The sequence below is a fragment of the Pipistrellus kuhlii genome, unplaced genomic scaffold, assembly GCF_014108245.1.
Source record: "Pipistrellus kuhlii isolate mPipKuh1 unplaced genomic scaffold, mPipKuh1.p scaffold_m20_p_20, whole genome shotgun sequence".
Lineage (NCBI taxonomy): Eukaryota > Metazoa > Chordata > Mammalia > Chiroptera > Vespertilionidae > Pipistrellus > Pipistrellus kuhlii.
Window position 1 is genome coordinate 281,162 of NW_023425516.1, and position 123,819 is coordinate 404,980.

The 123,819-nt window shown below is 45.1% G+C and overlaps 1 protein-coding gene and 2 long non-coding RNA genes across 8 annotated transcripts; all 3 read left to right on the forward strand.

The window, feature by feature from the left end:
* Window positions 1-13,761: 13,761 nt before the first annotated feature.
* On the forward strand, window positions 13,762-109,742 carry SPPL3 (signal peptide peptidase like 3). 6 transcript variants are annotated; one of them, XM_036449448.2, is made up of 11 exons: window positions 13,795-14,277; window positions 72,097-72,174; window positions 80,694-80,782; window positions 87,140-87,259; window positions 87,996-88,074; window positions 90,211-90,323; window positions 100,091-100,197; window positions 100,898-101,061; window positions 101,715-101,914; window positions 102,791-102,900; window positions 108,667-109,742. In XM_036449448.2, the coding sequence occupies exons 1-11, from the start codon at window positions 14,255-14,257 to the stop codon at window positions 108,736-108,738; spliced, it is 1,155 nt and encodes a 384-aa protein (XP_036305341.1). In that variant the 5' UTR covers window positions 13,795-14,254; the 3' UTR covers window positions 108,739-109,742. The 6 variants fall into 6 exon arrangements, with proteins under 6 accessions (XP_045441329.1, XP_036305341.1, XP_045441330.1 ...); XM_045585374.1 differs by lacking the exon at window positions 13,795-14,277 and adding an exon at window positions 68,897-68,926; XM_036449450.2 differs by lacking the exon at window positions 13,795-14,277 and adding an exon at window positions 73,987-74,066 and having other exon boundaries at window positions 72,091-72,174.
* LOC123652823 lies at window positions 34,037-51,755 on the forward strand. Its single transcript, XR_006742324.1, has 3 exons — window positions 34,037-34,289; window positions 43,583-43,586; window positions 51,743-51,755. It is a non-coding gene; the product is annotated as an uncharacterized LOC123652823 (long non-coding RNA).
* LOC123652824 lies at window positions 68,933-71,247 on the forward strand. Its single transcript, XR_006742325.1, has 2 exons — window positions 68,933-69,066; window positions 69,815-71,247. It is a non-coding gene; the product is annotated as an uncharacterized LOC123652824 (long non-coding RNA).
* Window positions 109,743-123,819: the final 14,077 nt, after the last annotated feature.

Sequence of the window (123,819 nt, forward strand, 5' to 3'; positions counted from 1 at the left end):
TTGGTGCAGTGGATAGAGGGTTGGCCTGTGGGCTGAGGGTCCCAGCTTCGATGCTGGTCAAGGGCACCTGCCTGGGTTGCAGGCTCGATTCCCACCCAGTAGGGAGCGTGCAGGAGGCAACTGATTAATGGTCCTCTCTCATCATTGATGTATCTTTCTTTCCCCCCCTCCCTTCCTGTATGAAATCAATAAATAATTGATTATTATTTATTATTTTTTTTAAAGGAGAGGAGCAGAATCGGGCAGGTCAGGGGCTGGTAAGTCCAGCTATGGCCTGACCCTCCAGGGCAGGGCAGGGTAGGGGCCATGGTGCTCTGAAGACTAAATTGTCCCGTAGAATCGTCCCACGTTGACGTGGGAGGCTCCACCCTTGTGTCCCTGTATCGGTCACCTGATACAGGGTGCTGGGGGAGAGCAGGGTGTCCTAACTCCCGAGCAGGGCAGTGCTCCGGAGAGGAGAGCAGCCGCCGCCCAGCAGCTGAGTGGCGGCCGCCCTTGTGGGAGGATCAGGCGGGCAGTGCGGTGGCTCCTGGCTGTGTCCTGCGGAGCTTGCCCCCCTGGGCCTGGGAGGGATGGGCGGGGAGTCTGGGCGGCTCCAAGCTGCTGTCTCTGCACCTTTCAGTGCATCATAGCCGAGCGCATCGGGACAAGCCCACAGGCCACAGCGTGCAGCCTGCTCCGCGTGGCTTCCGAGTCCCCGTAACCTGGCCCGCCCCAGCCCGGCTCTTAACCTGCTCCTGGCCAGCCCGGCCCTGCCGGCACAGCCTGCCCTCCATGCCATCGCTTCAGCCCATGCTTCTTTCTTCTTTATGTTTCACTTGACTCTTGAGCAATGTTTTATTTGTTTGTTTGTATTTTTATTTATTCATTCATTATTTTATTTTATTTTAAAAATTTATTTATTTTTCACATGATTGTCCTCATCCCCCCATTCCCATCCCAAACCCCTCCCCACATATGCCCCCAGCCCTCCGTTGTCCATGAGCACTGGTTAGGCTTATATGCATGCACACAAGTCCTTTGGTTGATCTCTCCCTCTTACCCCCACCCTCCCCTGCCTTCCCTCTGAGGTTTGAGAGTCTGTTTGCTGCTTCTCTGTGTCTGGGTCTGTTTTTGTTCATCCGTTTATGTTGTTCATTATTTCCCCTAGATGCGTGAGATCATGTGATCCAAGAAATACCCTTCTAAGAACCGAAACTGAGACAAGTCATCATGGTTATGCCGAGAGGCAAATGAATCAGAGGAACTGACAGGAGTGCTCCAGCCATGAAGACAGAAGAGAAACAGTTCAGAGATGGAAGACACTGACAACGCCTTGCCTGACTAGCAGACAGAAGCTGTGTGTCAATGAAGGATGCCCAGGTCCAAACCAGAGAGGGTCAGACCTGCATCACCACTGTTTGTCCACCAACCAGATCTGAAATACCATGGCTGACACGTACACATAAGGAATTGTTTGACATTGAAATTGGGACTCAAAAGAACTGTTGGCCTAGAAAGGAACTCACTACAGACTGATTCATTTGCCTCTCAGCATAACCATTTTGTATTTTTAAAAATATATTTTAGCCGAAACCAGTTTGGCTCAGTGGTAGAGCGTCAGTCTGGGGACTGAAAGATCCCAGGTTCGATTCCGGTCAAGGGCATGTACCTTGGTTGTGGGCACATCCCCAGTAGGGGGTGTGCAAGAGGCAGCTGGTTAATGTTTCTCTCTCATCGACGTTTCTAGCTCTCTATCTCTCTCCCTTCCTCTCTGTAAAAAATCAATAAAATATATTTTAAAATATATATATATATTATTGATTTTTTTACAGAGAGGAAGAGAGAGGAATAGAAAGTTAGAAACATCGATGAGAGAGTCACATTGATCAGCTGCCTCCCACACACCCCCCCACCCTGGGGATCTGCCCGCTACCAATGTACATGTTGACCGGAATTGAACCTGGGACCCCTCAGTCTGCAGGCCGACGCTCTATCCACTGAGCCAAACCAGTCTTGGTCATTTTGGTTTTTTATTGATATGTATATATATTAAAAAAATATTTTTATTGATTTAAAAAAGAAAGGGAGAGAGAGAAACACCCATGATGAGAATCTTTGATGGGCTGCCTCCTGCACGCCCCTTACTGGGGATTGAGCTCCCAACCCAGGCATGTGCCCTTGATGGGAATCGAACCCAGGACCCTTCAGTCCACAGGCCAACACTCTGTCCACTGAGCCAAACCAGCCAGGGCTGGCCCTACTGCTTCTTGAGCCCAACTTTGTCCCCAGTTCACTTCCAGGTTATCCCAGCCTCTTGTCTTCACTGAGCTCAGACCCTGCTTCTGCTGCATCTTAGCTGTGACCCTGGACACGTGACAAGCTCTCTGCGCCTCCATCTCCCCGTCTGTGTACTGAGGATTTGTGAGGATTCAATAAGACCTAGTGGCACATGCAGTGTTCAGCCTAGCACCTGGCACAGAGCAACCTCCAGTGATTGTTAGGCATGTTTTTAAAAAAATCCTCACCCGAGGTATTTTTCCATTGATTTCTAGAGAGAGCGGAAGAGAGAGGGAAAGAGAGAGAAACATGATGTGAGAGAAACACATGGATGGGTTGCCTCCTGCGTGAGCCCCAGCCAGGGCCGGGGCCGGGGAGGACCTTCCTCCGAGGTACATGCCCTGGACTGGAATCGAACCTGGGACCCTTCGGTCTGCAGGCCGAGCTCTAGCCACTGAGCCAAACCAGCTAAAACTTGTTTTTTAATTTTGAAAGTCTTTTTTTTTTTTTTTTTTTTTTGCCCTGGCTGGTGTGGCTCAGTTGGTTGGGCATCGTCCGTGCACCAAAGGCTGCCGGCTCGGTCCCCACCAGGGAGCGCGCAGGAGGCAGCTGACCGATGTGTGGCTCTGACATCGATGTCTCTCTCCCTCCCTTCTTCTCACTCTAAAAAAATCAATGAAAACAGTAAGAGTCGTTTTGATGTAATAGTTGACATGTACCACATAGCACATTCATTCCAAAAACGTTCACTAAGGGCCGCCTGGCGACCAGGCCTCGTGCTGCTGCCCTTACCGCAGCCTCCAGTCCTCCCTGCGTGTCCCCGGGCGCCCCTCACTGAGCCGCCCGTCTGGGCCCGGGACACACGGGAGCGGCCCCTGGTCTCCACGAGTGGACATTGTGTTCCTGTCTGTTTCCCCGGAGCATCGGCCAGCTGCCGCCTGCACACCTCGGAGCTCGTGTCGCCGAGGCCACGGGAGGGAGGTGGCCGGCGGGACGAGCACAGAATTGGAAGCCGTTTTCCAGCCGCTGAGCCCTGGAGGGGCTTTCGCCTGGGGCCTCAGTCTCCTGAGCTCCGGAATGGAGACACCCGGTCATAGGAACATTGTCAGAAAGGCGAGGTCGGCAAAGCACGCACAGAGCAGGTGTTCACGAGCCGTTTGTTCAAAACGCAGGCGAGCCGAGGCCGGTGTGGCTCAGCGGGTAGAGCGTCAGCCTGCAGACTGAAGGTTCCCGGGTTCGATTCCGGTCAAGGGCATGTGCCTTGGTTGCGGGCACATCCCCAGTGGGGAGTGTGCAGGAGGCAGCTGATGGATGTTTCTAACTCTATTCCTCTCCCTTCCTCTCTGTAAAAAGTCAATAAAATATATTAAAAAAAAAATATGTCAGCGATGCTGAGATCTTCAGTCTGGAGGGGCGAGCGGGCGCTTGGCTCTGGCTGGTGCTTAAAAGGCGTGCCTCCATGCCCCCTGCCTCCTGCCTGTGGGCAGAGCTCCTGGGAGGAGGTTTGGCGGAGCCGGGACTGAGCGATCGGGCCCTCCAGAGGGGCCCACAGGCCGGAAGGAGACTGGTCCCTAACACCATGGAGCATCAGGCATGCGGGGCGTGTGCGTGCGCGCGCGCCCGTGTATGTGTATGTGTGTGTGTGCATGTGTGTGTGTCTGTGTATGTGTGTGTCTGCGTGTCTATGTGTGTATATATGTGTGTGTATATGTGTGTGTCTGTGTGTGTCTGTGTGTGTGTGTGTCTGTCTGTCTATCTCTGTGTGTGTGTGTGTGTGTGTGTGTGTGTCTGTCTGTCTGTGTGTGTGTGTGTGTGTGTGTGTGCGTGTGACACCAGGTCGTGTCCAGCCACACCCCCTGGTTTGCCTGACACCCAGGGCTTCTTGGGAAAGACCTGACACCCCACCCTGCCCAAGGATCTGAACTCGGAGTTCAGACAGGTCCAAACCGGCCCGAACAAGCCGGGCTGGGCCAGCAGAGGCGGTTCAGGGAGCGAAGGGGCTCAGAGCGGGTCACAGGGGGGCCGGGCGGAGGGCTGTCCCAGGCCTGTCTGAGGCTGTGTGCCCTCCTCACCCCCACACGCCCTGCTGGCTCTGAGACAGGGGCTGCGGTTGAAGACAGAAGGGCTCCCGGGGCCCCGCAGCTCTGCCCAGGGTCCCCTTCCGAAGGCGCTCACGGGAGCACCGAGGCCGGCAGACGGTGGGCCGTGGGCTCGGCCTGCGAGCCGCAGCCGTCAGAGCCAGGCCCACGGACACGCTGGCGGAGGGCCCCGGCCGGGACAGGAGGTCCTGCTGCCCAGCGGCGGGGCTGCCCCGGGCCGTCACCCACGGCTCCCGCTCGGCGGCCGCGCTGAGCCGCCAGGAGGCAGGGCCTCCCGGGCCAGGGCCGCCGGGAAAGGGGCCGCGGGTGCGGGTCTGGGATGTGGCCCACCTGCCCCGGGCCGGGCTCCAGGGGGGCCGCGGCCCCGTGACTCACCGACTGCAGCTGCACTGGGCGCCGCCCGCCCACACCCACCCCCCCACACCCACACACAAACACACACCCACACACATACACACCCCACACACACATACACACACACACACACAAACACACACCCACACACACACACACCCCACACACACATACACACACACACACACATACACACACATACACATATATACACACATACACACATACACCCACACCCACACCCACACACAAACACACACCCACACACATACACACCCCACACCCACATACACACACACACACACACACACACACACACCCACACACACACACACATACACATATATATACACATACACCCACCCACACACACACACATACACACACCCACACCCACACATACACACACATACACATATATACACATACACACATACACCCACCCACACACACATACACACACATACACACCCCACACCCACATACACACACATACACACACATACACACACCCACACCCACACATACACACACATACACACCCACACCCCCACACCCCCCACACACACACATACTCACACTCACAGGCCCATGCTAGGCCTCCAGGAGGGAATCTGACCAGAAATGCTCCGGGGAATTGGGCTTATGGTCCTCTCCCTGCCTCCCAGGAGCACACCCAGCTCTGAGAACGGGGTGACACCGGAGATGGGACGCAGCTGGAGGCCGGTGCGCGCTGCGGGCAGGAGAGCGGAGGTGTCCGCTCAGCATGGGCGTGTCATGCGCCCGAGGCAGGCTCCCCGGGAGGAGTCCCCGGGAGAAGGCTGCAGCCGGGCCAGGCTGCCCCCACGCTGCGCACAGCATCTATAATGGGTTGCCAGGCCCGGCCGGTGTTGCTCAGTGGTTGAGTGTCAACCCATGAACAAGGAGGTCGCGGTGTGATTCCTGGTCAGGGCACAGGCCTGGGTTGCGGGCTCAGTCCCCACTGTGGGGCGTGCAGGAGGCAGCCGATCAGTTATCCTCATTAAGGTTTCCATCCCTCTCCCCACTTCCTCTCTCGGAAAGCAATGACCACGGATTTAACAAGAAAAAGAAAAAGAAACGGGTTGTCGGGAGCCTGCCTTTCTCGGCCCCCTCGGTCAGGCCTGGGTTTCCCGGGGCCAGTAGGCTGGCCTGCCATCTGTTTTCAGTCTCTCAGCGGACTCAGACTCTGGGGGCGGAAATGACTGCCCTTCCCAATGAGGTTTGGAGGGACCTCACCTCTCCCGCCTGGACTATTCCCCCGGGGCTCCAGGCTGCAGGCCAAACCTCGAAGGTGGTTGGGGGTGGCTGTCAGATGGAGCCCGGGGAGGACCATGTCATCGGGCTGGTTTCCAGTCCTGACAGGCTGTGAACTAGGTGTGTGACCTGGGACAAACGGCTTCACTTTTCTTTCTTTCTTTTTTAATATATATTTTATTGATTTTTTTTACAGAGAGGAAGGGAGAGGGATAGAGAGCTAGAAACATCGATGAAGAGAAACTGCCTCCTGCACACCCCCTACCGGGAATGTGCCTGCAACCAAGGTACATGCCCCTGACTGGAATCGAACCCGGGACCTTTCAGTCCACAGACCAACGCTCTATTCACCGAGCCAAACCAGTTTCGGCACTTTTCTTTTTAAAAAAAAAAAAAAATTAAATATGTGTTTATTGATTTCAGAGAGAAAGAGAAAGGGAGAGAGAAACAGCAATAATGAGAACCATTGATCCATAGGCTGCCTCCCACACGCCCCCTACTGGGGATGGAGTCCACAACCTGGGCATGTGCCCTGACTGGGAATGGAACTGTGTCCTCCTGGTTCAAAGGTCAACACTCCACCACTGAGCCACATCAGCCTGCGGCTTCGCTTCTCTGAGCCTCAGTTCACCAGCTTAGAAACGGGGCTAACGATGTGGTGACTGTAAGGGGTGCTGTGAGGAATGAAAGGATTAAAGGTGCAAGAGGGAGTAACAGCGGAGTAGTGCGGTAAGAATAACCCCCTCAGATTAGAATGACACAATCTGAACAAAACATATGCAAACAAACAAACACCCCAAACCAACAAACAGACCCCCAGGCCTTTGACAGCACCGGGAGGGCATCCGATGGCAGCGGGGCTGTGAGGAAGCAGCACCTGAGACAGGACAGGGCGTTCGTTTGTGTCTTTCTGCCAGAGGCACGCTCTGATCTGTGTGGGAGGCGAAGCTGCAGAAAACGCTGGTTTTCCTGGTGTGAGGTGTCAACAGTTCAGAATTGCAAGCAAACTTCTGGAATTTTAAGGTGACCCCAGGAAGAAATTTGCTGAGATGAGTTCCAAGTTTTGTACATAAACTGTGTCCAAATCCTTGGGTATCCACTGAATCACATACAGGCACGGGGGCCTCAGGGGCCCCAGTGAAACCAGCAAGTGGAAGGGGAAAGACCTGAGTGGAAATGTCAGGGGCTTTCCTTTGTAAGAGAAACGAAGGTTAGAGTTTGAGACCAGCCAAGTTCATTGCCTGCTAGAACCAGATTAAAACCCTTGAGAGGGACATAATGGAATCCAAGGTCAACCCTCGGTGTCACTGATAATGTCTAGCACACCAGGCAGCAATGGATAGAATTAAAAGGAGAAGCAGACAAACTCACAATCATAATTAGATGTTTTTTATTTTATTTTATTTTTAATATATTTTATTGATTTTTTACAGAAAGGAAGGGAGAGAGATAGAAAGCCATAAACGTCGATGAGAGAGAAACATCCAGCTGCCTCTTGCACACCCCCTACTGGGGATGTGCCTGCAACCAATGTACATGTCCCTGACCGGAATCCAACCTGGGACCCTTCAGTCCGCAGACCGACACTCTACCACTGAGCCAAACCGGTTTCTGCCATAATTAGATATTTTAATTTCTCTCTCAATGATCTATACCAGTGGTTGGCAAATTCATTAGTCAACAGAGCTAAATATCAACAGTTCAATGACTGAAATTTCTTTTGAGAGTCAAAAAAAAAATTAATATATATATTTTATTGATTTTTCACAAAGAGGAAGAGAGAAGGATAGAGAGTTAGAAACATCGATGAGAGAGAATCATCGATCAGCTGCCTCTTGCACCCCCCACACTGGGGATGTGCCCGCAACCAAGGTACATGCCTTTGACCGGAATTGAACCCGGGACTTTTCAGTCTGCAGGCTGACGCTCTGCTCTATCCACTGAGCCAAACCAGTTTCGGCTAAAAAAATATTTTTTAAAAAAGAAAAGAAAACTTGTGTCCACAAAAATCTGCACATAAATATATATATATAGCCATTTTATTCATATTTGCAAAACCTTGGAAGCATCCACAGTATGCTTGGTAGCTGAATGGTTAAACAAATCCGGGTACTTTCATACAGTGGAATGTTAATCAGTGATAAAAGGAAACGAACTACCAAGTCATGAAAAGACACGGAAAAAGGTTAGAAGCATATCGTTAAGTGAAAAAAGCCGGTCTGAGAAGGCTGCACATGGCATGTGATTTCAGCTACTGTATGTGACATTCTGGAAAAGGCAAAACTGTGGAGACAGTACAACGATCGGTGATCACCAGGAGTGGGGGAGAGGGGTGAGCAGGTGAGCCCAGGGGATGTATAGAGCAGTGACACTATTCTGTATGACACTGTAGTGGCGGGTACGTCTCATTAGACGTCTGTCAGAACTCACAGACCTGTATGACACAAAGTAAAATCTAGTGTACATTATGGATTTTAGTTAATAACCATGTGCCATCACGGGCTCATCAGTTAAAACAAATGTACCACAGGAATAAGGTAAACTGTGTGTTGTGGGACAGGAAGTATGTGGGAATTCTTTATACTTTCCCATCAATTTTCTTGGTAAACCTAAAATTGCTCTGAAAAATAAAGGTTTTTTTGTTTTGTTTTTTTAAAAAAATATATTTTATTGATTTTTTACAGAAAGGAAGGGAGAGGAATAAAGAGCTAGAAACATCGATGAGAGAGACACATCGACCAGCTGCCTCCTGCATACTGTACCTCCTACTGGGGATGTGCCTGCAACCAAGGTACATGCCCTTGACCGGAATCGAACCTGGGACCCTTCAGTCTCAGATTGACTCTCTATCCACTGAGCCAAACCGGTTTTGGCTAAAGGTTTTTGTTTTTTTTAAACCCATGATCAAAGACCATAAGTAACCTGATGAGTACTACTCTCAGCATGTGTCCTGGCCCAGTAGTTCAGTTGGTTAGAGCTTCATCCTGATATGCCAAGGTTGCGGGTTCGATCCCCTGTCAGGGCACATATAAGAATCAACCAATGGCCAGGCCCGGAGCAGCAGCTTCCAGGCTGGGAGCGGCCAGGCCCAGAGCAGCCGGGTCTGGTGCGGCCAGGCCTGGAGCAGCGGCTGCCAGGCTGGGAGCGGTCAGGCCCGGAGCAGCGGCTGCCAGGCTGGGAGCAGCCAGGCCCGGAGCAGCTGGGTCTGGTGCAGCCAGGCCCGGAGCAGCAGCTGCCAGGCTGGGAGTGGCCAGGCCCGGAGCAGCTGGGCCCAGAGCAGCCAGGACGGGTGCGGCCAGGCCCGGAGCAGCAGCAGCCAGGTCCAGAGCAACTAGGTGGGGAGCGGCGGTGACCAGACCCGGAGCAGCTGGTTGTGGAACGAACCAGAGCAACAGAGGCCAGGCCCGAAGCAGCCAGGCCCGAAACAGCTCGCTTCTCGCCTGCCCCTGCCCCACGGCTGCCTCTCAGACATGGCTGGAAACTTTTGTGGGAACTTGAGGGTCTGCTGAATCAAGTGATGAAGGCTTAGATCTGGATGTGTTGAGTTAGTATAGGGCTGGGGTGTTGATCTGTGAGTGCCTTGGGTGGGGCCTGGATGAGGCTGGTTGACCTATTTGGAAATGTCTTTTGTGTGAAATGTATCATTGGGCATGTGGTGGTATTATTGATATGAGAAAATGCTAAGTAACAGATTTACTATCTGAAAAGGGATTTACTATCGGGGAAAGGGAGGGAGGAAGAGACTGAACATAAACTGTGCACCTATAAATGAGGACAATGGGGGATGGGGAGGGGGCGGAGGGTGGGGTGGGAACCTGGTGGAGGGGGGAAGAAATGAGGAACCTTTGTAACAATATGAACAATAAAGATTGATTTAAAAAAAAAAAAAGAATCAATCAATGTATGCATGAGTGGAACAACAAATCCATGATTCTCTTTCCCTCTTTCTCTCTCTGTCTCTCTCTCTCTCTCTCTCTCTCTCTCTCTCTCTCTCCCTCTCATCTATAAATTAAAATAAAAGACAAAAAGCTCACCATATACCTGACTTCCAATATTCTGTCTTCCCATAATGTGGAGATTTCTCTGCTCTTAAGGATGTTCTCTTGCTCAGTCGGGGAAGGAGTTGCAGGGGGATGAGGGAGGAAGCTGAATATGAGATGAGGGAGGTAATCGCGGGAATATCAGACGGGACCAGTTGTTCTGGAACCTGGCTCGCCTTCCCACTCACTCAGGCACTCATTCTACAGTCTTGGAGCTTCCACTCTGCTCCAGGTTCTGCACTGTGCACGGAAGATGTCATTGGCAACAAGCCACAGTCCCTTCCCACGAGGCATCCACAACCCAATGGGAGAGAATGACAAGTAAACAGGCAGTGACAGTTCATTGTGCTCATGTCACTACAGAGCAAAGTCAGGGGCCGTGGGAGTATCTCACCAGCGGGGCTTGGTCAAGGGAGACTTCCTGGACGCCATGCCTCAGCGTTATGAGCAGCAGTTAAAGGCAATGGCACGCCTCCTGGGCTCGGTCAAGGTCTGGAGGCAAAAACAAGAACATGAGCCCATTGGGAAGCTGCAAGCCATTCGCCATGGAATGCATGGGGGGCGGGAGGGTGGGGTGGAGGGGAGAGGAAGTGGAGATAGAGGTGAGAGAAGGAGGGACAGGTGAGGATCTGTCAGATCGGCCTTTGACCCTCAGGAGCAGTGTCTAGGCAGCTGGGCCAGATCTGGCAACGCCTGCTCCCCGGAGTCTGTGCCTAAGGCAGATGACGCGTCCTGGGGGGACGCACCAGGGCTCTTAAACACACTTGGTAGCAGGCGAGCTCCTATAATTATCTCGGTGATAATTAGAGGAACTTCCATTGCCTCTTTCCACAAACATTGCACAAGATGCGCCCTCTCACCTGTGGGGCCGGGGGCGGGGGGGTGGGGGTGGCAGTGCCTTCATCTCCTGCCAGGCGCACCTGACGCCCCGCTGAGGCGCAGCGCTGCCACGGATGCCCTGGGGACTGCTGCCTCCTGGAGCCGCTGGCCCAGGACCTGCTAGCCACCCCCCGGAGGGCCCCACTGGCAGCCCCAGGCACCCTCAGGCCTTCGGGGGGACGCCAGAGCCTGCAGACCCTGACTGGGACCGGGCAGTGCCTCTGCCTGTGGGCACTCTTAGCTGAGACCCAAGAGCCACCAGCCTCTGGGCGCACACCCGTCTTCCTGTGACCATGGACACAGGATTTCCGTGGCCTGGACACCTCCCAGCCCTGACAAATGCTGTTTGGCTTCTTCTAGGGTCTGTACTCACATGTTCCCCCAAGAGACACCTGGAGAGCCTGGGTTTAGATGATTTCTCCTCATTTCTGACTCCATCTCTTCCCCCAGGCCCTTCCCCTCCTTCTGTCCACCAGATTTTTTTTATTTTTTATTTTTCCGGTGCAAAGAGTGGCTCCTTTGCTCCTGGGAGGGCTTTGACTTCCTCAGTGTCTCCTGTTCCATCCGCCTAATACCAGATTTTCACTGGGCTCTGCCTTCTGTGGCCCATGGGGAGCTAAAGCCAGTTCATCGCCCCGGGGCTCAGGGTGTCTGGTTTCATTAGCCACCTGCCTGGTGATCTGTTTTGTTCTGAGTCGTCAGAGAAGGCGTTCAGCATCTCCCACAGCTGCCGGTGCCTGGCTCAGGGCTGTTCCCGTGGGCTCTGATGCCTTACTCAGGCCCCTCTGAGACTCAGAAAGACTGTGTCATGTTCAAGGTACAGCTGGGATTCCGTAAAAGCACCTGGCAAAGTGGTAAGAACTAAGTTAACGTCAAAAAAGTAGGCTCCTTGCACTGGCCACATAGGTCAGTTGGTTAGAGCATCATTCCAACACACCAAGGTTGCAGGTTTGATCCCTCGTGAGGGTATACAGAAGAATCAACCAACGAATACATAAATAAGTGGAACAACAAATTAGTGCCTCTCTCTCTCTCTCTCTCTCTCTCTCTCTCTCTCTCTCCTTCTCTCACTTTCTCTCTCTCTCAAATCAACTTTAAAAAGTGTTAGCGTTAGCCCTAACCGGTTTGGCTCAGTGGATAGAGCGTCAGCCTGCGGACTGAAGGGTCCCAGGTTCTATTCCGGTCAAGGCATGTATCTGGGTTGCAGGCACATCCCTGGTAGGGAATGTGCAGAAGGCAGCTGATCGATGTTTCTCTCGCATCGATGTTTCTCACTCTATCCCTCTCCCTTGCTCTTGGTAAAAAAATAAATAAATAAATAAAATTTAAAAATCAATAAAATATATATTTTTAAGTGTTAGCATTATAAAAAAGAACTTAGGTTCCTTGCCTTCCCATTTCCTCATGACAGCCCCACACCCAGTGCCAGGGATGCTGGGCAGATATCTGCAGGCTGGTATCTTTCTGTTAATGGTCAGAGGAGGGTCTCTGGTGCTTTGGTAATTTTGGGGGCCCTACTTCAGCCCTCCCCGAGACCTCGATTGTATCAGCTGGCTCGTTCCCAGGGCTCTCTGGTGGAGCTGCAGGAAACATGTAGAACCTGCCTGGCCCTGGCACCTGGCAGTGGGGAAGGAGGAAGGAGAGGTTGCTTCTGAAGGAAAAGTGTACTTGGCTTTCTCATCAAAGAGTTCCCCTGGGGAACGGGCAAGCAGCAGATGTATGGGCACTGGCCAGCTGATCCATTTGGAGATAGATTCAGGGTGTGGCGCTCCTCGGAGCCTGGGCAGGCCCCGGGAAACTGGAGCAGGGCTAGGTCCTGGCGTGACGTTGGGCAAGCTGCTGGGGTGTGCTGCTTTCAGGTGTGAGCTCTGCTTCCCGGGGAGCCCAGAGGCGTAGGGGGCTAGTGTGTCTGTTGCCAAGCGTGTTTCTGAAACCTGGCGCTGCCCTGGTCATTTTCATTCGTCCTCTTCCTAGAATGCCTTCTTTCTTGGCACGCCGTGGCCTCATCCATTCCTGGAGAACATTCCCCAACGCCCTGGGGTGCAATTCCTCCCTCCCCCCGTAAGCTCCAGATTCAGTTGGTCTGTGGTCTAGCTCATTCTTCGGGTGTCAGCTCAAATGTCACCTCCTCAGCGAAAGGCCTTCCTTGATCATCTGAACAAAAGCGGCCCTCACCCCCACACATTCTCTGTCCCATTTACCCGTTGTTATCATCTTCATAAAACTTAGCAGCATCTGAGACGATCTTCACTGTTTTATTTGTCAGCTTAGACTGTCTATGTCTCTTCCTCCAGAATGTAAGCTTTCAGAGGGCAGAGGTCTAGCAGAATGAGTTGATAGCTGGCACCCAATAAATATCTGTTGATGGATCAAATGAAGGCAAGTATGGGGTATTCACCTTGGCCTCTAGAGGATTTGGCACAGAGCCTGGGCGCAATCACGGTTGGTTGCTTAGACTATTTGCTAAGCGCATGAAGGGGACTAAGGAACAAACGAACTGCGGGATGCTGCGCTTCGCCTGCGGACTGACAGGTTGACTGACAGCTGAGGACCCGCCGCTTCCAGGCTGTTGATGGACAGCTGACAGCTGAGTGGCAGCGGACCGGCGCGCCTCGGGGCTCCTGATTGGCTGCCGCGGCCCCTCGGGGAGGGGGAGGGGAGGGCCGGCTCGAGGCGCCGGCTCCGCGCGGGGAGGGGGCGGCCCCGGCGGCGAGAGGCCGCCCACCCTCCCGGCGCCGAGCGAGCAACAGCCGCTTCGGACCGAGGAACCGACGTCTCCGCGCACGGGCCCGGCGCAAGGGGCGGGGCGCGCGTCACGTGAGCGTGTTTTGGGCACGTGACACACGCGGAGCCGAGGCCGCCCCCCGCCCTCCTCCTCTCCTTCGCGGTGTGAGCCGAGCGGCCTCGCCGCCGCCAAGCGCCCCCTCAGCCGCCGCCGCCGCCGCCGCCGCCGCCCGCCATGTCCCCCGGCCGCCGCCGCCGCCCGAGCCCGGCGCTCCCGCCGCCCGGCGCGCAGTGAGCGCGGGCCCGCCCGGCCGCCCGCCCGGGCCCCTTGTTCTCAGCGCGCCGCCGCCATGTTGAGTTTAGAGCCGCAGCGGAGCCGCCGCCGCCGCCGCCGGTGAGGGAGGCCCCCGAGAGCGGAGCCCGCCCCGCCCCGGGCCCAGGCAGCGGGCCGCCTCGGAGCCCGGCCTCCGCGCCGCAGCCTCCGGGCCGCCGCCCGCCGTGCGAGGAGGGACCAGCGCCGGGCCGCCGCCGCCGCGCCTTCCGCTCGCGGCCCGAGCGAGCCCGCCGCCGCCCGCCCCCCGCCGCCGGGCCCGCGGAGCCTCCGGGAGCCCGGGAGCCGGCGCCATGGCGGAGCAGACCTACTCGTGGTGAGTGCGGGTCTGGGAGGCCGGGCGCGGCCGGGGGCGGGGGGGGTCGGGGCGCCGGCGCGGCCGGCGGGGTGGAGGACGAGGGGGAGGAGGAACAGGTGCGTGTTGGGGGGCCCGTGTTGGGGGGCCGTGTTGGGGTGCACGCCCCCCTCGTTCCCACCGGAGGGGGGGTCCTTAGGGAGGGCGGGCCGGCCGGGGACCGGCGTCCAAGCTGGGGGTGGCGGAGGCGGCGGCGGGCGGATGTCTCTGGCCTTGGGCGGAGCAGGTAGGTGATGGAGCCGGGGAGCCGGACCCCGGAGCGGGCGGCCCCCGGGCACCCGGAACTACCGGCGGGCTGGCTCCCGGCGGAGCGGGCCGGGCGGAGCGGGACTGAGAACAGGTGATAAGAGGCCCGGCCTGAAGTTGTGGGCGCGGACCGCCTCCCGGGGCTGCGCTGGGCTGGGCTGGGTGCAGGGGGAGGCGGGCCAGGAGAGGCTCCGGACCAGGGGAGGGGGGGTCTCTGGCGAAGAGGTCGGCAGGGGAGCCACTTGCATAACAACTTCGGCGACAGTGGGGCCAGGGGAGACCCGGTGAGGCTGTTCTTGAGGATTCAGCGCGGCGTGGTGGCCAGGGCCAGGGGGGAGACAGGCCTGCAAGCCGCCTGGCTGCAGGGACTTGGAGTTATTTAGGAGCTTGCCCGGGACTGAGAAGCTCCTGCAGCTTAGGAAGTGCGAGCATCCCTGCCCCAGGAGGGAGCGCGGAGATCTGGAGCGGGAGGGGTAAGGCGATGGCAGGGAGTGTCCGTGGAGAGTGGGCGTTGGATAGTCATTGGGGTGAGAGTAACCCCTGGAGGGCGAGGAAGCAAGAGAAGGAGTGATTAGTGTGGGGATGGGAGATCTGGTTGCAATCTAGAGGGTTCGGAGGTGGTTTACTCTGAACCAATGTGGTTGGGACCCGCTGAGGCTTTGCTTTCTGAGAAGGGCGTCGGAGTTCGCAGTGCCCGGCGTCGGGAGCTGGAGGGCTTGGTGTGGGGTTCTGCTTCGCCACTAACTTGCTTTATAACTAACGTTCTCCACGTCTTTTTCATTATGGATAAAACAGGGAATTACCTTCTTCATAGATGTAAGGATTAAATGAACACAAAGCACACAACAAACTGCTAAGCGCTGTATTTTATTACATTATAATTATCTTAGGGAAACGGCACAGAAATGGGTCCTCTCTGAAAATAAAGAATGGTTTGAGCCAAGACTGGTTTGGCTCAATGGATAGAGCGTCGGCTTGGGGACTGAAGGGACCCGGGTTCGATTCTGGTCAAGGGCATGTACCTTGGTTGCGGGCATATCCCCAGTAGGGGGTGTGCAGGAGGCAGCTGATCGATGACTCTCTCATCGATGTTTCTAGCTTTCTATCTCTCTCCCTTCTTCTCTGTACAAAATCAATAAAATATATTAAAAAAAAAAGAATGGTTTGAGGTAAAGGTTTTCATTGGTGGGTGATTTGGAGGGAAGGTGGGTTAGTGATAAGAACACCTGTCTTCAGACTGGGAAGAGGATTGGTGATTGAAGGTGATAATTAAAAAGGGAACTTCAGCAATGTGTATTCAGTCTCAAGAAGATAACTGAGAGATTGAAAGAAAGTAATGCTAAAAGAAGAATTAAAATCTTGGTGAACAGTTGTGACTGCCTATGTATATTTAAAAAACATGTAAAATAAGCCCGGCTGGCCTGGCTCAGTGGTTGAGCTTCGACCTATAAACCAGGAGGTCACGGTTCGATTCCAGTACCGGCACATGGCTGGCTTGTGGGCTTGATGCAGGAGGTAGTTCATCAACAATTCTCCCTCATTGATGTTTCTGTCTCTCCCTTCCTCTCTGAAACCAATAAATATATATTTAAAATGTGTAAATTAATTTGAGCCGGGACCGGTTTGGCTCAGTGGATAGAGAGTCGGCTTGGGGTCTTAAAGGTCCCGGGTTCGATTCCGGTCAAGGGCATGTACCTTGGTTGCGGGCATATCCCCGGTAGGGGGTGTGCAAGAGGCAGCTGATCCATGACTCTCTCTCATCGATGTTTCTAACTCTGTATCTCTCTCCCTTCCTCTCTGTACAAAATCAATAAAATATATTAAAAAAATAAAATGTGTAAATTAATTTGATAGTTTTGAGCAATAGTGAACTGCCTCTCAGGTGATAGGGAACACAAGATTACAGTTCCAGCTTTTTTACTTGGAGAATACGTTTGTTTGTTTGTTTGTTTGTTTGTTTAAGCTGGGGACCGGGGACAAGGGAAGGGCTTAGGATAGAAGAAGCAACAGGAGAGCCCAGGTGCTGCTGCTTTGTTCCTTTAGAAATGTTACAGGAAAGTGAGCCATACCCGGCTGGGTGGACTCACCGAGATGTAAAGTCACAGGACACAGTGGGTCAAGGCAGGGCTGCTTTCAGCTCACTGAAAAGTCAGAGGAAGGGAGGCCTTGGAGACTGGTTCAGGGGGTTAGTCTGTGTGAGCTGCTGCTGCCCACTGCTCCCCTTGCAACTCTTGCTAGGACCCTTAGAGTTTAGGAGAAAGAGCAGAGGTAATGCCCAAAAGGAGGGGTATAGGCGTGCTCCAAGGACAGTGTGCCTTCAATTCGAGCTTTTTCATGGGCAGAGTAAGAACTGAAGAAAAAGGTGCTTCGGTCTTGTTTTGTGGTAAGTCATACTGAGTTTCTTAACCCTCAGCATGGCTGAGGATATGGCTGTCCTCCTGTTTTCACTGCGAACAGGGTCTTGGATGATTGAAAGAGTAATCAAAGAAAGGGGAGAGCTAAAACCGGTTTGGTTCAGTGGATATAGTGTCGGTCTGCATACTGAAAGGTCCCAGGTTCGATTCTGGTCAAGGGCATGTACCTTGGTGTGGGCACATCCCCAGAAGGGGGTGTGCAGGAGGCAGCTAATCGATGATTTTCTCTCATCGATGTTTCTATCTCTCTCCCTCTCTGTAAAAAATCAATAAAAATATATTTTAAAAATAAAGAAAGGGGGAGAATGAGGATGTTTTACTGAGCAGGTCGGCCACAAGCTACTGCTGTATGATGCTGGATGGCTCAGTAGTTAAGGGGGGATTATTTTGTGAAGTTTGGCAGTTTATAAGAATTATCCTGCTGAAACCGGTTTGGCTCAATGGATAGAGCGTCGGCTTGGGGACTGAAGGGTCCCGTGTTCGATTCCGGTCAAGGGCATGTACCTTGGTTGCGGGCATGTCCCCAGTAGGGGGTGTGCAAGAGGCAGCTGATCGATGACTCTCTCTCATCGATGTTTCTAACTCTATCTCTCTCCCTTCCTCCCTGTACAAAATCAATAAAATATATTAAAAGAAAAAAGAATTATCCTACTAAAACGCTTTCTTCAGTCTCAGGTCCCTTTATTTGTTTCACGAAGTTCTTTGAAATTCTTAGCTCCTCAGATTTAGCAGGTTTTGGGATACAAGTTTTTAAATCATTTTGAGAAGGTGATGTAGGAGGAAACCAGGCAGCTTTGTAGCTCTTTCCGTCTTCTGGGAAATCCCAAAGGGAGCTGCCATGTGGGTTCAGTATATCCCAGGTCCTCAACTAGTGTCCTTCCACCAGTGTCCTTTGTTAGACCATGCGATGCCATAGGACCTCAGCGCTCATTTGTATCGATTAGCCTGTGGTAAAATAGGTTTCGTGGTACGTCACTTCTCTCAAAGGTGCAGCACCTGTGTACAGTGTTCAGTAAGGATTTACTATAAACTCACTCAATTCTTACAAGTCCCTGAGGTAGGTGCTTTTTCTGTCTTATAGGTGAGGAAACTGAGGCTCAGGAGACCAAATGATTTGTCCAAGATATTTCGCCTGTGATGATTTATTTTGTTTGACATGTATTCTCCCATTTTATTTATTCTTATTGAAATATAAGTATGGGAAAGTTATTTCAAAATTACATATAAGCTGAGTTTTGGATTATTATTTTGCAGTATCTTTGTTACTGTTCCCTTGGTTTGTGCAAATAAGAGTTGATTTATTGTTTAAAAATAGACTCTTCCAGTTTATTTGTCTCTGGCCTTTAGTAAAGGCAACCTGTTTTGTTGTTGTTTTTGTTTTCTGGTTAATCCTCACCATTGATTTTTTTTTAATTTAAAAAATCTTTATTGTTAAGATTATTATAATAGTTTTTCCTTCCTTCCTCCATAGCTCCCCTCCACCTGGTTGCCACCCCACCCTCTGCCCTTATCTCCCCCCCACTGTCCTCATCCATAGGTGTACAATTTTTGTCCATATCTTCCTGCACCCCCCTTACCGTTTTCCCCCCGAGAATTATCATCTCCCACCAGGGAACGCCAGCCAGGCACTCAGCTGCCCTTCCTCTCTGCACGCGTGTCTCCATACCTCAGTCCTTCGTAGCTCCTCTGATTATCCGTGTGCTTTCCTCTTTCCTCCTAATTGTAGAATTTCCACTCAGCCAGCTTTCCTGTGGTTCTGGATGACGTCCGTTCTGTCTTTTAGTTGTAGTTTTGAAATTGTTCTAGGCAGCAGTTTAGGTATTTACCTATGCTGCCATCTTGGTTTCTCCCACCATTGATTTTTTTAGAGAGAGTGGAAAGGAGGGGGAGAGACACACAGAGAAACATCAATATGAGAGACACAAATTGATTAGTTGTCTCCCACATGTGCCCCAAACAGACCCTTTAGTCTGTGGGGCAATGCTCTAACCATTAAACATGCTGGCTAGGGCAGGAAAGGCAACCTTTTTGAGAGTGGTTTGATTTATCTGAGATGGAGTCAATAAAGAATGTAGACGCATAGGAAAGTAGCTTCCTTTAGGATTTTTGTGTAATAAGACATGTAAATTATAAAACAAGATTGGCCATGAGTTGATAATTTTTGAAGCTCAGGATGAGTGCATGTAGGTTTATAATTCTATTAGAGGCCTGGGGCCCAAACTTTGTGTGCGGGTATTGCCCCTAGTCCTGGCCTTGATCAGGGCCATCTTCCTTGGCTGCTGGCAGCTGCCCTGCCCCCTGCTGCCCCCCACTCCAGGTTCCTGCTCACCATTGGGCGATCGGAGCCTGCTGGCTGGGGGGAGGGACTGAGGTGGCCAGTGCACCTCACAGCAACTGGCCGAGTCGTCGTTCTGGTCGTTCCTGCCATTGGGTTCATTTGCATATTACTCTCATATTCATAGATAGAGTCTGTACTGGATCCCGGTGCCTGGAATTCATGCACGAGCAGGCCTGCCTTCCCCCGGCGTCCAGCCGGCTTCCCTCTGGCACCCAGGGCCCGGGCTTCCCTTGCAGCCCTGGTTTCGTCCTGAAGGACTTCTGGTCTAATTAGCATATTATGCTTTTATTATTATAGGTAATTTTACAGGTTTAATTTTTTCATTAAAAAAGTCTCTATATATAAATTCATGCTGCTTTCTGGTTTCTTGTGCTTGCTTTCTTCCTAGCAAATCCTGTCAAAGTCCTGTTACCTAGGGTCTGGCTCAAAGTCCACCAGCTGTGAAGTATTTTCTGACCACCCCAACAGAAAGTGATTTCTCTATTTTTAATTCTTGTAGTTCTGTCTGCATCACTTCCTTCTTTTCACCTGTGAGTACCCAGTCTCCTCACTGGTTTGTAAACTCCTTGCGGATAAGGATGTTATCACACTGATCTCTGGTCTCTCATAGTGCCTATCACATTGTCTTGCCCATAGCTCCTGCTTAGTCATTGAATATGACAGTAGATTTTAGGGTGTTTTATCTTTTGTTGAATGAATAATTAAGCATAAGGGAAGCTACAGGTAGATGTTTATAACCCATCTATATGTATATATATATATAAACAGCCAGCGACGGGAACGTTGAAATGACCAGAATGACCAGTCGGTATGATACTCACTGCTGCCAGTGAACCTGCCCGATTGGGGGGTGGAAGGGGCCCCTACCTCCAGCCGGCCCTGCCCCTGATGGGCCCCAACAACCCCCACTGGCCCCCTCCCCCCAGCCTGCCCTGCCTGCCCTGCCTCTGATCGTCTCTCCCACCCCAATAGAGTTACACAAGAATAAGATTCTCTGTATTTTAGAATTCTTTCCAGTCCCTGGGATAGAAAAACAGATGAATGAGAATGCTTCCTCCTGGCCTACTTAAGATCTAACCTAAGGATTGCATTATATGGAGACAATATGTTGTGATAACGGACACTGTCCTGTCAGGTATTTGCAAATAGTGCTAAACCTGAAATAAAAATAATACATATTTCTAGAACTAATGGAAGTCACTTCTATTCTCAGATTATTGGAGTATATCGTTGCACTGTGTCTGTTGTAATCATATCTGATGGTGTGATCATTGAATCTGAAAAAAGTTTTTCAGAGAAAAACTAGAGGAAAAATGTATGACTAGTGGAAAATGTTTTCTCATTTAAAAAACACACACATGTTTTGCCTATAGTTAAAGTGCTATGATAATGTTTTGGCTATGTGTGATTCTGACTAAAATTAGCCAAAGCTAAGAGCATGAATTTGTATTGAAATAATTTTCCTCAATGTTTCTTAAAAAGCCTTTGGGGGGAAAATAGCTGGCGTGCTTGTAACCACATCAGCCTGTGATTTATCAAGTAGCACTCTGAATGAAAGTGCCCGATGCCCGTGCAGTTTTACGTTATTTATTTCTAAATGCCTCACCTGAGGATATGTTTGTTGATTTTGTTATTTATTTTTAACTTTTAATATATTTTATTGATTTCAGAGAGGAAGGGAGAGGGAGAGAGAGACAGAAACATCAGTGATGAGAGAGAATCATTGATCCGCTCGCCTCACACTTGGTATAGAGCTGGAAACCAGACTGGCTTATAGGTGGACACTCACCACTGAGCCATGCCGGCCAGGCTGGCAGCTGAAACTTTATGTGATTGATATATTCCTGGCAGTAGAGCCATCAGGATAATTTGATTTTTTTTTAAGATTATGTAATATAGTCTCTGAAGAAGTTTCATGGTCTCTTCTTAGGAGTTAAAGGATAATATTGGTTTTATTTGTTGTATGTATAAATCAAACTTTTGCAACTTTTGAGTTGGAGCATATATTCTAATCCTCACCTAAAGAGGTAGACGCAAACTGCTGCTCTTCTGGACTCTTTTATTTTTATTTTATTTTTTTTAATGAGAGAAAGTTTATTTAGAAAGTTATGGAGGCCCTTAGGCCCTGCCATGTGGCTCAGTTGATTGGACTGTCGTCCTGTACACCAAAAGTCACAAGTTCGATTCCTGGTCAGGGCACATAACTGCGGTCACTGGTTCTTTTAGGGGAAGTACAGGAGGCAACTGGTCGTTTTTTTTTGTTGTTGTTTTTTTCTTTGTAGATATTTCTCTCTCACATCAATGTCTTTGTCTCTGTCTGTCTCTCTCTCAAAAAACCAATCAACATATCTTGTGTGAGGATTTTTTTTATGAAAGGACTTTTGGAGCCCGGCTGGTGTAGCTCAGCGGTTGAGCATCACCACAGAAACCAAAGGCCATCAATTGGATTCCGTCAGGGCACATGCCCGAGTCGCAGGCTCAGTCTCCTGTGGGGGGCGTGCAGGAGGCAGCTGAGGAGTGATGCTTCTCCCTCATTGATGTTTCTGTCTCTCCATCCCTCTCCCTCTTTCTCTAAAACATCAATAAGAACATTAAGGGGGTGGTGGCTTGAAGCTTAGGAGAGAAAGGACAGGTAATGATGGGGTGAGGGGTGTGCGGGCGTGTTCCCAGGAGCTCATTTGCTCATTGGCTCTGGGTGACCAAATTCAATTTTATAGGAGAAATCTACAGTTGATTCCTGTGACCCTTGCAATGAATTGTTACCTCTCACGTTTTGTTAATAGGTCTCACTGAGGCCATAGCTTAAAGTAACACAGACCCATTGTTTGCTTCGATAAGACTAGATTTAGTTGCCATGAAAAAGTTAGTTTTGAGCCGAGACCGGTTTGGCTCAATGGATAGAGCGTCGGCTTGGGGACTGAAGGGTCCCGGGTTCGATTCCGGTCAAGGGCATGAACCTTGGTTGCGGGCACATCCCCAGTAGGGGGTGTGCAAGAGGCAGCTGATCGATGACTCTCTCTCATCGATGTTTCTAGCTTTTTATCTCTCTCCCTTCCTCTCTGTACAAAATCAATAAAATATATTTAAAAAAAAAGAAAAAAAAAGAGAAAAAGTTAGTTTTGAAAATATTTTTAAGTTATTAGACCAATGAATATGCATTGGCTTAATAGAGACCTAGTAGAAAATCCCATTTCTTGGTTTGTGGGGTCCATCCTAACCTGGTAGGAAAACCTGATCCTCTATCTTGGTATTGATAGTGAAGAAAAAGGTGTAGCCTCGTTGTTGTATGGAATATAAGTGATCACTCAAAAATTATTCAGTTTTTGTCACTGTCACTCATTAAATTTTTATTTGAAATTCTAAGATATGAGGATCTAATTATGTTCTGTTTCTTGGGATATTTTTACTTTAGGGTGAGTGTCATCTCTGATTGTGACCTAGTCTTGTCCTAGTCCTAGTGTATTTTGTATAGTGGTTATGCCTGCCTTACTCCACCGGGAGGTTGTACGGGCTCAGTGGATAGTGTATAGAAAATGTTTTGTAAATTGCTCAGTGCAATATAAAAGCAAATTATTTGTTCTCTACATTGTTAATCCAGATAGGTCCTAGATAGAGTTCCTCACTACAGCAGTGATATTTCTTGTTTCACAATTTAAACAAGATTTTAAAACAGCATTTTAAACCTGACATATCTATTCTAGTAAGAATTCTATTAACATATTCAAATAATCACATGTAAAAAGAAATATGAGTAAGTTTGCAAGCTGTCATTGAGTTATAGTGTACTTTGTGAAATGTGTTTAAGTCACCTTTTAGTCACAAGTTTCATTGTTCATTGCTACATTCTGTGAAATACTATGAATTGAATAAAGGCTAATTTTCCCCCCCATAATATACCTTTGTTTTGGTCTTTTGAAGGTAGTTTCCCTCAAAATTTATTCAAATGAGGAAAGAGCATTGGTGTCTGTAATCCTGGTCTTTCTCTTGATTTTCTTTGGAATGTACAGGAAATTTTCTCCCTAGGAGACCTTAGGAGGAGCTGTTGGCAGTTTCTTACCGTTTTCTTCCCCAGGAAATCTGCCAGGAACCCTTCCCTTCATCTGAGAGCATCAGGCTTGCACTTCACTGTGAACTAACGAGGACATGTTAGCAGAGCACCTGGTTATCTAAGTAATTGCTTAACTTTGTATTGTATGTAGCTTCCTTGTCTTAATTTTTGCCCAGATTTGATCTTCTAGTTTGATCTTCTAGATTTGACTAAATCTTGAGGATTTGTCTAACAGCCTTAACTTTTAAACCTTTGACTATATACTTTGATTTTATAAACTTCTAGGAATTTATGTTCATTTCTCAAAAAAGCTTGCAAAAGAGTGCTGTTAGAAGTAAAAGTTAATTATAGAGAACAAAAATCCCTTATCTAAGCCATTGATTATTACAAGCACTGATACCTTAAAAATGTTAAGATCTAATACCTTAAAATATTTCAAACACAGCTTTTTCATAGGGGCTCAGTCTAGTCTTATGACAGAAGGCCACAGTGAGGCTAGCTGGAAGTAGTTAAGGATTTGAGATGGTCAGTTCACCAAGAGGAAGTGCATAGAGAGGAGGGAATGGAAAGGCCAGAAGTTGAGGCTTGGGAAACGAACAATTGAGAAACGGGAGAAGAGTCAAAGGAAGTGCCACCAAAGGTAGGATAATTAGGAAAGTGCAATGGTGATGAAAGAAAAGCCACAGAGAATTTTTAGGGACAGGAGTGTAAAAAGCTGCAGGGTTCAAATAAAAGGAAAAACAGGCTATTGAATTTACAAAGGAAGTCGTTATTGAAAGTGCACTAAAAAAGACGGGAGTTGTGAGGGGGAAAGCCAAATTAGGAATGGGTAAGAAGTAAAGACATCCTTTGGGTACTGGCCATTTGTCTGAGAAGTAAGGTGCGGAAGACAAAAGGAAGGATGGTGGTTGGAGATGACGGTCATAAAGGCGCTTTGTCTTCTTTCCCAGTGCGGGAGAGGAGTGTGTATTTGAAGCCAGAGAGGAGGAGACATTCATGTTGGAAGGAGATATTTTTAAACTGTGGTTTAAGTTTAGAGATTTCTTTCTTTTTTTAAATGATGGATTTTTCATGAGTTGTAATGAGAACTTAATGGGGAATGAATGTTTGATGTGTATATTTAGTTTGTTTTTGTTTGTTTTTGGTCTTCACATTGTTACTATTGTAGTTTGGATTGCATTGCATTTGGATGTTCTAGGCTTTTAAAAAATTGCCTTCAGTTTAACATCAAACCTCTAAAATCTGACTTTTAAAAAATATATATATTTTATTGATTTTTTACAGAGAGGAAGAGAGAGGGATAGAGAGTTAGAAACATTGAAGAGAGAGAAACATCGATCAGCTGCCTCCTGCACACCTCCAATTGGGGATGTGCCTTTGACCGGAATTGAACCTGGGACCTTTCAGTCCTAAGGCCGACTCTTTGTCCACTGAGCCAAACTGGTTTAGGCTAAAATCTAACTTTTAAAACAATCTGGCATTGCAATCCTATTTGTCTATATTTTCTTTAAAAAAAAAAAAAGTCTCTATTGATGAAAGTATTACATAGGTCCTTTTTTTCTCCCCATTAACCTCTTCCAACCTGCCACCCCACATACTCCCCCTGTTTTTTGTCGTCCCCCCCCATATTTCCTTTAAAATTCTTTGTTATTTCAGCCAGACGTGCTTACTCACTATTTCCTGTTTTATTTAAGCTGACTCATGTACCTGGTTAGCCTTTCTTCCAAGTCTAAATATGTTAAGGCCTGCCCATCTTTCAGGGTCCCGCTGAAATTCTGACCTTTTGTAACAGAGCATTCTGATTGGCCCAGGGGATATGTTCTGATGCTGATACGTAGTTCTTTATCTGACCCTCTCACTTGCCAGCACTTAAGATTTCCTGACTTTGTATTGAATGTATTTATGTGGCTGTCTTCCCACCTTGAACTTTGCAAGGATAGAATCCAAGTCATTAATTTCATGGTGCAAGGACCTACACATAGTAGATGCTCAGCTTTTCTTTCTTTCTTTCTTTTTTTTTTTTTTAAGAATAAATATTTTAGCCAAAACAGGTTTGTCTCAGTGGATAGAGCATCGGCCTGTTGACTGAAAAGTTCCGGGTTTGAACCTTGGTTGCGGGCACATCCCCAGTAGGGGGTGTGCAAGAGGCAGCTGATCTATGTCTCTCTCTCTCATCAATGTTTCTAACTCTCTATTCCTCTTGCTCTCTGTAAAAAAAATCAATAATATATATATATATATATATATATATATATATATTAAAAAGAATGAATATTTTAGAGGTGAAATTTGCTAGATTTTAGAATAGATTATTTCCCTAAAAATATGCCAGGGCACATAAAAGAGAGGAGAGAATACTTACCTAACATCTTTTTGTTCTTTCAAGAAAATACGAAGTGCCCTAGCTGGTTTGGCTCAGTGGATAGAGTGTCAGCCTGTGGACTGTAGGTTCCCAGGTTCGATTCTGGTCAAGGGCACATGCCCGGGTTGCGGGCTTGATCCCCAGTGGGGAACATGCAAGAAGCAGCCAATCAATGATTCCCTGTCATCATTGATGTTTCTATCTCCCTTTCTCTCTGAAATCAGTAAAAATGTATTAAAAAATTAAAAGAAGGAAATACAAAGTAAAATTGTTACTGTTAAGTTGGACCAAGTGTTATGGTCCGATTTGTCTAACACAGCAAGTTATACAGAATTGAAAGAAAGAAAGTGGGTCAGCCTGGCCCTGGCCCGTGAGGCTCATTTGATTGGGCATTGTCCTGTGCACCAAAAGATTGCCGGTTCAATTCCCGGTCAGGGCACATGCCCGGTTGGGGTCTCAGTCCCTGGTAAGGAGAGTGCAGGAGGCAGCTGATAGGTGTTCCACTCTCACATCAATCTCTCTCTCAAAATCAATACAAATGATTTTTAAAAAGAAAAGAAAGTGGCTCAGCCTGTAACTGAATGCTTAAGGGTAAGAATGTCAAACCCACGGCTCATAACGAATATTTTTGCAGCCCAGCCAATATAAATGGTATATAAGAAATGTTTTAATAAAAATTTCGTAACAATTTTTACAATATCCTGTCATACATAATTATTAATAACGAACTACAACGTTCGCTAACGACTGATTACTATAATCGTGTTGCATTCATTTCCCTTATGTGCCTTACACGCAGGCGCACCATTTCTCTCCACTAATACCAGCAGCGACTAGTTTAGCAGCCAATGGCCACGTCATTAGTCTTAGACTGACTTGTTTGATGGGTGTGTGCCACAGGAAATATTTCACTTTCAGAGAACAAGAAAAATAGGTTTATTTGTGTTACACTTTTTAATTTGTGTAGTGTCTGATAAGTTAATGTTAAGAAAAACTTAATTTTTATTTAAATGTTCTATTAATTTATGTTAATGATGACTCATTTATTTCAGCCCTTTGTATTCAGCATGTCTCTATTGAAATAAACCTACGTTTCTATGAAAATGGAAGCTTTTGTTTTTTTGCAGCCCACATACATGTAAACCTTGTTTATTTGGCCCAGGTCAGCCTTGGAGTTTGACATGCTTGGCCTGCGGTGACAGTTACAAGCCCAGAGGCTCTTTAGAGTAATCGTTTATCTACAGTCTCCTTCTCCTCCTCCTCCTCCTTCTCCACAGCCTGACTGCTACCAATTTACTTACATAGTACTTTGTCTCCCAAATAGGTACATTTTAAATGTGTGACATATATTATTATTTTTTAAAATACCTTTTATTGATTTCAAAGAGGAAGGGAGAGGGTGAGAGAGATAGAAACAGCAGTGATGAGAGAGAATCATTGATCAGCTGCTTCTTGCACATACCCTGCCCCCCCCACCACTGGGGATTGAGCCCGCAACCAGGCAGCTGATCAGTGATTTTTTTACAGAGAGGAAAGGAGAGGGATAGAGAGTTAGAAACATCGATGAGAGAGAATCATCCATCAGCTGCCTCCTGCACACCTCCTACTGGGGATGTGCCTGCAACCCAGGTACATGCCCTTGACTGCAATTGAACCCGGGACCTTTCAGTCCGCGGGCCAATGCTCTCTCCACTGATCCAAACCGGTTTCAGCAATTATTTTTTTTAACCTTTTATTGTTTAAAGTATTGCATATTAGAGGCCCAGTGTACGAAATTCATGCACTGGAGGGGGGTGTCCCTCAGCCCAAACTGTGCCCTCTCGCAGTCCAGGAGCCCTCAGGAGATGTCCGCCTGCCAACTTAGGCCCGATTGGAGCATCGAGCCAAGCAGTAAGGAGCAAGCAAGAGGGCAGTAAGGAGCGAGCAGGGCAGTAAGGAGCAAGGGGCCCCGGACCCTCGGGGGATGTCCGCCTGCTGGCTTAGGGATCGGGCCTAAAGCTGGCAGTGGGATATTCTTCTTACAGTCTGAGACTCCTCGCTCCTTACTGCCTACCTGCTCACAGCGCCTTACTGCTCAGCTCTCTGCTCCTTCACGCTGCCACGGAGGCAGGAGAGGCTCCTGCCACTGCCGCCGGACTTGCCAGCCTTGAGTCTGGCTTCTGGCTGAGCGGTGTCCCCCCTGTGTAAGTGCACTGACCACCAGGAGGCAGCTCCTGTGTTGAGCTTCTGCCCCCTGGTGGTTAGTGCACATCATAGCGATTGGTTGTTCTGCTATAATGGTTGCTTAGGCTTTTATTATATAGACTAGTGGACAAGTGCAGGAAACTTGTGCACAGACTGGGGAAGGGGGTTTCCCTGAGCCCAGCCTGCACGCTCTCCAATTGGGGGCCACTTGGGGGATGTCTGACTGCCGGTTTAGGGGGATTGGGCCTAAACTGACAGCCAGAACATTCTTCTGGCAATCTGGAATACTGGCTCCTAACTGCTCACCTGCCTGCCTGATCACCCCTAACTGCCCTCCCCTGCTGGTCAATTTGGTTCTGATTGGTCAGTTTCTATGCCAGTCAGTGTCAATAGCTCCACCTCCTTGGAAGCCATTGGCTCCTCATAGTTGACCCAGATTTGATTCTGATTGGTTGGTTTCCATGCCAGTCAGCATCTCCAGGACTAATTAGAGAGGCACGGCTGATTAGCAGCCCCCGCGAAGTCCGGAGAGGACAGAGGTCCAGCTGCTGGCAAATCCTGGAGAGAGAGGGGCAACGGCTGATCAACAGCTGCCACGGAGGCTGCAGATCAGACCCTGCCTCTCTCTTTGGGCCTCTCTCTGGGCCTGATTTGCAGCCCTCTCAGCAGTCAGTGCTGGTTTGCTGTGCCTGCACTAGTGGCAGTCAGTGCTGGGTCGCCATAGCAACCCAGTACTGACTTCTGGTGTTCAGTCAAGCCTTTGGTCATTTTGGATGTTACGGACCCTGGGTTTTTATATATTAGGACTAGAGGCCTGGTGCACAAAATTTGTGCACAGGAGTGGCGGGGGGGGGGGGGGAGATCCCCTCAGCCTAGCCTGCACCCTATCCAATTGGGGACATCCCTCTCACAATCCAGGACCTCTGGCTCCTAACTGCTCGCCTGCCTTCCTGATCACCCCTAACGGCCTCTGCCTGCCTGCTTGGTCGCCCCTAACTGCCCCCCTCACCAGCCTGATCACCCCTAATTGACTCTGCCTGCTGGCCTGATTGCCCCCCCCTGCCAGCCTGGTTGCCCCTAACTGCACCCCCTGCCAGTCTGGTTGCCCCCAATTATCCCCCGCTGCTGGCCTGGTTATTCCTAACTGCCCCCCCCGCCGGCCTGGTTGCCCCTCATCCCCACCCCCACCCCCACCCCGTCGGCCTGGTCACCCCACGCAGCTTGCTGTTCAGTCTTTTGGTTGCCCTTCACTGCTTACCCCCCCCACCCCCCAGCCTGGTTGCTCCATGCAGCCTGCTGTTCGGTCTTTTGGTTGCCTCTCATACCCACCTGCCAGTCTGGTTGCCCCTCACAACCTGCTGTTTGGTTGTTACATGAGGGCATTCCGACCAATTTGCATATTACCCTTTTATTAGTATAGATGGTATTACATATGTCTCCTTTTTTTCCCCATCGGCCACTTCCACCCCAATGTGTAGAGAGCTTTTGACTGGCTACTTTAACCAACAGTTAAATTAAAAGACAACTAAATAGGAGTATTAATCCCAGGAATGAAAACTGAAAGGAAAAAGTAGGGAAAAGAAGGTGGAGTATATAGGAATAAGTATCAGTATTTGCTCTCAGGAGGACGAATTGCAATTTTGTTTAAAGTTTATCAGGCATATAGTTAACACTTTGTGTGTTTATAATTTATCCTTCAGTCCTCTGAAATGTGGGTAATAATATTCCCCCCATGTTACAGTTGAAAAACTAATTACTTATCTGAAATTATATGGTTAATGAGTGGTACCATTAGAATTTGAACTCCGGTATTTTGACTCCAAAATCAGGGCTCTTTGCCATTACTGATTTTTTTTTTTTTTTAAATATATTTTATTGATTTTGTACAGAGAGGAAGGGAGAGAGATAGTTAGAAACATCGATGAGAGAGAGTCATCGATCAGCTGCCTCCTGCACACCCCCCACTGGGGATATGCCCGCAACCAAGGTACGTGCCCTTGACCGGAATCGAACCCGGGACCCTTCAGTCCCCAAGCCGACGCTCTATCCATTGAGCCAAACCGGTCTTGGCTGCCATTACTGATTTTCTAAGAATAAAGGGAACCTTGAATTAAATAAGCTTGAGATAGGCTGCATATTAAATTCTTATCTTGGAAATTCATAGACAGTTAGCATATTATGAACTATGAGAAATTGGGCAGTAAAAGAAACTTACGTAATTTTTAAAAAATATATATTTTATTGATTTTGTAGAGAGGAAGGGGGAGAGATAGAGTTAGAAACATCAATGAGAGAGAGTCATCGATCAGCTGCCTCTTGCACACCCCCTACTGGGGATATGCCTGCAACCAAGGTACATGCCCTTGACCGGAATCGAACCCAGGACCCTTCAGTCCCCAAGCCGACGCTCTATCCATTGAGCCAAACCGGTCCCGGCGCTGTAATTTTCTTTAAATATTAAGACACTCACTTGCTCAAGGGAAGAGTTTGCTTGGCATCTTGATACCTGGAACATTTCTCTCTCCACTGTTTTGGTAAATGCCACTCAGGTTGTGTTTTTTCTTGTATCAAATCTCAAGCAATGCTAAGGACAGGAAATTAAGTCCTAACTTGGTGAAGTCAAGATACAGCCTGTAGAATTACCTAACAGACCAGCCATGTAGCTTTTTGGAAAGCGAGGGTCAGCTTATACCCCAGAGTTTACTGCAAGGTAAATTCTAAAGAATAGGTGCTTTTCTGGAGGTGAATTGCATATACACTTTGTTCACAGGATAAGTAAATATTTAGCTTTAGCTTTATTTCAGTGTGTATGTTTAAGACATTCTTTTAGAGATATTTAAGAAAAAATATTTAACCTGCAGTACATCCTATCTATGAACTTTCAGTTACAGATTCTTAGTCATGAAGTGTTCATTTTAGCTGTACCAGAGATAACATAAACCATGATTTAGGAAATGAAAGATTGTCCCTCTTGTGTGTACCATTTAAACACTGAACAGAAACTGATGTCAGAGATGGTTAGCAAATGAATGAATCAGCAGCTTATTTCCTTTTATTTTGTAAGAGGAAGTCATCAGTTTGAGGCCCAGGCCCTTGATTAGGTATTGCTTTTAGTATTCTGCGGGGGTTAATCCTATCTATGTTTTTACAGAATGTTCTTTGATTTTTATTATTTTTTTAACCCATTAATTATCCAAGTTCTTAAGTTGTATAAAATATCTGGCTAATGTTTATCTGGTTAGTATGTTTTTTTAAATTTTTTAATTGATTTCAGAGAGAGGAAGGGTGAGAGAGAGAGAAAGAAATATCTGTGATGATAGAGAATCAGCTGCCTCCTGCCTGCCTCCCTACTGGGAGTTGAGTCTGCATTCTGGGATGTGCCCTGACCAGGAATCAAACCATGACCTCCTGGTTCATGGGTCCACAGCTCAACCACTGAGACACAGTGGCTGGGCTGTGGAACACCATTTTTACTTGAGTGATTGATAGAAGACCCATGGTTATTCAGATTTGGGTATTTGGCAGACATTTTATAAAAAAAATGAAAGAATTGATATTATTTGTTGCCAATTATAAAATTTGAGCTTGACAACTCCCCATTCTTTAAAGACTTCTCTGATGAGGTCAAAGGTAATATTAACAAATATGAATTTCTGATATTGAATAATGAAATACAATATATCAACATTTTGAAGAGCCACATAAATCAGTAAACTAATATTTGCTGAGTAAAGATCCAAAGTGCAAGATAGATTAGTGGATTTTAATGTACCAGAGTACAGAAAGTTCATGATATCACATGTACCCAGAGGCAGAAAAACGAACCTTTTCTTTCTGTTTGTTGTTGTTATAAATTAAAGGAAATCTTTTTCTACTATCTCTTTGGCCAGAATTGCATCATAAGCCAAAGCCAGATCACTACCAAGTAGACTAAAATTTACAGGATTTTCCTAGCTCTGTGCTGTCCAATAAAGTAGCCACCAGCCATATGTGGCTATTTAAATTTAAATTCATTAAAACTAAATAAAATTATGGATTTCATTTTCTTAGTTGTACTCACCACATTTCAAGTGCTCCTTCATTTTACAATGCAGGTTCAGAACATGTTCATTACAGAAAGTTCTCTTGGGCAGTGCTGGCTTACATTAATCATGATCCACCCTCTGGGCACTCTCAAAGGGAAAGAGTCTTCTTTTTTTTTTACAGCTGCATAGTATTCCATGGTGTGAATGTGGCACAGCTTTTTTATCCACTCATCTGCTGATGGACACTTGGGCTGTTACCAGATCTTACCTATTATAAATTGTGCTGCTGTGAACCTAGGGGACATACATTCTTTTTAATTGGTGCTTCTGGTATCGTAGGATATTTCTAGAAGTGGGATCACTGGGTCAATTGGCAGTTCCATATTTAATTTTTTGAGGAAAGTCCATAGTGGCTGCACCAGTCTACATTTCCATCAGCAGGGACTAGGGTTTCATTTTCTCCTCGCCAGCACTTGTCATTTGTTGATTTGTTGATGGTAGCCATTCTGACAGGTGTGAGATGATACCTCATTGTCCTTTTGATTTGCATCTCTCGAATGATTAGTGACTTTGAGCATTTTTTCATATGTCTCTTGGGCATCTACATGTCTTCTTTGAATAAGTGTCTATTTAGATATTTGCCCGTTTGTCTTCCCTTTGTTGTATGAGTTCCTTATATATTTTGGCTATTAATCCTTTATCAGATGTTGTATCATTGCTAAATATGTTCTCCCATAGACTGGGCTCTCTTTTCGTTTTGTTGATGGTTTCTTTTGATGTGCAGAAGCTTTTTATTTTTATGTAGTTCCATTTATTTTTTCTTAATTTCCTTTACCTTAGGAGGGGTATCTGTAAATATATTGCTATAAGATATGTCTGAAATTTTGCTGCCTATGGATTCTTTAAAGATTTTTTGCGTTTCCGTCTGACATTTAAGTTCTTTATCCATTTTGGGTTTATTCTTGTGTGTGGTGTAAGTTGTTGGTCTAGTTTCTTTTCTTTTTTATTGATTTTTTACAGAGAGGAAGAGAGAGGGATAGAGAGTTAGAAACATCGATGAGAGAGAATCATCGATCAGCTGCCTCTTGCACACCTCCTACTGGGGTTGTGCCCGCAACCAAGGTATATTCCCTTGACCATAATCGAACCCAGATCTTTCATTCTGCAGGCTGACACTCTATCCACTGAGCCAAACCGGTTTCGGCTGTTGCTCTAGTTTCACTTTTTTGCATGTATCTGTACAACTTTCCCAACACTATTAAAGAAACTCTTGCCTCCATTGTATGCTCTTGCCTACTTTGTCAAATATTAATTGAGTGTAATGGCATGGGTGGATTTCTGGGTTTTCTGTTATGTTACATTGATCTATATGCCTGTACTTGTTCCAGTATCAGGCTGTTTTGATTATGGTAGCTTTGTAGTATATCTTGAAATCTGGTATTGTGATTCTTCCAACTTTGTTTTTCTTTCTCAAAATTGTTGCAGCTATTTGGGGTCTTTTTTGATTCCATATAAATTTTTGTTCCAGCTATGTGAAATATGCCATTGGTGTTTTAATAGGGATTGCATTGACTCTATTTGGTAGTATGGATATTTTAATGATGCTGATTCTGCCAATCCATAGTTACTATATCTTTTATCATGTGTTGAACATCCTTACCATCATTATTCTGAACTCTATATCAGAAAAATTTCTTATCTTCACTTCATTTATCTCTTCTTCTGGATAATTCTCTTGTTTTTTCATTTGGAGGTGGTTTCTTTGACTCTGAATTTTGTTTGGCTTTCTGTTTGGGTTTGTGATTTGTCTCTTCATTTTGGCTTTCTGTTTGGGTTAGGAAGATATGCTGCAATTCTCAATCTCTAGTGCAGGACAGTGTCAAATGCCATTTCTGACTAATTAGCTTAGGCAAAGACTCAAAGCCTCCAGCGACCACCTCTGCCTACAGACTGATAGGATTCCATCTTGAATGGTTCTCAGGCAAGCATCCACATGTGAGGCAAGATTTTTTTCTCCAACAGAGTGGGACAATTGCTTCTGCCTGGGGGTTAATTGTTATTCTTTCTTTTCTTAACACACATTGTACACCAGAAGCGTCTGTAGACATAATCAGTGGACCTTCCCCATATGCCACATGCGTCTATTAAAAAAAAAATGTTTTCCCTAAAGACAGCCCTGACCAACTTTAAAATCATTTTTCGTGAGAATTTTCAGCTGAAAATATTCAAGGACACCCAAATTGTGAGTAATATATTTATTTTTATAATATTCATTGCAAATTGATTATTTAAATGGAATTCAAAATATTGTGGTGTGTGGGGATGGCTTCCATTTTGGACACATTGCAGTTAACTGGTTAATTTTATTGGTTTCAGGGAACTATGATTTACTTGACAAAATTACTCTATATATTTGTCAGTTGTAGTTAGGTAGTTGAAAAATGCCAATAAACTATGTTATTTATGTTTATTTCTTGTGCTGTCCAGATGATATTGGGACTCCATAAGTTATTACAACTATGAATTTGGATTTAACTGTTTTAGTGCTTTCCATCACCTAAGTATCGTTTCTACTCTGCTATTGCTCATCATGGTAGCAGGAAAAGGATATAATCATTGATAGTCTCCTTGAATTTCTAGTCATTCTTGTACTTTTGGGGTCTTGTGATCGTTCCATTCAAAGAGAAGAACGGTAGCTGGAAGGATACTGACTTCCTCTCCCCTTTCCTGCGTATTAAAGGTAGGGCCAGACCAGCTCTGCATTCTTCGTGTCTTACTGCCCCTTGTGAGGGCGGGTGTGTGTGTGGGGGGGAATCATCGCCAGTTAATGCACATACTATTGTAAAAGTCCTGACTTGATACTTGGTCCAGATAAGGAGCATGACTATTGTCAGTATAAGAATGTTATTTTTATTACACTGTTTCTCTCAACTGAGCATGTTTTGGTTATACCAAAAAAATTGTAAAAGCCCTGCTTTGGAAACACTTGACAATGGCTATTATTTAAAAGGAATAGGAAAACAGGAAGTTGAGCTTTTCATTGTTCATAACCTTTACAAAGTTCTGTAATTTAATGAGCCTTAGACTTTGGAGTATTCAGGCTAAAATTTAGATTGAATCAGATAGCAAACATTTTTGTTTGAGTCTTTTAGAAATTGTTTTTCATAATAATTGTATACTTTTGTGCTTTCATAAAACATACTGAATACAGTTTAATGTTTACTTGACTGTTAAGGCTGTGGTAGGACTTCTAACTCTTGTCTGTCAGTTACTCTTACTGATTTATAGATGTAGATGCTATAAGAGAGAGGTGACCACATAGCACATCACCCTGATTTTCTTTTCTTTTTTTCTTTTTTTTAACTGTGCTCGCATACTTCTATTTTGTGTCTGCGGGACTAGATTTAGTTATCTAACTGTTAAGTGCGTTATTTGATATGCTCTACCGAAACTTATTATTCAGTAATCAAAAGCTCGGTGGATGGGCCATGTTTTTACAAAAGTAATTTAATATTTTCCCACTGAATGTTGACAATTTGGGCACTGATGGTGAACTCTTGGGCTTTTCCAAGCTGTAGTTTCCTCACATTTAATCCCCGCAGCGTCAGTGAAGGGTAAATTGGTAACTTGCACAAACCTCAAGGAGCCCAATTTGAGTAGCTGTTTTCTTCTGTTTGAGGAAGAATTGAACTGTCACTGTTTTCTCTTTTTCTGTTTTGTTGTTGGTGTTATGTTGTTTCACATGCAAATTTATTCCCTCACCAGCTTTCATAATGCATTCTGTAGCTTTTCTGAATTGCCACGAAAAGGTGAATTTTACTTAAGGTGATTAAAAAGTTTTAAAAATTAATTTGTTGATTAATTTTATTTTTTTGTCTTTATTTTTTATTAATCCTCGAGGATTTTCACTGTTTTTAGATAGGTAGGTAGATAGAGATCGATCTGATATTCCTCCCAGCCATTTACCCACTGGTTGACTCCTGTATGCCCCCCTGGGGATTGAACTAAAAAACCTGGGGCAGCCCTAACTGGTTTGGCTCAGTGGATAGAGCATCGGCCTGTGGACTGAAAGGTCCCAGGTTCCATTCTGATCAAGGGCATATACCTTGGTTTCAGGTACATCCTCAGTAGGAGGTCTGCAGGAGGCAGCTGATTGGTGTTTCTCTCTCGATGTTTCTAGCTCTCTATTTTTCTCCCTTTCTCTCTGTAAAAAAAAATCAATGAAATATATATTTTAAAAAAAAAAACAACACACAACTTTGTGCATTGGGACCACACTCCATCCAGCTGAACCACCCTGCTAGGGTTAAAAATAGTGGTTTTTATAGTGAGGTTCCTGTACTATCAGCATCTGTACCACTTGAGAACTTTCCAGAAATGTAGATTCTTGGCTCTGCCACAGATCTTCTGAGTCAGAAACTTTGGGGTGAGACTCAACCATCTGTATTTTAACAAACCCTTTAGGTGATTCTGCTGCAACTTTGACTTTGAGAATGACTGATCTAGATCCACGAATTTGCAGCATTTTGGACAAATTCTGAAACTTTTTCTCCATGTGCTTTGATTTGTATCGTATCTTCTCTCTTTTAATCACTCTTAAAACAATATCAAAAGAATCAGGATGGCTCAGTGGTTGGGCGTTCACTTATGAACCAGGTGGTCACTGTTCCATCCCCATTCAGTTTCCCTGGAAATAAGACAGTGTCTTATATTAATTTTTTCTCCCAAAATTGCGCTAGGTCTTATTTTCAGGGGATGTCTTATTTTTGGGGAAACACGGTATGCCTGGGTTGTGGACTTGATCCCCAGTGTCAGGCGTACAGGAGGCAGCCGATCAATGATTCTCTTTCATCATTGATGTTTCTATCTCTCTCTCCCTCTCCCTTTCTCTCTGAAATCAATTAAAAAAAAAAAAAATATATATATATATATATATATATATATATATATATATGAATAAAAGAACCAGGAAATATGACAATTTGTATTACAGTTTTTTACCTTGCTAAAATGTGTACATTTTTAATGTTAGTGAAAATGACTTTTTAAAAATACTTTTTTGTTGAAAATATTATGTCACACTTTTTTGCCCATTGACTCCCTGCAGGCCCTCCCTCCCCGCCCAGCCTTCAGCATCTTTTTGTCTGTGCCCATGGGTTGTGCACTCAAGGTCTTTGATTACCACCCGCCCGCCCATCTTCCCTCTGAGATTCCGCACTCTGTCCCATGCTTCCACGGCTCTGGGTTCATTCTGTTCAGCAGGTTATTTTGTTACTTAGATTCCACGTGTGAGTGCGATCATGTGATACTTGTCTTTCTCTGACTTGTTTCACTCAGCATGATGCTCTCCAGGTCCCTCCATGCTGCCTCAAAGGGTGTAAGATCCTTCTTTTTTACAGCTGCATAGTGTTCCATGGGGTAAATGTCCCACAGCTTTTTATTCACTCATCTGCTCATGGGCACTTGGTTGTTTCCAGATCTCAGCTATTGTAAGTTGTGCTGCTGTGAAAATAGGGGTGCACACTTTCTTTCTGATGGGTGCTTCTGGTTTCTTAGGATGAAAATAACTATTTTTTTGATGTTTGGCGTCAGGTGGTTGTTTTTGTGACATTTGAATGACTAAATTAATTCCTTTGGACAGATGAAAATGTCAATGTATTTTATTTGTCTAACGCAGGAGTTCTTTGCCTTTAGACATATTATACTCCTGGAGAGTTGTAAATAAAAATCCTTATTATATAGACGCTTTCCTTCACCTGCTCGCCTTTCTCAGGAGAAAACTGGATGAATTGATGCAGTGGTGATAAAGAATATATCTTTAATCGAAAATGTCAAGTTGGTATGCAAAATATATGTGATAAACTGGGGGTCCCCTCTAATGTTCATTTTAGGCCATTATCTGGAGATATAGCTGTGCACTTTGCATACCAAAATGCATAGGCACCTAGCTCCGAACAGTGGCCCAGCACTGTGGGGTGCCCCCGCAGACCTCCATGGGCATCACTCAGAGTTTTTAATTTTCCAGGGAAGCATAGTGACATTAATAAAAACATCACACAAACAGCTAGCTCACAATAGTTCACAATTCAGCGTTAGATCACATTCCTTTTGATCTGATGTATTTTTGCAAAGCTGGGATTTTGGTCATTGTCATGAATAAAGCAAGCACTTTGTAAAAGTCAGTGTGAAACAGGAAGGATGGCAGTATCAGATTTGATTCTAAGAATCAGAAATTGAGAAGTTGTGAAATACTCATAAGGTGCTAAATTAAGCTGTTAGGACATAAACACTTATTAAGAGTGGCTCTAAGAAAAGTGTTAGGAACTTCTTTTGGCATAGAACATGCAAATAAAAGAGAAATGACCAAGATTCTAAGGGAGTTGTGACCTGAGAAAGTCTGGGAGCTTCTGGTTTGGGCTAAATGTTTGTTTATTTTTGTTTTGTTTTTGGTAAATTTTATTTTGGACTTTAGGTATGCTAAAAAGTTGTTCAAGAGAATAAGAGGAGAAAGGCCAGGGAATTGTAAACAGTGCAGGAGGAGAAGGAAACATGAGGTAGTGGCATAAGGACCTAGGGCCATATGCTTTGGTTTTGAGTCCTAGTTCTTTGCCTAACTATATGACTGGCTGAGGAACCAACTTTCCTAAACCTGCTTTATTCATAAAAATAAGAATGATAACACCTCGTAAGGATTAAATGAGATGATGTAGGTGAGTGTGCTTTATAGAATTTGGTGTGTGGTGGGCTGAATAGGAGCCTGAGAGTTATCACATCCTAGTTCCTGTCACCTTGAGCATGCTCAGGTTTTGCAGATGTGATCTAGTTAAGGATCTTGAGATGGGGACATTACCTTGGGTAACCACAGCAGGTCCAGTGTAATCATACAGGTCCTTTATAGAGATCAGAATGGGTAGTAGGCGATTTGATGATGGGAGTAAGCGGTTGGAGCGATGTGATAAAGGGGATATGAGCCAGAGTATAGACAAGCGTGCCTCTGGAAGTTGAAAAAGACAAGGGAACTAATTTTCCCCTCAGACCCTCAGAAGGAACCAGCCCTGCCAACACCTTGAGTTTTGGCTCCACAAGATGCAGATTTATGCCTCCAGAGTGAGAGTAGGTTTGTGCTGTTTTAAGTCACTAGGTTTATGGTAATTTGTTACAGTAGCAATAGAAAACTAACCTGGGATGTTACTCCAGTTGAAAGGGGGAAAGTTTCTTTAAGAAGCCATTAGTCTAGCCCTGGCCTCTTTTGCTCAGTGGTTAGTGTCAGCCTGTGGACCAAAGGATCTTGGGTTCGATTCCCTGTCAAGGGTACATACCTTGGTTTCCGGTTCAATCCCATGCGGGAGGCAACCCATCAATGTCTCTCTCATATGTCAATTTCTCTGTCTCCCCCTTCTTCCTTCCACTCTGTCTGAAAATCAAAAGGAAAAATTATCTTCAGGTGAGGATTAAGAGAGAGAGAGAGAGAGACAGAGAGAGACAGAGAGAGAGAGACAGAGACAGAGAGAGAAAAGAAAAGATGCCAGAACCGGTTTAGCTCAATGGATAGAGCGTCCGCTTGGGGACTGAAGGGACCCAGGTTCGATTCCGGTCAAGGGCATGTACCTTGGTTGCGGGCATATCCCCAGTAGGGGGTGTGCAAGAGGCAATTGATGGATGACTCTCTCTCATCGATGTTTCTAACTATCTCTATCCCTTCCTCTCTGTACAAAATCAATAAAATATATTAAAAAAAAAAGAAAATAAAAGAAAAGAAAGAAAGAAAGAAAGAAGCCATTAGTCCAGCCCTGCTGGGTGGCTCGGTTGGTTAGAGCATTGTCCAAAAAGATTGTGGGTTTGATTCCCAGTCAGGGCACATATATAACATATATCTAGGTTGCAGGTTTGAGATCCTTTCTGGGTGTGTATGGGAGGCAATTGATTGATGTTTCTTATATATGTAGATGTTTCAGTCCCTCTTAAAAAAAATTTTTTTTTTTTTTCCGGGAGGCGGGGGGAGGGGAGAGAAACATCAATGATGAGAGAGAATCATTGGTTGGCTGCCTCCTGCAAGCCCTTTACTGTGGATTGAGCCCAGAACCCAGGCATGTGCCCTGACTAGGAATCAAACCATGGCCTCCCGGTTCATCTATTGACCTGCAACTAGTGAGCTCTCCCTCTTTCTGTTTCCCTTCCTCTCTCTCTCTCTCAAGTCAATAAACATACCCTTGGGTGAGGATTTTAAAAAACAATCAATCTGGGGGAGATAAGAGAAAAAAATAAACTCACATTTCTTTTTCATGGTGTGGAGTCTGGAATAGCAGTAGTTGGCTTTTTAGACTTCCCACACTGTGCCATAAACTTCCATGGTGTGGGTATGTTGAGAAGATTCCTTTGACCGTAGCACTCAGATGGCTGTAGCAAATGGGCTGTGGGGAGGACTCAGAAACCTCTGCATCGTCTGAGATAGGAGTGTTCCGGGAGCCGAGTTCCCTCGGTAGGTCCTGGAGCTTCCTTCACTGATCCTCCATCATATGCCTCAGCCAAGTGTGGTCCAGCAAGCTCCTGTAGAACAGTTTCTCCAAGCCTTATGTGTTTGTTTGCACACACAAGGGTAATATTTTAGAACCAATCTGAAATGTAAACTCGTGGTTTTCCGTGCCGGGCCATTCAGCCCGAGGAGGCATCTGAGCAGTGTCTGTCTGTCTGTATACAGGGGTGGGCAAAAGTAGGTTTACAGTGCATATCTGTTTACACCGTGAGGAATGGTTATTTTTACGGAATCCTGTCAACTTCCTTTCAGTTCCAGATTTTCAAATAAAAACATTGCCTGCTTGCCTTGGCTGGTATGTCTACGTGGTTAGAGTGTTAAAGGGTTGTGGCTTTGATGCCCAGTCAGGGGCATGTGCCTGCGTTGCAGGTTTGATTCCTGGCCCCAGTTGGGGTGCATGCAGGAGGCAACTGATCAGTGTTTCTCTCTCTCTCTTTCTTTCTCTTCCCCCCACCCCCTTGTTCTTTCTTCTCCCTCTGTCTTTTCCACTTTCTAAAAATCAATGGGAAAAATACCCTCAGGTGAGGATTAACAAAAAACCATACACACACACAAGAACAACACTTCAAACTAGAAGCATGGACTTATAAAGTAGCAGCTGTCATTAAAAAAGTGATAAGGCTGGAGGATATGAAAACTAAGGGAAAGTATGTGTGGGAAGACTTAGAGCCTGTAACCCAGAGTTGTTTTCAAGAATCTCAGCAAAACAAAATTTTTCTAGTCCCAAAAGGTATAAACCACATGTATTATTCACTGATTAGACTAGTTCAAAGCTAACTACAATGCCTGGTATAATTCAGACATTATTTTTGGACATATTCTCAGGTGCCATATGCATATATCTTACAGAGTACGTTGGTCTCTGTTTTTTTTAGAGCAATTTGGATGTTCTAAGTAAAATTCATTTTACCTCTATTTGCTATATATTGGTAACCTAACTTCCAAATCTTTTATTTATGATGTTTTTATTGATTTCAGAGAGAGGAAGGGAGAGCAATAGAAACATCAATGATGTGCCCTTCTGGGAATAAAGCCCATAACTAGGGCATGTGTCCTGACTGGGAAACCAGCAATCTCCTGGTGCATGGGATGATTCTTAACCAACTAAGCCACACTGGCTGGGCTCAAATCTTTTTTATTTTATTTTTATTGATTTCAGAGAGTAATGGAGGAGAGAGATAGAAACATCTATGATGAGAGAGAATCCTTGATCGGCTGCCTCCGGCATGCCCCCTACTGGGGATCGAGCCTGCAACCCTGGCATGTGCCCTTGACCAGAATCGAACCCAGGACCTTTGAGTCCTAGGCTGATGCTCTATAATCAGGGGTCTTCAAACTTCTCTCATTATGAGAATCACCTGGTGGAGGTGTTAAAACACAGATTCCTGATAGCACTTCTTATAGTTGGGATCCGGGAATCTGTGTTTTAACAACTCCACCAGGTGATTCTCATAATGAGAGAAGTTTGAAGACCCCTGCTCTATATGCTGAGCCAAACCGGCTAGGGCCGGGCCCAAATCTTTTAAGCAGTTGCTGGGTGAACAGATAACCTGTTTCAGCTGCTTAACCAACAGCTTGGGAAAATGTTCTGCCAGTTGGCTAAATTTTGTAGAAGTGGGTACCAATTACACAGAATTTTTTACCTTTAGTAGGCTGACCTAGATGGTTTGATATACAGTGAAGCTTTTTAGAGTTGATCAATCCATCTAGTAATACTGTTAGAGAGGAGATTATCAGGGATATATGTAAGTTTAGCTTTAGTTTTACTTTTATTAATGTAAAAGCATTTACATAATAAGTTTGCATTACATCCTGGGCCCCGAAATATTATTTTTAAAAGAAAATCTGAATGTCATACGTATCATCTCTCGTTTGCTCAATTTTTTCTTTTTTTAAAATATATTGTATTTTATTGATTTTCCACAGAGAGGAAGGAAGAGGGATAGAGAGCTAGAAACGTTGATGAGAGAGAAACGACCAGCTGCCTCCTGCACACCCCCTACTGGGGATGTGCCTGCAACCAATGTACATGCCCTCAACCAGAATCGAACCTGGGACCTTTCAGTCCGCAGGCCAATGCTCTATCCACTGAGCCAAACCTGTTTCGGCTGCTCAATTTTTCATCATCATTGTTTTTCCACAGAGAGGTGATAAAGAGTAGTTTATGCACAACTTCTTGAAGGATTTTTTCCCTTTACAGTTTGCTTACTTTGTTTACTCTTCACTTAAACATTAAAGAGCAGCAATGTCAAGCACCTGTGAGAAACCTAGCCTTTTCCCTTGGTTTGTGTGACTTTTGGAAATCAGACAAGTTTGATTTTGGGTTTTTTAAATTTTAAATACATAGATTAATTCTCAAGTCCTTGTAAAAAATGCAGATGGTTGAAAGAGCATAGCAATTCTCAAATAATACTTGTTAAGCTCGCTCACTTTAGGGTAAACTTCTCAGTCATTCAGACTAAACAAGAATTGGCAGTGCTCACCCTCCCATCTCCCAGCCCCCCTCTCCTATGCTGAGGGATTTAATTTGAGTTCTTAGTTCTGTATGAGAATTTTAGACCCGTATGCATCCCCTCTATTCTTCAGCTCACTCCAGGGCTGTAGGATCCAGTGGCTGTGGTTCGGCTTGTTTTCTCAGACTCTTTCCTTGAGATTTATATCCTGATCCTGGTATATTAGAAAATGGCCATTGGAAAACAATGAGATTAGATATGCAAGTACAATTTTTGCTTCTAGTGCCAACTAGCGCTGCCTTGAGGCTCTCTGTTACATCAGTACTAGGGAATTTTCTTTTTCTTTAATAGATTCTGGCTGCTCAGTTCATTGGAGCTGGTAAAAAGGTCAGAATTCATTCTTTCTTGTACACATGGACCACGTTCTCATCCCACTCAGTGCTGGTGAACAAAAACAGTGCTGGTTTTATTTTGTTTTGTTTGCATACTGCCTTACTTTCCCTTTTCTGTCACCAGACATTCAACTGCTTATAAAAGCACTCTCTACCCAAGCCAGAGAGTATTCCCATTTATCTCAGCAGTTAAGACAAGTTCTTATTCACTGTGGCTAAAAGCAAGGATGCATACTCGAGGTGGTTATGTATGGAAGGATAGGAGGACAAGACCAGTGCTCTGCTATGGAACATTATGAATATTGGCATTGTTTTTAAATTAAATTCTTCATTGTATTACATATGTCTCCTTCCCCCCCCCCCCCATTGACCTCTCCCCAGCCGCTCCCACCCCCAGGGCTATGGTCGGCAAACTGCGGCTCAAGAGACCCTTGAGTGTGGCTCTTCCACAAAATACACGGCCTGAGCGAGTCTATTTTGAAGAAGTGGTGTTAGAAAAAGTTTGTTTCGGCTCTCAAAAGAAATTTCAATCGTTGTGCTGTTGATATTTGGCTCTGTTGACTAATGAGTTTGCTGACCACTGCCCCAGCACATGCCCTCACCGCCCCCGCCCCCCAACTGACTTGTGTCCATTGGTGATGCTTCTGTGCATGCATGGAAGTTATTTGGTTGATCTCTTACTCTTCCCCTGCCTTCTCTCAGGTTGGACGGTCTGTTTGGTGCTTCTGGCATTGGGTTTTGTTTGTGTGTGTTTTTCCATTAGACTAAAAGCCAGTTCAGATGGCTACCTTAAAAATAAACCTAATCTGTATTTTCAGCCTCCCTAGAGAGAGTAAATTCATATTTTCCTTTTTCCTCTTTTTTTAAATTTTTATTTCTTTCTACTTAGCGTTGAAATCAATGTTGCATCTTTCATTATTATTTTGGTTTATTTTGTTCATTTGAATCTTCTTTTCTCTTTTTCTTTATGTTTGGTTCTATGCATAGTGAAGTTTGAGGCTATTGGTACAGATATTCTCTAACATAAAACTTCATTTATTTGGTTTATAAGCCCAAATCTTATTTTACTTCTTCCTGAGCCTGAGGAGAAATCTTAGAAAAGTCCATTGAGATTTAGGTTATAAACATACTACTTAATTACTGCACAAGGTTAACCACAGAGTCTGCTGTCACAATGGAAATACCCACAGAGGACCTGAAAGAAGCCCCCATACTTCCACCCCATGAACTCTGTTGCTCTGACTGTGATCTGGCTCATAGCTTGATGCTCAACCACTGAGCCACACAGGCAGGCCAATCTCCTCCTCCTTAGGGAACAATTCAAGTATCGCCTCTTCAGAAGAGCTGCTGCCAGTGACCTCTGCAATTGGAAGCAGTCTCTTCCTCCTCTCCCGTAGTGTCTGTTCCTTTTATTGAACCAGGTGTCTTCCTGGTTCATTTAGAGTTGTTCATGTGAATTTTATCTCCCACTTCCATTGTCAGCTTGGGAGCTGTAAGTTTTTACTATGTCCCATAGTGCTGACGCAGTGCCAAAGGCGGGACTGTGCTTTGGGAGGGCTCGGAAAAACATCTGTCCAGCACACTTTCTAAAGCACATGTGTCAAACACAAGGCCCGCGGGCCAAATCCGTCCCGCCAGGCCTTGCAATGTGGCCTGCACCGAGCTGTCATCACTGCACTCCGCTGCGTTTCCATCACAATGACAGTTTATGACTGTTCAGTAAACCATTCGGCCCGCGATTTAGGCTGGATTTTAGATTTTGGCCCCTTCTCTGATTGAGTTCGACACCCCTATAATCTAAAGAGTCTTCCTGGCCCTGGCTGGTTTGGCTCAGTGGATAAAGCATTGGCCTGCAGACTGAAGGGTCCCAGGGTGATTGCGGTCAAGAGCACGTGCCCAGGTTTTGGGCTCGATCCCCATTAGGGGGTGTGCAGGAGGCAGCTGATAGATGTTTCTCTCTCATCATTGATGTCTGTCTGTCTGTCTCTCTCTCTCTCTCTCTCTCTCTCTCTCTCTCTTCCCCCCCTCCCAGCCCCCCAAACCCCTTCCTCTCGGAAATCAAGAAAAAATAATTGAAGAAGAAGAAGAAAAAAAAAAAAAGAGTCCTCCAGTGCAGGTTGGATTTCTGACATTAAATTTCAGTGTGACTATTTGTCATTCAAACCAGATTTTAGGTACTTGGTGCTTTTAAGATTGATATACTATTTCCTGTTTTTATGAATGTTTTCTTAAATACTATATTTTTAATTTTTTTGAAAATTAATAACTTTACATGTATAAAATAGGAATAACAATAATAACTGTCACAGGGCTATTTTGGGTATTAAATGGTCTAATTTACTCAAAGCAATTGACATAGAACCCTACATATATTAAATGGTCAATAAACTAAGCAGCTGTCATTACTTCTAGAAATTTAGGATTTGAGCTGAAACCGGTTTGGCTCAGTGGATAGAGCGTCAATCTGTGGACTGAAGGGTCCCAGGTTCGATTCCGGTCAAGGGCATGTACATTGGTTGTGGGCACGTCCCCGGTAGGGGGTGTGCAGGAGGCAGCTGGTCTATGTTTCTCTCTCATCGATGTTTCTGGCTCTCTATCCCTCTCCCTTCCTCTCTGTAAAAAATCAATAAAATACATTTTTTTAAAAAGGAAGAAATTTACAATTTGAGATTTCAGGTTTTTGGTGTATGTATGAAGGCAAATGCTGCTGCTGCTGATGATGATTTTTGTTTTGAATGATGCTGAGTAGTTTCCTAGGAATTAAACTAGCCCTGAAATGTTATGTCAGCTGAGAATTTTGGTTTCTAGGTGACAGTATTGAAAATAGGAAATAGAACTGGCTCTCCCGTCAGAGAAGAAAGCTTTCTGTGGGAATCCTTGGTAGCCTTTTTGTTTTATCAGATTCTTCTTTCTCAGCGCTCAGATGACAATGACAGTCACGTCCTGGCTGGTGGCTCAGTTGGTTGGAGCATTATCCCCGTGCACCAGAAGGTTGCCGAGTTTGATTCCCAGTCAGGGCACGTAACTAGTTTGCAAGTTCAGTCCCCCATCAGATGCTTATGGGAGGCAACCAATTGATGTTTCTTTCTCACATTGTTGTGTGTGCCCTCCCTTTCCTCTCTTCAGTCAAAAAACATATCCTTGGGTGAGGATAAAAACATAATAGTGTAAAGTAGAGAATAGAGAAGAACCTCTGCAAAAAGGATCAGCAGAACTTCTGGGAACTAACTGCCTGGAGAGATGAAAAGCAGTTTTTGTTTTATTTCTGTGTGTTAAGCACACACTTAGTAGAAACGATAAACACCATAATAGGAAGGGAAAGCTCTATCAGATAGAGGTGGCTGAGACACAAATTCCCAAAGTATCCAAAGGGCTGTGAGTGGGACCTGATTCAAGGAGCCATCAGCTGTGGATACATCCCCCTTTTGTAAAAAAGGAGCAAGCTTAGTTGGGGATGAGGACTGATAGACACACAGCACATCACAGTGAGCAGAACTATGTAAGGGCTGGCTTCCTTCAGGGCCACAGCAAAATCTGCATAATAGAACTTGCAGCTGAAATGGAGGAAGGCAGTGATGAGTACAAACAAAACAATCCATGTCATAAATATTGGCAGCATCTTCATTTTATAGTAGACTGGAACTTGGAACTGAATTCCTGACTTCCCCTTCCATTCCCAACACACACACACACACACACACACACACACACACACACGCACACGCACACATGCACGCACGCACGCACGCACGCACTCACTCATGTTCCACCTGTATTTAGCCTTCCCATCTCAGTGGGTGGTGGCTTCACCTTTCCAGTAGCTTGGACCAAAACCACCATAGTCATCCTTGGCTCCTCTTTCGGTCATGGTCATGTTTAATCTGTCAGAAAATCCTGCAGACTTTATCTTCAAGATATAACTAGAATCAGATCACTTCTCACCACTAACAGGACTTTTATCCTAGTACCAGCCACCATCTATCGTCCTTTGCCTGGAATTCTGCAGTAGTCTACATTCTCTGCTTTTGCCTTACCCCTCTACAATCTGTTCTTGATACATCAGCAGATAGTCACTCCTTTCCCCCCGACTTTTTAAAAAAGGTATAATTTGCAAACAGTAAAATTCATTCTTCAGGCTCACAGGTCTGTGAATTTTGACAACACACATGGTCTTGTATTGACCACCATAATCAAGAAATAGAATGTTTCCATTGCCCCAGAAAGTTACCTCATGCCCTTTGTGTTCAGTAAGTCCCCTCCTTCTACCCCTAGCTTCTGCACAGGGTCTCTTTAGTTTTTTTTTAAATTTATTGGATGACACTGGTTCCTCCCTTTAGTTTACCTTTTCAAAGATATCATGTAAGTTAGATCTTTCATTTAGCATATGTATTTAATTTTTGAGATCAGGTGCATTCAGGTTGGTAGGCCGGAGACTAGTATACTGTATTTAAGATTCATCCACATTGCATCAATCAGTAGTTTGTATCTTTTTATTGCTGAGTAAGTACTCCATTGTATAAAGGTACTGCAATTTATTCACTAGTTGATGGTCTTTTGGATTATTTCCAGTTTTTAGCAGTTCTGGATACAGCTGCTATAAACATTCACATTTAGAATGTTGTGTGTACATACATTTTAATTTCTGTTAGGTCTTATGGTAACTTGTCTAACTTTATATGTAACTGCCAAACTATTGCTGTAGTGATTATACCATTTTTTCATTCCTATTGACAATGTTTGAAATTTCTAGTTGCTAGGGTCTTTTCACATTAAGGGTTCAGGAATCTGGAGAAGAGGCTGCGACTTACATGGATTGAGACTAGACATGAAATGGAAATTTGGGGGGGCCAGGAGAGGCTCCACTTTCTAGTCAGGACCCAGGGCTTTTTATTCACACATTTTGCCCTTTAGCACAGCAAATATACATATCAAAGGTAAGATTTGATAAACAGTAAAAGATTATTAGCTTCGGGGAAATGCCTCCGGCTGGTCCAGCAGCAGGTGCAGATTTCAGCCCTGCTGTATATGTCCTGCTGGACTTAGCCTCCAGCACTAGCAGCTTAACATCTTCATCAGCACTTGTTACAGTCACCTTTTGTTTTTTAGTTCGAACCATCCTACTAGGTATATAGCTGTATCTCTATGTAAAATTTTTCATTTTCTTTTTTTTCTTTTTAAAAAAAATATATTTTATTGATTTTGTACAGAGAAGAAGGGAGAGAGATAGAGAGTTAGAAACATCAATGAGAGAGAGTCATCGATCAGCTGCCTCTTGCACACCCCCTACCGGGGATATGCCCGCAACCAAGGTACATGCCCTTGACCGGAATCGAACCCGGGACCCTTCAGTCCCTAAGCCGGCGCTCTATCCATTGAGCCAAACTGGTCTCGGCTAATTTTTCATTTTCTAATGACTAATGATGGTTAAACATTTCTATGTATGTATTTACCATCTACACCTTTTCTTTGGCAAAGTGTTCAGATTTTTGCTAATTTTTTAAATAGTGGGTCATCTGTTTTCTTTTTTATATTGGTCGTCTGTTTTCTTACTGAGTTGGGATAGTCATGTATATTCTGGTTAACAATTCTTTATCTGATACATATTTTCAGAATTTTCACCAGGTCCAGGGCTTGTCTTTTTATTTTCTTAACAATGTCTTTTTTTTCTTTTTAAAAAAATATATTTTATTGATATTTTACAGAGAGGAGGACCAGAGAGAGAGAGAGAGCTAGAACGTCGATGAGAGAGAAACATCGACCAGCTGCCTCTTGCACACCCGCTATCCAGGATGTGCCCGCAACCAAGGTACATGCCCTTGACCGGAATCGAACCTGGGACCTTTCAGTCCGCAGGCCGACTCTCTATCCACTGAACCAAACCGGTTTTGGCTTCTTTTTCTAGTTTAAGATGGAAGCTTAAATAATTGATTTTAAAACGTTTTACTTTTTTTCCAATATAATCTTTAATGCTATATATTTTCCTCTAAACACTGCTTTCGCTGCATCTTACAAATTTTGTTACGTTGTGTTTTTATCTTCAATTCAAGGTATTTTGTAATATCTCATTGATCTCTTATATTGTCCCAAATATTTCAGGATTACACAGATATTTGTGTATGAGTGATTTCTAATTTAATTTCATTGTAGTTGCAGCACATATTTTGTGTAATTTTTTTCAGTCTTTAATTGTTTTTATGGCCTATTTTGGAAGATGGTTCATGTGTGTTTTGTTCATAGCTCTTAGAAAGTGCATTTTAATCCATGATCTCTTGTATAAAAGGCTCATGGCCGTCAAGACCGAACCTGGTTGGTGAGCTACGAATGGCAGAGAGCTAGGAGCGGTGGAGGGCGGGGCAGCCAGCTACGAATGGCCATGGGCAGGTCGGCCAGCCTTGGCAAGCAGAAGCGAGCATTGTGCATGCTGGGCCTCTAGTATAACATAATGATCTGGATTGGAGGGAGGAGTATTGTGAACTGGTTTAGAGCTTCATCTCCAGATCTGGAGCCAGACTGTCTGGGCTGGAATGCTAGCTCTGCTTTCTTCTTGGGCAAATTAGTCCACCTCTCAGTGCTTCCGGATCTTCATCTCTGGAATGGCTAGTAATGGCGCTTTCCTCAAAGGGGTGCTGCGGAGATGAAGTGAATTAAATGTAAATAGCTAGTACAATGTCTAATACAGCGATTTTCAGTCTTTTTTCACATCATGGCACACACAAACTACTTACTAAAATTTTGTGACACACAAAAAATATATTTTTTGCTTATCAGACAAAAAAAGAAAAGATACAATTTTGAGTCACACCGAATGGCTATTGTTGTGTTGGCTGTTGTCATTTTAAATTTAGCAACCTAAGGGAAAATGACTAAACAGTAAGGTATGGCATGCTTAAAAAATTTTTATAATTGAAAATTGCTGGTCTAACACATAAGACCAACTAATACTTTGAGTAAGAGTGCTCACAGTATCAGTTATTACTATTATTGTTATTATTACAGCAGTTTTATATCTTAGTCTCATAGGCCTTTTGGATAAGGCTGTGTTTGGTTGCTTGCGTGTTTTTTAAATAATTACTCCCCCTTTAAAGGTTTTGTTTTTTTTTTTTTTTTTTTTTTTTATATTTTATTGATTTTTGTACAGAGAGGAAGGGAGAGAGACAGAGAGTTAGAAACATCGATGAGAGAGAGTCATCGATCAGTTGCCTCTTGCACACCCCCTACCGGGGATATGCCCGCAACCAAGGTACATGCCCTTGACCGGAATCGAACCCGGGTCCCTTCAGTCCCCAAGCCGACGCTCTATCCATTGAGCTAAACCGGTCCCGGCTAAAGGTTTTGTTTTTAATATTTGTTATTTAAGGGAGGCCAGTTAACATCTGTTTGAGTGTTCGTTGAACCCATGTGTAAAGAGAAAACAGAATTTGGAAAATCTGTAGAAGCTTTAAAACACTGTAACTTAAACTCTGGTTAGAATTTGATTCTAAATCAAGTTTCCTCTGAAAATATTCTCCCAGGTTCAGAAATTTCCAATTATAGAATAGAATCCAGCACCCTTTATAGCCAACAAGGGAAAAATAGTCTTTTTTTGTGTTTGTGTGTGTTTAGTGTGACTTAAAATTTTTGACATTAATCTTATGAATGTCTCACTTTTTGTTGAGATTAATTAGAAAACTCAAAAGTGAAATTACTCAGGCCTTCTCATTCTAATTTCAGTTTCGTAAATTTGTATTGGGCTTTCTTTCCCTCTCCTGAAGTCCTGGACTGTCATTATTTCATCTGAATTTTTAGAGGAGTGAAATGAAAGACTTCAGTCATTGATTCTTTGTTTATATCTCTGAAAAAACAAAACAGAAACAAGGATATTAAATACTCCTATAATTACTGAGGACAGAAGAGTCCTCTCCAGACAGAAGTGACTGCTCTGTGGAGATATGCACACAGAATGCGTGAGAGCTCTGGGCTCACACTGTCTGGATGTGATCCAGGCTCTGTCACCTGCTAGCTTTGTGACATTGAACAAGTCATCGAACACCTTTCTACTCATCAATTTCATCATTTTAGAGATGATAAAAGGGTGGTAATGAGAATTAAATAATGAAATTAAAGTACCGTGTAATGAATACTTGGCATGTAATAAATGCTTAACAAATATTGTTTGCTGTCATTGTGGTTGTTACTATTTGTATTTAGGTTTGTTTTTTAATATATTTTATTGACTTTTTGCAGAGAGGAAGAGAGAGTGATAGAGAGCTAGAAACATTGATGAGAGAGAAACAGCGACCAGCTGCCTCCTGCACACTCCCTACTGGGGATGTGCCCGCAGCCAAGGTACATGCCCTTGACCGGAATCAAACCTGGGACCTTTCAGTCTGCAGACCGACACTCTATCCTCTGAGCCAAACCAGTTTCGGCTGTATTTAGTTTCTGAATCAAGAGTTAGCAATTATGTTTTTACCCAGTTTGTATTGGAAAAAAGATTTAAAAATATTCCTTTTTTTTTTCTTTCTTATTTTTCTTTTCTTTTAGAGCTTCCTAAAGAATGTGCTTTGGGGCATAAAACTGTTAGGTGTAAAGGGGAAGAAGAAGAATAAGTTTTATGGGAAAATATATTATGAGCTTTAAGAAGTTCTCTACAAAAACAAAACAAAACCCAGCAGTCAAGGTAATTTTGTTTAGCTCAGTATTTACCAAATCTCTATCTGTCCATCACTGCTTTTAGTCATGCAAATAAAATAAATTGCCTAAGAAATTTTTGTCCCATAGAATCTACTTTGGTAAACATTAATTAAGAGGTGGTTTTGGTTTCTGGTTTGTTTGTTTGTTTGTTTTTGTGTGTGTGTGTGTGTGTGTGTGTGTGTGTTTTAAGTGATATTAAAGTTTGCCAATATTTATGTAGAGTAGATGTGCCCTTCCCCTCATATCTTGTAGTATCTAGTTCAGGTAAAATCTACTTGAATAAGTGAGGGCAATGAATTTGAAACAGAACATTAGCTCTTGGAAGTGAAGCCGTGAAGAAGGTTGGAGAAGTAAGTAGCCCAAAGGGGAGCACATGTCCCAGGGAAGGCAGAGAGTTCAACCTCCAGAGTTTAAACATTCCTGCTCCGTCCTCCCTGCTGCAAGCAGCCCTCAGTCACACAGTCCCTCTGCAGAGCTCTGGTCTCTGGGGAAATGGGCCGGGGCTGGCCTTGGTTTGTCTGCCGGAAAAGGACAGATGTCTCCGCAGCCAGTGCTCTGTTATTGTCACTAACAGAGGGAAACCTTTACTCAGGAAATCCAAAGTGACAGCTATTGAGAGTAAACAATGAACTTCAGAGCTTCCTGATCCAGACTGTCTGAATTTAAATCCAGGCTCTGTCACTCACTAACGTTGTCAAGTTAAACAAGATCTCACCTCCCTGTCCCTTGGTTTTCTTATATATAAATTAGGGGAAATAAAAGTTAACTACTTCTTATGGAAATAATGAAGTTTAAATAACAAAATTATTCAGAATAAGCCAAATCTTCAGCAAATGTTAGTTGTTACCACTATAACAACTATTAAAATAATTTTCTTTGTTCTTATTTCATCATTCCCTCGCTGAAGAATTTGTAATGATTCCCATGAACAGTAAACTTATGTTATTAACACTCCATTTACCAGATAACTTCATTGAGAGCTTAGCTCTGTGAAAAGATGGTATCATCACCCTCATTTTACAAATTGAAAAATAGAAAGGTTAAGTGACTTGCACCAGGTCACAGTTGGCAAAGGACAGAACCAGGATTTGAACCCAGGACATCTGACTACAGAACTTGTCTTCTTAACTGTACTATACCACCTCACAAGGCACTCCACATGTTTCATTAACCTGGTTCTCTTTATTTTATTAGGTGTTTATCCTCCTTAAGTCAAGCTAATTTAGCATATTTCCATCTTTTTTAAAAAAAATTATTTTTAATTTTTTAAATAAATCTTTGTTGTTCATATTATTACAAATGTTCCTCATTTTTTCCCCCTCCATTGCTCCCCTCCACCAGGTTCCCACCCCACCCTCTGCCCTTTCCCCACCCTCCATTGTCCTCATCCATAGGTGCACAGTTTTTGCTCAGTCTCTTCCCACACCCCCGACTCCCCTTTTCCCCGAGAATCGTCAGTTCACTCCCCTTCCATACCTCTGCTTCTATTATATTCACCAGTTAATTTTGTTCACTAGATTTTTTAATTCCCTTGGTTTTTAGAGCTCTTGGAATTTGGATGATGTGTCTTGGTGTGGTCCTCTTTGGATTCCTTTTGTTTGGGGTTTTGTGCACTTCCTCGACTTGTAAGTTTAATTTTTTCACCAGATGGGGGAAGTTTTCTGTCACTGTTTTCTTCCAATATGTTCGGTATCTTGCTCTCTCTCTTCTTCTGGGACCCCTATAATTCTGATGTTGGTTTGCTTGAAGTTGTCCCAGAGGTTTCTTACATTATCTTCAATTTTCTGGATTCTCTTGCCTTCTAGCTTCTGTGGAGGAGTATCTCTGGCTCTTTAATGTTCCAAATCTTTGACTTGGTTCTTGCAATCTTCCATGGTGTATAATATTTTTTATTTCAGACAATGTATTCTTTATTTCTTGTTGATCTCTTATCATTTCTTGTTGATCCCTTATCATTTCTTATTGATTCCTTATTAATTCTAGTTGATCTCTTTTCATATCCTCATAAGTCTTATTGATCTTTTCTAGGAAATTCTTGAAAAACCTTATAAGTGTAGATTTGAACTCTATATCCAGTCGCTTTTTGTCCTCCATTTCTTTCGTTTGTGATCTATTTCGTTGTTGCATTTCGCAGCTACAGATGGGGCGGAGTTTCAGGGTGGAGCCTACAGCCTTGGCTTTCGTCAGCCCCACCCTATGCGGTTCCTGGGTCTCAGTGTTCCTCAAGTGTCCTTCTGTACTTGTTGCAAGCACTTCTGAGAGAAAGGTGCCCTCGAGTTTCGCCCGCTACCAGATAGTCTAGTCTCTCCCCCAATGAGCCCAGAACTGGGATTCAGTGCAGTTGGAAGTGGGGTTCAGTGCAGTCTGGAGTTTTAGTCTCCTTCCTGCTAGGGCAATCCAGCGGGACAGTCAACAGTCCATCCTCTGCGCTCAACGTGAGCGCCTCTGGGACTCTGCCTTTTGCCGCTCTCCTGAGATTCCACCTCACCGCCAAGATTCCCTCCGAATGAGCCTGGGTCCCCCGGGTCTGGCCTAGAACTGGGGTTCAGTGCAGTCGGAACTGGGGCTCAGCACAGTCCAGAGCTTTTGTCTTCTTCCCGCTGGGGCAATCCAGCAGCACAGTAAACAGTCCATCCTCTGCACGCAACGTGCGCACCTCCGGGACTCTGCCTTTCGCCACTCCCCTGAGTTTCCACCTTACAGCTTAGATTCCCTCTGTATGAGCCTGGGTCCCCAAAGTCTCACCCAGAACTGGGGTTCAGTGCAGTCGGAACTGGGGCTCAGCACAGTCCGGAGCTTTTATCTCCTTCCCGCTAGGGAATGCCAGCCAGGCACTCAGCCGCCCCCTCCTCTCCAGCTTAGTCCTCTACCCATGCCTGCACTCTGTCTCTGTACCTTAGGTTTTTACAGCTCCTCTGGTTTTCTTCTGGTTATCTCTTTGTTCTCCCCCCCCCCCCCCAATAGTTCCCTTCCACCTGGTTCCCACCCCACCCTCTGCCCTTACACCCCCCAGTGTCCTCATCCATAGGTTTACCATTTTGTCCCAATCTCTTCCCACATTCCCCACACTCCTTTCCCCCTCTGAGAATTGTCAGTCTACTCCCTTTCTTTGCCCCTGATTCTATTATATTCACCGGTTTATTCTGTTCATCAGATTTTTTATTCACTTGATTTTTAGATTCACTTGTTGATAAGTATGTATTTGTTCATATTTTTTCTCTTTATCTTTTTCTTCTACTTCTTTACAGAATACCCTTCAGCATGTCATATAATACTGGTTTGGCGGTGATGAACTCCTTTTTCTTTTTCTTTTTTAAAAAAAATATATTTTAGCCGGGACTGGTTTGGCTCAGTGGATAGAGTGTCAGCCTGCCGACTGAAAGGTCCCGGGTTTGATTCCGGGCAAGGGCATGTACCTTGGTTGCGGGCACATCCCTGGTAGGGGGTGTGCAGGAGGCAGCTGGTCGATGTTTCTCTCCCATCAACATTTCTAACTCTCTGTCTGTCTCAATTCCTATGTAAAATCAATAAAATGTATTTAAAAATTAAAAAAAAAAAATATATATATATATATATATATTTTTTTTTTTTTTTATTGATTTTTTTACAGAGAAGAAAGGAGAATTAGAGAAATAGAGTGTTAGAAACATCGATGAGAGAGAATCATCGACCAGCTGCCTCTTGCACACCCCCTACCGGGGATGTGCCCGCAACCAAGGTACATGCCCTTGACCGGAATCAAACCTGGGACCTTTCAGTCTGCAGGCCAATGCTCTATACACTGAGCCAAACCAGTTTCGGCTCCGTTAGCCTTTTCTTATCTGTGAAGTTTTTTATCTGACCTTCAGTTCTGAATGACAGTTTTGCCAGGTAGAGTAATCTTGGTTGAAGGTTCTTGCTATTCATCACTTTGAATATTTCTTGCCTCTCCCTTCTGGCCTGCATAGTTTCTGTTGAGAAATCAGCTGACATTCCAATGGGTATTCCCTTGTAGGTAACTGTTTCTTTGTCTTTTGTTCTTGGCATTTTAATTATGATGTGTTATGGTGTGATCCTCTTTGGATTCTTTTTGTTTGGGGTTCTCTGTGCTTCCTGGCCTTGTAAGTCTTTTTTTTTTCACCAGGTGGGGGAAGTTTTCTGTCATTATTTCTTCAAACTGGTTTTCAATATCTTGCTCGCTCTCTTCTTCTGACATCCCCATAATTCTGATGTTGGTATGCTTGAAGTTGTCCTAGAGGCTTCTTACACTATCTTCATAGTTTTGGATTCTTTTTTCTTTTTTCTTTCTGGTTAGGTGTTTTTTGCTTCTTCATGTTTCAAGTCTTTGGCTTGATTCTTGCGATCCTCTGGTCTGCTGTTGGATCTCTGTATATTATTTCTAGTTTGTCCTTTTGTTTAATTTCTGGTTGGTCCTTTTTCATATCCTCAAAGGACTCACTACATTTATTGGCAGTTTCTAGAAAATTCCTGAAAAACCTTATAACCGTGGTTTTGAACTCTATATCCAGTAGTTTGCTTTTCTCCATTTCTGTCATTTGTGTCCTGTTTCTTTGTCTCGCATTTTGGCTGCTTCCCTGTGTTGATAGAAGTTTTGTGTGCTAGGTGTCCTATAGGGCCCCGTGGCTCAACCTCCTCAGTTACCTGAGGTGGACACTGTTGGTGCACTCCTTTGTGGGCTGTGTGCACAGTCTTGTTGTAGTTAAGCCTTGAATGTTGTTGGTATCATTAGGGGGAATTGACCTCCAGGCCAATTGACTGTGAGGATCAGTTGTGACTGTGATGGGAGAACTTCTGTGCTGGAGACACCCTAATGGGGCAACACTTGCTTCAGTGGGGCTTTGGTGCTCACCGAGTCTGCCTCTGGATCTGAGCAGTTATAATCTGGATGGTCCCACTCTAACCGCTGGGTCCACTGGCTCTTGGATCTCCAATGAGGTGCAAAACTTAGTTTTGCCTAAGGCCACCCAGCAGGAGCTAGAGAGAAAGATGCAGATTCCTCTCTGTTTGAGGTTTGGAGATGCCCAGATGAGGCCCAATTGTGAAGCAGTGCAAGCTGCTGTGGAGCTTTGTGTCTTCTTTTGAAAGTTCTGGGCTCCTTGACCCAGCTGCAGTTTGTTAGGTAATTTTAGAATTCAAAGGACCAGGCCATTCTTATGCAAAAACCTCTGCGCACAGCTGGGGTGGGGTGGTGTCTCAGGAAATCCATAGGGCAGAGCAAACATCAATGGCTGACCTTTAGCCCTGCCCAGAGGTCCCTGGGTCTCAGTGCCCATGGTAATTGCTGTAAGCACCTCTGAGGAAAAGCCACCCTCATGTTCTGGCCCAATGCCAGACAGCCCAGTCTCCCCCTCCGCCAATCAGTCTGGGTCCCCAGAGTCTCGCCTGGAACTGGAATTCAGAGCAGTCGGGAGCTTGTGTCTCCCTCCCGATTGAAAAAGACCATCCGCATTCTCTGTTGCCAGCTCTTTCCAAGTGCACGCTTCTGTACTTGCACACTTCCGCACCTCCTCTGAGTCTCAGTGTGCTTTTCTCTTCCCTTCTAGTTGTAGAATCTCCACTCAGCCAGCTATTTTATGGTTCTGGATGATGTCCATTTTGTCTTTTAGTTGTAATTTTGAAGTGGTTGTGTGAGGCAGCAAGTTTAGGTGTTTACCTATGTCGCCATTTTGGTTTCTCCCAGCCCATTATTTTTTATCTGACCTTTCTGGTCTCTTCCCCTTTTTGTTTTCTCTAAAATTGTGCCCACATAATCACTTTTCTCCTCTGGTTATCCTTAACCTTGTAAGACCATGGTCGGCAAACTGTGGCTCGCCAGCCACATGCGACTCTTTGGCCCCTTGAGTGTGGCTCTTCCACAAAATACCACGGCCTGGGTGAGTCTATTTTGAAGAAGTGGCAGAAGAAGTGTAAGTTAAAAAAAGTTGGCTCTCAAAAGAAATTTCAATCGTACTGTTGATATTTGGCTGTTGACTAATGAGTTTGCCGACCACTGTTCTAAGAACTTCTATTTTTCTTGTATTTCAAGTGGCATAGGTCTTCCCTCACTTTAAAAAATGGAAACAAAGTCACCCTGTTTGTTTTCCTCATTACTGTTCTGTTTCATTTCTGTCTTCTAGTGCTAGACTTCCTCAGGCAATGATGGGAACTCTACTTCCACTTTCTCTCTACCCACCATTCTACTGAAACTGCTCTAGAAATCACCTATAATTTCCCTGGCCAAATGGCCTACTCTCAGTCCTCATACTCTTCTGCTTATATTGAGAGGGAATGCGGTCTAATGGTTAGTCAGGCTTTTTGGAGCTACACTATGTTCACATTCTGTTCTGGCATTTTCTGTGTGTAATAACTTGGGGCAAATTTCTTAGTATCATACTGTCCCAGTTTTCTCAGCGTATGTACTCAGCATTTAACTCTTCTTTGTTGCGTCCCCAGATGACCTTTTGCCCTCAGCGCTAAGCTCTCCTTGTAATAACTCCAGTTTCCAATGTTCCAGCTGATCAGGAAAAATGAAATCAAAGACTGAAGACATTTCTTTACTGTTAAAGAATAAAGTCAGTCCAGCATAGAGTCTTGGTGCTGGGAGGTGAGATTTGAAGAAGGGGAGGTGGGACAGGGTTTTAAAGTCCAGTCAGTAGAGCGTCTCGGTTCATTTAGGACAGTGGGCATCTGGATGTGGCTGATGGCTGGTCTCGGGCTTGTTGCTTAGGTGAACATTGGGCTGTGTGGAGGTGGCCTGTGTCCATAGGGTTCTGCCCGGGAATGGGACTTCCAGCTGCTCTGCTGCGAACGTGAGGGACCTGAACCGGGGTTTCTGTGCCCTGTCAGGTGCCCGCCACTGTTATCAGGCTCGATGGCCAGGTCAGCACTTGTGCACTTGTCCTACTCACTGAAATTTGTTTTGTTTTATTAATGCTTATCCGAGAATCCCCCCTGCCCCCGTTGTTTTATTAGAGAGTGGCAGGGAGGGGGAGGGGAAGAGAGGAGAGAGAGAAAGAGAGGGAAGGAGGGAGAGGGAGAGGGAGAGGGAGGTAGGGAGGGAGAACATCGATGTGAGAGAGAGACATCATTTGTTTGCCTCCTGACTAGGATAGAAGATCAAACCTGCAACCCAGGTACAGGTCCTTAACCAGGAATCAAACCTAAGGCCCTTCAGTGCGAAGGCTGACATTCTAAACACTGAGCAACACTGGCCAGGGCGAAGTCCCATTTTAAAAAGTTTTGTTTTTTTTTTAAATTGATTTCAAAGAGGAAGGGGCAGGGAGGAGAGAGAGAAACATCAATTATGAGAGAGAATCATTGATCGGCTGCCTCCTACACACACACACACACACACACACACACACAGTATGGAACCTGTAACCCGGACATGTGTCCTGACCTGGAGTCACACCGTGACCACCTGGTTCATAGGTCTACCCTCAACCATGGAGCAACACCAGCCAGGCAATGCACATGCTTTTAAAATTGTAATATGAGGTCTTATGTACGAGAGTAATTCATAGGAAAGAATTGAAGCATATTGCCATAGAAGCCTTAAGTGTGGTGTTTCCTTTCTGTTTTACCAAAGCTCCTTTTAATTCTTTCGTCTACCCTAGGGCCTAGGCAATAAATGTGTCTGAAAACACAGTGACTCCTTATCACCTTTAAAATATATATATATTTTTATTGATTTTTTTACAGAGAGGAAGGGAGAGAGAGAGAGTTAGAAACATCGATGAGAGAGAAATATCAATCAGCTGCCTCCTGCACACCCCCAACTGGGGATGTACCGCAACCAAGGTACATGCCCCTGACCGGAATCAAACCGGGGACCTTTCAGTCCACAGGCCAACACTCTGTCCACTGAGCCAAACCGGCTGCCTTGGAGACTAATACCTTCCTTTCATAGGAATTTGCTCAATCATCAATCAGATTTAGTATCTCTGATGGAAGTCAAACGTAAAATATTAATATATGGTGCATCTCATATATGTTCTTTCTGTAAAGCATTTGGTATTAATGGAGGGATATGAAGAATGATGATTCTTCCTTTCTGATCCAAAAATATTTTGATACTGGAAATCTACTTCATCTTCATGGTGTGATTCAGAGATGTTCATGACTATTGCTAGTCTACATACACACACGCACACACACTTTTGTGCAAAATAAGAAATGGTGTCTCCCTGGCCAGGTGGGCTCAGCTCATAAATCAACTTTGTGAAAGAATAGATGTGCCTTCCACCAGGTGTGTGCATCACCCACTGGGATACACACCCTTTCTGCAGGGCCAGAGAGTACGTATTTGGCCTTTGTGAGTCATGTGGTCTCTGACAGCTGCTCAGCTCTGCCATTGCAGCGCTGCGGCAGCCAGAGACAGTGCCTGAATGCATGAGCTCGGCTGTGTTCATTGGAATCCAGCAAGCCACACATTGCTCATCCTGGTATGCAGCAGCACATAGCACTTCCATAGCACTTCACTTCTCTGTTGAGACAGTACGTTCTGCCACCTTGTATGATGTGTCTTTCTTACTTAGATTGTAAGTTTAGTGACTGTCTCATTCACTTTTTGTGTCTTGCACATAAAGATGAAATTTAGTTTTTTGTTAAAATTTTACTTGATAACTTATTCCATTTTTAAGCTTACACATTCGTTTTTTCCCCTTAATCTATGGAAGAGAAATATTATGGACATTATAATATTAGCACATATTTTAGATAAAAATGTGTACCAGTATCTTCCAGTTGACCAGTGTATGAGTTCACAAAATCATCCATAGGTAAAAGACCTATTCCAAGTACAGCACAGTGTATTGAATTTAAATGTAATATCGTTTTTTAAAATCATTGATATGCTTTCAGATTCCATATTACAATTAACCTTTAAGAAATTAACCACTTGTTGAATTTTAGTGAAGTATCAAAGAATATCCTGCCGAAACCGGTTTGGCTCAGTGGATAGAGCATCTGCCTGCAGACTGAAAGGTCCCAGGTTTGATTCCAGTCAAGGGCATGTACATTAGTTGTGGGCACATTCCCAGTAGGGGGTGTGCAGGAGGCAGCTGGTCGATGTTTCTCTCTCATCAACGTTTCTAGCTCTCTATACCTCTCCCTTCCTCTCTGTGGAAAATCAATTAAAAAAATAGATAGATAGATAGATAGATAGATAGATAGATAGATAGATATAACAAAAAACAAAGAATATCCTCAGTTATCTGAAAAGGTAACTAAACTGCCCCTCCCTTTTCCAACTGCCCATTTGTGTAAGGCTGATTCCCCACCCCTATCCCAGCCAGAGTTCAACCAAAACAACATATAGCAACAGATTGGATGCAGAAGCAGATGTGAGAATCAGGCTATCTTCTATTTAAGACAGATGTTAGGGATGTTTGCAGAAATGTAAAGGAACACTCCCCATCTCAGAGTATTTCTGTTATTCATTTGGAAAATAGTTACTTTCCTTTAAAAGTGTTTTTTATGTTCACAGGCAATGGTTTATTATATTCAAATGAATTCGTGAATAAATACTTTTATTTCAAACTAGAGACCCAGCGCACGAAATTTGTGCACTGGGGGGGGGGGGGGCTCCCCCTCAGCCTGGCCTGTGCCCTCTCTCAGTCCGGGAGCCCTCGGGGGATATCCCAGAGGCGGGAGCGCTGCAGCTGTTGCTAGCCGTGAACTCAGCTCAGGGCTTCCTGTGGGAGCGCACTGACCACCATGGGGCAGCTCCTGCATTGAGCATCTGTCCCCTGGTGGTCAGTGCGTGTCATAGCAAATGGTCGTTCTGCCGTTCAGTCAATTTGCATATTAGCCTTTTATTGTATTATACTGTATAGGATGTGATAAATATCATACCTCTAACCCAAAAGAACAAAAGCCTTAGGGGTCTTCTATTTTAAGGGTGTAAATGGTCTCAAGACCAAACAGTTTGCCAAGTGTTGGTCCAGGGCAGTGCCTGTGCAGAGGTGGAATAGTAGTTGCTTGGTTTGTGGGGTGGACAAGAATGCTTTCATTGTATAGCTTGAAGGCTGACACATAGAACGTTACAGAACAGTACTCTCTGTGTCTCGGTTTGGCATGCTTTTTAGCAGGATGTGTGTTATAAGCACTTGCTGGTACAGCAGCTAGAAATAGATATTTAGTTTTAGAGCAGTCACTAAAATCCAGCATGGTCCTAAAAGTCTTCGGTGTAGAATATAATCTTATGTATGTGAGAACTTTCTGCTAGCTCTTTGTGTCTGTTCTGTTAAGGGTTGGGGGCATGTAAAGACTTAGTGGTTTTTGTAATGATCACATAAAACTTTCCAACTGAACAGCTGACCTGTACTAATACATCACTTAGCAAAGTGTTCACGTCTGTTTTAGTGCATTTGGCTAACCTGATTTTGGCATGTCTCAAATGCATGTATTTAGTTTCTTCTTTCATTTCAGTAAGAATTCCTTTATTTCAGAGTGTAGTGTCGTTCCTGTTTTTAATGTGCATTTAGAGTCTCTGAAACCAACCCCTCATTAGGAGAGCCTGCGAGAAGACACATTGCTATTGATGCTTTGTGTAGGGAGGGAGAGGCTGTGTAGTAAATATTAGGTCTAGTAATAATGTCGTTTTCTAATACTTTTTTAAATCGAATTTATTTAAACAATACAACAAAATTTAATCAACAATATAGTTGCCGTTGTTTTCTACTACTTGTGCCCAACGCTCAGGAAGCATGTTAATCCCTCTGTTGTAAAATTCTTGTGATTTTGATGCAAAAATTTCGGTCAATGCATTTTTGAGGCATTCTTCATTATTAAATTTTTTTCCAAGAAGAAAGTTTTGCAAAAAATGAAACAAATGGTAATCGGAAGGGGCAATATCAGGAGAATATGCAGGTTGAGGGAGAACTTCCCATTCCAACTGGTGCAGTTTTTCAGCAGTGATTCTTGCAGTATGCGGTCGTGCGTTATTGTGGTGAAGAATTACACCCTTCCGATTAATCAGCGCGGGTTCTTTTTCTCTTAAAGCTTGGGCTAACCTTTCCAATTGGGCACTATACACTGCACTTGTAATGGTTTGGGTAGATGGTAAAAGTTCATAATGAAGAATTCCTTTAAAATTCCACCAAACACACAACATCACTTTTTTCGCATGCAAGTCAGGTTTTGGCGTGGGCTGCGGAGCCTCATTTTTGTCCAACCATTGAGGCCACCTTTTCAAATTAACATACAGCACCCATTCTTCATCTCCGGTAACAATTTGCTCTAAAAACGGCAAACGGTTTTGACGAGAGAGGAGCGAACTGCAAATTGTGACTCTTTGATTACGGTTGTTGTCGGTCAACTCATGAGGAACCCATTTTCCAAACTTTTGGACTTTGCCAAGTGCACGCAATTGATTGGAAATTGTTTTTTGTGAACAATTTAAAGTTGTCGCAAGCTCTTGTTGGGTAATTTGAGGATTTTGCACCAAAAGAGCTTGAAGAGCTTCTTGATCAAAATTGGACACACGGCCTCGACCACTCTTGTCATCTAACGAAAAATTTCCCTCGCGAAATTTCTCAAACCAACGCTGGCATTTTCTGGCGCTAACTGCATCTTGACCAAGAGCACTACAGATGTTTTTTGCAGCCTCACTTGCTTTTCTTCCTAATTGGAACTCGTAAAGCATGCAGTACCGAATATGCTCTTCATCCGCCATCTTCTTAGCCCTAGTTTTGCAACAAAAACCAAACCAAACACAAACTTTTTCAAGCAAAACTTGTTAATTGCACTTCACACGTTCTGTAGATACCACGTGTTTGAAGGTTATGTCAATACAAGTCAACGCCAAGCAAGATTTTAAACGAATGTTTAAAAACGACATTAATTATTACTAGACCCGATAAGATCGCTGGGCTTTGATTTTCTAAAATTGGCCAGACTATGCACCCTTCTTTGGTGGGAATACCTTCCCTTCCTCCTGACCTTATCCAAGTGTTACCCTGAGCCCAGACCTAATTCCTGGAGTAAAATGCTAGGGTCTCTGTTCGCTTCTGAAGCACTGATGACTCTTGAATTTTTTGTCTGGGCAAGAAGAAGAAGAGAGAGGGAGAGGCAAGGACCTCTTCCTTACCTTCGTCGTTAGCAGTGAAAACCTTTAGACATTTTTAAAATGCTTGTTTTTATGGGCTTGTGGAGTAGTTAAAAAGTGAGCCTACTTCAGGAGACCAAGGGTATAAACAAATATAGGACAAACCAATCTACAATATTTGGCAGAGAAAAAGAGCTCATGGGTTGGACCCCAAGACTGGCCACATTTAAAAAAAAGTAACCCAAGAGGAAATTTTCCTGGGGTTGATTAAACCAACCAGAGACTCTAACCATATAATGGCCTAGCTTTATCTGTCTCTGCTGGTATAATGTAGGTTTCACATAAATCACGTTTAAGTCTGTAAATATTAGGTGATTAAAAGAAGAAAATTAATTACTGTTTCCAGTAGCCTGGGAACAGTGCCGTCTTTGTCAGTGCTAATGATATGCCAGTATTCAGCCAAATGAAAGACAGTTATCTGTGAAAGGATGTTCCTGGCAATATCTTTATTTTTGGAAGAAAAACACTATGTAAAAACCTAGAATCTTGAAGATAAAAGGTAGTTGGGCGCCCATGTTCATCTAGGCCAACGGAGCATTTGCTAGAGACCAGAAAGATAGCAAGACTTGGCCCGGGAAGGTAACTGGCTCATTGTAGTAATAATCAAAGACAGGACCAAAGCCCTGGCTGGTGTGGCTCAGTTGGTTGGGTATCAACTAGTGCATTGAAAGGTTGTGGATTCAATTCCTGGTCAGGGCACAAGCCCGGGTTTCAGGCTCGTTTCCCTCTTCCCCCTTCTCTCTTCGAAGCTCTTTCTCTCTAAAAATGAATAGAAAATATTGAAAAGAAAAGATGAGAATCAGAGCCTCCTGACTCTATTTGCCAAGCGGTTTGGGGCAGATGATGAAGTCATTTGGAGTAAGGCTTTCCTTGTTCACAACTGTCCCTCGCTCCTCATCTCCAAATGGTGATAATCACACAATCCACAACCCCCAGCTCTGCAAACTCAGTATTTCTGTCATTCATTTGGAAGCAAATGTGACATAAACTGATATGAGGCTGTTTATAATCTTTATTTTCCTTAGTGGGACTATTCATATGTTTCACTACAGAAATATTATTATTTCATTAAAAGTACCACTCCAGGCCACGATAGGGGTATTTTTTATTTATTTTTTATTTTTTGTAAAATTAGAAAAAATTCTGAAACATCTATTCTCAAAGGTATATTTTTGGATAAGGAATTGTGGATATGTGGTACTTTAACCTCATAGAAGGGTTGTAAAAATGCATAAATGCTCAGTGAATTGTTAGATGTTATTGCTGTTGGCCAACAATAAAAGTCCAGCACTCCGGTTTTTGAAATGCACCATGGGAATCGATATCTCCAGTTGGCTGTGAACAACACAAGGTTGAGGGGGCTGATACCCTACCCCACCCTGTCACACCCGCAGTGGAGAATTAGCACGTGACTTTAGTTCATCAGTATCCACAGGGGATTGGTTCCAGGACCACCTAGAGATACCAAAATCCACAGATGCTCACGTCCCTTATATAAAACAGCATAGAGCAATGCATACATACCATACAATAGATAGTGGGTTTCCAACCATGATTAAAACGTACTGTTTTTGATCTGTGGCTGGTTGAATCCACAGATTTGCAACCCATGGATACAGATGGTGATCTGGGTATTTACTGAAAAATACCGGTGTATATGTGGACATGCACAGAGCAAACCTGTGTTGTTCAAGGGTCTACTGTGTACAGGGTGTGTCAGTGTGCAGTCACTAGAACTTTCTGCAGTGATGGGAGTGTTCTTTTTGTGACCACCTAATGCAGTAGCCACCAGCAATTGAACACTTGAAATTCAACTAGGGTAACTGAGGAACTGAATTTTTAATTTGGTTTAATTTAAATAAGCACATGGGGCTAGTGGCTGCCATCTTGGACTGCATAGCTCTGTAATTCATGTTCTGCAAACTTTACTTTTGCTCTTTTTGTAATTATCTCTTTCTATTGATTAAATATACAATATGACCTAGCAGATTTCTAAGACAGCTACTGTGAGGAGGACTTATGTTTCTAATACATCCTAGGCTTATCATCTATAATAATAAAACACTATGCTAATTAGACCTTGCAGATATCCTCCCGGGCTGCAGCCGCCCATGCCTGTGAGGGAGGGATCCAGGCAGTCAAGAATTTCTTACATCGGGCCTCTAGTCAGCTTATAATAAACTAGAGGCCTCATGCACAGGTCCAGCCATCATGGCCGATCTGGGCCTTCTGGCTGCCAGCCCGGGGCCTTCCTTTGTTCTGCATCGCTCCCTGGTGGTCAGCGCATGTCATAGCGAGTGATCAAACTCAGTCTCTCTATTGAACTCCTGAGGAGACACTTTGCATAGCAAACACACACACACACACACACACACATATGCTGGCAGCCAGAAGGCCCAGATCGGCCATGATGGCTGGACAGGCCTAGGGACCCTCCCTGTGCATGCATTTTGTGCGTGAGGCCTCTAGTTTATTATAAGCTGACTAGAGGCCCGATGTAAGAAATATATATATAATTCTGTCTCCAGGGCATTTTAAAGACTTGACAGTAAAATGTACACATTCTCTTTTAACTTGACACAGGCAACTTCTAATGAAATCAACCTAAGTGATTCATAAAATCTAATGTATCTGTGCCAAGAAATCCCTAATTTTTGAGAATTTTAAGTGACAGAAAGTTCCCTGGTAAATTTTTCCCAAAGAAAAACTAATAGAAAAAACTATTATAAAGTTGTTTTAAGATAGCAAAATATTCTAACCTGTTTGATGTTAATAGCAAATGTGCTAATACGTTCACATTGTTAAGCAGATGTTATTTTCCAAAAATGACTTTTGTACACATTCGAAGAATAGTATTATATACAAGACCAGTGTTTTTCTAGTCCCTGTAGCTAAAAGGGGTTGTTAGGGTCCATCTGCCAAAGTACAAGATGCTGATGATACGTTCACAGGAGGTTTGAATGTTCAGTGCCATGATCTGCACCGTACCTTTACCTGTGGGAGGCCATGTTTGTCTTTAGCAAAAGGGCACTAGAAATGTTCCTGTCTTCACTAAGTCTTCTGTTGTTGTTAATCCTCACCTGAGGATATTTCCCACTGATTCTTAGAGAGTGGAAGGGAAGGGGAGAGGCAGAGAGAGGGACATTGGTGTGAGAGAGGCCCATCGATTGGTTGCCTCCTGCATGTGCCCTGACCAGGGCCTGGGATCGAGTCTACAATCTAGGTACATGCCCTTGACCAGAACCGAACCCGGGGCCCTTCAGTCCGAGGGCCAACACTCTATCCACTGAGCCACACTGGGTAGGGCCCAGGTCTTAAGTTGACTAAAAAGAGAGGCATGGACAAAGGCATCCATTTGTTCTTTTGAGGTTAGGGACAACTGTCTACCCTCCTAATGCAGAAGGGTAAGTTAGATGACAAAGTGAGAGACATTGGTAATAGGCAATTATTAATACAGAATTGAGAATTACTAGACAATGTTCATGTGGTTAAAAGTTGTGTTCATTGAACCTAGAATATTTCTCTTTATTAAAAAAAAAGTGCATTTTATATTGTTAAGTTTTTCATGTCTTCATTTTATAGCAAAAGGCCAGTAAGGTAAGGCAGTAGAAAAGATTAGCTCCTGATACATATTGAGCTTAAAAAAGAGCAAGTTACAGAAGAACAGGTGTACTGTGTTTTTGTAGTGTGCATGCATTCTGTACACACAGTATGGAAGGTTGCACATACCAGTGGTAAACTGTCTACAACCAGGGACTGGGCGTCAGAGAGGAGGGAGGCCCTTGTACTTCTCTGCTTTGTATATTTACTGGTGTTTGAATTTTTTTTACAATGAACATGAATAATTTTTGGAATTTTTAAAAAGGAAAATTGATAGTATTTTAAAGTCAAAATTAATTTTAATTCATGTTTTGTATTTTCTAAGAAATAACTTTTTATTTAAAAAAAAGCTTTTTGTAAAACTTCTGTAAGGGTAGTTAGAATTGAAAACATATGAAATTTTAAATAATACCATGAAATAAGTTGTAACTTCTAATTATATGATACTTGGCACAGTTTACATTAGGAATCCGTTTTAATCAGATTTTCTTGTGTAGATTTATTTGAAAAAGAAAACAAAACCAAAAACTGTTTAGTCTAGAAGAAGCCATTAAACATGAGAGTGCTTTTCCGGAAGCCATGTGTTTAGCTCTGCAGTGGGTGCCACGCTTACCGCACGGCTACGGAGGCCTGCCCTGGCCACCTAATCAGCCTCTTCGTAAGATGTCCTGCGCACCGTCAGCCCGCACCTTGGAAGACAGACTGAAGACAGTCAGTGACTGCAAGCTGGTCAGCACAGACCAGAGCTAGAACACAGCACGGGACTGACTGGTTTCACAGAAATTCAGCTCAGGCTTTCAGCAGTCTTAAGCGACGAGTGTTCAGGGTCTCCGTGATTTGAGAGATGTTGCCTAAGCAATAGACCTGAAGACACTGGGTTTGGGAGGGCAGTGACAAATGCTTCAGAATACAAAGGGTATAAAAAAGCCAGTCATTCAAGTAAAATACCAGCAAAAGTTCCTCAGGGGGGGGGGGAAGCTGCATATATTTCTGTAGCTCTGGAGTCTGTAAAAAATGTTAATTGATTTTCAAACTGCCTACTAGCCCTTAATCATAAGAAACGCTGCTGAATCTTAAATTAATTTTTAATTACATCAGAAAATTAATTCAAATGAAAACCTTATTGAGATGCCAATTTCCATCTGTCATGTTGGTAAAAATTCAAAAGTTAGACAATGCTCACTGTTGAGAAGACAATGAAGAAAGAAAGGAAGAGAGAGAAAGAGAAAGAGAAAGAACTCTTATCCGTTACTGGTGAGAGTGCAAAGTGCTTTAACTGCTCTAGAGGGCAGATGGGCAGCATCTGTCAAAGTGCATTTCCTTTTCAACCCAGAGCTCAGTTTGGGGAGCTTTATTCTACTCAGGTGTGTCATTTCATTGTGTGTGCAGTGCAGGTAAACTCAACTCTCTATTAAAGAATTGTTTGTAAAGAAATGTTTGGATACCACAGTGTCCGTTTAAAAGGGATTTGTTTGAAAAGAAAAGCAATGTGGTATATCCATACAATTGAATATTATGGGATGTATAAAGAAAAAGAAGAGAAAGTTCTCCACATATTGATACAGGAAGGTCTCCAGGCTAAACTGTAAAAGACAGGGGTGAAGGAGTACAGAGCTTAATATTTAAATATTTTTTTATTGATTTTTTTAGAGAGAGAGGAAAGGAGAAATATGCGCTCCAACTGGGGACTGAACCCACAACCTAAGCATGTGTCCTGACCAGGAATTGAACTGGCAACCTTCTGGTGCATGAGACAATGCTCAACTAACTGAGCCACACCCGCCAGGGCCAGAGCTATGTATTTAATACTTTGCCGTTTATATAAGATATGGTGAGAAGGCTCTAAGAAACTAATAAAAGTGATTACTGTCTGGCCAGTGTGGCTCAATGGTTGAGTGTCAGTCCATGAAGCAGGAGGTCATGGTTTGATTCCCAGTCAGGGCACATGCCCGGGATTTGGGCTCAAGCCTCAGTAGGGGGCGTGCAGGAGGCAGCCAATTGATGACTCTCTCATCATTGATGTTTCTCTCTCTCTCACTCTCCCTTCTTCTCTGAAATCAATAAACACTTTTTTTTAAAAGTGATTATCTAAAGGTAATCCAGTCTGACCCTCATCAGATCACTAAGACTATTTTTGCTAAGGTCACCAGTGACATACACATTAAATAAATCCAGTGGACACTGCAGTTTTCATCTTACTTGACCTCTCAGTCTTCCAACACAGGTGACCTCCTTCCTACTCCAAACAGTGGAAGCTGAGTGCATAGTGTTCAGCTCTCTATGCCAATAACTCATTTAATTCTTTAACAGCTCTTTAAAACAGGTGACGTTATCCCCGTGGTACAGATGACGCTGGGCCTTAGGTTAAGTAACGAGTTCCATCTGAGTCAGGGGGAAACGAGGGTTTAAATTCAGACACCGTCCCTCCTGCTGTCTCTGTGAAACACTCACCACCTTGCTGTCCTGAGCTTTCTTCCTCTTTCTGTTTCTCTCTGGTTTCTTTGCGTCTCCTTCTTCTGCCTGGTCTTAGGTTTTGGAGGTTTCTTAGGGTTTTTTCTTGGATTTTCTTCTCACCCCTGCTAGGCAGTCTTACCCTCACCATGGCTTTAATTGCCACATAGAAGGTGATGAGCTCCCAATATATATTTTATAGCTTAGAGCTGCTATCCAACCCAGATATCCAACCATCCCAACCCATCTAAAATCTAATTTTTAACCTGCTCCTCCTATGTTGCCTTTTTTGCTAAATGGTACAAGCCATCGTCCAGCGGCTCAGCAGAAACCTGGGAGTCCTTCCTGGTCCCGTTACCAATCACCAGGTCCTATTTATGTGTCTCATGCATCTCCTTCCCTCAGGAAAGCACCCCCTCCCCAGTTCCACTTCCACTTTCTCATAGGACCCTGCACCTGTCTTTCTCCCTCTTACAGCCTTTCCGTAAGGATATTCACCTGCTTTGAGTGAATATACTCATGGAAACTTGTGGTTTTTAAATCCCTTAGCATGGCATTTATTTTTTATTCCTTTAGAAAAGACATTCAGGGAGGAACCAAGACAATCTTACTGTTACTCTATCCCCAGTGGCTAACCGAGTGCCTGTTTGGCACAGAGGCATCATTAAATATTTGCTTAAATGAAAAAAGGAACAGAAATTTATTTAGGGGAAAGGCCTAACAAAACAAGAATGGGTAGTGTGGAGGGTGAATCCTGGAGACAGACTTACAAACAAGATTTCTGAGAGTCAAGCCATGAGAGTCAAGCTAAGGAATTGGCATTAGGATTGAGAAAAATAGGGGAGTTGGGGGTGTGGAATTGCAGGACTCCAACTGTCATTACATGTGGGAGGTAAGATCAGGGGTGTCAACGGTGCAGCAAACTGCCCTAGCTGGTTTGGCTCAGTGGACAGAGCATAGGCCTATGGACCGAAAGGTCCCAGGTTCAAATCTAGTCTAGGGCACCTACTTCGGTTGTAGGCTTCTCCCTGGTCAGGGCGGTGGAGGAGTCAACCAATCAATGTGTTTCTCTCACATCGCTATTTCTCTTCAGCTTTCCCTTTCTCTTCCATTGTTTCTAAAAATCAATGGAAAAATATCCTCAGGTGAGGATTTAAAAAAAAAGAAAAAATAATGCAATAGATTTTTAGCTTTGACAGCTGAGGGGATCAGGTTACCGTTTCTTAAGGGGATTGAGGGGACCAGGTGTGAAAAAAGAAGAATGACTTAGTTTTGGACCTGTTGACTTTGAAGAACTTCCCTCGGGACTCCCAGAGGGAGAGAACCAATAGGCAGTTATAAAAATGGAAATTGACTTTAGGAGAGAGATACAGGCTTTATCTCATCACCAGTAAAATACTATCGGTAATTCAAGTGTTAACTGATAAAAGTTCAATCACTGAAACTTTTCATCATTGGTACAGAATAGGTAGATAATATGGTAATTTTTAAATTGGGTGTGGATGTTATAAGATCTATTGTATGTCATACAGAAAGGGAATTTTTACATTAATATTCAACATCCTGTGAATATCTTACCTAATAATAGACAAACATGTAAACTGACCGTACCTCCACTATGCCCACAGCCAATCAGGAACGAGTATGCAAATTAACCCAGCAAAGATGGCGGGTTAATTTGCATATGAGGCACAGAGCAGCCAGGAGGGGCAGGACACCTGCTATAAGGAGGAGAGGGGCGATGGAGGGAGCTACAGGAGCAACGCTCTGGCCCCCGGGCAGTCCTGGAGCAAGGCCTTGCAGGCTCCTGGGTGACCCAGGAGCAAAGCCAATCTCATTTTAATTATGTGATTATGTTAATGCTAATTTATACCTTTTTACCTTAAAGATGAAATAAAAACTTAGGTTTGTAGATCAAATTCTGTGAGAACTTGCTGCCATGTGATTTAATGTTTTTTCTCTTATTTTTCTAGGGCCTATTCCCTGGTGGATTCCAGTCAAGTGTCTACATTTCTGATTTCAATTCTCCTGATAGTCTACGGTAGTTTCAGGTAAGATGCTCTCAAAGTGAGACTAATCTCAATGGGAGGTGAGATTAACACCAAAACTTAACTGCTCTGTGAAGAGAAATATGGCTGGCAGGAATTGAGTCAGAATAGGATAATTCTGATATTTCATCTTTAATTTGGCTGCTGTTAAAACACTTCTTGGTTTTGCTTATATGACTTTGGAATTTTAATGGAAACATGAGTTGCTTTAATTCTGGTTCTGAAATATGACTCCCATAAACATACTTATTGAGAAGGTTAAGGAGTTAATCCTTGACAGTTATTCTACAGGCTCAAAGGGAACAACGTTTTTCTTAATATGGAAGCATTGACACAGGGTGAACCACATGAAATTGCCTACAGGCAACTATTTTGACCTACACAAATAACTGATGGTTCAGCCTAATTATGTACATTAATATTTACCAAGTGTTTTCTCTGCTGTCTTTGGGAATGCTGAGACTGGGTCCTCTTGACATTGCTATTCTAGAAGGCAGCCGCAGGAATAGAAGTTAGACACTTACTCCTCCTCTTCACTGTGCTTTCTTTTCTTTTTTTCTTTTTCTTTTTTTCACTGTGCTTTCTTAAAAGGAACTTTAATATATTCAAATAGTTCTGTGGCTGACACACTTAACAATAAAGGTCACATGAGAAATTTTAAATAGATAACTTGAAAGGAGTGATGGTGATAAATGAAATAGGCATAAGAATTTTGAAATATTATATCTGGGTTTTAATAGAACTTAGCAAAATTACAGGCTTTATCTTAACACTGCATAGAACAGGTACAATACTGTTGGTAATTCCAGTATCAACTGAATCAAGTCTTAATCATTGAGACTTCTATTGAGAACCCTATGTTTATAATGAGCCTTAGGAAGCATAGTTAAGCCAGAGCAACTGAGAACCTTATCACATAATCTTGATGTTTTTGTATTGCTGTCCTTTGGACAAGTTTCTTATTTTTTCTCTTGTGTATATGTCAGCATTTCCAAACACTCGGTAATTTAAAAAAAAAAAATCTTTAGACCTACAACCCTAGTACTACAGCAAGTCTTTATTTAATGTTAGTAAGTTCTGTGACTTTAAGTGAAATGCGTATAATGAAGCCAGTTTTACCAAAGGCTGATGGATGTAAACAAGGGTAAAGTTCTTACAGCATCTTATCAGTGTCACAGCTAAATGGCATTATTTGTACTTTCATTAGTATGTGTGACCTTTTGTTTGGCCTGTATTTATATATTGGGTACATTTTTATAGTTTAAATCATTTATATTCTTTTTAAAAATATTTTTATTGATTTTTTACAGAGAGGGATAGAGAGTTAGAAACATCGATGAGAGAGAAACATCGATCAGCTGCCTCTTGCACACCCCCTACTGGGGATGTGCCCACAACCAAGGTACATGCCCTTGCCCGGAATCGAACCTGGGACCTTTCAGTCTGCAGGCTGCCGCTCTATCCACTGAACCAAACTGGTTTCGGGAAATCCTTTATATACTGATTATTTCACCTAAAAAATATATTTTCCACAGTCATCATCATACTAATTTTAGTACTAGTAATTTGGTATTTCTTTGTGGTACTGTCTTATTCCACTCTTGCTGGACATGTGGGTTGTAAAGGTAACCATCTTTTTATGTTCTTTTGCTTTGGTTGAATTATTCAAGTTAAATATTCAAAACTTAAAACACTTCAGCAGAGAGTATAAACTGGCTTTTACAATAAAAGTGCTGTATTGTTTTGCAGACAGGTGATACCAATTTAGGATCGTGCATATTTTAAACAAAATTTATGCTTATAAATACACCACAGAATTATTATATATCAGTGGAAAAGATTTCTCTGGTGAACTTTATTTTACAAATGAGGAAACTGAAGCTCAAGAAGATGAGGTGCCTTGATAAAGATTACACAACTCCTTTGGTAACGAAGTCTGGTTTGGACACTGTTAGGTTTTGGTCCCAGTACATTATGTCTTTTATACTTCAGCAATTCTTTTCTGCAAAACAATCAATTGTGAAGCCTTTAGTTATACATTTAAACTGCCCTCGTTGAATAAGTTTGGAAGTGTTTTCTCCTCTGTTGTTTTCTGAAACAGATTATATAAACTTATATTTCTTCTTAAATATATGATAGAACTCAACCAGTGAAGCCATCTAAAGTCTGGCTTTTTGTGGGAAAATTCTCCGTTGTTTTTTTGTGCTTTGTTCACCACTTTCCCCCTTATTATTAAGCACTGGCAAGGAGCCCCGACCGGTTTGGCTCAATGGATAGGGCGTTGGCCTGTGGACGGAAGGGCCCTGGGTTCATTCCTGTAACAGGCACCTACCTTACTTGCAGGCTCCTCTCCGGTTGCTGGGCGTGCAGGAGGCAGCCCTCGGTGATTCTGTCTCTCAGTGATGTTTCTCTCTCTCTTCCCCTCTCCCTTCCTCTCTGAAATCAATAAAAATATATTTTTTAAAAGTACTGGTAAGGATGTTTTTCTTTTTGTGGTAAAATATACATAAAATGAAATTTACCATTCATTTTTAAGAATACAGTTCAGCCGAAACCGGTTTGGCTCAGTGGATAGAGCGTCGGCTTGGGGACCGAAGGGTCCCGGGTTCAATTCTGGTCAAGGGCATGTACCTTGGTTGCTGGCACATCCCCAGTATCGATGACTCTCTCTCATCGATGTTTCTAACTTGCTATCTCTGTACAAAATCAATAAAATATATTTTTTTAAAAAAGAATACAGTTCAGATAGCAGGTACAAGGTTTTAAAAACACGTTTTTGTCTCTCTTTTTGTAACCATTCTGATACTAGGTGTGGAATGATTTCTCTGGCTTCAATTACATTTCTCTAATAACTGGGATTAGGATGCTGAAAAGCTGTTAAGTATCTTTTCATGTTCTTATTTTATTGCCCACGTGATTTTTCTTTTTTGGTGAAATGTCTGTTTGGGTTGTTTGTCTTCTATGGAATAGTAACAGTTCTTTAAATATTCTAGATAAAAGTAATTCTGTTTGTTTTTGTTTTTTACAGTTTGTTTCATCTCTTTTATCCCTCCTCCCCTAAAGTATTAAAAAAACAAACAAAAAAACCCAGCAGCACAGGTTTATAGAGATATAATGTACCTACTATTTTTTAAATATATATATTTCTTTATTAATTTCTGAGAGGAAAGGGGGAGAGATAGATAGAAACATCAATGATAACAGAGAACCACCAGTCAGCTGCCTCCTGCACAGCCCCCACTGGGGATTGAGCCTGCAACCCAGACATGTGCCCTTGGCTGGAATGGAACCTGGGACCCTTCAGTCAGGAGGCTGACGCTCTATCCCTGAGCTGAGCTGGCTAGGGCTAATGTACCTACTAAGCTCTTCCATATCAAGTGTACATTCAGTGGTTTCAGAATATTACTAAGTTGTGTAAACATCACCACAATCCATTTTAGGACATTTTCATCATCCCCAAAGAAATCTGTACCCATTAGCAGTCATTCTCCCCCACCTCCACTCTAGGTAACCATTAATCTTTAACTTTCTGTCTCTCGAGATTTGCCTGTCTTCTTTTTTAACATAGGTATTTAAAGCAGCAAATTTCCCTCTAAGCACTGTTTTAACCGCATCCCATAAATGTTACATTTTAATTTCATTCAAGTCAAGATGTTTTCTAACTTTTCTGGTGATTTTTTTTTTCTTTTGACCTATGATTTTTAAAATTACTTTCCTAATATTTGAGGATATTTCAAAATTCTCTCTGATGTTGAAAGGAATTTCAACCACCGAATTCAGTTTCGTTGTGGTCAGAGACACACTTCCAATGATTCCAAACCTTTTAAATGAGTTGAGGCTTGTTTTAGCATACAGTCCATCCAGGAGGCTGTTCGTGTGCAGCTGGAGAAATCAGCCTTCGGCAGTTGAATGCAGTGGGTGACGTCAGCTGGTTTGTGTTTTAGAAAGGTGGTTCTGGGTTGTGTATGAGAAATAGATTGTTGTGTCAAGAGGAAACCTGGGAGAGACTGTTGCCCTAGTACAGGCAACAATCAATGATAGCCTTAACTAGGCTGATAGTGGAGGAGTGAGATATCAGTAGGTGAAGGATGAGATTGCTGAGGGGAATGTATGAAAGAGAAGAGTCAAGAATCAGTCCCAAGGTTTATGTCCAAAACATCTGGATCCAAAATGGTGCCATTTTTGAGCTAGAAAGCTCCAAAGAAAAGCAGATCATAAAATACTGTATAAAAATTTTGTGAAGTAGACTGCTTATTTCCCACCAGGCTTTCACATCTCCTAGTACAGAGGGGAAAATGATATCAAGTAAAGCTAGATTCTAAAAGCCAAAGCAAATCTTTGATTTAGGAGTCCTTATGTTTACCATCTTTAGCTGAGCTTTGCTAGATTTCCTGTATACTTAAAGCTGACACCCATCTCTCTTTAACCTTTCCAGCCACTCAGAAACAAAATAGCTCATCTTAGTAGTAAGTTCCTAAAGAGTTTGACAGACCTACAGGAGAGCATTGAGAGAGGGAGAGGGAGAGAACAATAACTGGATGTACATCACGGTGACTGTTGTAACATATGAAGAGCCAGGGTCTGTCATAACCAAAACGTCTAAACGGACGACTGGACATGAGGCTAGCGTACCGGCCAGCGTGGCAGCAGTCAGTCCTGGGTCCCGGCTGCCCAGGAGCTGTGGGAACGGATCCATGCTGCCATCGGACTGGCCTCTTGGTTGGTCCCTCCCCCTGCCCCCAGCCTGCAGGCCCAGGGAACCAGAGCCATGCTGTGATCGAGCTGGACCCTACCTGAGTGGTCCCGGATTGTGAGAGCGTGCAGGCTGGGCTGAGAAATTTCGTGCACCGGGCCTCTAGTAGTTAATAATAATGTATTAAATACTTGAAATCTGCTAAGAAAGTAGATCTTAAGTGTTCTGACCACAATAAAAAAGGCAACTATGGGAGGTAGTAGATATGTTAATTCATTTGATTGTGGTAATTATTTCATATTGTATACATATATAAAGACATCATGTTGTATACCTTAAACAATCATATGCTCCTTGACTTATGATGGCGTTACATCCTTACAAACCCATTGTAAGTTGAAAATACTATAAATCAAAAATGAATTGAATACACCTAAACCTGCTGAACATCATAGCTTACTTAGCCTACCTTCAGTGTGCTCAGAACACTCAAACAATAGCCTACAGTTAGGCAAAATCATCTAACACAAAGCCTGTTTTATAATAAAGCACTAAATATCTCATGTAATTGAATACTGTACTGAAAGTAAAAACAGAGTGGTTGTACGGGTATTTGCCATGAATATACGTAGTTGAAAATGTGCTGGGCCAGAGGATGGCTGAGGCATTGCTGGGTGCTGGGGGGTGACAGCACCAGGATCATCGCTGTCTTTCTCTTCTGATGAGGCTGGAGAAGAGCTGGTTTCTACTGAATGTGTTTCACTTTTGCACATTGTGAAGTTGAAAAATTATCACGTTGAACCACCATAAAGTTGGAAACCATCTGTACACAATTTTTTGTCAAAAATAATCTTGAAACAAAAATTAAAGATAGTTTCCAGGTTGTGGCACAGGGAGAAAGATTCCCTCAGTGAGGAGGTGGAGCTGAGGCAGCTAGAGTTAGTAAGGCAGAATGCAAAAAAAGAAGGTTCACAAAGAGAGATCTGCACTATGTACCCTCTGAGCATTCATCAGTGTGGGTCAGTGCTATATGCGAGGAAATGAGCTAAGACTGAGGAAAGAACAATGAGAAAGAATTAAAAGGAAAAGTACCTGTTCTCTCCAGCTAGACTGGGAAAAACTTATGATTCATGTGGCATTGGGTAAGGAATTCAGAAAGGTCCTGCTTCAGTGGTAGGAGATAATTACCCTAGACTGAACATTACTTCAGACCTGCCTAATAAATCATAAAAGCAGGGCCTGAACAAATTAAACTATTTCCAGGTAACTAACAGCATCCCAGAACAATGCTTAAGAAGATTTATAGTACTACTAGATGCCAGGTGCACAAAATTCATGCATGGGAGGGGGTTCCCCTTAGCCCAGTCTGCACCATCTCCAACCTGGGACCCCTTGGGGGATGTCTGATTGCCAGTTTAGGTCCGATCCCAGTGATTGGGCCTAAACCGGCAGTCGTACATTCCTCTCACAATCCTGGACCACTTGCTCCTAATTGCTCACCTGCCTGGTTGCCCCTCACTGCCTCTTCCCCCCCCCCCCCCCCCCCCCCATCAGCCTAGTTGCCCCTTACTCCACCCCTTCCACCAGCCTAATCGCCCCCAACTGCCCCCCCCCCTCCAGCCTGGTCTTCCCCAATTGCACCCCCCCCCCTGCTGTCCTGGCCGCCCCTAACTGCCCCCCACCCCCTGCTGGCCTGATTGCCCTACGCAGCCTGCTTAATTCAGTCATTTGGTCATTCCTCACTAACCCCTCTGCTGGCCTGGTCATAGGCAGCCATCTTTTGAGTGCATGATTGTCCATTTGCATATTACCTCTTTATTATATAGGTTAAAAATATCAAGCAGCCAATAGGAATGTAAAAATATTGAGATAAGGTAAAATTCACAAAGTCTGGCATATAAGCAAAGATCGCCAGGTAGCAAAGAGTAGCCAATAATGAGAATAATCAATCAAAACCACCCAGAGCTACACAGATGTTAGAATTAACAAAGAAATACATCAGAACAGATAGTATAATTATTACATATGTATAAAAGTTAGCTAGATATTCTAAACTACCCAAATTAAACTTCTGGAAATGAAAATAACATCTGAGATAAACATATTGGATGGGATTAACATCAGCCATTGCAGAAGAAAAGATCGTGAAGTTGAAGATACAACAATAAAAACTACAAAGTGGAAAAAAAATGTTAATGAAAAGGATATCCAACAGCAACCTCCAATGGTCTAATGTATGAGTAACTGGCATCTATGAAAGAGGAAAAGAAAGGGAGGAACAGGAAAATACTTGGAAGAAGGAGTGGCCACGCCCTGGCTGCTGGCTCAGTTGGCTGGGTGTGGAACCATGCATCACAAAGGTGGTGGGTTTGGTTTCTGGTCAGGCACGTGCCTGGGTGGTGGGTTTCATCCCTGGTCCGCATGAGTACAGAGGCAGCCATGGATGTTTTGCTCTCACATTGATGGTTCTCTATCTCTCTCGCCCTTCCTCTCTCTCTAAGATCAATTTAAAAACATTTTTAAAAAGAAAGAATGGTCATAATTTTTTCACACTTGATAAAAACTATAACCCACAGATCTAAGAAACCCTACTCCAGGCATAAGAAACATGAAGAAAACTACACCAGAGGCACATCATAATCAAATTGCTCAAAACCAGTGATAAAATTGAAAACCAAAAAGCAGCTAGCAGGGGCAGGGGCAGAGACGTTCCGTACATAGGAATAAAGGAAGAATGGACATCCGCTTTCTCACTGAATTCAAGTACAAGTGAGAAGACAGTGGAACAACACTTTTAAAGTACAAAAAGAAAAATTGTCAACATAGCAAAGGTATCTTCTGAAAACGAAGACAAGGTAAGAGGTTTTCAGATACACAACTCCTGGAAGAATTCATTACCAACTTGCACTATAAGAAATGTTAAGGGCTGAATTCAAGCAGATTAAAAATGGTACCAGTTGGAAATCTGGAGCTACACAAAGAAATGGAGATCAAGAAATGGTAATTACACTGATAAACATAAAAGGTTGTTTTGTTTTGTTTTAAATTTATTGATTTTTTTACAGAGAGGAAGGGAGAGGGACAGAGAGTTAGAAACATCGATGAGAGAGAAACATTGACTAGCTGCCTCCTGCACTACTGGGGATGTGCCCGCAACCAAGGTACATGCCCTTGACCGGAATCGAACCCGGGACCTTTCAGTCCCCAAGCCGACGCTCTATCCATTGAGCCAAACCGGTTTCGGCCCGCCCGCCCTATTTAAAACTTCCAGCCTAACCTCTCCATCTCCTGCCCTTTTTCCTTAGTTCTGACATCAACAGACCTCGTGCTTAACACACTTCTCTTGTTTGTGGTCAGTCTCTCCCTCTTTCCATGTAAAGCCTGTTTACTCTTTATTGTCCTTCCAGTATCTGAAACAGTCCCGGATATAATAGAAACTGGTGTGTGCTGCTGAGAAAGCTGACACGGTATAGAGTAAATGGGCCAGCCATTCTGGAGGTGGTTGTGTGGTATAAAAGCCTCAAATTGCACTTGCCCTTTGACCCGACATTTCTCCCTCTGGGTGTTTATCGCATACGGAAGTAATTAAGGATGTGCTGGAAGATTTGGCCACAGTGGGATGCTTTTAAAACTCTTGAACTCTGACCTATTGGAAGGAATGTAGATTGTTTTTGAAAAGTGGCAAGAACTATTTTGCAGAATTGGTCAAAAGAGACCTTCCTTTCTCTCCTGACACCTTAGCTTTTAAAAATACTGTTTTGTTACTGACTTTTTAAAACCTACTTCTTTCTAAAGCAAAACTAAAACTATCTATCCAATTTTTCCACAGGTCCCTTAATATGGACTTTGAAAATCAAGATAAAGAGAAAGACAGTAACAGTTCTTCGGGTTCTTTCAGTGGCAACAGCAGCAATAATAGTAAGGCGCCTTATGTCAATTAACTTTCGTGCATGTCGTCATTTCAACGTGATTATTTCTATAACCCAGTTCATCCCCTGGGCTCAAGATATACGTTTGCTGTAACAAAATCTAATCTGTGTGGTATAATTTGTTAGGTTATTATGTTTTGAATCTGAGCTACTGATTGCCTGTGTGCTGCTTTTAACTCCTGCCTAAAAGCTTGCTGCTGGGGTTCTTTATCTTCCCAAAGATAAGCAAAATGGATGACTATCTGCCCATTTATGACTTCATTTCAATATTTTGTTGAGGCTGATAATTTTGTTAATGAATCATAAATTCATTCAGTGACTCTTAAAGATAGCTACTTGAAGTACTTGTAAAAACTAAGTACTGTATCTCTTCTGAATTTAAGATTCTATAAGAATACTTGTTTAAAAAAATACACAGAAGTGTGTTATATGGCAAATGCTCAGCAGCATTATTCATAATAGCCAAAAAGTAGAAACAAGTCAAAGATCCATAAGATAGTGAATGGATTGACAGAATATGGTCCATTTATACATGAAATGCTGTTCGGCATTGAAAAGAATGAAGTACACGCTGTACTATGGATGAAACTCAGAACACTGTGATAAGTAAAAGAAGCCAGACAGAAGAGAAGGCATATTGTATGAGTCATTTATGTGAAATGTCCAGAAAGGCAAACAGACAGAACGTCGATTAGCGGTTGCCTGGGCCCAAGGTGGGAATGGGCGCTCACCTGGCGGGAGGACATCCTGCTGAGGGGATGAGAGTTCTAAAGCTGTCTTATGGGGATGGCTTCACACTTGGTCAGTTCACAACAAAAAATGAATTATACACTCAAACGAGTGAATTTTATAAATTGTACCTCAATATAGTGGTAGAATATTGGTAATGTTTATTATAAAAACAAAATGAATTAGAAATAAGGAGATTTGGTTTGATAATATTAAGAGATTAGTATTGGATATCTACTACACATTCAGCATTCGGCTAAGTATATTGAAAGATACAAAAGTGTAAGAGCTGGTTCCCAAGCTGTCCTGGGGTAGTGTGGGCAAAATTGTTTCCAAAGATAAAAGCTAAAACAGACATAGCAAACTTCTCCCCATCTCGTACCCACAGTAATACTTCTGACCCTTAGCATGGCCTCCGAATCATTCCGAACAAGCACTTACTATAACAGGTCAGAGGCAGTACCAGAGGTACTTAGTCATTTTGACATTTATGTACAAAGAGAGGGAAGGGAACCCAGCTGGTGTTGCTCAGTGGTTGAGTGTAGACCCATGAACCAAGAGGTCCCGGTTCTATTCCCATGGGTTGTGGGCTCAGTCCCTGGTGTGGGGCATGCTGAGGGCAGTCAATCCATGACACTCTCTCATCATTGAGATTTCTCTCTCTCCTCTCTTCCTCTCTGAAATCCATAAAAAATACATTTTTTAAAGTGTGAAGAGAAAGGCAATTCAGGGTGAGCAACAGTGAGATTAGAGAGGGACTTTCTTTCCTAGAAAAGGTGAGTTTGACTTGAAACTTGAATTGGGGGAGAAGTCGTTCCAGGTGGCAAGGACATAGCACAGGCACGGAAAGCGAGTGTGACCTACAGGTTAACATCGCCCTGAATCAGGAGGAAACACCAGGGATCTAATACAAAGTTAGAAAGAAAAATGGAGGACCTTGGAGGTTAAATTGGAGATCACTTACTCTCTTCTTCAGTTTCTCTAGTTACTGTAATATCCCACCAATGAAGTTATACTTGCCCATTTTTACCCAGTTAAATGTGTTGTCCCCAGTAGTATAAAGTGGGCATGATAAATGCAGGAAGTAGAATCATTTAAGTATGAGTCTTTTTTTAAACTTATAACATAGATCCTTGTAGGAGGTAGAATGCCATACCAATAAATTACCAGGAACCAGGTAAAACCCAGTGTCAAGATCTAATTCTCAGGTTAAATTATTAGCAGCTTTGCTATTTATCAACATTTTAAGCCAAATCACTTTATACTCTTGAAACTCTTAAAAATCCTGTGTTATATAGCATATATGCAAATGATGTACTTACACCAGATTATAAATCTGTTCTACATTGCAGCACAATTGGCACCACACCTGTTGTTTGATATAATTATTTATGTAAAATAAAATGCCTTATATTATTAAAGATTAAGTGCAATAATATGAAATAGCCTGTACATTTTTAAATGTCGCCAAGTTATGTAAACCCACATCTCTGTAAACAACTTTTTAAAAGTAATTTTAAAAAAATAAACACTCTGCTTATTAAAAAAAAAAATTAAATACAATTTTATCCTCATGTACGTGGTTAAGTTAGTCCAATCAGTGGAAAGAAGATACCTGCAACATCAGTTTTTAAATTTTCATTATTAATCAGCATGAAAAAAAAACAGGAAATGGTTGTTTAAATGGTCATTTTCTTAAGTCTACCTCCTATGTTATGCTGAATTATCCTCAACAAATGTATTTCTTCAGTGCCTATTCTGGGCCATGGATATCACAGAGATCCGCACAGGTTAAGCTAGAATGCAGTCCACACTCCACACAAGGAAAGAAATGACCCTGCAGAGAAGGCCAGGACCTGATGATGGAGCATGCCACCATTCCAGATTGAAGGGATGGCAGGAAGAGTGACATGCATTTATCAAAAAATAAAGAAGTGATCGCCTGAACGATGAACAGAGGAATAGAAGAGATTGTGTAGGTGCTAAAGAGATGGAAGTCACAAATGAGCAGCAGTGTAGGATTGGGGGGAAGCTTATAAGAAAAGGAAGATATGGATTTAGTGTTGAAATTTTGGCAAGAGCCCTGGCCAGCGCGCCTCAGTTGGTGGGACATTGTCCCACGCAATGGAAGATTGCTAGTTTGATTCCCGCCAGCGCACATGCCCTGGTTTCGGGCTCCATCCCCAGTAGGGGGCGTGCAGGAGGCAGCTAAGATCGATGTTTCGCTCTCCCTTCTTCTCCCTCTAAAAATCAATTTAAAAATCTTTATAAAAACAAAGATTTTGGCAAGAATATTCTAAACCATTTGAAGAAAAGAGTGATAGAGGTTTCTTAAAGGTTGTATTTGCTTACACCCAAAATAAATAAGGATCAAGATATGAAAATTAGTTAACTACAGCTAGGCATAACAGCATGGATATTTCTCACATTGTTGAGTGCAAGAAGCCAGACACACAAAAATACAAATTACATAATTCCATGTATATATAACTTAAAAAAAACAGGCAAGATAAATATATATTAGTATGTTAAAGTGCATGCTTGGGTAGAAGACATATAAAATAAAGCGAAGAAGGAAGAATCGGGAAAGGCAGCTGGCCCTTTGCAGGGGAAGAGGTGAGTGAGGAGGAGGCACAGGAAAAGCTGGGTGGCCAGGTTCTGTCCCGCCTGGGGCCGCGCTGTGCGCGGTGCCCGTGCTCCTCAGTCTGTCCCGGCCTCCGTGCTTTAGTCAGTTCGCAGGGAGAGGGCGAGGCCCCTCACGGTCCTCTGACTTTCCCCCTCTTGCTCTTTCTCATCACTACACCTGTCCCAAGAAGTTATGTGAAGATTTTTACCCTGGTGCATCAGTCCTTCATTTAATTAGTAGTAAGTGGGGTTTTAAGTGCCCCACCCTTCCCATTTTCTAATAACGTGAAGTCCTTTACTAGGTTTCCCATATAGTTCATTTTAACAGTGAGGATTGATGAAAACATACAGTTGAAATTCTCTACATTGATAGGGACATACATCTTTATCCCCCCATCTACACTCTGCACTTTGTAAGATCGGAAACGACTTTTCAAAATTCCTCATGTTGCCTACTATATAATAGGTGTTCAGTAAATACTTGGTTAAAAGCATGCTTCTCTCTTGGAGATACAAAATCAGTAACTTTCTTAATTATCAGCAGTACACTGGTGTATTGCTTGATGTCCGTTTATGACCAGACATATAATTAGCCTATAGCCATGTTCGCTGAGTGCTAAAAATGTCTGTACATGATTTGTAATTCTAACACCAGGCATTTTTCTTTTGTTGATTTGGGATTTTAATATAATGCAGCTGCACTTAAGTCCTCCTAGTTATGGCTGATCTGTTTGCTGTTTTGTTTTGATGTCCCTGGATTTTGGCTAAAATTTTTAATTACTAGCTCCTTCCCCTCAGGACCATTTCTACAGACCTTTAGAAGTGCTGTATTGAAGCTGTGTACACTGTCTTAGGTAGCATATTGTTGGCAACTAAAGGAGCTTAGCTGGTCATGTGACATTGCTGTTTGGTAAGCTCTCTTGGGCATCCTTCTTTAAAACAAATGGGGAAAGCAGTGTCTAATACCCCAGTTAACAATCTGTGCTTTCAAAAGAAAAACTGCATTCAGTCTAATTCTAGAAAGGTTCTTTGTATTCAGTTTTGCATTTTAATTGCAAAATGAATTTCTAAAATTTAGATTTATTATAAACAAATACTTCTCATGCCTGACTTACTAAATAGTCTTTGTTCTAGCCAGCCATTTAATTTTTCTGTTCATATTTTAAACGAATATAATTAATCTGTAGACTATATGATGCTTCATTTTACAAAAAAGCGGATGTATTTTAAGATTTATAGATTTTTTTAAAAGATTTGTTTTTATTACCTTATAATAAAAATCATTCATTTGAGAAACCATTATTTTCTGTTGTGAAAGGCACCTAAAATTTTGTAGTTTCCTATTGTAGAACACTAAAAACAAATACCACAAAACTAAGTGAAATATAGTTAGAGATTTCATAGAGTTTTGTCTTATAAATGTCCATAAGCTACCCCCTCCCCCCAGCTCCACCAAATGATCCATGTGCTATACTGACATATAGCATAGACTTCTTCTCCAGGTCATTTCTGTTTGTTCTTTTTTTTTTTTTTTTTAATATATTTTTATTGATTTTAGAGAGGAAGGGAGAGACAGAGAGAAACATCAATGATGAGAAGAATCATTGATAGGCTGCCTCCTGCACGCCCCTTACTGAGGATTGAGCCCGCAACCTGGGTATGTGCCCTGACTGGGAATTGAACATTTCCGATGCTCTACCCACTGAGACAAACTGGCTGGGGATAATTATTGATTGATTGATAGATTTTATTGATTTCAGAGAGGGAGAGAGAGATAGAAACATCAATGATGAGCCCTAACTTGTTTGGCTCAGTGGATAGAACATCGGCCTGCGGACTGAAGGGTCCCAGGTTCGATTCCGGTCAAGGGCATGTACCTCTGTTGCAGGGACATCCCCAGTGGGGAGTGTGCAAGAGGCAGCTGATTGATGTTTCTAACTCTATCTCTCTCCCTTTCTCTCTATTAAAAAGTCAATAAAATATGTGTTGTTTTTTTAAAGAAAAAAAGAAACATCAATGATGAGAAAAAAATCATTGATTGGCTGCCTCTTGCACACCCCCTACTGGGGATCAAGCCCACAACACTGGCATGTGCCCTTGACTGGAATCGAACCCAGGACCTTCAGTTTGCAGGCCAATGCTCTGGGGCTTCTGTTTGTCTTAACATATAGATCACTCTTCCTAAGTGAATTATTTGACTCATACACCTAGCTAATAGAAGCAATTTTGTTTTGTAGAAATATTTAATGTTTTATTTCACCAAAATCCCTAAATAATGTTCTTGGGGATGGGTAAGTTTACCGAAAACAATTTTTAAATGTTGGTTGATAATTGCAACCTTTTGTGTCTAGTTATGTTCATCTGGGCTTGGGCCTGGGCATTGTATAATAATTGTTTTTAAGCTCCCCAAGGTGATTCTGATGATCAGACAAGGACAGAGAACCACTGTGCTACATACTTACTATTTGTTCCTTAAAATGTTCCCATAAGATAATTTTTCTGATTTACTGTTTTCAGATCTTATGTTCTCTCCCTTTCCCCACCCCCAGTCAGTCCTCAACTGTTAGCAACAGTGAGGAAGATTGTTAACATCAGTACATTAAACCCCAGATGATGAGAAATAATTTCAGTCAGTGGTTTAAACTGCCTTTTACCAAGCCTATACACAAGACCCCAAATGTATTCAGATTGGCAAATCTGAATGCTTACTACCTTTGAAAGTTCTTGATTTCGTTTCTGTTTTTGTTCTTGGCACCCTGTCACCCAGATCGTTAGTACCTCAGTTCAACAAGTATTTTTTGAGCAGCTACTAGAATGAAGGCATTCTAAGGAGAGCAAGTAGTTTATAATGCATCGGGCAAGAGAGATTTAGGCGGCCCACAGAATCTATACCTTATATACCAGTCCCTAGATTGTCTGCATTCTAAAACGTTAATGCATCTAACGTACCTGGCATGCTATACGTTAATATGTCCCTTTTTCTCTCTTTTAGGTATCCAAACTATTGACTCTACCCAGGCCCTGTTCCTTCCAATCGGAGCATCTGTCTCTCTCCTAGTTATGTTCTTCTTCTTTGACTCAGTTCAAGTAGTCTTTACAATATGTACAGCAGGTAAATTAATTTCTGTCTATTAACATTAATCTAAAAGGAAATGTGTTCACCATTTTTTATCATCATTCAAAAGTTAAGATTTACTACTATACACTGTGCCATTCATCAAGTGTTTCTTTTAAGTCTGGCTTTCCCTCCCCTCACTCCTCCTTGAGCCACTTGAGCCACATAGTTCAAACCTGCCAACATCATCTGAACACAAGGCCGGGGGTTGAAACCTCGTGAGCTTTATGACACCAGGACAGGATCACTTTGCTGTGGCTCCTTGTCTGGTCAGTTACCAGAAAGCCCAGTTTGGCTCAGTGGTCATCGGCAACCCTTCCTGACGTTTCCACAGGTAGAAACACTGATATCTAATCAAGGTAATTTGACTGTCCGCTCTCTGATCAATGTTTAAGCTAAGCAATGATGGAAATGTGTAATACTATATGAACAACATGCTAGACTTGTTAGGGGATGATACCATGGCCCGCTATTTATCTTTTCTTGTTGAGATAGAATAAAATGAGAAAATCTACCTATGCCTCCCCTACTTCATTCAAATCAGGCACTTTTTTTTTTTTAAGAGCTTATTTGCGATGCTAAAGGAAAATACTTTCTTCTCTGGTTAATGTGATTGTATCTACTTGCCAAGAAAAGTTTCTGGGAAATGATTAAGTTTCCATAAGTCACTGCCATTTTTTATAATGGAAAAATAAATCACACACAACAAAATTTATACATTTTCTCTCTGTAGTTCTTGCAACGATAGCTTTTGCTTTTCTTCTTCTCCCGATGTGCCAGTATTTAACAAGACCCTGTTCACCTCAGAACAAGTAAGTTGGAAATTTCCTCTAAATTATAAACATAATTTTTCCCCCACGCTTATTAGCATTATTAGGCATCTAATGTTTTTTTTTTTTTTTTTAATTTTTATTGATTTGAGAGAGATTTGTTCCACTTATTCATTCATTCATTCGTTACTTCTTGTATGTGCCCTGACCGGGGTTAAAACCCACAGCCTTTGCATATTGGACGGTACTGGCTAAGCCACCTGGCCAGGCCTATATTTCTTATTCTTGTATTGACTGGAGCTCACAGGCTAGAAAACGGGGGAGTGAGCTGTTTGGTTTTTAAAATTGGAAGATGGTAGCATTTCCTTTTTCACCTTTTCATAGCAGAGGAAATATAGAAAAATGCTAGGAAATCAGAGTCATTGTAATATGCTTCCTTCTTAGCTTATTGAAAGATGAAACTTTTCCTTTTTAAAGCAACGCTTTCATTCTTTTACTAGTGAGTTAGTGGAATATTCTGACATTCTTTGCCTTTTATCTTGGGTGACCTAGAATCACTTAGGTTTAATCCTATTGTTCACACCTTAACTCCCACAGCTATTGCTCCATGGAAACAGAAGTCTGTTGTTGGTGGAGATGCTGTATGCACTTAGGAAACAATCACTTGGGGCAGCTAATATTCCCAGGAATCAGATAGATTTATGTACACTAATAAAAGAGAAACATGCAAATTGACCATCCCTCTGCTACACATACCACCAGCCAATCAGGAGAGAGTATGCAAATTAACCCAACAAAGATGGCAGTGGCCACAGAGTTGGAGTGAGCAGGGGGCTTGGGTTGCCCCCGGTAACAGAGGAAGCCAAACTTCTGCCCGCCTGCCCTAGCTGCTGCTCAAGGAGTGGCTGGAGAAAATAAAAAGGAAGGGCTGGGAGCCTTGGTCGCTGGGGGGCATGGCCAGCCTGAAAACAGTCCTCAGCCCCTCACCCTGGCTGGCCAGGCACCCCAGTGGGGACCACCACCCTGAAGTGAGTGTGGCCAGCCTGAAAACAGCCCTCAGCCCCTCACGTAGGCCGCCCCCACGCCCCAAGGGAACCCCCACCCTGATCCAGGACACCCTTCAGGGCAAACCAGCCAGCCCCCACCCAGGCAGCAGGCCTCTATACTAATAAAAGGACAATATGCTAATTAGACTAGGAGACCTGGTGTTGTTCTGGACAAAATCATAGTGTGAAGCTGAGGTAGAGAGGTCAGGGGGAGGGCAGTTGTGGGTGATCACGCCGGCGGGGGGTGGGGAGCAGTTGGGAATGAGAAGACTAGCAGGGGGCCCAGTTGGGGGCAAGCAGGCTGTCAGTGGGGGCCAGTTGGGGGTGATCAGGACAGCAGTAGGGGGCAATTTGGAGTGAGCAGGCCAGCAGCGGGGAAGTTGGAGCGAGCAGGCCAGTGGGGAGGAAAGATGGGAGCGAGCAGGCCAACAGGGGGGCAGTTGGAGGTGAGCAGGCCAGCAGAAGGGGCATTTGAGGGTGAACAAGTCGGTTTGCAGAGTGGTTAGGAGCAGGCAGGTAGGCAGGCATGTGAGCGGTTAGGAGCTAGCAGTCCCAGATTGCGAGAGGGATGTCTGACTGCCGGTTTAGACCCATTCCCTGTAAACCGGCAGTAGGACACCCATATTGGAGAGGGTGCAGGCCGGGCTGAGGGATTACCCCCCCCCCCCCCACATCCCACCCTCGTGCACAAATTTTGTGCACCGGGCCACTCATTATCTTATAAGTATTAATTCATCCTTGCTAAATGAATTGAATTAACATTCTTCAATGTCTTCTTTGTATAATAGTATTTCCCCTGTACTTAGAATCTTCAAAGATTGATGTTGTCACTTTAAACTTCTAAAAACCCATGTTGATAATTTGGGATAAAAAGTACATTATCAGCCCTAGCTGGTTTGGCTCAGTGGAATACATTTTTTTTGAAGTATATTATCAGATGGGTTCAGAAATATAATTCTCTGATCTCTCTGTAGTTTAAGAGGTTTGGTTATTTTTATAGCCAGGTGTATAGATACTTGCCTCCTACTCTAATCTGGCCCTAGTGAAATCAGATCATGAAGAACCAGAAGAGAGCTTGGTTAGGGAATGAAATGTATTGCTCGTTAGGCCACTAAATGTCATGTGTTCCCAGGATTTCCTTCGGTTGCTGTGGACGTTTCACTGCTGCTGAGCTCCTGTCCTTCTCCCTGTCTGTCATGCTGGTCCTCATCTGGGTTCTCACTGGCCACTGGCTTCTCATGGACGGTGAGTAACTAACATGTGGTAAGTTAAACTCCAATATAGTTTATAGGTAGTTAAATTGGGTCCCCCTTCCTCTGCTATCTGTGTATCAGTCATACTTCCTTTGATTACCATGAATATTAGGAATCTAAAGGTAGTGAGTGTTACGTATCATTGAGTTTTTTATTATTTTTACCCACATTTTAAAGGTTTTTTAAGAAGGCCTTTTTTAAGGTATAATTCACATACATACAACATACAATTTACCTATTTAAAGTGTATGACTCAGTGGGTTTTGATATAATCACAGAGTTGTACAACCATCACTACAGTCGATTTTAGTGCATTTTTATCACCCAACCTCTAAAACCAGTTGCCAACCGGTGGTCCTTGAGGTCCGAAAAGTTAGCGACCGCAGCTTTAAAACACATGCCCAGTATCAGTCACTTCCCCTGGGCCCACCCCCACCCAGGCCAGCACCAGTCACCACTTAGACCACTTTGTGTCTGAGTTTGCCTCTTCTCAACAGTTCAAAACCAAGGATGCTGTTCTGCTCATGGCCAAATTGGATATAATTTAACAAAAAGGATTTTAAATTCTATTTCTCCCCTTGTAATCCAGAATCAATAATATATTCTTAATAGAGAAGAAATTTTAAACCTAAGGGAAACTAAAATCTTACCTTCTATTTCAAGATATTTTTTTTCTCTCATAAGTTATTTTAACCAGTATAAGGACTTGAAATTTATATGTATGAAATTAATTAATGAATAAACTCTAAGAAACTGCATATTAATAGGGAAAAAGCTATAGAGTGGATTGTAAGCTCTAAAATTATATTTGAATGGCATGTTATTTTAATTAAAGGTGATAATTACAGAAAAAGGTACTTTTTAAAAAATATATGACATATTTATTTTTAAATATGTTTTTGCTTAAGAAGATAAAATCATAGTGATTGAGAATAGATGAGTGGTTGCTGTGGTTCTATGAATAGGAAGAAATAACAGGGATTTTATTGGTGTGGTACAGCTGTTCCATACACTGAGTGTGGTGGTAGTTCTATAAAACCGTTAGAATTCACAGAATCATACATCTAAAGAACAACTGTCAATTTTACTGTTTGATAACCTTAAAAGTTTTAAACATATATATTTGTAACTATATATCATTTGTTTGTATATATTTGTTGTCATAGTTGTTATTCAAATTTTTTTTTTTGAGAGCTTATCATATACCAAATATTCAAAGACAAAAGCGGTTCCTTGAGATTCCAGGCAGATTAACCTTCAGAATGACATACAGTCTTTAATGACTCAGGATGGGAGGGCTGAGTCAAAGTCACCAGTGCCTGCTCCCTGCTGGGATTCACCTTTGCTGGTTTCCGACAACTTTGGTGGTATTTTAGCATCATACATTGCCGTATAAAAATGTTTACTGTGATCATCTGCGTCAGTACTCTAGTGCCACTGTGCATGTAAGCCTTCTGAAGCCGGTGTTTAAAGTGTTCAAGTGGTTGTCAGAACTGCTACGTTTCCCAAATTGAGTGTCAGTGCTTTCGGTATTCTTAGGAATTGGTGTTTGGTGTTTGGTACTTCTCTGCTTCTGGAGGTTGAAAAAGAGTGAGCTGAGAAACAGACATTACATCCAAGAGTCCCACGAGCTGCCCGCCCGCCTGTGGGAGCAGGGTACTGTCTGTTTTAGGTGCTAGCATTCTGGTGTTGAGAGTGATGCCGTGGCAGGTGTTTGACTTTTCCTGAGATTACATCTTGATTTCTGTAGCAGAATGATTGAACTAATAGCACAGGTATAAATTGAGCACTTACTTTACTCCACCTACACAAACGTCATGTGAAATGAGATGATGAAGCTTCAGGTGCCACTTTTTCACCTAGAGTAAACAGCCTATATAATAAAGTGATAATATGCAAATTGACCATCACACCCTCACAAAGACAGGCTTGCAGAGGGATTAGTGAGGGATGAACAAACAACTGAACAGCAGACTGTGAGGGTTGACCAGGCCGGCAGTTGCGGGTAATTAGGCTAGCAGGGGGACAATGCGGGGTGACTAGGCTGGCAGGGGGCAGTTGGGGACAACCAGGCTGGCAGGGGGTGCAATAAGGGGTGACCAGGCCAGCAGAGCGGGGGGTGGGGGGGGGGGTGCAGTTAGAGGAGACCAGGCAGTCAGGAGTGATTTGGAGCCAGAGGTCCAGGATTGTGAGAGGGATGTCCGACTGCCTGTTTGGGCCCGAGGCCTAAACAAGCAGTCGGACACCCCCCAAGGGGCCCTGGATTGGAGAGGTGCAGGCTGGTCTGAATGGACCCCTCTCCCCCGTGCATGAATTTCCTGCACCAGTCCTCTAGTAAAGCAATAATCACCCACCCAGGCCAAGGCTGGTTTGGCTCAGTAGATAGAGCATCGGCCTGCGGACAGAAGGGTCCCGGGTTTGATTCCGGTCAAGGGCATGTACCTTGGTTGCAGGCACATCCCCAGTGGGGGGTGTGCAAGAGGCAACTGATCGATGTTCTCTCATTGATGTTTCTGGCTATCTCCCTTCCTCTCTGTAAAAATTCAATAAAATATATTTTTTTAAAAATAAAAATAATCACCCACCCAGGACTAATAGGTATCTCTGCTAGCAGATTCAGATCCATATGGTAACAAAGGATGCTTTAAGTACCCTCGTGGTCTGAGCTTCTCTAATCCCCTACTAACTTTTGGTGGTTCTGCTTTTGTGGAACTTTTTATTCATGTGTCCAGACACACACGATAATATTTACAGGTTTTACTAAGGGTTTTAAGTTTACTAAGTGCTGACCCCAAAAAATCAGATATCTCTCAAAACAGCAAGCAATGTGTTGTTCATACTCTCATTTTTACTCCCCCTAAGCAATGAATAGAACAGACAAACACCTATTTGTTCAGCAAGGTTAACATAAACCCTGACTGGGAGATTTTTACATCATTTTCTGTCATTATTGCTATTTGCCAATATTTACTTCTTCCTACCAGGTTGCACTGGTTAAACTTCCCTTGTGAACAAGTATAGAATTTTCCCTCAAAAAAAAGGGAGGGGGGTGGGGGGGGACAGAGGCTCTTGCAGTTTTCCAAGTCTAGTCGAATAAGGCTGTCTCCTGGCATAGATACAGCTGATCCTCCCACCCCACCAACTCAGGGAAGCAGCAAAAATGCCGATACAAGGAAACAGATCACAAACAAAAGAAATGGAGGACAAAAAGCGACTGGATATAGAGTTCAAAACCACACTTGTAAGGTTTTTCAAGAATCTCCTAGAAAAGGCCGATAAAATAAACAAGACCTATGAAGATACGAAAAGGGATCAACTAGAAATAATGAAGGATCAACTAGAAATAAAGAATACATTCTCTGAAATAAAAAAATATTATACAGAGTCCTAAAAACAGAATGGAAGATCGTAAGAATCAAGTCAAAGATTTGGAACACAAAGAGCCAGAGGACACTTCTACAGAAGCAAGAAGATAAGAGAATCCAGAAAGTTGAAGATAATGTAAGAAACCTCTGGGACAACTTCAAGCGAACCAGCATCAGAATTATGGGCATCCCAGAAGATGACAGAGAACAAGATACCAAAAACATATTGAAAGAAATAGTGACAGAAAACTCCCCACACCTGGTGAAAGAATTAGACTTACAAGTCCAGGAAGCACACAGAACCCCAAACAAAAGGAATCCAAAGAGGACCACACCAAGACACATCCTAATTAAAATTCCAAGAGCAAAAGACAAAGAGAGAATATTAAAAGCAGCAAGAGAAAAGCAGGTAGTTACCTATAAAGGAGCACCCATACGATTGTCAGCTGATTTCTCAACAGAAACCATGTAGGCCAGATGGGAATGTCAAGGTGATGAATAACAAGAACCTACAGCCAAAAATACACTACCCAGCAAAGCTATCACTCAGAATCGAAGGCCAGATAAAGAACTTCACAAATAAAAAAAAGCTAAAGGAGTTCATCACAGCTAAACCAGAATTATATGAATTGCTGAAGAGGGTTCTTTAGGAAGAGGGAGAAAATAAAGATATGTAACTATCAACAAGTGAATCTAAAAACCAAGGAAATTAAAAAACCTGATGAAAAATATTAACTGTTAAATATAATAGAATCAGAGGTATGGAAGGGGAGTGGACTGACAATTCTCAGGGAAAACGGGAGTGGTGGGTGCGGGAAGAGACTGAACATAAACTGTGCGCCTATGGATGAGGACAGTGGGGGGTGGGGAAAGGGCAGAGGGTGGGGTGGGAACCTGGTGGAGGGGGGGGAAAATGAGGAACTTTTGTGATAATATGAACAATAAAGATTTATGAAAAAAAGGGGGGGGGCCTTTGAGCTTTTTAATTGTTTTTCAGATTTGTGACTGTGTGTGCTGACTTGTTTTCTCCTCTTATATAAATGTAGCTTTCTAGCCGCGATCTTTAACATTCTCAGATAGGTTTTTCTCTGATGTAGAAATTATCTTTCCAGACTTCTCTGCAGAATCAGAAATCATCTTGTAGGCAGTGATTTGGTAGTCATGTTTTTTAAATGAGTGTTTCTTTGCAATTAATTTAGAGTGAAAACAGAATGGTAAATGTGATTGTTTTAGGGCCAGGCATGATGTATATTTTCAGGGTTATACTAAGAAGCATTAATATTAAGAAGGAACTTCAAAATTTTCTTGAACTAAATCTAGAGCTTTTTTTTTTTTTTTTTAAATATATTTTATTGATTTTTACACAGAGAGGAATTGATAGGAATAGAGAGTTAGAAATGTCGATGAGAGAGAAACATCGACCAGCTGCCTCCTGCACACCTCCCACTGGGGATGTGCCCGCAACCGAGGTACATGCCCTTGACCGGAATCGAACCCGGGGCCTTTCAGTCCGCAGGCCAACGCTCTATCCACTGAGCCAAACCGGTTTCGGCTAGAGCTTTTTTTTTTTTTTTTAACTTCCTCTGTTTCATCTGGTAAATTCACCTTTAATTGGGGAAGCTTTAAAGGGTTTGGCCAACAGGTGGAGTGGGGTGTGAGCAAAAAGCTGGGGAGTCTTGTGCACACATACCGAGTGTTCAGGGATCGGGTGGCCGGGGTCACAGTCTGCCTCCGGCCCACTTAGAGACTAGAAGAGTCTTCACAGATGTCTAGCCAGCCCTTCACTCCTCAGCGCTGGCTACTAAGTTTGATTAAAAATGTTTAGTGTCAGAAATCTAGAAATCTGTTTTTTTGTTTTAAAATTCTATACTCTGGCACTCAGTCCACATAGAGCTTAGCTATCTAGAGATCTAAGAAGCAAGACGGCTTAAGACCCTACAGGTTACATAATCCTCTTCAAGAGCATTTAAGCTCCGTTTGGTGTCATTGTCTTTGTCCTTCCCCTGCTGGTTGTGGAAGACAAGGTGATAGCAGAGATTATATCAGTAATAAATTGGAAGTAATTATAGCTAGCTAAGATTAATAATTTACTTCCCTAACACTGTTGCTTAATTTACATTGAACCGAAAGGTAAGTGTCGGGGAAGCTATCAGGGAGAGTCTTGGGAGTTTCCCAAGCAGCGCGGAGCAGGGGGAGGGACCATCTCCTCACTTGGGCTTGGGAAGCCGGGGAGAGGGTGAGAGTGTCCGGTTATTGAAAGAAAGAAAGAAAGAATGACAAAAAAGAGAGCAAACCAGATGAGTGGTTGTTCCAGTGGTAAGACAGCTTGTAGCAATTATCCATTGGGTGTAGGAGTGATACTCATTCCAGAGACTTATATTACGAATTTCTCTGAGCGCTCAGGATGCCTTCTGCCTTTTCAAACACGGAACTTCAGGGGCGGTGGGGAGACGTGGTTGGCGTGGAAAGGGGTATTGCTCCCTGGAGAGGGGAGGCCTAAGAGTGGGATAGCGCGGCCGGCGTGGCTCTGTTGAGCGGCAGCCCACGAACCAGGAGTCAGGGTTTGATTCCTGTCAGGGCTCAGGCCGGGGTTGTGAGCTCGGTCCCCCGTAGGGGGCGTGCAGGAGGCAATCGGTGATTCTCTCTCATCGTCGATGTTTGTTTCTCCCTCTCCCTTCCTGTCTCTGAAATCTATTTAGAAAAGGAGAGAGAGAAAGTAAAGAACGATCCAGGGAGATGGAGCCTGCGGCTGAGCCTGGGTGCACAGCGCTGTGTGTGGGCCGTGCCGGGCGCGGGGCTGTGGAACAGACTTGACCCACCTCAGAGGCGGCCCGGGGGCTGGAGGCGGGACGTGCTGTGAGCCGTTTACAGTGACAGGGAGAGGAAGTGGGCACGCTGACCGAGGTTTGCGGTAACAATAAGGACCACACCACACAAGGGCTACAGTGAGTGTCCATGCATGAAAGACGTGATAAGTTGAAAATGAACCCAGAGTTTCTTGTTTGGAAGCTTAGAGAAAAAATGACATTGTCTACAGCCGTGATTTCCAACTGGTGTGCTGCAAGGATTTTTAAAACATGCGGTGCCTGACTGTTATGGGCACTGACCTCTTTTCCCTTTTAGGGGTGTCGAACTCAATCAGAGAAGGGGCCAAAATCTAAAATCCAGCCTAAATCGCGGGCCGAATGGTTTACTGAACAGTCATAAACTGTCATTGTGATGGAAACGCAGCGGAGTGCAGTGATGACAGCGCGGTGCGGGCCACATTGCAAGGCCTGGCGGGACGGATTTGGCCCGCGGGCCTTGTGTTTGACACATGTGCCTTAGATTGTCAAATTAACAAATGTCAACAGCCAACAGCTGTCAGTGTGAATGAATCAAAATTATACCACTTTTTCTTGTCAGATTGGCAAAAAATATATTTTTGGGTGTGCTGCAGAGATGTAGTAATTAGTTTATGGGTGCCAGGAGATGAGACGTTGGAAAATCGTGATCTAGAGGTGTGGGAAGTTCTGTCACTGCGAGGTTGTGTTGTGTTGTCAGTGCCTGGTCTGACCTCGGTGAGCGGGGTTAGCATAGGTGAGTGATTAAGCGTGAGTGATGCGTGGAGACCTGGAAAGGTTCCTGCTGGCTTAGGATTGAGCGATGGAATGGTAAATTGAATAGAAAAGTTCTGAATGGACCGGCCGCTGCATGTGTTGGAGGCATATGCTTTTCACCTTGGGAGCCTGCCCTTTGCTTGTCTGCCCAGTGGGTTCCCGTGCCCTCTGTGAGTTACCAGCAGTCAGTCCTCTGGCCCGCCCTACCCGCCTCAGGTCTTCATTTCCTCCTTTGGTCCCTGACACTTCCCGCTCCGTGTGTTCATTTTAAGTTCCTGGAAAGATCACCTCTTGCTACCCCACACCGTCACTGCAGCCAGAATCCTAGTTTGGTCTGGTCTCTGTCCAGGGCTCCCTTCCTCCGCTGGCCACTCTTGTCCCTCCAGCCAGCAGAGCTTGCACCTGCGGGTGGTTTATTGATGGCACAGCCCAACGTTTGTTTCTGGGAAACCTCGTTATTAAACATTAGAGTGGGTTGATTGTAAGTGGGTCTTAAGTACATTCCTTAGCGCCTTAAACAGATTTCAGCTTGCAACTTGAAAAGTTTGAATCTTTGCAAAGCCTGATTGACTAATACAGTCCATTATATTCCTTTGAAATGGCATGAATTGGCATATTTTACCAGTTTGGTTCTGAAGGAGACCCTAGTAAAATGAGCATCGTAGATGATTGTAAGTCGGGCTTTCGGTCTTTATCACAGCTCTCCAAAATACACACTGGAGCCGCGTGATGCCTGATAACGACGACAGGAGGAAGAGAGAGAGTTTTCTTCCTAATGTTACTGTTTTTCCAACCCCTCTCTGTTGTAGGGATGGGAATTCTTTTTCTCTTCTGTTTATGCAACACCATAACTAAAGTGGGAACTTGTGAAATATTAGTTGAATTGCTACCTCCAGGGTGTGCCCAGCGGTTAGACATGGGGCCTCGTTTTAGTAGCTCACAGATGCTGCCCTCCACCAGCAGAAAGAACGACTCTTTCTCTCCAGACTCACTGTATGTGGTAATCTGGGACCTAACCATAATGCCTCTCAGATATGCCTGTATCTGCCCACTTTGCTACATACATTGACAATTTACCAACATTTTTAAAATGATACATGCCTGTAATAATGACTTCACTTGCTTTTCTTAGACTAATTTGGAATTTGAAGCTGATAGAACATAATTTTTCATTTATTCAGCAAATATTTGTTGAACAAATAAGCCATGGTTTCTGTTTACTAGGAGCACACAGCTTAGGGAATAACGGCGTGGGTATAAATAACTAGAGGCCCGGTGCATGGAAGTTCATGCACTGGTGGGGGAGTCCTTCAGCCCGGCCTGCCCTCTCTCTGTCTGGATTCCTCAGGGGCAGGAGTCGGCCTGGCCACCAGGGAAGGCGACGCCTCCATCCACCTCTGCTGCTGCTGACACTGCAGGCAGAGGAGTCTTGGCTGGTCCTGGTCACCGGAGCCTTGGCAGCTGCCATCTGAGGCAGCTGTGGGCGGAGGGGACTGGGGGACTCTGGAGGACGGACCCTCCTGGGGGTGGGCCTGGTCGTGCTGCATACCTGCTACCATTTGTAGCTGTGGGTGCCGCCATCTTCGAGGGCGTAGCAGTCAATTAGCATATTCCCTCCTTATTGGCTGTGGGTGCTGCCATCTTTGTGAGGGCATGATGGGCAATTAGCATATCCCTCTTTATTAGATAGGATGGTACTATTGTAAAATGGATGCAAAGAAAACAGCAACTTAATCTGGCCAGGCCAGGAAGGGCTTTCTGTCCTGGCCTCTTAAGAACGAGGATGAATTTTCCAGGGAAGAAGCCCCGATCAGGGCCCTCTGGGCAGAGCAGGAAAGAGCATAGTATGTGCAGAAAGGTATGATCACGTGTGACGTGGTATGTGCAGAACGGTACGACCATGTGTGACATGGTATATGCTGAACAGTACGGTCACGTGTGACATGGTATTGCGGAACGGTACGATCACGTGTGACATGGCATGTGCAGAAAGGTACGGCCACATGTGACATGGTATGTGCAGAAAGGTACGGCCACATGTGACATGGTATGTGCAGAACGGTACGATCATGTGTGACATGGTATGTGCTGAACAGTACGATCACGTGTGAGTGGCCTCGGAGCAGAGGGCGGGCACACTGAGGGCAGGCTGCACAGCGGAGAGTGCCCTCCGGTTCCTTCCCGCAGGGCCTGCTGAGCAGCTCCCGGGCATCCCCCCCTGAGAGCCCTCCGGAAGTCTAGGCGCCAGCCTGTTCTCAGGGACGGAGGGAGGGAGCTGAGGGCAGGGAGAGACATGCATCGGCCAGGCCGTCAGACTCCGGATGGAGGAAGCCTTGGCCTCGAGGACTTCCCTTCCGTTTGGAGGAGAGAGAAGTTTAAAAAGGACACGTCGTGTACCAGGTTTTGAGAGGTGCAGAGACAGAGAGGCATGAGCCCTGGGACAGAGCCCTGAGTAAAGCAAAGGGGGTGCCATAGAGGGCGGGTTAACTTGAAAGCAAAGAGCAAGGGTGATGACTCTGCAGTAATGGGGAGCAGGAGATGGAGGCCAGAGGCCAGGGCGGGCCTGTCTTGGCGCTTTATCAGAACAAGAGCTCCTGAGTCTCACGGGGCACGTCACAGTGAGAGAAGGTCCCCAAACAGCAGCAGGTCAGTGGGCTGACGCGGGCACTTTTGCACTGTGGGGTGTGATTCTTAGGCCAGAGCTGAAGGCTGCCTGCTTTTTGAGGGCTCCACAGCGTGGTTGGATTGACAAGCTGAATAGCCTGTATGCACACTGACCGCTGTCTCCTCCCCAGCCCTGGCCATGGGCCTCTGTGTCGCCATGATCGCCTTCGTCCGCCTGCCCAGCCTCAAGGTCTCCTGCCTGCTGCTCTCAGGGCTCCTAATCTATGATGTCTTTTGGGTAAGTGTCTGTGGAAGCGCTGCTCTCCTTGGTGTGTAATTGGAGTCAAGCATCTATCAGGGGTCCTCAAACTTTTTAAAGTGGGGGCCAGATCACGGTCCCTCAGAGAGCTGGAGGGCCGGACTATATGAACTACTAATTCCTACTGTAACACCTCGGCTGCGCTCACTGCCCAAAAAACCTGGCGGGCCAGATCAGACTCCTCTGCGGGCCGCATGTGGCCCGCGGGCCATAGTTTGAAGACGCCTGAAGAGTCTTCTGTCTAAGGCCACTCCCGCCAGGCCTGAGCCTGCAGCTGGTTGACGTGTGTTACAGAAGACAATACGTGTGAGATAGTTATGGTGGGAGAGGGAGTAGGCAAAGTTCTCAGCTCAAAGTATGCAGCCAAGAAAGCTTGAGGCCCTAGCCAATTTGGCTCAGTGCATCGAGCATCAGTCCGAGAAGTGAAGGGTTCCGATTCGATTCCGGTCAAGGGCAGGTACGTTGGTTACAGGCTCCATCGTCGGCCCTGATGTGCAGGAGGCAACCAATCAATGTCTCTCACATCGATGTTTCTCTAAAAATCAGTGGAAAAATATCCTCGGGTGAGGATTGACAAAAACAAAGACTTGCTGTCACAGTTTTCTGCAGCTCTGCTCTTAGGAACAAAGGGGCAGGTGCTTCTAACTCCCTCTCTTAAAGGAGACTCTCCCTTCGGCAGGTGTTTTTCTCCGCCTACATCTTCAATAGCAACGTCATGGTGAAGGTGGCCACCCAGCCGGCTGACAATCCCCTCGATGTGCTTTCCCGGAAGCTGCACTTGGGGCCCAATGTTGGGCGTGACGTTCCTCGCCTGTCTCTGCCTGGAAAACTGGTTTTCCCGAGGTAGGACTGACATGCAAGACCAGTGCACCTTCTCGTGCCTTCTTATGTGGTCTTTGTCAGCCAGTCTAATCCTAGAGGGAAAGGGTGTGAGTCAGCATCTCCATCTTACAAACGAGGAAGAGAATGTTGACTTGACTTGCAAAGGTTTATCAGTAAGGGATGCAGGTGCTGTTTTTATTATTGATTAATGTTATCAAATAACCACAGGTTACCACTGTTAATTCCCTCCAGCCAACTTCAAAATATATTAACGTGATTCTGGATCTTTCTATGTCTAAGACATTTGTAAAAATACGTCCTAATGCTTAAATTATGCCATTCCTGATAATAGGATCTGGAAACAATTAATGTGTTGCTTTAGTCTCCTGTGTCTGGTGGTAGTTGGGTGGTGTGACAGTGAATTGTTTGGCATTTCTAGAGACGGCAGTGCTTGCAGTCACCTACAAGGTGTTCTCGAAGCACTGAGGGGGGGGGGCGGACTTTATTGCTTGTGGCTTTCAATCTCTAAACTCTTAAACCCTAAGAAGCAACCTGTAGAGATGCCCATCGTCTGTTCCGATGCGTGCTCTGACTTCTTAAAGCTGACAGACTGCCCAGAGGAGGAGAGTAGGGTGTACAGCGTGGCTTCCCTGACCTCTGACCCTGCCTTCCAGCTCCACTGGCAGCCACTTCTCTATGCTGGGCATCGGAGACATTGTGATGCCCGGACTCCTGTTGTGCTTTGTCCTTCGCTATGACAACTACAAAAAGCAAGCCAACGGTGACTCCTGCGGCGCCTCTGGACCCGCCAACATCTCTGGACGCATGCAGAAGGTCTCCTACTTTCACTGCACCCTCATCGGATACTTCGTAGGTAAGAGAGACTCAGACACTGCATTTGGATCTTCTTTCTGGCTCCTCCCTCCTGGAATTAAATCGGTCTTCCAGCTGCAGGCCCTGGACGGAAGGCGAGCAGCTGTTAAGAGACAACCACCCAGGAAAGCACCCCCAGCCCATGAGGCGATAGGTGCTGACTGACTGGCCAGCCTGGTTTGCTGTCTGAAGAGCATTGTAATAAGAGTACGGTTTGGCCTCAAAGCCAAGAACACCTGCCACATAATGGTCATGGGTCAGTCTCTGTGCTTAATTAAAAATCTCAGGCTTACTGAAGCCATGTGTATTTCCCTTCATTTGTTCTGTCACTTCAGACTCTCCCAGGCTAGCTCTTCTCCAGCCCGCTCACTACAGGCAGGCAGGAATAGTAACCGCCTGCCACTGCACTGCCTCCTGCTGCACGTCACTGGTTCCATCGCAGCCCCATGTGCACGGTTCGTTTCCGTCCCAGACTGCGGGGCAGAGCCAAGGTGCTGCCCATCAGACAACCGCCGGGCGGCTCCAAGAGGTGGAATGCCTTAACCGAGGTTACAGAGCTTTGGAAGTAGCAGAGTGGAAACTTGAACCCAGGTCTTTTGCTTCCAAGTCTAACATCACATACCACAGGAGAGAGAGGGAGGCCAGGCACACTCAGGGCTGAAGTGGGAGTTGGTCGCAGGGCCTTGGAATTCAGTGATTTTTTTAAAAACTGTGCAGACAGTGTTCAGCTGCTCGAGCTAGACATTTTATAACCCCCATTGGGAGGAACATGCCTGTTGTTGGGTGTGTCTTGGCGCTGGAGGTTGTGCATATCTAATGTGACAGTCTCCTCCGGGGCTGGCCCCTTTGCCTTACTCTCGAATGCTTCTCTCCTCAGGTCTGCTCACTGCTACCGTGGCCTCTCGCATCCACCGAGCAGCGCAGCCCGCCCTCCTCTATTTGGTGCCATTTACCTTGTTGCCACTCCTCACGATGGCCTACTTAAAGGTGAGAGAAGCCGTTATAAACCTGTGAGCACAATAACTTGGCATTGATCTTGGATTTGGGTATGTATTCTCCTTGCTGGAGGTGGACCTACTAAGCCCCTGACCTTGACAGTGGGGTCTTGTTCTTTCATTTTACTAGCCTGATATTAGCAGCATCTTCCAGATTCTGGCAGCCACTGAGTTAGACCACTGTGTCCCCTGTTCCTGGGTCATTAACGGCATCCTAGAGCCAGCTGCAGAATTCTCTAAAAGCAGCACCTGAAGCTCTTTGAATGCTCTGCATTCGGGGTTGAAGTAGGAGCAGCAGGGCCAACATACCTGCCTAGCCTTTCTCCAGCAGCCGGTCTGCAGGCAGGCTTAGTGCCCAGTGCTACAGGGCCTGCTTCGCTACACATGGCTTTCCAGAACCCCCCCTGAAAGCCTGCACAGAGGCCTCCTGGAGGGGACCACTCAGGGCAGCAAACCAGGTGAAGACAGAGAGCGAGGACTTCCCCAGGGCCCAGGGGCGGTGAGCACCATCATCGACGGTGCCTCTCCCCACCTCCAGAGGCTGGGCATCGACGGTGCCTCTCCCCACCTCCAGGGGCTGGGCATCGACGGTGCCTCTCCCCACCTCCAGAGGCTGGGCAGGGCTCTGCAGTGTATTCCTGGACTCATGGCTGGCGCTATCTCTGCCTAAACAAAGGAGCAGGCAGGATCAACAGGGCATTATTGCACGCACCTGATCTCCTTTTACTACCCCCATTCGCATCAATGGGTAATTATCCAAACAGAAAATAAATGAAATAGGAAAGAAAAGACCATAACCAGAAATATCAAATACCAAAAATCTCAGTATGGCCAGATATTCAATAAATACAGCAGATCAGACAAAAGCTATGACTAAGGCTGAAAAAAAAAATTTTTAAATTCAATAAGTAGTTTGGAGATACATCACACAAACACACAAAAAAAATTTAAAATATGGCATCAAGAGCATAAAGCATGGAGGGTGTAAAAATACAGTCCTTATAGAATATATATAGTGTGGAGCAAAAGTAGGTTTACCATTATTCATCTATATATATATATATATATATATATATATATATATATATATAAAAGCCTAAGCAACCAGCCACCCGGTAGCTCTGATGCACACCGCCCACCAGGGGGCAGACACTCACCACAGGAGCTGCCAAGCTGCGGTGATTTGGCAGCTGTAGGTCTCAGGTGATACACTGGAACTAGAAAGGAGGGAGCCCCATTCCAGGATGCGTCACCCAAGTCCTGCCCTCTTATAGTCTGGGGCTCCTTAGGGGATATCAGCCAGTTTCGGCCTGATGTCTGCAGCCCAGGCCAAGGGAACCCACTGGTACACGAATCTGTGCACCAGGCCTTTAGTATAAATATAATAAAGTATTTATTACATAATAATACAAGAATAAATGCTTTCGCCGGGACCGGTTTGGCTCAGTGGATAGAGCGTCGGCTTGCGGACTGAAAGATCCCGGGTTCGATTCCGGGCAAGGGCATGTACTTTGGTTGCGGGCACATCCCCTATGGGGTGTGTGCAAGAGGCAGCTGATCGATGATTCTCTCTCATCGATGTTTCTAACTCTCTATCCCTCTCTCTTCCACTCTGTGAAAAATCAATAAAATATATTTAAAAAAAAAAAAAAAGAATAAATGCTTTCACATACCCATAATTGTAAACCTACTTTTGCCCCACCCTCTGTTTTTACTTTAACACCTTTTTACTTTAACACCTATCAGTTTAAAATAGACTGCTATACATCAATGTCATGGTAACCAAAAACCAACAAAAGATATATACAAAAAGAAACCGTAACTAAAACTAAACAAAACAGTAAAACACAAGGGAAAAGATCAGGAGAAGAAGAAAGAAATAGAGGACACGTATCTGAACAAAATGGCCTAAGTACATGCTTATCAATAATTTTAAATGTAAATAGATTAAATGCTCCAATAAAAAGACATAGGGTGGCTGAACGCTGCTTGCTTCAATTTGAAAGACATAAACAAAGTAAAGGGATAGAAAAAGATATCCCATGTAAACAGAAATGAAAAGAACCTGAAATAACTTTATATCAGATTAAATAGATTTAAAAAGAAAAGGACATTACATAATTGTAAAGGAGTAATCCAAGAAGAGGACATAATTATAAATATCTGTGCACCTAAAATACATAAAGCAATTATTAATGGACATAAAGGGAGAAATTAACAGTAATATAATAATAGGGATTTTAATACTCAACTCATATCAATGGATCATTATCCAGACAGGAAATAAATGATATAATGACCTTAAATGTCATATTAGATAAGATTGATCTAATAGACACTTCTAGAATACTAGAGGCCTGGTGCACAAAATTCATGTGGTGCACAGGGGGGGTGTCCCTCAGCCCAACCTGCACCCTCTCCAATCTGGGACCCCTCAAGGGATGTCTGACTGCCTGTTGTAGGATCGGGCCTAAATGGACAGACATCCCTCTCACAATCCAGGACTGCTGGCCCCCAACTGCTTGCCTGCCTACCAGCCTGATCACCCCCTAACCACTCCCCTACCAGCCTGATTGCACTAACTGCTCTCTCCTGTGGGCCTTGTTGCCCCCAACTTTCCTCCTCTGCTGGCCTAGTCATCCACAACTGCCCTCCCTTGCAGGCCTGGTCCCTCCCAACTGCCCTCCCCTGCTGGCCATCTTGTGGCAGCCATCTTGTGTGTGGGAGTGACAGTCAATTTGCATATTACTCTTTTATTATATAGAAGCCTGGTGTGTGGGTGGGGACCAGCTGGTTTGCCCCGAACGGTGTCCCGAATCAGGGCGTAGTTCCCTTAGGGTGGCCTGGGCAAGGGGCCTGTGGTGGTTTGCAGGCCGACCATGCCGCCACGCGCCCCCCCCCCCCTACCCACCCAAGTGGAGGCCCTGGTATCTGGGATTTATTTATCTTCTATAATTGAAACTTTGTAGCCTTGAGCGGAGGCTAGGACTGTGGGAAGCTTGGCTTCCTCCATTGCCAGGGAAACCCAAGCCTCCTGCTCGCTCTGTAGCTGCAACCATCTTGGGTGGGTTGATTTGCATACTCACTCCTGATTGGCTGGTGGGCATAGCGGGGGTATGGTCAGTTTACTTGTTTCTCTTTTATTAGTGTAGATTTCATCACAAGATTTTCAAAATTTACGGTATGCACTAAAAGTTGTTATAGGAAGGTCATAGCTATACATGCTTACCTCAAGAAACAAGAGAATTCTCAAATCCTCTCAACTCTATACCTAAAGAAACTAGAAAAAGAACAAACAGAACCCCAAGTAAGTAGGAAGAAGGAAACAGTTGAGTGTGAAAGGAAACAAAAACAATAGAAAAAATTAATAAAGAGTTGGTTCTTTGGGAAAAAAAAAGAAAAAAAAAAAGATAAATCTTTAGCCAAAGTCATCAAAACAAGAGAGCCGGGATGTGGGTTCTCAGCAGAACTTGACGCTGTTGTCACCGTAGGCCTCAGACTTCCAGCCTCCAGAACTCATAGAACTAAGTTTCTGCTTATCCGTCAAAAGAGCCCACATAAGTAAAATACAAATGAAAAAGAAGTTATAACTGATACCACAACAATACAAAGAATCGTTAAAGAATCCTAGGAACAACAATATGCCAGCAAATATGATAATCTAAGGGAAATTGGTCAACTTTCCAGAAGCAGGTAACTTTCCAGAAGACTGAACCAGGAAGAAAAATACAAAATCTAAACAAGCTGTGAAGTATTAGCAGTGAAATTGAAGCAATAATAAAACTCTCAACAAATAAAAGTACAGGAGCAGGTGAATTCTACCAAGTATTCAAAGAAGAAAATTAATACTTATTTTTGTTACTCTATTTAAAAAAAAAAAAAAAGTGAAGAGTTAGAGATGCTTACAAACTCATTTCATAGGCCAGGTTACTCTGATACCAAAACCATATAAAGACATTACAAAAAAAGGAAGTGGCAGGTCAATAGCCTCTATAAACATAGATAGAAAAATTGTCAAGCCAGGTTTAGCAGTACATTAAATGGATTATATACATCATGACCAAGTGGGATTCATCCCAAGGATGGTTGGCCATCCATAAATCAATCAATGCATCACATCACATTAACAGAATAACTAACTAACTCTAAACAAAGCGGGTAGAGAGGTATATATCTCAGTACATGAAAGGCCGGGACCTGCAGGTAACATACGCAGTGGGGAGAGGCCGGAAGCCTTCCCTGAGATCAGGACCGGGTGAGGGTGCCCGTTGTTCTGCTGCTCAGCGGAGTGGTGGGAGCCCTCGCCGCGGCGATCAGGCAGAAAACAAAGGTCCGGATTAGAAAGGAAGCAGCATAGCGCTCAGAATTTGCAGATGGCGTGATACTACATATAGAAAACCCTAAAGACTGCACCACAAACTACTAGAACTAACGAGTGACTTCATGTAGTTGCAGGACGGAGTCACTGTACAGAAATTGTTGCATTTCAGTAATGGATAATCAGAAGAAATGAAGACAGTCCATTTACAGTTGCATCAAAAAGTGAGCCGAAACCGGTTTGGCTCAGTGGTAGAGTGTCGGTCTGCGGACTGAAAGGTCCCAGGATCAATTTCCGGTCAAGGGCATGTTCCTTGGTTGCGGGCACATCCCCGGTGGGGGTTGTGCCAGAGGCAGCTGGTCGATATTTCTCTCTCATCAACGTTTCTAGCTCTCTATCCTTCTCCCTTCCTCTCTGTAAAATAATAATAATAAAATATATATATATTTTTTTTTTAATTTTTTTTTTAAGTGAAAACACCTAGGAATACATTTAACCAAAGAGGTGAAAGACCTGTAGAAGATACTCGCCAATGATATTCTCAATCATGGGGTTAACATCCATAATACATAAAGAACTCGGACAGCACCAAAAAAAACAACTCAATTTTAAAAATGGGCAGAGGACTTGAATACACATTTTTTGATACTGAAAAGATGCTCAATATCACTAATCATCAGAGAAACACAAAACCACAATGCATATCCCCTCAGAACAGCTGTCAGCAGTAAGTACCAAGTACTGGCAAGGATGTAGAAGAAAGGAGCCTTGACACTAGCGATAGGAATGTAAGTTAGCGCAGCCACTATGCAAAACAGTCTGCAGATTTCTCAAAAAATCAAACAGACCTGCCATATGATCTAACAGTTCCACTTCAGTACATTTATCTGAAAACAGAAACCCTAATTCAGAAAGATGTACCTGCTATGTTGATTGTAGCCGAGATAGTGAAGCAGCCTACAAGTCGATCAGTAGATGTACGATTAAAAAAATGCGTGTCAGTATACGTAAATCTGCATAACAATGGATATTATTAAGCTATAATAATGAAATCTTGCCATTTGCCACAACATAGATGAACCTAGAGGGTGGTAAGTGAAATAAAACAAATAACATATAATCTCACTTTGATGTGGAATCTAAAGCTGAAATAACTAAAAGCATTATCTTATTCCCAAGATTTCTGTTTTTAAGTCCACCTTACAGACAGGTAATTACCTTGTTCGGGTCATCTGACTCGTAAGTGATAGGATTTGTGCCAGATAGAGTTGGTGAAAGCCCTCCCTGCACAGGGGCCTAAGCGGTCTTGTAGTGAGTTCTTCAAGAATGGTGGGTTACTGTCCGGCAGTCTCCATGGGAGCAGCCTGGGAACCAGACAAGCCTTGTAGATGCGTGAGCCTCCGGTGTGAGCCTGTAACTTAGTCAAGTTCCTTTTCCCAGGGCGACCTGCGGCGCATGTGGTCTGAGCCGTTCCACTCCAAAGCCAGCAGCTCCCGCTTCCTGGAGGTATGATGATCGAGAGGGACCAGTGGCCATCCTCGTCTTCTGTCCACACGTTTCCTCGTGGAGCTGGCCTGGCATCGGGGATGCACCTGCGTAGGAACTGACGGACTGCGTTTTGCGTTTGCGGAGCCTGTTTGCCGGAGGTGCTGGGCCTGCGTGGATCCTCTTCCCGCGTGGAGGGGAGTCCCTTCCCCGGGGACAGGCCTCCCAGCTCCTTCCTCTCCTGCTCTGGGACCTGCGCAGACTGTTACCGCGGGAGACGGAGGTGTGACTCTAAAACTGACAGCGGCATGGAGTCGTCCTGTACCTTCTGAACACTAAACGGATGAAAAACGAGCGAGCAAAGTGACGTTTCTTCAGCGACCCCTCAAGAACTTTGGGGTCAGCTTCCAGTGGGGGACTCCGTTTCAGAGACTGAGGCAGAAGCTCTTCTGTCCTTACCTTCTTTCCTTTTTTGGATTTATTAAATATTTCCTGTGGTGTGAAATGACTTACTAAATCCACAGACATTGAGTGACTTCCTGCAACATACACATACGGATTGTAAAGCGTTCATGTCCACCCCGATGTGTCGGCAGTGAATGGGGGCACGGTTTTTATACACACACACGCACATAGATACGTATGAATAAACAAAACTAAAACCTGCTAAGATCATGCTGTGTAGCAGACGGGCTCGCTCTGATTGTTAGCATGTAGAGCCGTTCTCTCTGGCTTTCTTGTACCTGGATAAGCTGCTGTCTTTCCCTCCACGACTGAGCGTGCAGTTAAAACCAGTATAGTGTTTGTACTGATATACTCATGGGCGGTAGGGGGGCTCCTTTGGTTGTGGTCAGTATAGCAAATTAGGGATGAAAAGATGAACCTTTTTGGCCCTTTCTGTTTTTGCAGGCTTCTCCCAGGCAGGGTTTAGTCCTTCCTTCCTGAACTGATGCATGTATTATAGCAGCCAGCGTCTTTGTGCTTCTGATCATAGTAATGGACTACTTGTAAATACATTTTTCTATTTTCTATTTTTTTGTATTTTTTTTTGGCATTTTGTTTCATTGGTGTGCTGTGTTTTCCATGCCCTCTCTCCTTTAAGAAAAAAAATGGAAAAAACAACACAATCCTCTCCTTGCTGTTGTGATTATAGTCTTGGTTTACCTGTGGTGACAACTGGGTATTGGGGACAAATGTCATGTGCCGCCCCCTCCCCAGATTCCAGGGCGCGCCAGGTCTTCCAGGAACTGGGCGGAGCCCCCGGCCCTGTCCGCTTAGGACCTGCCCACGTGCTGCGGCCTCTGCCCTACAGCAGCGTTCCCATGGTGACCGGTGCGTGCCGTGCGCCCGCCTTTGTCCAGCAGCCCCGCCTGGTGAGGAGCTGCCTGCTGTGCAGAGGCCGAGAGCGGCCTGGGATTGGCCCGTGGACCCGGCAGTGGAGGCCGGAGCGGGCGCCCGCCCGTCCGCCTGCCCGGCCCGGCTGCGGGATGCCCCGGCTGCGGGACGCCCCGGCTGCGGGATGCCCGGCCTGCGGGATGCCCCGGGCTGTGGGATGCCCCGGCTGCGGGAGGAGGGTCCTCTGCCCGGGCCCAGCGGTCAGCACGGCGGCGCGGGACCTGGGGAGCGGGAAGCTGGCAGGGCGGTGCATTCCTGTGTCTTCACATCCTGCTGAGGGCCTCCGCGTCTTTAGTTTTGATGTTTGTTTTTTAAAATAAATGACTCCTTTCTAGACTTGGTCCTCTCTTCACTTTTGGTTGTTGGTACCCGACTGCCTCGCCTTCCCGCTGTCTGCACCGGAGTATGAACCGGAGGCCCCTCGGACCCTGCGCTCCGGGCGGGGAGCCACAGGCCGGCGCTCTGCTCCCCCGGGGGGCTGGTGGCTTCCAGAATGACTAAAGACAGTGCCAATAATAGAAGTGTCATCCTGGCAGCTGGTCAATTTAATTTTCCTAACTTCTCATACAAAAACTAAATTCCAGACAGCAGGAATGCAATTTCTTCTTGTTCTCACTTCTGAGCAGGTGTAGGGGGAAAGACACGGGATGTTCTCTGGATTCCTTTGGCTAGTCTTGGAGTCAGTCCTTAAGCTGCCACGCCTCCAAAACGGGAACCATTCCCACCCCCGCCATATTATGAATTAAATTTAAAAATTCAATTTGCAACGAGTATTATAAAAATAAATACATTACAATTCGGGTGTTCTTGAATTTTTTCAGCTGAAAAGTCTCACGAACAATGATTGTAAAGTTGGTCAGGCCTCCGCTTAGGGAGAACTTTTTCTATAGACGGGCGTGGCGTGTGGGGAAGGTCCCCGCGGCCTCTGCAGACGCTTACGGCGAACAAGGGGTTAAAACGGGCTTAAAGTCACCACGGACCGGGCAGCAGCCCTTTGCCTGGGGGAGGGAGACCAGGCTTTTCATCTCCATCGCCCCCTCCCCTCTCCCTGCGGGTGCTATGGCCTGGGCGTGCTCCCTCCAGCTTCTCAGAGGCTGAGCCGGGCTTCCTGAGGATCCTGCGTTAGCGAGGTGTGGGCACAATCCCAGCCCACCCCTCCTCCCGGCTCCGAGCTCCCAGTGACCGCCTGTGGGCCCGCACTCAGCCGATGGAGATAAAACGCAAAGCTTATCCAAAGCCACACGTTCGCCGCTGTCACCACGCCCAGGCCTCGTGGAGGAGCCGGTCACAGCGCCCCGTGTGGGGGCAGTGCCCACCGGAGGGAGGCTGCCGTCCAGCCGGTGAGGAACTGACCTCGCACAGACGCTGTGCTCAGGAAAGTGGAGGGAAGAGTCTGTTTTGGAGAAAAAAAAATGTTAAAAATAGAATCTGCTGTGTCTGCAGAGCAGCTCTCGGGTGACTGCCAGCCAGGCCGTGCTGTGGAGATGAGTTCATAGGCTGGCGCTCGACCACTGAGCCACACCAGCCGGGCAGGACTCTAATCTCTCCACTGCTCGTGGGGGTGGGCCTCTCCCCGAGCAGCACTCCCCGCTCTCACGGCCATAACGTGGCGCCTCCGTGGGGACAGAGCCCGTCCCCGTCCGAGGCCAGGCCGAGCTGTGCGGCCCGGCCACAGACCCGCCGTCCTGGCCCCGCGCCTGTCCCTATTGGTGCCCCGGGAACTTGCCCCGTGTGCAGGGTCCAAGGCCTGGCATGGAGGAGCCGGAGCGGGCTCGGCCCCTCCGGACGGCCCAGGGGCAGGCTGGGCCCGCCGGCAGGGGGACCACCGGAGCCGGGGGCGGGAACGGGCCGAGCTGTGGCCGTGGCTTCTGCCCGTGAGGAGCGCCCGGCAGGAAGAGGGCGTCCGGAGGACAAAGACGGAGAGGGCAGCAAGGTGGCCGCCTGCCAGCATTCCAGCCCCGAGTGGTGCCAACGTCCTGGCCCTGCCCCGGGGGCCTGCTGCCCTCCCGCGTGAGCGGAGCTCCGGATGGAGAAACACCTCCCCTCACCCCACCCCCCGTCCCTTCACCCCTCCCCCCGTCCCCCACTCCCCTCACCCCGTCCCCCACTCCCCTCACCCCACACCCCCTTCCCTCACCCCCACCACCTGGCCTGGCCCCATGTTACCTGCTGCCATCAGGCTCCCCCCGGTCTGAATTCACCTCTGTTCTCACCCGCAGGTGAGAGGAGCCCTGCTGGCGAGGGGGCCCTCAGGTGAGGGGCCGGGGGTGAGGGGCCCTCAGGTGAGCGGGGCCGGGGGTGAGGGGCCGGGGGTGAGGGGCCGGGGTGAAGGCTGGCAGGACCCCGCCCGCAGGCAGGGTGGGGGGAAGAGGGCGCCGGGCTTTACCCGGAGGCAGGAGCTGCCCGAACAGGAGAGGAGTGAGGGGCGCCGTGGGGCCAGCGCAGCGGCTGAGACTGAGCCACAGGCGCCTCAGAGGGATGAGGCCCTGGCGCCCCGGGACAGAGGAGCCCCCTCCGCAGCCCGGAGCCCCTTCACCGGGAGGGAGGCGCCCCCTCCGGCCCTGAACCGCGGGCTCAGGGCGCCCCCTCCCGGCCCCGAACCGCGGGCTCAGGGCGCCCCCTCCCGGCCCCCGAACCGCGGGCTCAGGGCGCCCCCTCCCGGCCCCCGAACCGCGGGCTCAGGGCGCCTCCTCCGGGCCCGAACCGCGGGCTCAGGGCGCCCCCTCCGGCCCCCGAACCGCGGGCTCAGGGCCATGGGCAGGCGCGGGCGCCGTCTCCCGCTGCCGCCGGCGGGGCCTCACACCGCCTGTCAGAGCCAGGCCTCGCCGGGCGCAGGGTGAGGGGCTGGCCCTGAGCCCCGTCCGGCTGCAGGCAAGTGGATCTAACCAGACAGCAGGTCTGTACCCGGAGCCTGGCCAGTCCCGGGGAGACCTGACCCGAGCCAGGATCCCTCCCTCTCCCTCTGTCCCTCCCTCCCTCCCTCCCTTCCCCTCTCTCTCCCTCTCTCCCTCTCTCTCTCTCTCTCACACACACACGCACACACACACACATTCACACACGCACACGCACACACGCGCGCGCGCACATACACACAATCACACGCACGCACACATACACACGCACACACACACAATCACACACACACTCATACACACACGCGCGCGCGCACACACATACACACACAATCACACACTCACGCACACATACACACGCGCACACACACAATCACACACGCACAGTCATACACATACATTCACACACGAGCGCGCGCGCACACATACACACACATACACTCACACATACACACACGCGCACACACACAGTCACACAGGTCTCCCACGTCTGTGGTCCAGGACGTCTGGGAGCCGGCCCTCGGGGAGGACCAGCCGGGCCGATGGAGCCGCGGTCACAGGGTCACCGGCCACGCGGCCAAGGCCCTGGCTCCGCTGGCAGAGGCTCCCCTCGGGGTCCGTACGGTTCGGTTGCTTAACGCCGCCATCACCCCTCACCCGGTTCCGCGGCGGTGCCATGGCACCCGGTGTCCCAGGAGAAACGCTGCCTCTGCCCTCGTTCCCTCCCGGCCTCCGGGCCGCGGCCTGTGCGGAGGTGCCCTGCGCTGGGGCTGCCTGGTCTCAGCTGCAGGGGTTCCTCCCTCGGCCTCCAGCCTATTTCACTTTAGTTTTTAAACCGCGAGGACAGGAGGACAGAAGGAGAGAGAGAAGCGTCTGCCTCCTGTACGCCCCCCATTGGGGATCGAGCCCGCAACCTGGGCGTGTGCCTGACATGACCTCCTGGTTCCTGGGTCAGTGCTCAAGCACGGAGCACCCCGGCCTGTTTTAAAATACAGAGCAGTGTCCTTCCCGCCTCCTGGCCCAGGGCAGCCCACAAGACGGGGAGGGCAGGAGCCAGGGCCAGGCGAGGAGCAGCACCTGACCTCTGCCGAAGGGGTGACTCACTGCTGGGGTGACCCCACCCCCTCCCCACCCCACACCCCCTCCCGGTGAGCAGAGGCAGGGCCTGAGGGAACTGGGAGGCTTGGCCATGCCTTGTCCAACCTCCTCATGACAGTGTGGTGAGGACGTGACCACGGCTCAGCAGATGAGAGAACGTGAAGCCAGAGGCACACAGCCCGGACCCCGGAGGGCGCACAGGTCAGTCATCGGGGAAATCCGTGGGGAGCCCCCGCCACTGAGGACACATGACAACACCTCCCGGACTCCCAGGCGTGACGTCAACTGGGAAGTGGCAGAATGAATGCCACTCTGAACCCTGGCCATGACCTTCACCACCGTGCTCCCTCCTCATCACACCCATAGACCCTCACCACCGTGCTCCCTCCTCATCAGTCACCATAGTCCCTCCCCACTATGCTCCCTTCTCATCACTCACCCATAGACCCTCACCACTGTGCTCCCTCCTCATCACACTCACCCATAGACCCTCACCACTGTGCTCCCTCCTCATCACACCCATAGACCCTCACCACTGTGCTCCCTCCTCATCAGTCACCATAGTCCCTCCCCACTATGCTCCCTTCTCATCACTCACCCATAGACCCTCACCACTGTGCTCCCTCCTCATCACACCCATAGACCCTCACCACTGTGCTCCCTCCTCATCACACCCATAGACCCTCACCACTGCTCCCTCCTCATCACACCCATAGACCCTCACCACTGCTCCCTCCTCATCACACCCATAGACCCTCACCACTGTGCTCCCTCCTCATCACACCCATAGACCCTCACCACTGTGCTCCCTCCTCATCACACCCATAGACCCTCACCACTGCTCCCTCCTCATAACACCCATAGACCCTCACCACTGTGCTCCCTCCTCATCACACTCACCCATAGACCCTCACCACTGCTCCCTCCTCATCACACCCATAGACCCTCACCACTGTGCTCCCTCCTCATCACACCCATAGACCCTCACCACTGTGCTCCCTACTCATCACACTCACCATAGACCCTCACCACTGTGCTCCCTCCTCATCACACCCAAAGACCCTCACCACTGTGCTCCCTCCTCACCAGTCACCCATAGACCCTCACCACGGTGCTCCCTACTCATCAGTCACCCATAGACCCTCCCCACTGTGCTCCCTCTTCATCAGTCACCCATAGGCCCTCACCACTGTGCTCCCTCTTCATCAGTCACCCATAGGCCCTCACCACTGTGCTCCCTCCTCATCACACCCATAGGCCCTCACCACTGTGCTCCCACCTCACCACACTCACCCATAGACTCACCACTGTGCTCCCTCCTCATCACACCCATAGACCCTCCCCACTGTGCTCCCTCCTCATCACACCCATAGACCCTCCCCACTGTGCTCCCTCCTCACCAGTCACCCATAGACCCTCCCCACTGTGCTCCCTCCTCACCAGTCACCCATAGACCCTCCCCACTGTGCTCCCTCCTCACCAGTCACCCATAGGCCCTCACCACTGTGCTCCCTCCTCATCACAGAGTCTCGCAGACCTCACCCTCAGCACACAGACAAGCCACTGCAGGATGGTTTGCTGGCCTTTTGGATCCAAAACATTTTGAAGACAACCTCTGCCCATAGCAAACAGCAAATGTTGCATGAAGCTCTGCCCTGGTCTTCCCACATCCAGTCTACACCCCACATCCCACAGCCAGTCTGCACCCCACATCCAGTCTACACCCCACATCCAGCGTACACCCCACATCCAGCCTATACCCCACATCCAGTCTACACCCCACATCCAGTCTGCACCCCACATCCAGCCTGCTCCCCTCATCCAGCTTACACCCCACCTCCAGTCTACGTACTCCATCCAGCCTACACCCCACACTTAGTCCACACCCCACATCCAGTGTACATCTCCCATCCCGTCTACATCCCATATCCAGTCTACACCCCACACTCAGTCTACACCCCACATCTAGTCTACACCCCACATTCAGTCTACACCACACATCCAGTCTAAATACATCCCACATCCAGCCTACACCCTACATCCCACATCCAGTCCACATCCCATATCCAGTCTACACCCCACATCCAGTCTATATTCCACATTGTGGTCCAAAAGGGCCGGTCATCTCGGATTCTTAGAAAACCTCCTGATCTGATGCAGGTGGGGCAGGTTTTATCGCCCGTTTGATCGGCCGGAGAACAGGCTCAGGGTCAGCCATTTGCCCCGTCCTCCCGCCTCCACGCCAGGGCTTGCTGCCAGACTGTCAGTAGCTGTTCGCACCCAGGTTTGAAAACACGCCTTGTTTGGTTACAACAAAAGTGAGGGAGTTTCTTTGAACAGGAGAGGACTCTGCAAACCACCTCCCCTGGACGTGGGGGGGCAGAGCGGTGGTCCCGGGCCCTGTGCTGAGCCAGCTGTGCAGAGGGGCGTGCAGAGACCTCGTCCCAGGGGCACTGCCGCCGTGTGGACTGCTCATAAAGGCGGTACTGCCTGCCACAGATTAGGAGAGGGAGGCCAGGATGCAGGCCTCCGAGCGAGCCGGGACGGAGCCGACAGAACCTCTCAGAGGTATTCGAAGCAACCAGATTTGAATGTTAAAATCATGAATCCCCCACGACTATCATAAAACCACGGAGCATGAAAACAACTGCTGCCCAGCCAGTGTGGCTCAGTGGGCGAGCTCTGTCCTGTGCACCTGTTCATGTCCGGGCCAGGACAACTCGCCCGGGTTGCGGGCTCCATGCCCAGCGGGAAGTGTGCAGCAGGAGCCAATTCACGTCTCTCTCTCCCTCTCCTGTCCTCTCCGAAGTCAATGAAAACATTTGGAGAAAGAACACGCCCAGCCGGCATGGCTCCCTAGTGGAACCCAGGAACCAAGAGGTCACATTGATTCCCGGTCGGAGCACGTGCCCAGGCTGTGGGCTCCATCCCAAGTAGGGAGCATGCAGGAGGCAGCAGATCAATGACCCTCTCATCACTGATGTTTCTATCTCTCTATGCCTCTCCCTCTCTCTCTAAAAATCAATACAAGTATATTTAAAAAACACACATACCCACAGCAGCTGCTGTTCTGTTCTCCCGAAGTGGCGGGCGGTAAGCCAGACCAGCCTCCTGCGAACGGCAACTTCGGAGATAAAACATCTTTTGAAAACCACGGAGAGGGCTCTGCTTCTGCTAACAGTAACCAACCCTCCCACAATGGCAACTACAAATTCTCAACAAAACGTCACACACCTGGGAATGGCACTGGTGAGTTCCAGGTTGATGGCTTTGGCCTGAGGACAGGGCCCATTGGGCGCCATGGAGAACCCTCAGCCTCACTGGCTTCAATAACCAAAGGAAAGGGTTTGGAACGACCCCACCACCTAAAAGTAAGGGAATAAATCCCAGAAAGCAGAGAGGGAACCCCACCTTCTGTGTATGAGCTCTGCCCAAATCTGTGATCCACACATCAGACTCCAATCAGCTAAAAGAGCTAAAGTGACATTACAGCTGCTGCCCACCATAGGGAATCAGTTTTAAGTCTGAGTTCAGCCAAATTAACTGCTTGCAAGAAAATGGAATCCACACTCAAAAGAAAAGGCAATTAATGGAAACTGACTTTGAAGTGTCCCAGATGTTAGAATTAAAACTCGAGATTTTTAAAGCAGCTAATATATTATGCCTAAGAATGTAAAGGAAAAAATGCTTATAATGAATGAACAATAGGAGTTGTCAACAGAGAAATGGTTAACAAAAAGAACCAAATAAAAATTGTAGAACTGAAAAATACAATGCCTGAAGTAAATTCAACAGATGGGATTAAGAGCACATGGAAGCTGACATATTAAAGAATGATTAAGCTTGAAAAGGTGAGGGGGTTATCAACCTTGTCTGTAAAGAATCATAGTGCCCAGCTGGCATGGCTCAGTGTTTGAGCATCAACCTAAGAACCTGGAGGTCACCATTCCATTCCAGGTCAGGGCATGTGCCTGGGCTGTGAGGCCTGATCCTGTGTGCAGCGTGTAGGAGGTAGCCAATCAATGATTTTCTCTCATCACTAATGTTTCTCTCCCACACTTTCTTTCTTTCTTTCTTCCTTTCTTTCTTTTCTTTTCTACTCTCTCTCTCTCTCTCTCTCTCTCTCTCTCTCCCTCCCTCCCTCCCTCCCTCCCTCCCTCCCTCCCTCCCTCCTTCCCTCCCTCCCTCTTTTTCCCTCCCTCTCTGAAATCAATAAAAATATTTTTAAAATAATATTAATAAAAGAATCAGATAGTCAACACTTTTGCTTTATGGAAATGCAATTCTTCATCTCTGCCATTACGGCATGAAAGCAGCCATAGTAGTAAATGCATGGGGTGGCCTGGGGTTGACCATAGTTTCAGCCCTGAAGTAGAGCAACAGACATATAATGTGAAGAATGGAGAGGAAAGAACGATGGAAAAGGTTCAGAGCCTCAGGGACTTGTGGGACAATATCAGTCTAACATACATAACTGTAGTCCTAGAATGAGAGGAGAGGAGGGATTAGGCAGAACACTTTTTTTGGAAAAAGTAATGGCCACAATTTTCCAAATTTGGGAAAAGTACAAGAATCACAGCAAACAAAAAAAAAAAATAAACCGCACCCAAAAACTTCATAGTCAAACTGCTGGAAACTAAAAATATCTTGAAAGTAGCAAGATAAAAATGGCACATGACATAGGAGAATGACAACACAATTGTGTGAAATAGTGCATACTCCTCATCAGAAGCAGAGACTAGATGACATATTTAAAGCTATAAAGTAAAACATGTCAACCCAGAATTCTACATCCAGTGGAAACATTCTTCAAAAGTGGCGAAATATTTCCATTTTCACATACACTACAATTAAGAAGATTTATCACCCACAGATCCCAGTGACAAGAATTATCAAAAGTTCTTCTGGCACAAGGGAAATGTCAGTAGGTGGGAATTCTGATTTACAGGAAGTGACAAGACAACCCTTGTAGTAATTTCAAAGTGGTTCCCAGCAATCCTTTCCGATATTTATTATGTTCTGTATATAGTCCCTCCCACATTGTATCTGGATTGGTCTGTGTGACTACCAGGATATGAAGTGACTGTGTAATTTCCAAGGCTAGGTGTGAAATCTTCATAACCTTGATTTATGCAGAAGTTTCTTAGCTATAACACCTAAGGCACATACAACCAAAGGAAACAATCGATAACTAGACTTTAACAAAATTAAAAACTTTTGTGATTTATAGGACACAATCAAAAAAGTAAAAAAAAATAGTCCAAAGAATGGGAGAAATTATTTGTAAATCACATATCTGATAAGGATTTGGTATCCAGAATATATAAAGAACTCTTGGCCGAGACCGGTTTGGCTCAATGGATAGAGCGTCGGCTTGGGGACTGAAAGGTCCCGGGTTCGATTCCGGTCAAGGGCATGTACCTTGGTTGCGGGCATATCCCCAGTAGGGGGTGTGCAAGAGGCAGCTGATCAATGACTCTCTCTCATCGATGTTTCTAACTCTCTATCTCTCTCCCTTCCTCTCTGTACAAAATCAATAAAATATATATTAAAAAAAAAAAGAACTCTTACACATCAACAACAATTCACTTATTTAAGTAGGCAAAAGATTTGAATATTTTTCCCAAGAAGATACATAAATTGTCAATAAGTACATGAGAAGATGCTCAACACCATTAGTCCTCAGGTATTAGACCACAGTGAGATAGCACTTCACACCCATTTGATGACTACAATTAAAAGATAATTAATTGTAGGGCCCTAGCTGGTTTGCTCAGTGGATAGAGCATTGGCCTGTGAACTGAAGGGTCCCAGGTTCAATTCTGGTCAAGGGCATATGCTTGGGTTGCAGGCTTGATCCCCAATAGAAAATATACAAGAGGCAGCCAATCAATGATTCTCTCATCATTGATGTTTCTCTCTCCCTCTCCTTTCCTCTCTAAAATAAATATATATATATTTTTTAAAAAAAACACAACACTTAGGGTGAGTAGGGATGAAGAGAAACTGGACTCCTACATGTTGCTAGTAGGGTTATAAAGCGGTGCTGCCCTGGAACAGCTTGGCAGCTCCACAAAAAAGTAAAGCAGAGTCACATGTGGCTCAACCATCCCCTCATGGCTACACACACAAGAAAACACAGCACTTATCCACACAGAACTCCTGGGCGCTGTTCATGGCTGCACTATGCACAACAGCTCCCAAATGGACACAACCAAGTGACCAGCGACTGACAAACGTCCAAACAAAATGTCCATCAATGGGATATTCCTCAGCCATGTAAAGGCACACTACTGACACAAGAAACACAGATGAACCTTGAAAAAATTATGCTAAAAGACGCTAGACACTAAAGGCCACATGACATGTGATTTCACTTCTACACTGATAAAAGAGAAAGATACCAAATTGACCGTGCCTCCGTGATGCCCACCAGCCAATCAGGAGTGGGTATGCAAATTAATCCAACAAACATGGCAGGTTAATTTGCATACACAGGCATGGAACAAAGACTAAAGATTAAAGACTGAAGACGCTTGGCTTCTCTGCTGCGGACGGAGTGAAGGCCTGAGTCCCAGGTGCCAGAGGAAAACTGGTGCCAGCCGCTCGGGGAAGGAAGGCCTATTGCATGAATCTTTGTGCAAAGGGCCTCTAGTGTACAGTATGTAAAACGTCAGAAATTGGCGGAGCAGATACAGACAGGAGATTAATGGTTGTCAGAGGCAATGGGAAGGGTAAAGGGGAGGACAGCCAATAGGCACACAATTTCTCTGGGAATGATGCAAGTATTCTAGAATTAGATGAATCTAACTTTGTGAATATATTTCAAAACCATGGTCCTGTATACTTTCAAAGGGTGAGATTCATGGTATGTGAATTATATCTCAATTTCTTGGGTCACTCACACAGAAGGGGGGAAGTCTAATGCCAGGTCACAAAGACACACAAGCTGGGAAAGGAGCGTCCACGTGGTGAAAAACGGAGGCTCCAGCCAAGACAGCCAGGACCACAGTGCTTGGAAGCAGACGCCCCACGTCAAGCCTTCAAGTGACCAGAGCCCTGGCCAAACCTTGACTGTGATCTCCTAGGAAACCAGCAGCCAGGACCACCCAACTGAGCCAATGCTGGTTCCCCAGTCAGAGAGACTGTGGAATGTCTATTGTTCTTTTTTTTTTTTTTAATATATTTTATTGATTTTTCACAGAGAGGAAGAGAGAGGGATAGAGAGTTAGAAACATAGATGAGAGAGTCATCGACCAGCTGCCTCTTGCACACCCCCTACTGGGGATGTGCCTGCAACCAAGGTACATGCCCTTGACCGGAATCGAACCCGGGACCTTTCAGTCCGCAAGCCAACGCTCTATCCACTGAGCCAAACCGGTGCCGGCTATTGTTCTTTTAAGTCACTGAGTTATAGGGTTGTTATGCAGCAACAGATAACTAATACTGATAAGAATAAACATGTAGATTAAACAGAAAGACTTTTCTCTTCATTTCTTTTTTAAAAAATATATCTTTATTGATTTCTGAGAGGAATGGAGAGGGAGAGAGAGATAGAAACATCAATGATGAGAGAGAATCATTGATTGGCTGCCTCCTGCACGTCCCTTACTGGGCATCAAGCCCACAACCCAAGCATGTGCACTTGACCGGAATCAAACCCAAGACCCTTCAGTCACAGACTGACACTCTATCCACTGAGCCAAACCAGCTAGGGGTTCATTTTTTTAAATATACATTGCATAGTGCAGCTTGTACCTATAGCAAATATTGCACAGAATGAAACACAGGGTGGAGGTAAACGACTCATACATTGCAGTGTTTCCAAAGTTTTGTGATGCAGTAAAATGTTAACTCTAGGTAGGCTACAAAAAGCTAAGGATACACATTGTAATCTAAGAAAAATACTCTTAAAAATGTAAATTGCAAAATACATAGTTAAGAAAAGTCAACAGAGGAATTTAAATGAAATATTAAAAAATATTTGAGCCGAAACCAGTTTGGCTCAGTGGAAAGAGCGTCTGTCTGCGGACTGAAAGGTCCCAGGTTTGATTCCGGTCAAGGGCACGTACCTTGATTGCGGGCACATCCCCAGTGAGGGGGGGTGTGTGTGTGCAAGAGGCAGCTGGTCGATGTTTCTCTCTCATCGATGTTTCTGACTCTCTATCCCTCTCCCTTCCTCTCTATAAAAAATCAATAAAATATATTATTTTTTAAAAATTGAGCCTGGCTGGCATGGCTTAGTGGTTGAGAGTTGACCTGTGAACCAGGAGGTTGTGGTTTAATTCCCTGTCAGGGCACTGGGTTGCAGGCTTGATCCCCAATGGGAGGTGTACAGGAGGCACCCAATCAATGATTCTCTCTTATCATTGATGTTTCTCTTTCCCTCTCTGAAATCAATAAAAAAGTATTTTATAAAGGCTTAGGAGCGATGGTGTTGTTAGCATTTAAGTGTGTGAACACTCCTAGCAAGCTGGACAAAAGCTTCCAGACCCCTCTCCCGGGTCATTTGACACAGCCCCACTCGCCTGGCACTGGATATCCTTGTATTTCCCCCACTGTTCTCAGCTACTTCTTTTCTTTTCTTTTTTAAAATGTAATTTTATTGACCTCCTGGTTCATAGGTCAACACTCAACCCCTGGGCCATGCCGGCCAGGCTCAGCTGTCTCTTTAGGGACCCGAGGCTCGTTGCCATAGGGAACTGTTATTCCAGGCCTTTCTGCTGCACAGAGGGAGCACACACACCTGCCCTTTCAGTCAGCTCACACACACACACACACACACACACACACCCCGGGCAGTGCGGGGTCTGCTGTGGGACTGATGAGCTCCTAAGATGCTCCGCCTCCGCCTCGTCTGTCCTGTTTCCAGTTCTCCTTAACGAGCCCTCCAGGGTTGTGTAAGCTTCACGTCTCAGGAAAACTGCATCAATCCCGGGCCCTACCCTAACCCGGGCCCCTCTCCTCTGCGGGGCCATGTTTACACCCGCCTCCTCCCGCCAGCAAGCCTGACCCTGGAGAGAAACATCCTCCTCCCCCTCTTTCTCACGGAGAAGAGGAATCAAGCCAAAGTGCACAAACCCCTTTCTCTTCTCCCGGGACCGTTAGGCAGGGGCCAGGGCCTCGGCCCCTAACAGGGCCCAAGCCAATGCCCACTCACTTGGAGTTTGTTCCTTCAGTAAGCACCTGTGCTGGAGCTGCGTGCCCTGAGAGACACTGGCTAATCCACTACAGGTCCTGGGGGCCCCTGCAGCCCCACTGTGTCCTGCCCCGTGCTCACACACACACACACACACACACACACCATCTCCTCCGCTGGCTGTCCTCGCCCTTCGGAGGCATCACGTCTGCTCAGGCGTTCATGTCCACAGACTCGGGGGCAGAGTTGTAAGCCCTAAGCCGGGGTCTGTACCTGACAGGCCTGCTCCCCATCAGAGCCGAGGGTCTGGGGCTCGCCTCTCCTCCCGGGAGATCTCCAACCTCGAGAGCTCCCGGAGGCCCGAGCACAGAGGAACACAGACCCCACGGCCCCGGGGTGAGGGTGCTTCCCCGCAGGGCGAGGAGCAGGCCCCTGCGACAGGCCCAGGTGCTTCCGCTGCAGGACCGGAGGCGGAGGCAGAGGCCTGAATGCCCAGCTGGGAGGCCAGGGCCCTGCAGGAGAGCTGGGTCCGAGCCGCCCGCCTGGGACGGGAGCTCACTTCGGCTCCCCATCCCCGAGCCCTGAAGCCAATCACACCTCCACTTAACCAGTGACCCCCACCCA

Bases quoted from the DNA above. Each gene is read 5' to 3' on its own strand.
- SPPL3 (XM_036449448.2), top strand. From the start codon at position 14,255: ATGGCGGAGCAGACCTACTCGTG. The intron at 14,278-72,096 runs GTGAGTGCGGGT...TTATTTTTCTAG, and splicing joins GCGGAGCAGACCTACTCGTG to GGCCTATTCCCTGGTGGATT. The intron at 88,075-90,210 runs GTAAGTTGGAAA...ATGTGTTCCCAG, and splicing joins CCCTGTTCACCTCAGAACAA to GATTTCCTTCGGTTGCTGTG.